The 144,179-nt window shown below is 34.2% G+C and overlaps 7 protein-coding genes and 1 long non-coding RNA gene across 8 annotated transcripts; 5 read left to right on the top strand and 3 right to left on the bottom strand.

Moving 5' to 3' along the window:
- Nucleotides 1-850: 850 nt before the first annotated feature.
- LOC132551975 (uncharacterized) lies at nt 851-3,534 on the top strand. The gene is made up of 2 exons (XR_009554313.1): nt 851-1,036; nt 1,571-3,534. It is a non-coding gene; the product is annotated as an uncharacterized LOC132551975 (long non-coding RNA).
- A 4,223-nt stretch (nt 3,535-7,757) lies between these two features.
- Nucleotides 7,758-18,109, bottom strand: LOC132551984 (serine/threonine-protein kinase RIO2-like). The gene is made up of 10 exons (XM_060216129.1): nt 18,024-18,109; nt 14,905-15,049; nt 13,705-13,818; nt 13,174-13,228; nt 11,915-12,035; nt 11,208-11,296; nt 10,330-10,521; nt 9,877-9,969; nt 9,509-9,581; nt 7,758-8,490 (listed from the first exon to the last, which is right to left on the bottom strand). Exons 1-10 carry the CDS (start codon nt 18,087-18,089, stop codon nt 7,858-7,860), a joined length of 1,581 nt encoding a protein of 526 aa, XP_060072112.1. The 5' UTR covers nt 18,090-18,109; the 3' UTR covers nt 7,758-7,857.
- Nucleotides 18,110-18,471: 362 nt separating this feature from the next.
- On the top strand, nt 18,472-44,661 carry LOC132552022 (serine incorporator 5-like). The gene is made up of 13 exons (XM_060216168.1): nt 18,472-18,518; nt 19,649-19,816; nt 35,626-35,804; nt 36,679-36,755; nt 37,446-37,539; nt 38,326-38,369; nt 38,817-38,990; nt 39,452-39,547; nt 39,877-40,123; nt 41,597-41,651; nt 42,139-42,184; nt 43,000-43,138; nt 43,973-44,661. The coding sequence occupies exons 1-13, from the start codon at nt 18,495-18,497 to the stop codon at nt 44,229-44,231; spliced, it is 1,602 nt and encodes a 533-aa protein (XP_060072151.1). The 5' UTR covers nt 18,472-18,494; the 3' UTR covers nt 44,232-44,661.
- Nucleotides 44,662-54,335: 9,674 nt separating this feature from the next.
- Nucleotides 54,336-59,912, top strand: LOC132552016 (thiopurine S-methyltransferase-like). The gene is made up of 2 exons (XM_060216161.1): nt 54,336-54,400; nt 59,004-59,912. Exon 2 carries the CDS (start codon nt 59,025-59,027, stop codon nt 59,724-59,726), a length of 702 nt encoding a protein of 233 aa, XP_060072144.1. The 5' UTR covers nt 54,336-54,400; nt 59,004-59,024; the 3' UTR covers nt 59,727-59,912.
- A 2,433-nt stretch (nt 59,913-62,345) lies between these two features.
- On the top strand, nt 62,346-98,174 carry LOC132551976 (dual oxidase 1-like). Its single transcript, XM_060216120.1, has 31 exons — nt 62,346-62,395; nt 64,820-64,906; nt 65,474-65,635; nt 65,742-65,917; nt 67,130-67,367; nt 68,666-68,832; nt 70,095-70,209; nt 70,703-70,799; nt 72,178-72,325; nt 72,806-72,899; nt 73,375-73,559; nt 74,448-74,644; nt 75,053-75,174; nt 76,173-76,340; nt 78,399-78,509; nt 78,966-79,186; nt 79,860-80,045; nt 81,004-81,226; nt 82,502-82,595; nt 83,830-84,011; nt 85,060-85,144; nt 89,144-89,346; nt 90,475-90,705; nt 91,075-91,168; nt 91,483-91,532; nt 91,794-92,075; nt 92,774-93,009; nt 93,284-93,445; nt 94,692-94,847; nt 95,190-95,318; nt 95,977-98,174. Exons 1-31 carry the CDS (start codon nt 62,350-62,352, stop codon nt 96,097-96,099), a joined length of 4,770 nt encoding a protein of 1,589 aa, XP_060072103.1. The 5' UTR covers nt 62,346-62,349; the 3' UTR covers nt 96,100-98,174.
- Nucleotides 98,175-101,909: 3,735 nt separating this feature from the next.
- LOC132551969 (uncharacterized) lies at nt 101,910-108,291 on the bottom strand. Its single transcript, XM_060216115.1, has 7 exons — nt 108,236-108,291; nt 106,381-106,622; nt 105,563-105,766; nt 105,176-105,312; nt 103,292-103,446; nt 102,667-102,784; nt 101,910-102,149 (listed from the first exon to the last, which is right to left on the bottom strand). Coding segments are annotated over exons 1-7 (1,098 nt in total). The 5' UTR covers nt 108,238-108,291.
- Nucleotides 108,292-108,480: 189 nt separating this feature from the next.
- Nucleotides 108,481-119,261, top strand: LOC132552020 (centromere protein H-like). The gene is made up of 9 exons (XM_060216166.1): nt 108,481-108,520; nt 110,520-110,716; nt 111,191-111,230; nt 111,404-111,475; nt 112,923-113,021; nt 113,376-113,439; nt 114,148-114,199; nt 116,352-116,442; nt 118,672-119,261. Exons 2-9 carry the CDS (start codon nt 110,554-110,556, stop codon nt 118,820-118,822), a joined length of 732 nt encoding a protein of 243 aa, XP_060072149.1. The 5' UTR covers nt 108,481-108,520; nt 110,520-110,553; the 3' UTR covers nt 118,823-119,261.
- A 4,177-nt stretch (nt 119,262-123,438) lies between these two features.
- Nucleotides 123,439-137,976, bottom strand: LOC132552001 (uncharacterized). The gene is made up of 3 exons (XM_060216145.1): nt 137,935-137,976; nt 129,623-129,680; nt 123,439-124,073 (listed from the first exon to the last, which is right to left on the bottom strand). Exons 1-3 carry the CDS (start codon nt 137,974-137,976, stop codon nt 123,439-123,441), a joined length of 735 nt encoding a protein of 244 aa, XP_060072128.1.
- Nucleotides 137,977-144,179: the final 6,203 nt, after the last annotated feature.

Here is a 144,179-nt window from a genome sequence, read left to right on the forward strand (position 1 = left end):
TAACAAATGGTGCCCATGGCCCTTCTTGTAATGATAGAATGTTAGAACCTGGGTTGATGGGACGTTCGGGGCGAACACATTAAGAAGTGGGGTGTGGCAGATTTTAATTGTGCACGGCTAGAGGGAATTTCCCTATATCTCAGAGGATGCACAATATGCTCTTTCCTGTAAGATATATTTATCCATTAATTAGTTTTAACACCTGTCGTGTATCAGAACTTGTTTCATAACATGTATATCAGTTAATAAGACTGGTACATAGGAGGGGGCGATTTATGGATTCATTCATTTAATTAACTTTGGGATATTAAATGCAAAGGGTAATTATGGACATCCATTAATCAATTTTGAATATCCGTAAATCACTTGTTCATCTCCATAAATGTATAATTGATATCCATAAATATAGATACCATAAATCGAATCATAAATATTCAAAAATGATTTATGGATATCCATAATCAGTTACTTTTGTCCTCTTTGGACTACCATATAAGAAGTTAGCGTTACCGGAGACATCTCTGCTAGAACATCGTTTCATCATGGGATAATTTCGTTCTCTCTAGACCGTTTCAACCGGGTTAAATGTAAGCGGCCTTAGCGATTAACGTAATATATAAACAAACGGGTTGTCAATATTTTAAACACAACCCTTTAGCATACATCCATCGCAACATGTAGATGTTCAATGGATATTAAAACTTTGTTCAAGCTCCTTCGAAATTCAAAATACACGGGTTTCGGAATGGCAATGGTCATATCTAGAAGAGAATGACACATTTATCGAGTACTTTTGATTTTTATACGAAACTGTGGTAATACGTGGATTTTCCCACTTCCTGTCAGCTGATCTCTGTCATCACTTTATCGCAACAAAATGGTCTGTGTTTCCTGCATCGTGATTCCATTTGTTCTGTGGGTTTTTAACAAATTTATCCGACCATACGTATCCAAATTTCTTCCATGGTTCAAAGAATCCCCGGCTTCTTCCAGTCCTCCTAAAACAGATGGCGATTCAACAAAATCTGACGAACAGGTAACGTGTAATGTTACTGCGGACCTCAAAGAATGATCGATTTCATAATATTACACTGCAATTACGTTATGTCCATCAAGCTGGTGTTTATACAACGGCATGCACAGGCTGTTTGATAGAATTGGTGGAAATTGAAAGGATATCGAATTGTAAATAACAATAATATGAAATAGATAGGGTTAAGAATGTGCGGTGTATTTGTCCTAAGCTGTTTTGACTGGTAGCATCAATCCCGTCGGAGGACGTTGTCAAACGTCCGATATAAATGAGTCCCAAGAAGGAATACCAGAAGGGATTACTGTGATCCCTGGTAGAACAGTTTCAGAGTGGTGTGGTATACGGAAAGAAATTATATTTGAAGTAATTAGTTTTGGATTTGAAGAGTTAATACATACTGATAGGGATGAGAGGATCAATAAAAGTGACTCGAGACTCATGTATGATAATGGGTCTATAACAACAAGTTGCTCGTCCATCTTGTATAGCATACTTATTCTGTTGATGTTACAACACTTGATTATTTTACTTCTACAGGTGACGAATGGTTCTTGCAAGTTTGCAGAAATGTTTTCAAATGGAAAAGCTGATATACCTAATGGACATCCTACTACCACAGAAGTGGGTGGTGGAAATAAAAAGGACAATTGATACAGACACTGTATATATACCAGTCTTTCTTCATTTTCTAATTTATACAAAAATCAATCACTTGGCACAATAAAGATTTATCCAACAGAAATTGTCCCTGTCAAGAATTACTAAAAAAATCTAGAGCCTGCTGTATATTCCTTCCACGTGTGACATCATGAGTTGATCAGCAATATATCATACCGAGAATGGATCATTACACACCAACATTTATTTCTACATCATTGATTCTGAGCTGTCAAACTTGACCACTACACAGTGTTGGACATTGGGACTGGACTAATTGATAAAGGATATCATTCCTCAACAAATTCAAATCAGAATTTCAATTTGCATTTGTTGAAAGAGTACATTATTGCCAAGGAAAAGAGTTTTAATTACTTAGCAGACAATTTTGTGTCGAAGTTTTTTTAAACAGATTTTAATTGAAAACAAAATTAAGAAAATCTTAAATATTTCCCACAGAAAAAAGGTTTAAATACTAGATACAGAAATAGTATTTTGTAAAAGCAATATTGAAAATATACTTCGTTAAGAAAAGCATTAACTTATAACTGAATCGTTGACCTGCATTCTGTAGTATCTGGTCAGACCTCATTTTAAAAAATACTCGAAACAAACCCGGATTTGCAGTTTAACAATGTGACTAATATATGTTTGCAAGTATTACCATGCAGCAGATGATCAGTCTATCGGTGTATAAGTACTTCAAATAACAAGACAAGTCATGTTCTCTAAAACCAATTATTTTACCTTGCATAGCTCAAAGTGTCAGTGATCTTGTGGTAATTCTGGTATTTTGAAAAAAAAAAATCTAGGAAACTAAAGCAACTTGATGCAATATTTGGCCAGGAGATAATCAGCGATAGAATAAATTTCTTGTTTTGTAAATTTTATCATGTAAATGACCTTAATCTATAAAACTCCCAGTCCTGATATTTTGCTAATATGTACCTATGGATTAAGTGCTATAAAGTTCCCTCATTTGAATAATGAAGGGCACTGGCCTATTTCTAGGTCACTAGGTTTAAGTATATCAAAGTCCTTTAAGAATCTCCTGAAGTTTCAGATGACCAAGGGGACTAATAATTTGCCAGTAGGTACATTCCTTGGAGTTTTCTCAAAGAAGTGACATCATTTCAAGGTTATACAGGTCTGATTTGTTGAAAAAAAATGATAAAAAACAGAGTTTTTCTGGTAAATTTTGAACATAACTTTCATAACTTGTTATCGCAATACATTTACATTTGCTTATGTCAGAATTATCGTTAAATGCTGAACCAAAAAAAATAAAATACAATTAACCAATATCCTTAGTACATTGATCTCCTTTGAGAACTGTTCATCTTAAAACATAATGATCTGATAGAAAATTGCTTGAATTTAAAGGGGTTTTACTCGAGGTATGAAGAATATTTCAGATATGGTTCTATATATTTCATATAAGCAAAGATCTGTGATGCTGCACCCCTTCATCAATCAACCACAGGTATGTGGTTGATAGATATCATCCATCACTTCACCACACCAGATCAGTGTGTTTGGTTAATTTGTACATATACCCCAGTAAAAGTCTGTTACATGGACAAGGTAAAATGAATTACTTGTAATGAAACAACCATTTATAATAAAACATATTCTATTGTTAACAGGGAATGTGATAAGTATATGCATCTTCTAGATTATACAGTATTTCTATTGCAAGGTAAATGTTTTGTTCTGTGTATGATATAGGAGATAATATTCAAGTCATAAAGATCTACGCTATGTGGAAAATAGACATATTGTGTATTTAACTGAATTTGTTGTACATTTTTTTAGTTGTGAAAATAAAATATTCCAGAAGTGTTGATAGAGTTCAGTATTCTGTTGTTTGTAGTCTAGATTTAGTCATCAATGTGAAAGTAACACAAATATATATTTAAAGTCATAATTGGAGCCATCCTTGATACTCCAGGGGTTACAATCACTTTAGCTCTCTGCACCCTGGTACATAACATGGGAAATTGAAGGCACAAGCGAAGTAATTTGATTGGTTCCAGGCTGATATGCTCCTGTTAAAGATTACAAAAATAGCCACTCCCAACTTAAAGCCATTACATGTTTCAGGGGTGCAAAGAGCAAAGGTAATCGTAGCCCCTTGAGTATCGAGGATGAATTGAAGCTCGCACAAAATTTCTGAATTTTAGCTTAAATTTATCAGATAGCTCCCCTAATTGACATTGCTGGCATCGATCACACTGCAAAATGTTTAAAGTTTTCTTAACAAGATTCCAAGTGGCAATAGACAGATGATTATTAAATAGTTTAAGCGTTATTATGAATTCTTAGCAATATGCTGAACAAAAGTTGTCATATTTATGGGGCACAAAAGGAGTGTTTCTGTTTGTGAATTTTTGACAAGTTCTTATTGATGGCGAAATCAACCAAATATTCGAGATTGCAATTAAACTGAATTTAAACCAATCTATCACAAGATATGGAGAATCTTGAATGTAAATTTTGCAAACTCTTTTCAACATAAACTAGCAAGAGATCTACTTGTCAATAGATGTGTGTGTTCAGTTTTGATGCTAATATGATGAATATACCTGATTGTTTTGACACTCTTAAATTTACCATTTTTCAGCAAGCTTCAAATTTGTGTCATTTTCAATAAGTTGTCAGTTTTCAATATGCATAACAAGCAAAGGTATCAAATAATTCCATTTCTGTTCTGTTATCAGCTTATATTTATTTTTGTCCGATTCATATTAATCAGGCATGTAAATTTCTGGCAAAGACTCTTTGTTTCTGCCTTTGTTGAGCTGTTGAAATGATAAGAAACCCAATAATTTCTTCAGCTTTTCAAATCGCCCTGTGTCTTTGGTCTGTCCAATTTTTGTTATCCATATTCTTGAGAAGTACTGAATGGATCTTTCTTAAATTTTATATATAGGTTCTCCTTGGGTCCTATTTGTGCCCATTTGATTTTGGGTCTTATCAGAAAAATAAAATGGCAGAAAGGTGGCCATGTTGGACTTTGACTTTGAAAGTTTGTTATCACTATTTCTTGAGAACTACAGCATAGATCTTTCCAAAATTTCCTATGTATGTTTCCTTTGATCCATAGTTGTGCCTGTTTGACTTTGGTACTGGTCACAAAAACCACAAACAAAAAAAAACCGAAATGGCCCACAAGCAGCCATCTTGGATTTTGACTTCGAAATTTATCACTATTTCTTAAGAAGTACTGTATAGATCTTTCTCAAATTTCATGTATAGTTTCCTCTTGGTCCCATGTGTCTGGTTGAGTTTTGGACCGATCAGTAAAACAAAATGGCCAACAGGCATCCATCTTAGATTTCACCTAATAAAGATTGTTATCCCTATTTCTTAAGAAGCACTGAATGGATATCTCTCAAATTTTCATCTGCATGATCCCTTTGGTCTCTCCTTGTGTCCACTTGATTTTGGGACTGATCAAATCCAATGGCTTTCCAGGCGGCTATTTTGGATTATCATTGCAACTTCTGCAAAGGAATGTTCAAAAGTCTTATCAATAATAGCAAAAACTGAGAAGAGAAATGAAGGGTAAAGATCCAACTTTCAAAGAGCAAATAAAGATCAAACAATGGTTGTTACCAAGATCCTTCCGGGATCTCTTGTTTTTATACGCGAGAGTCTCTTATGGAACAAGTGCTGATGTCAGACCTTTGTGTCATTTCTTTTTAAATCAAGATCTATGAACAGAACAGGGTTACAGATAGGTGTTACTGAAGGGTATAAAGCAACAATACTTTTCCTGACTGTCATCATCGTATGTTGCTTATAACAAATTTATTTTGACATACCAGTATTTAGTTTGTAGTCTAAAGGTCAGTTAGTGCATTTTGTAGAACAAACAACAATCATTTACTGAAAGTCATTTTTCTGTTCAGAACAATCACCAGTAGACACATGTACAAGTTTTTTCAATATGGCTGCTGTGGCTGAATTGTGAATGTGACATGGGTTTAAATTTCAGTTGGGACAAAGTAGACTGACTAACCACAGCAGCTCTCTGTGAAAACCTATACCAGAGACCATTGGACAGGTTTAAATTGTATTTATAATATAGCATCAACCCATCAAGGTGTAAAACTAATTACATTTTGGTGATCAACAGCTTAGTTAAAGTCAAGAGGTTCATGAGACCTAATATCATTCAACTGGTTGAGTTTGCTGAAATTGCTTCAACTAAACTAAATCTTCTTAATTTAATTTAATCTTAAATCTTCATTTGACCTGAGCATGCTTTTGACCGAATTGGAAGAGAATACAGGCAATCCTACAGAAGAATCAGCAATTTAAAACCTTTCTCCATTTACACATTGGGCATCACCCCTCCATCCTCAGAAAGCCCAGATCTACAGTTTCTACAAATTTGATTTCCCTTCGCCCAGGGATGATTCAGACTAAACAGTGACAGAATCCAGGCATGCCTACAGAAAACAAGGTAATACCAACATGTCAACGATCGTAATCCAAACTCACTCAATATAACTAGTGCAAAATATATACAAAATAAAAGAAAGATTTATACAGGCTCCAGAAAAAGTACATAGAGAGTAAGTCCTCTGCCTCATTGACAACACTCGCCATGTAAACCTTGGTCAATCCAAGTAAGTAATGTCAGGTTCTCAAATGAGAACAAGGTATACAATAAAGAAGCCAGCAGGCAAACTAACAAGCATCAAACATGCCCAGCTTCTTATTGCACAAGGAAATATAATATTTCTCAATGAGATTACTAAAACAAATGTAAAACTTTCCCATAAGTTTCATCTACCTGTATATTTTGAAACACTGTGTTGTGAGTTTATTCTTCAATTGATAGCTTCTTCCATGTAAATTGTGATAATGGGAACAGGATTTTGAATATATAGGTACATGTAAATACCATAGGTTGAGGATGCTGGGATGTCGCTATCCCGAAATGGGAAATTCAAGATAGAGAAATTGAAATCACATTTATCATGCATCATGGTGGAAAGTTGTCCATGTTGGTTTTGTTGCAAGAAAAGACAAAGATAAGCAGCTGGTGTAGAAGAGTCAAGAACACAAATTTTAGATATTTGCTCTTTTTAACATATTAGACCTCATCCAAAAGGGCCTACATCCACCGCCCATGCAAAATTGCTTCCCCTTCACACAAGGGTGCTTCAGATCAAATTGGAAAATAATCCTGGCATTCCCACAGACGAAGTAGGATTTTACAGAGTTCACTCTATTTCCAGAATTGGGTCAACCTCACAGGGCCAAGACCAATCATTTCTACAAAATTGTTTTTCCATCACCCAAGGATGCTTCAGACCAAGTCAGGACAGAATCCAAGTATTCATATATTACACCAAAAGATGCTTCAAACCAAATTTTGACAAAATCCAATCCCTTTTTGGGTCGCACCCAGAAGACCATTTATACAAAGTTTGTTCCCCTTTCTCTAAGAACGCTTCTGAACAAATTAGGTAAAATTTCCCCAAGTCCTTTATGTCTTGAAGCAATACCAGTCCTTCAAACCAGGTGAGCTAAAAATGCAGGTTGTGGGTATATGAGCTTGTCCTCACCTTCTTTTTATAAGTGAAAACCAGAAAGTAAATTCAAGTGATAAATTTTTTAAAAAGATGGCTACTGAACAGGACTGTCCTGGAATGGGCTTGGTTTAAAAAGTAATATTGACTTAAATACAACTTAATTTTGAAAAGCCTGTCTTACTATATGTACTACTTTCTGTTCAGTCAAAGAAGCAGTAACAACATTGGGAAATGGCAGCAATTTTCAATGAGCTTTGGCTCATCACCCCATAATCAGTGAAGGTCATTTTGGATTTTAACAATGAAAGTTTGTTATGGAAATTTCTTCAGATGTACTGGACGGATCTTTCTCAAATTCACACATATCTTAGTCTTATTCCCTAGACGTGACCTTTTGATTTTGGAACTGACCAGAACTAACAAAATGACTTGATAGGCAACCATCTTGGATTTGATAGAGGAAATTAGATAAAGGAAAGGATTAAACTTTTAAAGAACATATAAAGATCAAACAATAAAGGGTGGTAAGATCCCTCTGGGATCTCTTGTAATGATATTCTAATAACTTTTAATACATGACATGTAATATTACTGCTTGTTTGCTCCCATTACATATATCTAAAACCATTGAGCAGAGAGACTGTCTTTGATGTCATGTTTAGTGTTGCGTTTTGATCGTGTCACAATGGCGGCTTCCCCCTTCTTCCTGATACGCCGGGCCTGTAACTTCTCATGCTTCTGCTTAAGTTGTCTCTTCATCTTCTCTTTGACAATCTGAGGATCCATTGTGGAGGTATTACTGGACATACTGAGGGAACTCCGCTGTCTTGTGTTGGACAAGTGGAAGTTAGTGTGTTCCATACTTTCCTCATTTCTAAAAGGTTTGTAGGCTCTGTTAGAATGACTTAAGTCCTCTAATGCTTCGTTTTCCTCTTCACTCAAGACTTCATCTGATAATCTATCATTTACTTCGCTATCTGACAAAAGTTCATCTTTTGTCTCAGACTTCGAATCTGTTAGACGTTCTTCATCACAGTTCCCACACGCCCCAGAATCCTTATTTGCTATATTTTCAGTAAAAGATTCTGTCACATCCTGTGGAGGTTCTGCTTCCAGGTCATCTTCTTCCTCATCATCAACTTCATCTTCCTCACACTCATCTTCCTCATCCTTTATTTCTGTTTCATCATCTTCATCTACTTCCTTCTCTGAAGACTCTGGTCCTTTCAGGATGTTTAGCTCCTCAGCAGCCTAAATAGGAAGGCAAACTCAATTAAAATGCATAAGTAATTTGGTTCAGGTTTTATAAAACCAGACATATTCAGTATAATCTGTAATTACTGTGTATATTTTCTCCACTTCTCAATATCATACAGATTAAACCATCACATACATAGAAATAACCCTCATTGTAGAGCTAATTGGAAAACTTAATCATGACACATTTAACCAACAAATCCAATTAACAGTAAACTGTAGTTAAATTCAGGATCTGAAGTATGTGTTGGGATGGTCATATATAGATGTAAGTATATTCTAGGTCTGATTATAACAGTTGAAATACTTTAAAAATAAAACTTAACACAAAGCTAAAGAAACTTCAACATGGCCTACCAGAAATTAATCTACAAAGTCCAATTTTAAAACAGTAACCTGTGGGTGCAAATCATAATCTCAAATGTGTGTTGGTATGATCAGACATCAATATAGATATTTTCCAGGTTTAGTTATAACAGCTTAGAAAATTCTAGAGAGATATAAGCTCAAAATCGAGTAAAATGTAAAACTTCAACATGGTCCAATTAGTAAACAAATTAATTCTGAATCTCAAATATGTGTTTGGACGGTTATTTATAGGTTAAGTATATTGTGTGTTTCGTTATGATAGCTTATGTACTTTGAGAGAAATTAAGCTCAATGTGGAGCTAACTGCTAGACTTTTATTTGACACAATTAATTAATGTAGAATTAATTGTCAACAGTATGTTAAAGTCTTCAATGAAAAAAGGTATGGAGATGCTCTTTCTTATATATAAAACCACAACTGACAGCACTTGTATTTAACACAACAATCTGGAGCCATCTTCAACACCACCAGAAAAGTAATGCCTGTCTTGCTTAGTGACTACAACACAAGCAACATAAAAATTATTTTATTTATCATACTTTACACCCAATATTGTAAAATACTTCATATTAAGTTTGTATTACAACAAATTCTGTTATCCGCTATATTGTGTTTGATTCCAATTCCAATTTATATACATACCTCATCAAATGTGCTGGACATTTCTTTAGTAAAACCACTGGCAGACACCTCAACATCTAGATTATCATCACGTCTGCAATAATGTTATATCTCAGACTTAAAATCTTTAAATACCAGTTCTGATGCCACTTAATAATCAGAAGACCTATCTATAAATCTTTAAGGAAATGTATTTATATATTAATATTCAACTTTAATCTAATGTTCTTTATTTTTCTTAAGCTTTAAAAATGTTAAAAAAATGAATAATAAACAATTAAAGTAGTTTAGATTAAGGAGTAGGGATAATAACATCAGTCAACACAATGAATTAATTGTAGTTTATATATTGTAGACTAGGTATATATATATATATCAGATATAAGTACCTTAGGTCTGAAAACTTGGGGTAAAGTTCACTTTCATAGTGAAAACGCCTGGCAAAGAATTCACGTATGCAACGTACATCCCTGTTGAAGTACCTGTGAAAATATAATATAAATATTTACACTTTGTTACTTTTCAATTATCTTGTTGCAAACTTTATTAGGAAGTCCTGCACCAGAATTTATCCGAATAATTAAGTATTACTCTATCTTGTGAATCATAAATCTCGCTAGATATCACTGACTAAGTGCAGGACAGAATGTCATCCTTGTAGTTCATTTTTCTCAATAAAACAAAAACTTGAACAGCTATAAATTCGGCACAATATATTGAAAGATGTGATTCATCTATTACTTTTTTGAAGAATGCAATAAAATAATGGAAACATTGGTAGACTTGATATTGTCAACTAACACAATATCAATTTGAAAAAAGCTTGCTCTGTTCATACTCACCACTCTGCATTGAAGTGGGAGGTTGAGATCATCTGTGGGAAATCATACATTGTCACTGATCCATTATCGTCCACCATCAGATTAAACTCGTTGAAGTCACCATGTATGACCCCACAGTTTCCCAGTCTGACAATCAGTTCCATACAGTCATTGTACACCTGAGCCGGGTCTGACAACTCGCGTACCTGGCACCTACAATGATATAGTATAAATTACAGGTGAGACAACTATGTACCTAGCAACTGTAGAAACATATTTACAAAGGAGACAACCTTTTTACCTGACACCTACAGAGACTAATATTCACATGATAGACGATATCTACAAGGCGCCTGTAGAGAGAAGTAATTACTGGTGAGACAACTTATCTACCAGGCACCTGTAGGGACAAGGTATTAGCAGGTAAGACAAACACATGTACCAGGCACCTGTAGGGACAAAGTATTTACTGGTGAGACAACTTAAGTACATGGAAACTTTCAGTTGATCATTCAGTTGAAAACGTGATTGAATTTGATCAATAATTTAACAATTATGAGAAAAATTATTTATAATAAGTTAGTGTATTGAAATTAGAGGTACAAGGTGCCTGAATTGCTCTCCTTTCTGAAGTTTATACAGAAGACATTGTCTATTACTTTTTCAAAAGAAGAACTGTTAAGTTACTTATGCAGATCAAGGTCGATCATCTGAACAAACTTGGTAGCTGCTTATCCCAGGATGCAACAGGGCCAATACAGGACCCTTGACCTTTTTGTGGTTGAGAAGAAGTTGCTTGACAGGAAAAATTAATGCTTGACAGATCATGGATGTCATACCACAACATATGTTCACTTGCCTTTCAGGCAAATGAGCTAATGATAATAGACAACACTTACAATGGATGTCCACTCAGCAACTCCATGATGACAGTGTGGCGGTTGAAGTCTTCTGGTTTGGGAACGGGAAACTTTCTGTCATACAGGGCCTGAATATGTCAATGCTAACACAGTTTATAACATATCATAATAGCTTAATTTTCTAGTAGTATCAGCTTAACAGTAGACTTCACCTGTTCCCTGTATATTTCTTTCATTCATAAATAGTATTCGACACTTATGGTCACCGAGTACATAATGCTGCTGGTCTTGAACTCATACTTAATACACACCAAAATATTGGTAATGTAATTTATACAGGAAGTAAGATAGTAGGGTGAACACTGCACTATCCTTCATCATGACTGTAGACTGCACCCTGACTCTAGAATATTAAAATCATAAGTAAAATTAAGCTGTATACCTTGGGTCTCTTAGACATGTCTGATTCAAGATTCTAAGTTTCAAACTAGGGGAGATAAGGAATTTAATGGAGAAATTCTTTACTTAACTACTGGGCTGGTAGCCAGTATAGACAGCCTGGTTCTCTAACAATAAAATAAATAGGAATCACCACATGAAGGGGGTTTCCACCTTGTATTATGGCCAAAGTGTTCCATCATCTAAACTTACAAGAATTATTGACTTATATATATATATAACTGATTCCAGTACAGTGGTGAAACAAATAATTTTTAAATTTAAAGACATAGGTATGAATGATTTACCTTCATGTAAGCAAACTCCTTCATGGCAGCCAACCTGGACAGGTAGAGCCAGGAGGCATTCTTCCTGTGCTTGTGATAATCCCTCTTGTTTTTTAACTGTCGAAATGATGTACGTCCCAACCTATCAACAGAAATTGTCAATATGAATGTACAGCATAATATGTATCTATGTCTGTAAACCTAATTCAGTTCTTAAGATGTTTGGAATGTGTGCTCCTTTGATGATTCTTCTTTACACTGTCTAATTCTAAACTTTTGTGCACTGAAAATATTTCCCTGCATCCATTATAAATCAGTGACAATTTTCAAAATGAAAATTACTTCATAATTATTTCACAATCATTGCTGACCTAAATGTATCAATAATCATAGCAAAACTTTCTTCCCTAAATTACATTAATGTTATATCATATAAAGATTTTTCCCTTTTTTGGGTCTGGCTATCAACATTTTTCATTATCCATAACACATATTCAACTGGAAAACATAGTCAAACTGATATTTCCACAATTGTGTCTTGGTAACCTCTCTTTGGTAACAAGAGACTGCAGGGTGGAACAACATGTGTCCAACTCATGTCAAAGAAATAAAACAAAGGGAAACTACTCTTCCCATAATTGTAAAATCACAGACCATTAAAGCAAGCACAATTTCATACAAAAAAGTAGAAAAGTAATATGAAAAAAACCAATGAACAATAACTCCTTTACAAATAGGGTCCAGACAAACCTTTTCTGTGATATAGCCCAAAGGCCAAAGCGCTCGTCACTGTCAGTGACCTACTTTTCATATACAACAAAATGTCACTTTCGGGTAAACCCACATCTATAGCATGAAGTTTCTGTGATTAGTACTGTAAGAGATAGGATTTGGAGATGTACATTAAAGGTCAAAATGTAGGTTAAAGTGATCTACTTTAGATATGCAAAATACTGTTTTACCATGATGAACCCATATCCCAAGTATAAAGTTCCCTGTGACTAGTAGTGTGGAAAAAAGAGCCCAGACAAACCTTTTCTTTGATGTAAGCTAAAGGGTGTAATGTTCCTCACTTAGAGTGACCTACTTTTCAAATGCAACAAACTGACTCACCAGGGTGAACCTTATAAATTCTGTCTTACCCACAGAAGTAGGGCCTAACCTTTTTTCAAAACAGGTTCTTCTTCACCTAAAGATGCTCCAAACCAAATATAGTCAAGATGAAGAGGTAGACTATTTGCAGTCACACAAATCATGATTTTTACTAAATTTAATCCTACCTGTGTAATTTCATGGCATATTGGTGATCCTCCTCATCAGCCACAATGTAGAGATCTATAAGAAAAACACATCAATCTATAACAGTTTTAGAATAATTCCTACCAAGGTTTATATGTACCATAATATCTCATTAATAATTCAACTTTAAGAAGACATCAATGAAAACTAGAAAAAAAAACAGTTCACCAATCTTAGGGAAAAAGTCAATGACATGTCCACTCTTCCCAAGTATGAATGAGCGGAGCTCAAAGTTTATCTCTTTAACAATGAAATGATACACTGGAATAAAAGAGCAATAAATTTTAAGATTTGCCATCCAGAAAAGAACACTTATTAGTTATCCACAAAATTAAATATATTTCATCATGCTCTTACTCATAAATTAGTTAATTTTGGTTGAAAATGTCATTACTGGTTCTGTGGCTGTTTAAGAATGTAAAATAATCATCATGTTAAAATACATTTTCTCAAACCTGCTGATAGAAGCATATCCCTATAGATAAGAAACAGAAATTCACAAAACAAATTACCAGACTCCTTTCCAACGCCAATCTGGTTGCCAACAGAATGGATGATTCCACGACTTGTTAAGGCTTTCAGTGCCAGGTAGTCATAGCCACTATTGGTCAATCTGTAGCCATTCTCTAAAAACAGTCAAATAAATAGTAGTTATGAATACAATACATATTAAATATGACCATGGGTATCATTGTTTTAAAAAGAATTTTAAAATAAGTACAACATGACATGTCATACACGAAGACAAGATGCCCAAGGGACCTGTATCACTCATTTTACTGATTCAGTTTTCTAGTCATTTAATAAAGAATTTGCAATATGCCGAAAAACTTATGAAAAAATTTCCCTATTGGATCCACTTTACCCAAGTATGCTTCAGACCAAATTAGAACAAAACTCTGAAACTTCTACAGAAGAAGAAGGATTTTGAAGAATTTGCTGTATTTTCCCTATTGGGCCCTACCACTCTCGCCCCAAGAGACTGAGATCTATCATTTATACAAAATTAATTACCCTACATCCGAGAAATGCTTCAGACCAAATTTGGGCAATATCCATTCATTCCTACAACAGGAGTGAGATTTTAAAGGACTTCTGAAATTTCATCTTTTCAGCTCCGAGATCTTCCCTTCAGGCCCCTTGGGGTTGAGAACCCACATATATAAAAACTTTGTTCCACTTTCCCCAAGGATGCTTCTGACCAAATTCAGTCAAAATCTGTTCAGTTGTTCATTACAAGTTCCGGGTAGCAATTTTTATTAAATGCTGATGAATGCTGCACCATCGACAGAGTGCCATGGCATAAGGTTACTGGTCCTTCAGATGAAGTGAGCTAAAAACTGTAAGATACTTAATTTGAACCAATCAGGTTGAAATTTAAATGTGTTCAAATTTTCGATGTTTATAAATTGAGGAATCTTCGTTCTGAAATATTATCTTTTTGAGATTTTATTTTTTGAACAAATGAAAAATATTAATGTTTTTAATCAATGTGGGCTACATCTTTAAATATCTACACAAATTTCTTAGTTCTTAAATCACATATAATATAATAAGGAGTAAGAATGATAACATTTCTTTTAAACATATTCGACAGGTATTTGATATGTAAATGAAGTGAAACTTTAAATGACACAGGAAGTAACACAAATTAGTAAATTACAATGCTTATTGACTGTTTAAAATTGTTGTAATATATTTTAAAGACAAACCTTTTTTGCCTTGATGTTCATAACACACCAGTTTGTGTTTGGCAAGCTCTTTCAATACTTTGTGACATCCACCAGCATGTAAATGTGCAATGGAAGCCACAAGAGGAGAAGGGACAATCTCATGATTTTTCATACCCATTTCAACCTGAAATGTTAAATACAAATATGACATGAAAAATGAAGTGTACAGGTGTGCAAAAATTGACTACAAAGCAAAAAGTTGTTGCAGGTAACATATGATATAGGAAGGTATCTCGTTTAATAAGCATTACAATCATATGATCAGTTGTGAAGTGTATATGATAGGTGTCTGTTGCTATGGAAGTTCATTGCACATGTAGCACATTGTATCTGTAAGTTTATTCACAATATTTATACATGTGTATACTTGAATTGAAATACACCACAGTGTTCTGGAACTACATATTGTTTTGAAAACCCTATTTATCACATAACTGGCTTGTTGCATCATGCCATAAGCTTTTGTCATGAGTACCTTTGGATAAATGTGCAGTAACACTTTTGTGATGTCAGGACTAAATCATGATTTGATGATTTCATATAACCACCTAATGAAACTATAACAATCCAGTAAAAAAAAGATCATCTTGTAGGGAAATATATACAAGAGTTTTCGTTTACTTTTCAGAAATAAATTGTGCCACAGTAATATGGTATTAATTTGATATTTCACATGTCACTTGCCTAAAAGCCATGATGCCAAGCAATTTTACTAATGTATACCAGTATATTGCATTCAATAAAAGACAAATAGATGACTGAAAATACTAAGAGTCTCAGTCTTAATGTAAGTAAGTGTTCTTACCTTTAAACTTATATACTTCAGTGTAAGAGCCTTACTCTTATAATATCAGGTACTGGAGCAATAGAAAATCTGGCTATACATATAGTTAGATTTGGCTGTATAGTATAATCTGACTATATGTATATATAGAGCAAATGTAAATATACAGATGTGGTCCAGTCACAGTTCTTTCATGCTGATTGAAAATATGGATGACGAATCATGTAAGTCAATGAAATTAATGTTTTTGGCATATTTTTTTAATATCAGACAATTTTTACTTAATTTCAGTATTACATATTTTCAGTATCCACATAAACTCGCTATTTCATAAACTCTATTGTGAGTTTATCCAATATATATGGCATTATTTGCTTCTTGTTCATCTATATATAAGCAGATTCAGGCCACATGTGCTCTTTTAGCAAGTTTCCATGCATAAAATTTGTAACCCACAATGAATATGAATTGTGTTGTGGAAGAAAGTGATATATAAGTAGTTTTTATAAGAATCAAGGAAATTTCATGTCTTGTCATCAAGATATGTGAGTAATGGGATTAAAGTACCAAAAATGGCAACGATGAAATTCAACGATGTCAGGAATTTTCGTACTGAAGAATTTTCATCTGAGGGGAATTTTCGTCTCGGGTAGTTTCGTACTAACTATTACATAGCACTATGGATATAGATAGATAGGGTGTCAACAACCAATTATAACACCCTCCGCTGTGTTGATAATAGAAATTTGATGTTTTAGAAGTTTATACAATGATTTGACTGGTTTTTACCCAAGTACTGGTACACGTCTGTTGTTAGCCGGTGAAACCTCCTCACAAATGCGTAATGAAAACAAAACAACACATTGATCATGTTAACAATCTTAAATAATTAACTAAAACAACATCGTCTGCTGGAAGGTCTAAAAACCATATACACCTTATACACACAACATACACACATAACCTATTCTATAGTACTACTATATAATAGTAGCACGAAACTTCTCAGGACGAAAATTCCCGGGTCATACTAATTTAAGCCTAGAGACATATTTTAAGCCCAGAGAAGCCTAGGAGCGCCTAGGGGTAATTAGAATGTTAATATATCATTTTATTATTTCTAGATAACATTTTAAATGTTTTCATATTGAAAAAATTAAGTTTCATGCAAAGAAAGTGTAATAAAACATGAATATTCTACAAGAAAACTGGCCACATCTCATACAAGGGAGATAACTCTTATAGCAAGTTTTGGCTAGGCTTACAATGCTGTGTGTACATTAGTCAATAATAATTAAGTCTAGGTGTTGATAGAACTATGAACTTGATGAATTGCTTACATCTTAATCACATGACTTCAGTTTTAAAGATCACAAAATATTATTATAACTATACAAATTGGTGTACTAGGAAAATAATTACATTGTCAATTTCAAAAAGATTGATAACTTTTAAAAATTATCGAAAATAAAACTGTAGATTCTGTTTATATATATATTTAATCAAATTCATTAATTTTTTTAGAAATCACAAAATCTGATTAGAATGATAAGAACTACGAATTGGTGTACTAGGAAAATAATTACATTGTCAATTTCAAATAAGTTATTGTAGATTCTAGTTTATATAAATGTTTAGCTTTTCAAACTGAAATACATTCATAATAAACACTAATAGTGCAAAGTGTATGTACTTTAGAACTGTAGTAAACATTGTTGACCCCTGACCTACACTGGTGTTTATGTGTGTCAATATGGCGGACATCGTGCGCCCAGAGAGTACAGCATATAATGTTTGAATATTTGGGATTTGGCAACCCATATGATATCAAATGTATCTATAACTTCATTGAAAAGGAATGTTTCTTTGTCACATTACATATTTTAAGCAATATATTACTAAACAAGGCCCTAGGCGTCCCTAGGCTTCTCTAGGCTTAAAATATGTCTCTAGGCTTAGATTAGTATGACCGAAAATTCCCGGGACCAATTCAACTAAAAACTCACTACGATAAAAATCGCAACCAGGTGTGATTAAGATGTTTCCATATGCCCTATAGCCAAATTTGCCTACAGATATATGATGCAGCAAGATTTGCCGGTGCTCCAGTACCTGAATAAGTGAGTGCTCTTACCCTTACACTAATAAACAGGTCTAGTTCGTGTTTTTGTTACAGTATATTTGTGTCGTAAAATGTCATTTACAGATTGGCATTGGTGTTGTCAAATCGGTTTGGCAGTGACTACAGTTCCTTTGAAATGAATCATTTGCAATGAAGAATGTCGTATAAAAATAATACATTATAGATACTTACAGAAGTTAATACTCTGAAATCTTCTTTGGTTAAATATCTCAAAATCGACACATTTAATTTCCCCATTTTGGAGTTACTTCACGTGGGGAGATTCCTTTCGGAAGTTCTCTTAAGTGTTAATAAAGAAAGAATACGTCTGGAAATTTCCGCTTTAGCCGAAGTTTCGTAGAAAAAGAAAACTAGTCGATAAACATACAATTAATTTTTCTTTCTTTTATTTATTTTTGTTCATAATCGTACATTGTATCCACGTATTTCCAATAACTTATGAAAACATAATAGAGAGTTCTTTAATTAATCATTTTTTTTTCAATTTTATAATCTGAAACCTCTTTTGAAAAGTAGGTCAGGTGAAAGGTCACACATCTCTTGTTATGATGGTTGATCGTTTGACAGCTGATGTGTTCGCATTCAATACTACAATGTAACAGAGGAGGGAATTCTTATGAGAGATAGAAGGATTTAAGCAAAATGGGAGGTTGTTGTTCAGCTCAGGTAAATTATTTACTTTAATTTCGATAAACATCCTAAGTTTATGTTTATATGTTATTGCCGCGCCATTTGAAAAGTTGTTTGCCAAGGTGTGGCGAATTCCAACAACTTTGGCATAGCTAGTGTACAATACACATGGCATGCTTTTGATATGCCGGTGTTTATTACGTGCCTTATATACCCACGTACTAAGACATGCAGTTTTGTACGTTCTCACTGTTCAGCAGTTCAACAATGTCTAGCTTACTGTACGATATTATCGAATGTTCACATATTTTTTAATATTCATTTATATTGATTGCTAAAAATTTGGATTAAGGTCTCCGTATAAATGATTATGCTTACATGTACAATATATACATCTTAGTTGGTCTTACTCAATAGTTTTTCATTAGTTAAATGTTTCCCTTTTCTTGAGGTATGTTTTGATTTTGCCTCTTTCATGATCTTACTAATATTACTACTCAATTGTATAGATTCCAAATTTTTGACAACAGATAGTTGGGTACTGTATATTTCAAAATAGAAGATACAAAAATGTAGGCCTAATTAATAGGTTTAGAATTCCTTTGAATGAAATCTTACCAATAAATATATATGTATATTTTTAAGGTTTTGTTTAAGAATTTCATTTTTTTTTTCATGAGTGCCAGAATTACTGTTTCTGATAAGTGACTAAAACTTAACTAAAAGAGATGTGAAAATCAAGGAAATATACTGAATTCCAAAATGAATACGCTTTTTGAAGGAGCTCCCAATTCAATCAATATAAATGGAATTCAGACTTCATTATATATATACATATATTGTAACAGAGGTAATTATTCATTTCAATGCCACTGCTTGGATTCGAACCCAGGTCCCCAGGCTTACTAGTCTAACGCTCAACCAATCATGCTAAATAAGTTCTCTCAAACATAGCAGTAATATTGCCACTTATGGATTATTTCATGGTCTGTATTTCTATTTTTTCAATTTGGAAAATTTTATAGTACATTTTCTTTATTCTGCCCTACTCTGAACCTTTTTCACTCTCTTTACAAGGAGAATTGATATCAAGTACTGATTTAAAATCTCATAATCAGAATATGGCTATGTTTATAATTGATTGTGAAAATTTCATTTCATTGTAGCTGAAATGTTGGTGTGGACCAGCTTCTTGTGGGCTCTGTTGTCGAAAATGTCCCCCAGTCACGGAATCGACAGGAACACGCATAATGTATTCTATTTATCTGGTTACGGGATTTATCATCGCCTGCCTTATGCTATCCCCACAAATCAAGAACTTAGTCATTGATAACGTAAGTCAGACTCATACCCTCATACTCATATTATAAGTATTTATTTTCGAAGGATAGTAATTCTTTTTCTGTACATACATGTCATAAATAATAGTGTAATTGATTACAAAAAGACACATGCACAATACAAATATACAGTATGTAGATTTCAATTTTTTTTTCATCATATATGGAACCACTGATTTCCAAAAGGAAGAATCTTGGAAAACTTAGAAGCAAATTTTCATCTGATATCTGCACATGTTGGGACTTATGTACTTAGATGTTTGATAATTTCATTTGGAATGGGGCCCACATACATCAACAACATGCATTGACTGTAATAAATTGATCCTAGCAGACATAAAACAAAGACTGTGGTACAAAGCTGAACTCATGACATAGTACAGGAAATGTCAGTTAATTATAGTGCTAAACTCTCACATCCTAGGAAAATAATGGCTGCCATTGTGGAAAAGTATGCTCCCTCTTCATGTTCATTTGTGTGTGCAAGCAGGGACATCCCTGGTGTAAGTGTAGAAAACAAGGTCAAGTCATTAGAGATGGCTGTACTATGTGAAAATTAATATTTAAGCACTAAATAGGAAATCTGACACATCCCTCTGTTCATAACATACAGTACCGCCCAAACTATGCTCCCATAATGGTTTGTCTTCAATATTCTCAAGTTTCTCTTGTAAATGATGTAGGTCAGTGAATGTTGAAAATGATAAAACATCTTGAAGTATACAGATTTATGAATAAATCAATATTACAAATAATTTCACTACATACATTATTTTACATATTAGAGAAAAATCTCAAAGTTGATACACAGAAAAATAGAGATAAGATTACAAATACTTTCATTCACAGATTTAAAAAAAAAAGAAATCTTAAGTTGATGTAAAATATAGTGATACTGTACAACTTTGAATATTGAACATAAATATTTGAGTAAGTGAAAAATGTATGAATAATTCGAATTGAAACATTTTGTTGAATTACATCTATATTGGTTAGTACTTGGCACCTACCAGTTGGTCACAGTCAGCTGACCAGATTTCTGACACCCCTTTGATTGGAATATTTGTTTAAATGACTAGTTTTGAATAACTGCTGTAGTGATTGTACAGTTATAGTTTCCTTTTTCATTTGAATTTCTAACGCATAAACTGTTTTGTTTTTATTTGCCTCCATCGGTTACTTTTTAATGATAAAGGCCATTAAGACCTAGATAAGTCATTCAGACTCAGTCTAATTATATATATGTATACAAAAATGTATGCTGGATGTGGGTTCCTGATATTATTTGTTATGATATTCATAACGGCTAATATGAATCGCAGGATGTAAGATCTTCAATAGAGGATGACCTTACATGTTTTCAATCTGTTCTACATGTATATGTGCTTGTATATACATAGATTTATTTATAGGCTTACATGCCTTATGCAATCCAATTCATTCTTGCATTATGACATAAAAAGAAATGAATCACTCTATGTTTTGTATTATCGATCATCAAACTTTTTTTTTTGACGAACCTATATGAAGCTTCTGTCATAAACTAGAAAATGTATGTAAAACTTGAACCCATTAATGACCTGTGACCCTTAGAAGCATTAATGACCTGTGACCCTTTAATTTTGACCATTGACCATCTAAATGTGACAACTAAGGGATAGAACCTGAGTTATGGTGAAGATATGACATGTGACATAAATAGATTTGGGAATACTTAATGTGCAACCACTCCACTCTGCCATGACATCATTTCGTAACTGGTTCATATTAGATAATAGTTAATCAATATTTATCCAAAGTAATCTGTTCAGTTTTCAACTACCAGTATTACATACTGAATGAGACATATGACTTAGTTCTATATAGCAAGCTATCACAACTGAATGATTAGTGTTGTGCTCATATTTGTTGTGATCATCTCGTGATGAACATGTACAAAAATGTATTACGACAGGTGCATTGTGAGCCTGATGTGATGAATGACCCGTTGTCATATTGTTTAGGATGTATAGCCTGTCCTATGTGAACCCCTAGGATATTCTATCTTGTATCTTAACTGTTAAGGTTGAACAGGAGAAGATTGAGGTCACCTCCAAACATCTGTTGCTAACAAAGTCACACTACATCAATTATACATAGTAGACAGTATGTAGTTGTGACCATTTAATTGATATTTCTAGAATATATCCATGTACATGCTATTTATGCTAGGGATTGTCACCAAAGTGACAGTAGTAGATTGACTTGCATATCGTGTACATTTTTATTTTTATATGATGTTAAAATTGGGCTAAACATTCGTAACACTAAGTTGAATTTAAAAATAAAGAGAAAACACTAAATCTCATAAAGAATGAGAACTGTAGATGTAGTTATTGTAAAATGCATTATCTTGTGATAACCTAGTAGTTTGTAATGCTACTGTAATATCAGAACCAGCCTATTGTAGTAATGCATCTTATTAAAAATTTTATACTATACATATATATATACTTTCAAGGCAGATTGAAGAGGCATCATAGCTTGTCCGACTGAAGTAAATTGTGATGTCATATTATTCTAATTCATCACATTCTTGTCTAAATTAAATTAGAATCAACATAAAATTGGTGAAAGTTTGAAGGTGTCTACATCATGATATGACTGTCTTGCTATCGCCTTTATTGTTTGAAAATGACAAAAATCTTAAGCTGCAGGCTAATTTCTCTCTGCTGTATGTAGACAGTTTATTGTCAGGTTGGGAAATCACATGGAATGTCATCAAGACAGTCTCAGTTCTGCAAGATGGTATCTCATGATTGAGTATTCTCAAGCTTTTTCAGAGGTCTACAATTCACTTTCTGCACTCAGTTGACAATCTGTAATTATTGTACATATTTTGAAGTCCAGAAAACCAATTCCAAAATTGTAGTGAGTCCCAATACTAAGCGATATAATAGGATCTCAAAGTTTTAGTGACTCCCAGTGGAAAAACATGAGTCCATAACTCCAATGCCTGAGTCCCAAAACTCACTGACAGAAGTGCTATGGTGTTGATTCTCAGCATTAGAGTGTAATCATTTGTTCAGTCCATAATGCATTGATTTCAATTTCTGAATTGAAATTTATAAATCCAACATGTTTCTAACCTTACATTTTTCCCCCAAGATAAAGTGTTAGTGATGCATGCACAGGGCACACACAAAGGAACTGTTTGGACTTCATGGTGAAAAGAATTTTTTTCAGGGAGTTTACGTTGGAGGACAAATGTTGGAATCTGGATATTTTGCAAAAACATGAAGAGTTGATTTAAGGTTGAACTAGTGGAGGGTATGTCAGGTCTCATTATTTGGAGATATCAATACATTTGTATTAAGTGGCAGTATCAGACATTCCATTACAGTATGATCAAGTATATCTATTAGGAAAAAAAGAATACAAAAATAGTTATTTTCTCTACACACTTTTCTGTCTCTATAATAGACCTGTATTTGTATATGTATGTACCATATATGTGGTTGACCATTGCTAAGTTGAAAGATGCTCATTATATGTAACAGTACTGGCATGGCCTACTGAAGTATTGCATGTCAGCAATGCATTTTCCTCTCCCGTGAAGGCAAACCCTTTAAACAAAGACATTATTAAAATTGATAGCCACAACAATATTGGTATTAATGGCACTTGATTTGGAGAGTTGATACTGCATATGATGTAGGGTATGTGTAATGAAGACAATGCATCAACCAAACAATACATCACTGGCTTTCCCAGAAGATTGCATGTTCTTTATGTATTAGGGATATGGATGGTGGAATGAGGACTCTGTCTTTGTCATCCCCAAAATTGAATTATTCAACAAATCTTGTGATCATTGGAATTTTAATTTATATTTGTGTTTGGATAAATTGGTCTGAAAATTTGATAAACTTGAAGATTAACAATACAGTTGTTTTGAAACATTCCTGCATATGGGAGTTATCATGGTATCATATGGGAGTTATCATTGCATTGTATTGGAGTGATCATGGTATCATATGGGAGTTATCATGGTATCATATGGGAGTTATCATGGTATCATATTGGAGTTATCATGGCATTGTATTGGAGTTATCATGGTATCATATTGGAGTTATCATGGCATTATATTGGAGTTATCATGGTATCATATGGGAGTTATCGTGGTATTATATGGGAGTTATCATGGTATTATATTGGAGTTATCATGGTATCATATGGGAGTTATCGTGGTATTATATGGGAGTTATCATGGTATCATATGGGAGTTATGGTATCATATGGGAGTTATCATGGTATCATATGGGAGTTATGGTATCATATGGGAGTTATCATGGTATCATATGGGAGTTATCATGGTATCATATTGGAGTTATCATGGTATCATATGGGAGTTACCGTGGTATTATATTGGAGTTATCATGGTATCATATGGGACTTATTTTGGTATCATAACATTGATACACTATATATAGCCTACCAGTATATCAAATATGATATATTATCTATATCATTAATCCATAGCCCTTTCCCTATCCCCACCTCCCCCGCAAACAAAGTGAAGAGGAGGTGGTGGGGGTGGGGGTGGGGGATATGTTTTACTGGAATCAGCTTGTTGGTTGACTTGTCCATAAAAAAATTGTCCGAAAGTTGTGAACCAATATCAATGAATAGAAACTTCATGTGAAAGATTGGTACCATGTTGGCATGCAAGTTATTTTCAGCATTTTGGTTGCTATGGTAATCAGTTCACCATACACATTTTTTTGTGTAATGGCCCATAGCTCATCTTCCCATTTAATGAAACCAATGGTCAAATATTGAAACTTATCAGAGCCAATAATTTAACACAGAAGGTATTGCCGGAACTGTTGCTATGGAGACATAATGGAAACCTATGATCAATTGAAATTTAGATGTTATATAATTATACTGATAATTGATATATAAGGGCTTTAAAGAATGGTAGTTACACTGGTACTATCTTCCAAAACATTCAAAGTTATTTGGTAAAACTGGGTCACTATATCTATGTATTAGTCCAGTTTACCATAGCTTTTATAATACAGATGGGGCATGATGAGGAAATGGCATATGTTTTCTTGAAATGTGAACAGTGCTTTGAGACGTTTCCTGTACATAACAAATGGTATCAAATCAGTCTTTATAGTAGTCTCTAGATCATGCTTTCCATGTTTTGGAAGATTTGCATCAGGTATCAGGACAATGATGAGCTGCTGTTACAAAGGTGAGAGACTCATCAGAGATTGTTTTCTCTGCCAATGACCGCATAATTGTATTCTTGATACATAACAGTACACAGTAAGGTGATGCAGCATGAAATGGACTGCCTCTTACTATATATCGGCACCAAAAAGGCTAAGGTCCTACCCTAGCAAAGCTACACCACATCTTTACCTGCCAAGGCAAGCACTCAATGTCAGCATATAAGAACACTAAAACCAACAATATGTTGCCAGTTAGAGCTGCCTTTGTAATACTTAGCAAAAAATGTATTTAGGTGGAAAGGACTTGCTCATTGTTACCATTTAAGTGTAGGTCTAGTAAGGTGGTCTTCTGTTCTCATCTATGCCAGTAATTGTCTAAAGCAGACATGCCAAGCTGCTCAACCTATTTCACCAGAGCTGTCTTAGCAGACACTTTAACTGAAGTGGAAACTAAGTATATGCTGTGGTGCATAAAGCAGGATCGACATCCACTAACATGTACAACAATATCTTGTGGGTGTGCCTATTGGTCTCCACTTTTTCAGGCAGCTCTGGTCCCATCTTGTCACAGCTGAAGTGTACTGAACATTTGCTCAGTGGCTGTCTTGGAATTTTAATCATTCAATTGTTTTGGTTTAAATGGTGAACTTAATCTCAGTGTATTTTCAAGACGTACACATCTGAGAATTCTGTAATTCCTCAGATATTCACTACTGACCTATCTGACTACCTTATTGATAGACCCCTGCTGTGATAATACTTCTGGAGAACCCATCTAAAGCTGGTCTGAGACCCTCAGCTGTTCTATTGAACTTTGTACTAATGAGAGCTATTCAGGGCAGCCAAGTTCTCGCAGTAATTATCAAGTAATAACTGTTTTACTTGCAGCCTGCTTATAAATCACTTAGATCTTCAGTTAACACTAGGTTGTTTGAAGTTTTTCCTTCTTATTTTAATACTGCAGTTTTCTGATGGATCCCTAGCACTATCTATATAGACCTTTGGTATTTGGAACTGTATGGTTGGCAGCTTATAACTAAAGGTTATCGTCGCTGTTGATATACTGGTAATTTTATTAAGCCTTAATGGTTCCTGTACACATTTACTGTTTCCTGAGATCTGTAATTTACATTTTGACATCGAAACCTGAACTGCTTCGGGTGTGACAATATGTGTTAAATTTGATGTAATACATTTGTATAAATGTCCCTGGTGTAAAATGTACATACATGAGCCTTAAATTGTGTAGCGCAATTGTATTATATCTGTGGTAGGTGTATGAAGTACTTGGTTGATAGAAACATGCATGTCTGAGATATGATAATTTTTTCTATCTAGGAAACTATCAAGACTTTGTCAGAATTGGTCTCTGCTGTTGATGTACATATGTGTATACATTAAATGATATTGATATTGAATTGATTATTTTATTTCCTTAAAATTACTGAGACATAATCCAGTTTAATTTTCAATTGAAAGTAGGTACTTGATTAAATCTGTACAATATTTATATCTCAAATGGAAATTAACAGCTAATTAATACTGCCAAGATCTGTCACAGGCCAATTAAGATTTCGTACATGTACAACTTAATTTATGGACATTAAATTGTCTACGTTACTCATTTACTTATAAACTCTAAGCATCCTATGTAAGAGTCATATTGAATTAAGAAATAGTTGTGAATCTTATACAGACATTTAAGTAAGATAAAAAGAAACAAAAAATGAACTGGTTCTGTAGTTATGATATAATCTCCAGATGTCATTATGATATTATGTCACCCTGATTCGCAGGTTCATATGAGGAAAATGCCTATGACATATCACAAGATTACAAGACAATTGAGACAGAGTAGACTCTAGTTTTATCTAGAATTTTTACCAGTTTTGTTTGGTGCTAATGGCGAATCAGTATGCAATGTACAAAATAGGCACACATAAAGTCAACAAATAATTAAACCACATTTCTGATCTTAGTAAAAATTCACTGAGGTGGATCATAAAAAAAATTGTGCACTATGTATTTGTACAATTTGTTTCCATATGAGAAATATCAAGTTTGAAATGAATAATAATATATTTCTGTCTGATTCATCATTAGTTATCCCTAATGCATTTTGCCACAATTTTCGAATATATATAAAATCTATGAGAATTAGAAAAAAGTTAACTGGTCTAGAGCTATGGTAGAATTGTTCCTCACTCTACCAAAGTATTTTTATCTAAATCTAAGCATCAAATTATCACTGATGCATGTCATGGACATAAGGTGGTGATGTCATTCAAGTATGATAACAGCACACATCTTTATCTGAATCTAAACACTTTGTGTATTGGTATGAACCAAACCATTAATGTTTGATATTAAGATAGATTACTATAGAAACATCTGTTTTGTGTTTTCATTTTGTCTCGCTATATGGTATAACACACTGAAGGGGTATGTGTACATCAGGTTGCAAGTGTACACCGTAACAAATGTATATCACCATCTGTCGAGGGAATTGTTTTTATTAAAAATAGTTTTGATACTATATTAATCTAGTACAGTCTGTCAGTGATGATAACTTACAAGTCTACAGATCTCTTTGTAAAGATTTGTCTGCCAGAAGCTTGTGATGAAATTCTTTAGAAATGCTGTGATATTTTATACTGAACAAGTTCTACACATTTTGAATACATTGATTGTCTTCCTTTATGATAAGCTCATTACCTGTATTGTAGTCAATAATTTTATTTGTATTTGTCCCACAATAAGCCCATGCCATGTAGTAAGCCTATCCTATATATAAATGATCAGTATCCAGTAATAACCCCTTGACTTTGTGTTAGTTGTGATGTGATAATTAGGCCCTATGAACTTATTGAAGGATAAATGCATTATATAAAGTGAATATATTATAGGGTTCCCTCAACATACAGTAAACACTGTTGTCTCATATATACAGCGTGATATCACTTGTTTGATTTCATCTAAATAGTGTGTTACCGTTGCCTTTTGAAGTTTTTTTACTGAAATGTAATACATGTAATACAGTTGTGATACCGCACAACATAACCATAACATTGTGTACACATTGTGCATACATCACCCCAACATCGTCTGTTGATCAGTGTGATTATTAAGGTGGGTTTTTTTTTAATATGGCAGTTATCGTAATACAACCAGACCTTGCATTAATTAGTCTCTCCAGTGTGCAGTTTCACACCTTTGGTGTGGCGAGTTGTGAGTTGTGTGACCGATGTAATGCTGTAACGTGCTTCCTGCATGCTTTTTATAGGTAGGTTTTTTACAAAGGTGTCTAAATGCAGGTATAAGAATTATCAGGATACTTTTTATATACTGACAGAAATGCACCCCTCCTTTCCCCCTGTATAAAAAATACCCCTCTATCTACTCACCTCAATTTCAATCAAATGTTCTTAAAACCACTGTCCATCCCAATCCTCGTAATCCCCAATCCCGTGGGGCAGGAAAATAGCCAACAATTTTTTTTCAATCATTTTCATCTCACACAGTTAAGGACATATATACGCATACTCAATAATCTCCCATCCAACTTTAAGTCTATTACCTACCCCCAAATACTTTTTATACACCTGCCCAAAATGTAACCCCAGAATACTTCTATACACCTGACTTAAATGTACTCCCCTAACAAAAATTCCATTGAATTATCAAGCACCCTTACAAGTTACCATATGGCTTGAATAAGACTAGGGAATGTCTGTCCATCCCAACCCTCCTAATCCTCACCCTTGGGGCAGAAAAATAGCCAACAATTTTTTTCAACTATTGGTATTTTCATTACTCACAGTTAAGGACAAACATATGCATACCCAACAGCCCTCCCCTCACAATCTTAAGTCTATTCCCCACCCCAAGGATACTTTTTTTTACAAAGGTGTCTAAATGTAACCCAACCTCCACGCCCCAGATACTTTTTAGACTAGGTTTATAAAAACTATAAAAATGAAAATAGGACAACAGGCCATTTGTGAGTTGTAAAACACTGTGAAAAAACAGAGTATGGTAAGTGTCATAGCAACAGCACTATAAAAAGCATCAAGCCAGAGTAAGCAAAGCCTTCAAGCAAACAAGTACCATGCATGTTATGTTGTTATCTAAATCTACTGATAGTGTGGTTAAAATACAATAAACTTTCCTAGTTCATACTGTTTTCTCTTATAGTATCCGCCAAAAAAAAAAAACAGAACTTGTTGCAATGATTATTTTACGAAAGAAATGATTTGGTTGCATAATTATATCTATGTTACATACAAACAGAACACACAGTGCCCTCATGTCGCTGGAATGTTGTGTAGCAATTAGGCCCTCCATCCGTTGGGAATTTACATCAAGATCAATATTCAGGCCCATTTCTGTAGAACATTTACTCATCACACAATTGGGTTGCTTTGTCTGCATAATCAGATTTCGGATCCATTTTCTTTTTCCTGTAAATGTAATTTACAACAAAGAGACTTGATAATTAAGTAAATGTGGCCAATATTATATGAACTATTACATTTCAAAACTTCAATATAGGTACCAGATGTTGTATTACATATAGCTTCCAATAGTCAGTAGACTTATAACAATTACACATTTCATTAATTGCCCCTTCAATTGAATTTCATGTTTTCGGTAGGTTTTAATTACCATATTTATTTGGCAATAAGCCCATATCTGGTAATTAGCCCACCCAAATCATTTACAGTTTCACTTTAAGAAAGGCAAACAAATACTGTATTAGTGCACATACCCTATAGTTAGACTTCTTCCAGAGTTTGAGTCACCATCATATTTTGAGTCATCTTTATATTTTGAGTCAAGTCACAATCATATTTTGAATCATCTTTATTATTTTGAATTCAAATTAAGTGGCAATTCCTTGGCTTATTGCAGGGTTTATAAATATCCTTGTATAGACAATTAGTGATTCTTTATTTCATAAATGTATCTGTTGAATTTGATATTGAATATCATATGATATTCAATGATTATGAATGGGATATTTCTTAAACTTATTTATACAGTTCATCCCTATCCCCAAGTTGTGTAGCTTAGATGATAATCTTTTAGTGTTTATGTAATTTTATTGCATATTGATATCATTCCAATAGCTGTCAGTCCCCATTGCCATGTTGGATAAATACATATCTTAGCTTGTATTTTATAACTTTGAGATATTTATAAATTTCATTAATGTTGTACATTTGTTATCAATTTTGAACAAAATGATTAGAAGCTGAGAAAGGACTGTGATGACTTAATCAGTCGAGAATTTGCCGATGTAACCTCAGGTGGAAATCTGAGATGTATGGTCGATGCTTTGACGGTTGTGTCAGTTTGTGATTTGCAGAAAGTTGAGAAAAAGACTAGTATTTGCCCACGTGGTTAGTGCCCTTCAACAAGACACTTTACTCTAATTGCTCTGGATAACATGCGACAGGCCTCCTGTATAATGTTCAGTGCAGTAGCCATCAGCTACAAGGATCTCCCATCCCAAAATGACCCTAGTTGTTCATGGAGTGTTAAACTAAAATGAAAAATGTTTGAACCCATTTTGTAGAAGCTGACAAATATAAGATTACCTGTACATATATTTTACAGATATATCAGTGAGTTCTTTAGTCTGGTATGTGGAATGTTAATACAATAAATCTGGTGCTTTATTGTAATTAAGAAAACATTCCTAGTGATAACAATATGTTTGTGAGTTTGGCAGAACACTTTTGCACTTATCCTACACACATGAAATGTACAAGCTCACTTATATATAAATACCTGTATGAAACTCTGTAACATTTTCATAAATCCTTGTTTGATATTGCAGCCTTTTATCACACACATTTCTTCTAATGACATGCAGGAAAAACTTATGTAACTCTTAAAAAGAAGTGATATTGTAAGATAAACCGAAAGGGCCAATTGAGCTTGTGCTGTGGTGAGCAATCCAGCGTTCCTCAATTTCCCTTTATCAAATTCTTCTCAGTAACCTAAAGGCCTAGAATTATGATATTTGTCTGCAGTAATGAAATCCAACAATTTCTTTTCCAAAAGGAGAGGCCTCAACCAATATCCAAGGTCACAGGGGTCAAATTTGTTGAAACATTTTGATGAACCAAAAGGCCCTAGAATCATGAATCATTTGGTTGATAGGTTCCTAGGATAATGTTCAAGGTTTTGTGAAAAAAAAAAAAAAAAAACTAATATCAAAGATCGTAGGTGCCAAATTTGTTTAAACCTTCAAGTGACATCTGCAGATTAACAAAAGTTAGTCATGATATTTAGGTAACTTCTTTGGAACAAAGCCTGACGAAGTTTCCAAAAAGAAAAAGGCTTCTGCTGAATAACTTATGACCCAGAATCATGACACTTGGCTGGTAGGTTACATGGATAATTTCTGACAAATCTTTGACAAGGAAATGACCTTAACCCATATTCAAGGTCATGGGGATTAACTTCCTCATATATTTTACTGATTGAAGCCTTCCACAGTTAAGTTCATCAGCTTTAGACAGACAATGTTTACTTTGCAAAGTTGGAGTAGATTTAATTTAGAACCCACTTGTAATGTCAATAACATATCCAGCTGGTAATGTATAAGTGAAGAAGTATTAAATAACAGGTAAACAATGCAGGCCAATTAGGTATTTTGTTTACATCATATTATACTTGTTTAAAATGACAATCTGTTTTGTCAGTGCTTATATAGTTCTAGCTGTTTAGTCAATACTTCGGCAGTTCTAGCTGTTTAGTCAATACTTCGGCAGTTCTAGCTGTTTAGTCAATACCTCTGTAGTTCTAGCTGTTTAGTCAATACTTCGGCAGTTCTAGCTGTTTAGTCAATACTTCGGCAGTTCTAGCTGTTTAGTCAATACCTCGGTAGTTCTAGCTGTTTAGTCAATACTTCGGCAGTTCTAGCTGTTTAGTCAATACCTTGGTAGTTCTAGCTGTTTAGTCAATACCTCGGTAGTTCTAGCTGTTTAGTCAATATCAAGGTAGTTCTAGCTGTTTAGTCAATATCTAGGTAGTTCTAGCTGTTTAGTCAATACCTCGGTAGTTCTAGCTGTTTAGTCAATACCTCGGTAGTTCTAGCTGTTTAGTCAATACCTCGGTAGTTCTAGCTGTTTAGTCAATACTTCGGCAGTTCTAGCTGTTTAGTCAATACCTCGGTAGTTCTAGCTGTTTAGTCAATATCTAGGTAGTTCTAGCTGTTTAGTCAATACCTCGGTAGTTCTAGCTGTTTAGTCAATACCTCGGTAGTTCTAGCTGTTTAGTCAATATCTAGGTAGTTCTAACTGTTTAGTCAATACCTCTGTAGTTCTAGCTGTTTAGTCAATACCTCGGTAGTTCTAGCTGTTTAGTCAATACCTAGGTAGTTCTAGCTGTTTAGTCAATATCTAGGTAGTTCTAGCTGTTTAGTCAATACCTCGGTAGTTCTAGCTGTTTAGTCAATATCAAGGTAGTTCTAGCTGTTTAGTCAATACCTCTGTAGTTCTAGCTGTTTAGTCAATACCTCGGTAGTTCTAGCTGTTTAGTCAATACCTAGGTAGTTCTAGCTGTTTAGTCAATATCTAGGTAGTTCTAGCTGTTTAGTCAATACCTCGGTAGTTCTAGCTGTTTAGTCAATATCAAGGTAGTTCTAGCTGTTTAGTCAATACCTCTGTAGTTCTAGCTGTTTAGTCAATACCTCGGTAGTTCTAGCTGTTTAGTCAATACCTCGGTAGTTCTAGCTGTTCAGTCAATATCTAGGTAGTTCTAGCTGTTTAGTCAATACCATGGTAGTTCTAGCTATTTAATCAATACCTAGGTTAGTGCCTATGTAGCTCAGAATTTGTTGGTGCCTATGTAGCTCTGAATTTGTTGATGTCTATGTAGCTCTGAATTTGTTGATGTCTATGTAGCTCTGAATTTGTCGGTGCCTATGTAGCTCTGAATTTGTTGATGTCTATGTAGCTCTGAATTTGTCGGTGCCTATGTAGCTCTGAATTTGTTGATGTCTATGTAGCTCTGAACTTGTCGGTGCCTATGTAGCTCTGAATTTGTCAGTACCTATGTAGCTCTGAATTTGTTGGTTCCTATGTAGCTCTGAATTTGTCGGTGCCTATGTAGCTCTGAATTTGTCAGTACCTATGTAGCTCTGAATTTGTTGGTGCCTATGTAGCTCTGAATTTGTCGGTGCCTATGTAGCTCTGAATTTGTTGATGTCTATGTAGTTCTGATTTTGTCAATGCCTGTGCAGTTCCAGCTATTTCACAGTGGCAAGGTAGTTTTAGGTATTTAATCAATACCTAGGTAGATGAAGTTCTAGCTTGGTTTTTTTCAGTGCCAAGGTAGTTCTAGCCATTCTGTCATTGCCTTAGGTATATTGTATGTAGCTCTATCTATATCAAATCCTAGACAGACAAAGCTACAATGTTTATGTGTTTCAGGTAATTGTTTTAGCTACAGGAACATGGTCACCTATCTATTCAGTCAGTATCTATATTTCTAGCAATTTTCAATGCCGAGGTATGAATTAGAATGGGATTTTAGTCAATAGTTTTAGACACGGTATCAGTTTAGCCGAAGGACATCATTACTAGCTTTATCTCTATGCCTATAATTCCCCACATGTCTAGCCCAATTAGTCACAAGAATAAGTCGTTAGTTTTGGGGATCATTTACCCGGTAAAGGTTCTCTAGAGTAGCTGTTTCCTTCTCTGCTTTCTACTGTATTGACCTCATGTCAAACAATCAAGGTTGTTGTGATTGTAAATGGATTTATAACTTGATTGTATTTCCCCTAGAACAATCATCATAAAACACCACACAGCAAAACTGGCAACATTAAGGGAAGTTCATCTCTCTAATGATTTGTGAAGGTGAAGGTTAAAGCAGAAACGTTTTATATAAGAAAAAATCAATACAAGTGTTTGGACGTTTTGTTAGATTTTCATTTCTGCTCTTCACTATATCCTTAGGAGTACTAAATTTATCTTTCTCAAATTTCATTTGGAGTTTCCCCTTGGTCCATAGTTGTGCCCTATTGATTTTTGGACTGGTCAGGGAAACAATATGACTAATAGGTGTCCGTCTTTTATTTTATTAATGAAAGTTTGGTACCAGTATTTCTTCAGAAGTTGAAGATGTCCTTGTAATCCCCTCAGGACAAATACCAGGGATGGGATATAGGGCTGTTCTCGTTTGTAAAATACATACATATATCATCTTTATATCACAGATCTTGTCGAATCAGGAGGAGCTTTGTATTACTTGTGATGCCCTGTTTTTGATGGAAAGGTTACGCTTAATACACTGTAGCACCATCAATCAACACCACACAGCTGACCTGCATTCAATATACATGAAAGTTGCCATTGAATTTTGAAAAACAAACTTGTATGCAATCTGTTTGTTAACTGAATATGTTAACAGGGATGTATTTCATCTTTTTATAATCTGAATATGTTTACCAGTTTGTGTTTTATCTGCTTGTTACCTGTTATGTACAAGGACCTTGATATAATCATATTTCAATTAAGTTTTTAATCTACCTGTAATTTGTGCATGTACCTGTTATATAGGGCCCAGTGTTTGAGAATGTGCTGCAATAATTACCACCTTTTTCTCTCTGTTTCATAAGATTTTGGCATAACTTTTGAAATTTTCAATTAATTTCTTCCATCAGACTGGGGATTAATGATATTGTGTTGGGTGTTACAAACAACCAAAGCAGCAGATGCTATTTTAAGTCACAATATATCGTCCTTCAAGTTTTAGGTGTTAGGATGGGTATAGGGTATGTAGCATGTCTTCAGTAGATGTTTCTAAAATTAAGGATACCACTACTGCATGAATCTTGATATGCTCACTGCAATAGACACAGCAGTTGGGCCTTCCCTGCTCAGCCAACAGTGCCCAAGATCAACCTCTTTGTCATGTAAAATAAACTATAAAATTAGAATCCTGTGTGTACAAGCTGATTTTCTCAAAACATATCCTTCTGAAGTCTTGATTAAAATGACAGTCATCATATAGATATCTTTATAATGAATCATTCCACAATCCTTAAGGATTGTAGGAATCTATAGATCGGATTTGTCTTGATCAGTGAAGTTTGGGCTGGTTTTGATTTAACCAAACTTAAGATGAGTTTGCATTGGGGTTGGGTGAGGTTTTGCGTTGAGTTTGGGATGAGGGTTTGGGTTGGGTTTTGGTTGGAGCTTAGGATGATTGGGATTGGGGTTATGTTGGGGCTATGTTGGAGTGGGGTTTGAGGTGGGGGTTGAGAAGGGGTCGGGGAAGTATATATATATCATTGTAACAAGCGTGCATATGACATTGTATATGTGACCTGGTTTTATTGTATATACCACCATATTTTATTTATTCAACAAGAAGCCCTTGACTGGTAATGAGTCCAACACCTATATATAAACATGTTCAATAGAATTACAAACTATAGCTATTTTATTGTCCTGCAATAAGTCTACTTTTGAGTTAGAATCTACATGAAGAGTAAATGGCAATTTACCAATAACTGATGCCTTACCTGACCAGTCAATTAATTACATTTAATTACAGGTACCAGAGTTCAATGAGACATGTATTGACCTAAATCTGGGAGAGAATTGTGAGATACTGACCGGGTACAAGGCTGTGTACCGATTATGTATGGGTATGGTGGCTTTCAGCTTCATCCTCATGGTCCTGACTCTGTGTACTCGTAGCAGTGACCAATGGGCAGGCATCATCCACAATGGGCAAGTATTAGTACAGTTAACAATAAATAAAGGTGTTGTGTTTGATTCTCACTGCTCATGGCAGTTTTTGTTCTCAAGAAGCTGGGAACCAATGGATTAGTATGTATTGATGTGGTTGTCCTTTTGCAAATCACTCAACCCTTATTGCTTTGGCTGGCATGCAATGGACCTCCTGTATGTTGTTGTTGAGGAAGCCACCAGTTTTTTTTACAAGGAAATCCTGTCTCAAAATGGCCCTGGTCGTTCAATTGAGTGATATACCCAGCAAACAGACATACATTTAGTCTAAAATATTTCCTCGCTTTGTGTACCGACAGTACAGTGGCCAGCAGGCAGACAACATCTACCATGGGCAAATATTAGTTATGGTTTGCACTAGACAATCTTTGTTAAATTTCATTTCGGGCATAAAACAAGGAGGAAAGAGAAAAACATTGACAACATAGCAGGCAAGTGTTAACATTAACACTAATCGTATACTGTACCCAACAGTTAGTCCTTAGATATTCAAACATGTCCATTCTTCAGTGACCTTTGTATACAGGGCTATAACATACATTTCCTGGGATTTTGATGTATTGTGAAGTGTTTGCTCGGTATTAACTTACATTTTGCAGTATCTTTAATGACTACACATGGCAAAACTAATAATCTTCCATGAATATTACTAAGGTTATAGTAGTGTTTGACTATTTGTTGCTTATTGATATTCTAATGTTAGCCTAGTTACCATTGTAGTGATAGGGTTAGTGTTATATTACAAAAAAAATGTTATCTCTCAGTCCTTGATTTTATAAAAATATTACATTTATTTGGAATTTTCAGTATTTTCACCACCTCATTGTTAACTGTATTTATCAATGTGTTTACACAGGTTTTGGCTGCTGAAACTGCTTCTGTTGATTGGCTGCTGTGTTGGTTCATTCTTTGTTCCATACCAATACAGTAAATGTAAGTATTATATTGTAACACATCTGTTGATTGGCTGCTGTGTTGGTTCATTCATTGTTCCATACCAATACAGTAAATGTAAGTAACACATCGGTTGATTGGCTGCTGTGTTGGTTCATTCTTTGTTCCATATCAATACTGTAAATGTAAGTAACACATCTGTTGATTGGCTGCTGTGTTGGTTCATTCATTGTTCCATATCAATACTGTAAATGTAAGTAACACATCTGTTGATTGGCTGCTGTGTGGGTTCGTTCTTTGTTCCATATCAATACTGTAAATGTAAGTAACACATCTGTTGATTGGCTGCTGTGTGGGTTCATTCTTTGTTCCATATCAATACTGTAAATGTAAGTAACACATCTGTTGATTTTTGTCAAATTCAAGGTACTGTTTCATGTTTGGTTAGCTGTTATTGTGTAACCTTGCTGGTATATTACAATGATGTGTTGCTTTACATATCTGTGTAAGCCTGTTCTTGAAAATGTCCTACATATTATCAATGCATTCATTCTTTGTTGGTGTTTTTGTGTTTTTTTCTCTTTCGAATTGTATCTTCTGTTCTTTTTTTGTATTACTTTTCACATTTTACATCAGTTTTTATATGACTTTCAAACTATGTCATCAACTCACATGTGACTTTCATTTAACAAAATGTTTTTATAGATTGGATGTGCTTTTCTTTTTCAGATTGGCTGTATGTAGGAATGGTGGGTGGTTTCATCTTCATCCTGTTCCAACTAATCCTTCTTGTCGACTTCACACATTCCTGGAACGCAAAGTGGTAAGCTTTAATCTGAATAGTTCCTAGCTAGTCTGAAAGCTGAGTAGCTGAATATTCAACTAACCAGATTTTGTCAGAGAGCCTTGTGACTGAACACTTGCCTAGCTTAGTATGGTTCTGAAAGCCAAGTGATTAGCAAGCATCTGGCTAAGCATAGTCTGAAAGCCAAGTGATTAGCAAGCATCTGGCTAAGCATAGTCTGAAAGCCAAGGGATTCAATAAGCAGAGTGACTGAACACTCACCTAGCTAGTCATGGTCTGAAAGCAGTGTAACTGATCATGAACACTTACTTGAGTAGGTAAAGGTTGCAGTTGTGAAATCCAAAACCATGATATACCCCTAGTACCCTACTTTTACCTAAGCCTGAACATTTAGATAATACTTTTTATCTTACATTTTATGAACATTTAAACAATCAGTTGTAATATAATAGGTTTGAGATGCAATGTGATTGAATTTTCTGTGCAGTTACTGACATAATGCTTTCTGGGATTTTGCTAGTTTAATGTGTCATTGCCAATTGAAACTGACCCTGTAAAACAGTCCTTTTAGAACAATTTTTCAGATATGTTGTTTTGGGAACAAAGCAAATTATGATACTAAAATTTGATTTGTTTATTTCACAATATCTTTATCAATAAAGTGAAAGTTTGGTAGATCTATGAAGATTTGTTTTAATTTGAATTTTCAATTATGTCACTGACAAATATACTCTTCCCAGTATCTTGATAGCTGACAAAACTCCTTTTTTTCTGGTGATTTTTAATTAACAATTCTATTTACAGGCTGAATGTGAAGGGAGGGAAGAGAAGTACCTGTGGTTATGTTGGTAAGTTTTAAGGGGCAGTAGGAGGGAGAATGGGGTGACACAGTAGGATAAAAGATGATAGATAGATGTTTGGAATTGTAGCTTTAACTAGAAGGTTGACCAAGGGAAATAACTTATTCTTGAATAGAGATATATTTGAAGATTTACATTGTAGTAACATTTGTTGCATATATTATGTTTTTGCTACATATCTGTCTGGGTCGTTCCGGTATGTCTAATCAGTTAATTAGTATCACCTGATAAATTGTATATTATTGTCCAATCAGATTGCAGTATTGTCCGCACCTCGTGTTTTGTACACTCATTTCTGTAACAACATAGTATTGTAAAAGTTATGTACTAAAGATTATATGTTTGAAATCAATTGTAAATCATGTAATTCATCACTGAAGTGAAATGTTATTTTGTGTTACAACATAGAACCTTAATGAGTTTTATTGTTTGCAGGTACCTTGATGTGTGCAACAATTTTCTACATGATGACTGTGGTGGGCTTGTTCATGCTTTACTTTAATTACACAAGTCTCAAGGGTTGTGTGCACAACAAAGTCTTTATTGGAGTCAATGCTGGTCTCTGCATAGTGCTATCTATACTAACCCTGCTACCAGGCATCAACAAGTGTATGTTTCTCAGAACAGCCCCATGTATAAAAAAACACTTATCAGTGATTAAAAGCAATTCTGTTATAATAACACAGAAAATCTAATGTTTGCCTGATGTTATGTGGTCTTTTTTTACTGTAAATGTCACAACAATGAACATGAATGTTAAAAAATGACATGTTCCTTTGACTATGGATATATTGAAATATAATCTTTTTGTTTCAATTGATTATTCAAATGAAAGAAAAGAAAAAGAACAAACAAGAAACTTTTTTAATTTTGAATGAAATTTAAGTGAGAAATTTATTTGAAATACATGTTTAATATATGGTCTGTTTAATTAATTTCTGATTGATAACTAAGTTTGACTAGGACCAGGAAACAGAGAAATGGAATTATTGAAAAATTTACAAATCAGATAAAAAAAAAAAGCGTGATGGGGATTTGTGTTATTGAATTCTGACCTGTTTTCTTTTCAGTCAATCCTAACACAGGAACTTTACAGTCCTCTGTCATCAGTCTCTATGTGGTTTACCTCACCTGGTCAGCCCTGACCAGCGAACCACCAGAGGAAAGTAAGCAGCTTCTCTGTGAGACCAAAACATCAGGACTAAAAATCAATGGAGCATTGAATATGTTTTAAATAAAGCAAAATTATGAAATACATATACATCAATGTAAAAATTCATTTGCTCATATCCCCTTTAAAATGCTAAATAATAACTACATTGGTATTCAAATTTCTACAGCATCTGTTGCAGCAAACAGAAATGTTTTTAAGTTGGTCGCTTGTGACTTTCAGGTGTTTGGAATAAATTTGGATTTGGATAATACTAATTTTTCATAAATAACACATGATAAGAATATTGGAATAATTATCAATATTTCTTTTATGACTTGTCAGTACATATACTGGAGACAGTAAGAACCTTGATCCTGGCCAGTATGACGTCAGCAGATCAGAGCCACCTCCTGACCACGCCTGAACCTCACTTGAGGATGGAGTATGTGGCTGACCCAAGCGAGAGTTTCCATCTGATGGCCAACACCACTAAACAAATGTGTCGGCCTAAGCCAGCCTTCCAGGATATGGATATGATATCCGCATATGCTGGGTTATTTCTCATGTTTACTATGGCTATATACTCCAGGTATGAATTATAAATTCTACTTTACAACAATTGCTAAATAAGCTAATATGTCGTATTTATCACCCTTGTTGGCCGCGACTAGTGTGCAAGGGGTCTTATATGGAAGGTTATCAGAAGATACTGGGAAAACCAAGGAGGTTGAGTAGCTGACCCAATTACATCCAATTGGAAAACACATAATGTTTTTTATAAAAACAACAACTGCCTAGCAATAGTTCAAACCCTTTCTAGTCTTGCTGCACTTACAATTCAGATTGTTTGAACATATTGTGAGACCAAAGGTATAGCTATTGATTAAGGTGTTGGTGTTGCCATAATTGCTCCATGTGGTCACTATTCACATTGACGTAAAACCACTGTGGGTAGAATGCATTAAATGATCACTGTAATAGTGCCAAATCCTACACATACATTAATTAGCATTGATTCTTTCACATCTTGGCCATAGCACGGTGCTCATTCCAGCTGACACAACTTAAGGCTTCAAATCTGTATTATAAGTGAGAGATATATATGGACTACAGGATGTCGGCATGTGTATTGTCAAAGAGCAAAGGTGTTTCACTTCACATTTAGACAATCTCCTTAAGACTTTCCCAATAATTGAAGAAGTCCTAGATATTTTAACAACTAGCAATCTGTAGTTATTAGTCTTAATCCACACTCTGAACATGTCAGTCATGTGCTTTTTTAGGGCTACATGTAGCATGGTTTCTTCATCGTGATATCCAACATGAAGGAGAAAAAAATAAAACCGGTTATTTCTGAACAGTTGATTGATATATATTGCAGAAGAGAAAGTCTTTCACAAGATAATCTAATCATTATCACCATTTTTTACCCAGAATATCCCATTACCAACTGGTAGTTTCCTGCCTTGTAAAGAGGTTTTAGACACTTATTTCAGGCAATGTTGACTCTGATCGTTCAAATTTTAATTTATTTCACAAACATAATTTTGTATAATTTGAACAGATTCAACAATGTTTTATTCAAATTTGTTTGGACTAATCAAAATTTAACCATACATGCATTTGCTAATTACTTTAATGTGCATCTGTAGATCTGTGTTTAATCAAAAACTGATTGAAAAAAATCTTACATGAACCAAACCCGGTAACAGGAGATCATATTTTCATCATAAAATCAGATTATAATGTTCCATATTGAGTAAGATTTTCCTGGAGATCGGTCGTGATCAACAAGCTAGTGTAATTTGTTCTGCTCTTTGTAATTAAGCAATTTAGATAAAAAATAAGACATTTATGTAGTTGTACATGTATTTTTGTTTTGTTGTGAAATATTACCTGCACTAAACGACAATAACATTTTTGTAAGTTATTTATAATGTATTAATAGAGGAATTTCTAGATGTGGACATCACGAAGCAGGGCAATTACACAGTCATAGAAAATTTGGTGTTTTGAGTTAAATAAGATTACTGTAGTATAATTAGGACTTATGATTTTCCAGCCTTGCCACATCAGCTGGCTCTCACAAGTTGGGTGTGCCTCGACAAGCAGACCAGGTAAGTACACCTTTAATTAGCTTGCCATACAGGTTTGTACAGTGTGTTATGATACTTGAATATTGATCAAGGTTACTCAGGTATCTTCAGCATAAGAAATCTTCTGTATTCTGTTTATGTGTTGTCATGTCATTGTCCATTGGTAAAGTATAATTGATTTAACTACACTGACATCTGATCATTGTCATGATTACCTGTACAACTGTGTGTTTAAACCTTCAAAATTATGTTTCTTAAACATATTTAACGAAAGAAAAATTTTCAACTGAAGTTTTTACTTACAAAATTTTAGAGAGCAACACAATTTCAATGAGTTCTCATTGAATACACTGATATGTAAATGAGACCATTAGATATTCTTTCTCTCTGTCTGTATATATATATACTGTATATATATATATATATATATTGTATATTATATCTCGCTATAAGAAAATATGCTGTATTTATATGATTTAATTTATGCCAACATTCTATATGTTAACAGGATGTAAAGCATTATGAATGCTGTTGCTGCTGTCCTGTAAAGCCAAGTAAGTATAACAGTGTGATAGGGTTGTTTTCAAGGTGTGTGCTTGGTATTTCCTCACTTGGAAAATATCAAGAGGAAACGAATTAGTTTCTAAATGCAGTTTGGATTAGACTTGATTGAACCATGAGATCAGCAAATAGACTGAAATATTTTTATCTTCCTTCTTCATTGTGGTTGCTATTTGATATAAACTTTATTTATTTACAACAAATGAGCACCAAGTTATCCACCTAATATTAATCACACTTGTTGGCCCGGATATAAGTGTGCCTTACTGTGGATGGAAAGAAAAGTATCTGCAGAAAACACACATAATTGGGAAAGTGACAGACTGACTCCCGTACCTTTTCATGTTCGCTTGGGTAATAAGACCTCAGATGTCTAGGTTGTTGCTATTGAATATGAAAGTTTTCTAAAACATTTTATACCATGTAGAAATGGGAACTTTAGGACAAAGTTCATCAATCCCAGTATCATCTAGTTTTCAATACTGCCAGCTGACAACATAACCTTTTTTTCTCCAAATATGTCAGGTCCACAATACTTCTTAACCACCACACAACTTCTCTGAGTATGGACCAGTCCTCAATACTGCCAGTAGAACACAACATTTGTTTATCATAAAGTTTTCAGCAATGTCTGCCAGTTTCCTACATTATTCACACCCAAGTCAAGAAATCTGTTCATATCAAATATACCTAAGTAGCTAAAATGAAAAGGAAACAATATAATCATATTCACCAAAGATCCTAAAACTAGAAAATGAGTCGTGGTAGATAAATTGTTTTAATGGCTATTTTTGTTTCTCTATTTCAGGGAAAAACCCAACAGATCATGGTGGTCAGAAGGTCAAATACAATGAGTCAGAGGGTACCAAGTACAATTACGCCTTCTTCCATTTTATATTCTGTCTAGCCAGTCTTTACATCATGATGCAGCTCACTAACTGGTACAGGTGAGTAAGACTTATAAAGGTGAGCTTCTGTACCACACAATGAAAAACTGCACAAAAATATAAAGGTGAGCTACTGTACCACACAATGAAAAACTGCACTAAAATCATCACATGTTAATTCCCTCCAATACCACACCCTCCGACAGGAAATACTCAAACACCAAAATGAAAATATCAAATATATTTATTGTAATGAGCGCATAATCGCCACTGACCGACAGTTTCACAATGTAAGTACAAATACATTGATAACACACTCACTCACCAATCTATCTTTCAACTTCATGACAATCTAAACATCCTGTCAACTCCGTAATTCATACAAAATCAGTTTATTAAAGTTTTAAATTTATTTACTGAAAATTATCTTTAAAATCAAGTCATGTGCACTGTCGGAGCGACTATCGCTGAATGACCCGACAGTCACCGACACCTCGTGCACGTGCATTCACAACACCCTCTATCGGAAAGTATGACACTGAAGGGAAAATAATTATCGGCTAATTCTGTACCATCAAACTCCGATAATTATATTTTTAGCCGGTACAGGTTAGTAAATCTTGTAAAGGTGAGCTACTGTACCACGCAATGAAAAACTGCACTAAAATAAACGCAGGGAAATCTGAGCTAGGCTGTTCAGATGAATATATAACTGTAAAGGTAAGTTACTGCTTATGCAGGTGAGGAACAAATACATGGAGATTTTGGATGTCATCATAAGTGTTCTTCCACTGAGACATAACAGCTCATATCCTACAATATTCTATCTGATATCAGAAATACTGTTTTGGTCATAATATTACATTATAATTTACACATCCAACTTTTTTTCAGACCAGCAGAGTCTAACTTGGATATGTTTGGCCTGAACTGGGCTGCTGTGTGGGTGAAGATGACCTCAAGTTGGGTATGCGTAGTGCTGTACATCTGGTCACTTTTCCTACCAAAGCTTTGTCGAGGTCGCGACCTCACCTTCATTAGGCATCCTCAGCCTGATGAACAGCTGGACGAGATCGACCAGGAAGAATTAGACAATCTGAATGGACCTATCAACCCAGAAGCTGTTGTTACTTCAAGAGAATCTGTTGTTTAGTGGTACAGAGCTGACATCACTCATCAGTAACATCGGTATCATGATCCATGTTTTAATCAAAGTCATAAGTTCACTTTGATCTTTTGTAAATGACAACACTTGTAGTGAGATTCTCTGAAATTCATGGTCACTGAATCTCTTTCCAAGGATTTGAAAGTGATTTTAGTGGGGCAGCATGGTCTTTATTTAAAGTGAGATAGAGGTAATGTAGAAAAGATGAAGGAGTCAGTCCTTTGATGCCAATAAAGAAGTTGGTATATAGCACAGACTGTTTGAAGTGGACACCACTGCAGCTTCTATGTAAGGCCATATATGATATAAAGATCGACATAGATGTCATTCAGCATTGATCGTAAAGGCGTAAATTTAATGGCAACTGTTCTAGTGTCAAAAAGGCGAGGTCTGATGATGGTTGTCACTCAGCATTGTTTGTAAAGGTGTAAATTTAATGGCAACTGTTATAGTGTCAAAAAGACCAGGTCTGATGATGGTTGTCACTCGGCATTGGTTGTAAAGGCATAAATTTAATGGCAACTGTTCTAGTGTCATAAAGACCAGGTCTGATGATGGTTGTCACTCGGCATTGGTTGTAAAGAGGTCAATTTAATGGCAACTGTCATAGTGTCAAAAAGACCAGGTCTGATGATGGTTGTCACTAAGCATTGGTTGTAAAGAGGTCAATTTAATGGCAACTGTCATAGTGTCATAAAGACCAGGTCTGATGATGGTTGTCACTAAGTGGTTGTAAAGAGGTCAATTTAATGGCAACTGTTATAGTGTCATAAAGGCCAGGTCTGATGATGGTTGTCACTAAGCATTGGTTGTAAAGAGGTCAATTTAATGGCAACTGTTATAGTGTCATAAAGGCCAGGTCTGATGATGGTTGTCACTAAGCATTGGTTGTAAAGAGGTCAATTTAATGGCAACTGCTATAGTGTCATAAATTCCAGGTCTGATGATGGTTGTCACGAAGTGGTTGTAATTTCGTACATCAGGTGACAACTGCTGTAGATAGCCAATATTGAACAGTGTCAGGAAGGCTAGGTCTATTGATGATTACCATATATGGCTGTCACCTAGTAGTAGTCATAAGTGATAGCTGGGCAGCACCAGTAAAGCATTGTCTCATGATTGTTGCCAAATGTTGCTGTCATTGAAATAAAAAAAAGAATCTGGTTGTGTTTGGCATAGAAAGCTTTCAGATAGGCCATTATTAATTGTCTGGGATAGGTGCATGTGAATGGTTGTGTTTTTTATAGGATAGTATACTGTTATTTTACAATCTCGATCATTAGAGAATGATTTGGTGGTATGTTTGTATTTTTGTCAAAGACATTACAAATTTAAGGAAACAGAATATCCTCTATAGTGTGCGCACATTTATTCTTCTGTTATTCATCCGTCACTTTAACCACTTATAAAAGGAATTCTTCCTTGGAATAAAATTGGAAATTCATAATTCAAACATGTATAAAAAAAATGTTTATTTTTTATAAGTGTCATTATTTATATTTTGGTTTTCAGGTAAATTGAAACAATTTTGATAATCTGCTAACATACAATAGAAAAATTTGCTCAAATATGTTTATTCTTAAAACTCATTAAATGTTATTGTTTCCAATAACCTGACTGGTACAGAACTGATCTAGACACAAATGCAGTGTATCAGTATTTATAGAAATAAAGATTGTCTCAGTTTTTAGAGAATCTCATACCAAAGTACTGGGTTACCTGTTAATTGATGTAACACTACATTTATCATATTATAACCATAATTCAAATGCCTCACTCACAGCTAAGTGTGTATATATTGTGAATGATACCACAATGTATATATTCTTTTTCGCATAATTTTGATCATTTTGTCATTATTTCACAAAAAGGTTTTATTTTACAGAAATAATTTCATTTCATTAGGAACTCCTACCTGATTCATAGCAAACTGGCTGTACTTTGATGAGTTTACAGAAAAGCTTAATGATAGCTATACCATGACTTTTTACATGATAATTTCATTGTTTTTGTACAGGACTTTTTGGAAACAGTGTTTTCAATTATACGAATCTACTTAGATATTCTGATAGACTTGTTCTTTCAATGAGTGCTTTCTCTATAAATTTGTACATTATTTTCCTATCCTAGATTCTCCCATTGTTTTAAAAGTTATGCAGCATTATGGGGAAGTCATTTCATGCCACGACGAGTGTTTGAAGGGGATATTGAAAAAATTGTTGCCACCTAAAATCGGACACAAATTAGTAACAAGTGCAATATTATGTTATTGATATCCAGTTTGTAATATGGTTTACAAAAAAGTGTCTTTAATGAATTATTTGATTGGCGAATATTGTGGTAAAATTTTCACATTTTCCTTCATAATATTTTTTCATAATAAAGCAAATCTGTATATTTGGTAAATATCATATCAATGTGATTTTAAATCTCTATGGCTGTTTCATAATTTTTATGAGAATGTTTTTTGTTAGTGCAGTATTTTATACAAGATAAGCGTTATTTAAAAACCAATGTAAATTTCCACTTTTTGTAAAATGAAAATATTTATACTTAAAGTTTATTTGATACAGAGCTAGAAATCAAAATTAGTTCGTTCTATGCAAATTTTTTTCTTAAATACCACTACTGTATCTTATTGTAAAGCATTGCCTTTCTTGGTCAGGAATATAGAATTGAAATAATTTTGGTATTACTTGACATCATTATACAATATGTATTTGTTCTGTTTTAAGCCATGAACAACAAATTTGTTATCAGCATTCTTTAGATAGATGTGAAAAATATAGTATATATTTGAAAGATTCACTTTTTTAGAAAAAAAAATTTAGAGATTCACTCTTGTCTATTTAGATAATTGATTTAATTTGACTTCAATTTAATGACTGTAATTTGAATGAAAATTTTAAATGTTAAATTGAATGTTCTCTTTATCTTTATTTCACATAATAAGAAATAAAATTTGGATTCATAAAAATTGTCTTCCAAGCAAAGCCTTCTCTGTTGCCATGATTGTCATATCAAAATAGATCACTGTACATTGTAGAACATTGTAGCAAGCATCATATTTTTTCTATCTAGACATTGCATTTTATTAACATTATGTATAAAAAGTTTGGAATATGTGTATAAATATCATTATCTTGTTGTCAAATTTAATTTTAAAATTTGCTCAATACAGTTGTTGTAACTATTAAGATTTCACAAAGACTAGATATTCTACAAAAAAAATCTTTTTTGTAGAAATTTTGATAAATCTCTGCTTTTTCAAAAATCTCAGTAAAATATCAAGATAAGGAAAAGATTGAAAATTGTTGTTGGTTTGTTATTTCTGCTCAAAAAATTAATGAACAACATTTCCAAAATCTTAATAAATTCTGCAAGAAACACCGCAGTGAAATGACATGATTCATAATCTTTATAAAGGAAACACTTCAATGGGATTTAAAATTTTCCGAAAAAGTTGTTTTAACTTTTGTGAACATTTTTTATTTAGTCTACCATAAGGTGTTAGATACCTATATGGTCTTAATTTGAAGAAAAAAAAAAATCAAAAACTAATACTTTTGTGACATTTTATAAAATCAATTTTATGTTTTATCATTTGAAGTTTGTTACAGGTAATTTAGATTTCTATAGGGTCTTAAATAGTGAATGCTTTTAAACAAATGCCAATACATTATATTGAGGTCAGTACAACCATTTGTTGATTTTGGGTACAACTAGACCAGGAAAGAGCGTTAAGGTTGATAGATTTATCGCAGTTGATTGTTTTGTTGATTTGTACAATATTCTGTTATGATTATTATTCTTTTTTAAACGTTTTTAGATTATACACATGCAAATGTCTTTTATTCTACAGAATTGTAGTTCAGAGAAAATTTAATATATGATAAATTAATGGCTTTGTTTCTTCTGTACAAGGCATGTTTTATCCATGTCTGGCCACAGTTTCACAAATCTCCATTAACTTAAGGAAATCTTAACTACTACAGTAAAGCATTACGTAATTCAAGGAAAAACTTAAAGGAATTTTCCTTATCTTACGTAATGCTTTCCAATGGGCAATTTTAAGGTAAGAAAAATTCCTTAAGTTTAGGAATATTTATAAAACTGGGGCCTTTTGTGAGGTCAATATTGTCTTCAATTATCAAACTAATGTATAAGATGACATTAGAATCAGGTAGATTGGTATATTTCAAGCATACTTGAATGTGTGTTGTTTTGTACTTTAAAGAATTACTATTAAGTTTGTAACAACTTATTAGGAAGATATTGAACTTACTTGTCTATAATTACTAATCCAAATTAAGTTTTTTCAGTGTATAACTAGCTATATGTTTGAGCTCTAACTGTATGCTGCTGTATAATGGAATGTATACATAAAGAATATTTTAGGTTTCAATTTTTCATGATTGTGAAATCTTACCATCAGATCATGTTGGAGGCCTTACATTTTTTGTAAACTGGAAACAGCACAGTTTAAAAAAAAAAATTAATATATCAATGAATTCTTTACTTTTTATATTTATTTTTTTGAGACAAGTATCAAACTCTAATTCTTGGGTTAGCGAATTATATTTTCAAAAGTTTATTGATAAAATTGCCTAACTGCTTTTGAACTATGACGATTTCCCAAGTATTCACTTTGTTGTATTGATGTATCTTTTCATCTTCTTTCCAGAAGTAAAAGGATAAAAATAACTACTTCTCATCAAAAATAAATTGATAAAAATAATATGCTGGAGAAATGTGTATAGGTTTCCTATATAACAAAATTTTATATTCCATTGTCTATTGAATATAGAGACCTGCCTCCCTTTGCTTTGCAATGTAGTCAATGCTATTTTAGTCACAGAATTTTTGTCAGCATAGTCTTTTTGTACATGTGCAATATTTGTTTCATTGTATAGCCAAATAGTTAGCTATTTATGTCGGTTTGTGATTTACATGTATTATTTTTGTTATTGAGCTGGGTAGAACACTGTTATTCAGATAGCTGTTCACAGCTTTTCTTTTTGATTGGCTAATTATGATGAAAGTTTTGATACTGATATTGTAGGTTTTTGGTTATAGAAACTTGGTTGTCACAGTAAACAAATGTTGTTGAGTAAACATTTTAATTTTGTTACAGTTGCCTCCCCTGAATAGGCTATAAATGGCAGGTGTTAGCTACGTGCAATATATAATTGAGTTAAAGCCATTATCTAGGTGACAAGTTGTTTTTCCATTAAATGATTTTGTTAACACATCAGATTTATTCTCTTCAGTAAAATAATCATGACCAAAATTCTACATAGTAAAGGAGGATTTGTTTGATTCTGTTCAGTTCATGTCCTATATTGCAAATTGTGAATATTTCATTGGTGCACAATAGTTGTAAGATATTGTTTGGTATTAGTTTGACAGACTGACTGTATTACAAGTTCTAGTCACGTCATAAATGATTTTTTTGGCAATGTTGAAATCTTTTTGGTTATTACAAGCCTCTGTTTCATGTAAAGCTATTTTAATGAATTTCAGTTCTAAATTGGTAATAACCCTTCTCCCGAAATGATTGGAAAATATGCACAGCTTTGCTGAATATTATCAATCACTCAGTATAAAAGCCAGGATTTGATTTAATAGTGGATAAACAGGGAGTAATATACTTCCATTCTATATTTTCTCATTTCAATTTTCCTTCTAAATTTTCATTTTATTATCCTTTATCATTGATGTCATTCCCGTTGATGCAGTTATAATCGTTAATTGTCATACAAGTATACTTTATCTATTACAATCTTAAAGGTGCTATTCATGTTTCTATATCTCTTCATTTGGCCAAACTGATTTGTTCTTTTTCTTTGGAATTCATGAAAATTTATAAAATTGTAAAACTAGATTGTATAAGTACATGACTAATATGTTGAACTGTTGATATCAGTACAGATTGTTATAATAGCAATGAACAGATATATTGAGGCTGTGGAAAAAATTAAAGCTTTCTTGTAAATTGTATTGCAAGTATGTCATAAAAGAATGACATTTTGAAATTAAGGTGATGTTTTGTTTTTAAATGCTTTCATTTGCTTAAACTTTATTTAACCAGGAGACTGCTGGGTCAGTCATTTTTTCTGTGTTGCCCTAACTTTGGTATTACGATATAATTGCAGTTTGAGAATATCTATGTTTGCCTATACATGTAGCTAAGCTTATATGTATATATCGGATAAAGAGCATTGTTTCATGTAGCCTGGAGAATGATTAGAATAGTATGTACTTTATCATTCATAGATATAGAGTTTTTAACAGATTTTTGATTCCCCTTTACCAGATGAAGCCTTTTATGAACATTTGTTAACCTACAAATGTACTTTCTGTTTAGGGACATGTACAAACATGTTGCTTATCTATTGTCTCCTGAATACATTGTTATGAATAACACAAGACCTTTATTATTTATCCTCTTAAAAAACACTATCTACTAGATTTGTGTCACCATCTTGAAAATAAATATTCAAAAGATATGTTTGTTTAGCGTTCCTTTCCTTATTCATAACTGTCAGTTAGGAATTTTGAATATGAACTGGTTTACTGAAAATGTCATGTACTTATTAAAGTATTTAAAAAAATCCAGCATTGTCCTATAAGTTATCTATACTAGATGAAATATAACAGAATGCAGATAAAACTGTACCCATGGGACCAGTTCACCTACTGTCAGGAGCGTCTCGATATTTGAATGCCTTAATATACATTATATAAGTGCTGATGTGTATATTGTATATAAAAGTGACCAGCAAAGCCAGAAATTTCACTGGGTTGTTCAAGTGGTCAAGGTCAGTTAGTTAGTGTACAATACACTGTATGAAATTGAAGTCAAAGACATATTCCTAAACATTGTACAAAAGATTTAAATGACAACTGGTACAGATTGGTCTGTTTCTGTTCACTGTGGACAACTACAACTGATGACAATTGTCCTTAATGTTAAATACTACAGATGAAAACTGGAACTCAACCTTATGTGTTGTTAAATGAGAGGTTTTAAAATATAAAGCTTCAAAGTTTTTTTAAAAAGTTTTTAGAAGATTTTTGTTAACTTAAGTTGATTATTTATCATCACAAGCCATAGTGAGTGTTTTGTAAAGTTGCAAGTTGGCAACTAACCACAAAGTGAACAGTATTCAGTATCTGTAATGATATTGTTACGTTGACTAATATGATGTATCTTTGTGTTATTCCTTGCACTTTACTGTTGTTTTGATGTTTAAAACAACTTTCCATTAAATTTATGTATAGATATTTTGCAAATTTTGTAGTCAGCTTTGCCAGTGGTTATAACTACTCTGATGTTGTGCCTTTCTGTAGTCTGATGTATGTGGTCAAGGTCAGAGGAAGGATCAAATAAACTTTTTTTTATTTATTCATACACTTCTTTTGCTTTTTCTTTGTTACATAGCTTTTTAGCGCAAATAAAACCTAACTATAAGAATTATTCAATACATTGACTTCCTTTATGAAAATTCACGATTTCTTTTCAGAGTTTTTTTCTTTTACATTTTTGCAAATAAATGCGTCAAGTTACATTTTAAAAAATGGGAATACCGTTACGAACCGTTGATTTAACTGCTACACAGACTTGGAGTATTGATTTCACTCACTTTAACACTTTTATCTGAATTATAAACAATGACTTCATATTTCATATACTGTTTCAAATTTTCTGTTATTCTGAAGTTGCTTTAATTGCGTATTGTGATGAAAAAGTCGTGAAGTATTTTATGTATGATCTGTATGTTAGATAGATTTAGTATCTGAAACGCAGCCATTTTGCTGTTTCTTTCTCTTTATGGTCGTTAATGAATGAAGGTACTGTAGGCTCCACTGTGTTTCAACGATACTTTTATGATGTTTCATATAATCTGCAAATATGAAACCTTGCCTTTCATGATTTACATAAACCTCAATTTTGCATCAGTCTACATCAGAAAATCATTAATACAGTAAGTATTTTGTCTTTTGATTTGTGCATTTGTTTTGTCTTTTGCTCAATTCCCAGGAGTTTCTGAAAATTTCTGTATTTTAAAATCAATAACAGCTAATTCTCTCCCGTCTTACCTTTGACCATTAAAACATTACGCAACAAAATAAAGTTAGATTATTTAAGGTTAATCCATTAGATCATTGATATTATTGAAGTTCTAGATATCATGTATTTTGGAGGCATTTCAATCATGCAGAAAGTTTAGAAAGGTGGCACCATGCATGTTTACTACTACCTTTTGTAAATGAACTCTCTCCAGAACAAGATATTTCTTCTAATTCCAATGCAATATTTTCGTGTGTTCTGAGTTATCTTTCCATGTTGTCATCAGTTAGACTGTGTTTTACATTTAAATGGACGAAAAAGATTGCAGCTTTATTCACTATTCATTGTGTGCTGTTTCTCTTGATATTGAAGAGGCACTATTGATTTGTGTGTATTTTATATAATCCATTTAGAGCAGTAGATGGTAAACTTCAATGTCCATTGCAACATCTATATTCATATGAATAGAAACATCAGTTCAGAATATGTTCTGACCACAATTTTAGTTTATCACTGTCTAAGATTTACAGGGTGGATTAAAAAGACCAGTATTGGTTTAGACTTGATAGGTTTTACTAAAATAATTTTGGATTTCCTCACTGTTTGTGCAACAGTACAAAAATGTCTGTAACTTCTGTTATTAGACAAAGTCCTCTAGCTTTTATTATCTTAATCAATTTGTATTTGTATGAAAACACTTTTCACTTTGGTCCTTTTTACAAACTACATATTTCACCCTTTTACAGAGGCTAGGCAAATGTTACTGCACACTGGATTTTTACTTTAATTAAAAGTTTAATGTGACAAAGTCATTGATCATGATATTGTGTTCTACAAGTATGTACAGTTTCAAAAACAATACAGTTCGTTATGCATTGAGCAACACCTTTACATTCAGCTTGCATAATTGGTATTCCATTATTTCGTTTAAGAATTTTTAAGTGCTTCAATGACCATGTGACTGATGTCGACTTGACATCTAGGTAAGTGAAATTGCGGTAGTCTTGGACAGACCCCAGTTTCATGAATCCTCCTCAATGCAAGGGATTTTCTTAAACTTAAAATTACCCATAGGAAAATAGTACATTCTTTTTGCCTGAACGTAAGTAATGCTTTTCTATGGTGTCCAAATTTTCTCAAGGAAGAATATTGAAACTGGGGCGTGGTTAGCCATTATTATGTGCAGGTGGGATGTCATCCTACCAGATATTGAAATTTCAGGGTGATAACGCTACAAGGTTAATCTCTATCACCTATGGATATGACGTGAAACTCAAGGACGCACACGAGTTGCAAAAGTGCAAAATGGTCTAAAATATTGCATTTAATTTTGGTGAATGTAATACGAATTATTTCTACTTTTAATGTAAATACATAGGTGATCAAATATTATTCATTGATATATTGCTGAAAACGGCTATTAGAAACGTTCTCGAGAACAATAATTAACAACATTCTGTGACGTGTAAACTCCACAGGGCTCTGTAGTCTAACTTGGGTCATAAGAGTCCGTTTACAAAAATGTCACTGTTGACCGAACATGATGTAGCGATCATAAAGTAGCTGTATAGGTCATTGATTCCTTCATGCATGAAATATATTCAGCAGTTTTTATAGTCATTGAATTCCTAATTTAGAAGTCATCGGGTTTGAAAAAGGTCGTGGAAAACAGTTCACTTGATTTTGAACACAAACAGGTAAGCATTGTTTGAACTGTTAGTTAGAAGACTTAACTGGTAAGCATTTGACCCAATGCCTACACCAACGCTAAGGATATTGGCTGTAGGGTCTCTGATATCGAGGGCCACCTTATTTATCTTGTCTATTTTTTACATATTAGCAGTCTGTTGTTGAATTAAGCGTCTGATCTAGATTGATTACCGATTCAAAACCAAAATATGGAAAACGGATTTAATGAAAACAAAGCATTGCACGCTTTATAAGGAAAAGCTCCGAGAAATCCTATAGTGCATTTCACAAGGTATACTCTAGAGGATAGCAGAATGTTGTTAACGCTGAATTTCCGGGTTCATTTGCCGGTAGATAAATTGATATATCATCATCATACATAAACAACAACTAGGTAAGAATAGAAGGAATTACCCGATAGCGTTATGAAACAGCACACTGTGTGTTTTAGTGTTGTAACACGAGATTCGTGGCTGTTATTCTTCCATGTAATATGACGCATTAATTTACACCAATCTTATTAAAATACTGATCTTAATTTACCTTTCCAATACTTTCCGTTCATTACCGGAGTGGTAAATTGTGGCAGGTTGTAATTTACATAAGGTTATCCTAATAACGGCTATACACAATATTTTATGTGTGTTTATGCACAAGACGACCTGCTATAGTTACACACGTGTTAAGAGCTAAATGTAAGCATGTATGTGTGTTGTGTGGTGTTTATATGTACACGTGAAAATATCGGATGTATGACATGCTACGAGATGTACAGGCTTACATTCTCCAGATATGTAGAAGTCATGAACATCAGCAGCTCCAATAACTGTTAGGAACAGTAAAGAAAATGTTGTTTTTATGTTTCTAATTCATTTTTATTTAAAAAATATGATTATTATTAACTTCAAAAAATGATACGTGTACCAAATTGATATATATGGTTTCATTTCTTTATATATATATTATATATATATATATATATGTGTGTGTGTGTGTGTGTGTCTGTGTGTGTGTGTGTGTGTGTGTGTGAATGCTTTTGAGATAGAAATACCTTACTTTGTTATTAAGAACTTTAAGAGGTAGTGGATGCTGGTCCTAAACATGTTTGGCTTTATACAATAAACATGATGCCAGTTTTTCCAACGTTATATTGCTATTTCATGTTTTTCGTCTCTTTTACCGAGTAACAAAGTGTTTGCCGTTACTACCATTTTCGTTTTCGATAATTTCTTCAAAATATGTTGGTAATTCCTCTTACTGTGTTAACTGTTGATTATATTTATTTCATTGTGTATGTAGGAAACACAAGCAATCTTACTTAAATATCATGTTAATTTATATTAAAATTGATAAACGTCTGCAAGCAAATGTTCAGAATAACCTTGTACTGTAAAGGATGCAGCGACCGTATTGGATGATATAAAAGAGGAGGACAGCAGATCATGGATTTATTTTGTAATGATATTATGTGGAAACACAATTTTCAATTGTAGGAAACACCAGTCTCTATACAAAATGTCTGCTGAAGGTAGCCATAAGGACGATTGCAATGGTCCTGAAGTTAGAAGTCACAAAAATGGAAAACATGGGCACATCCTTACAGATCAACGTCATGGAAATCAAGAAAGTCATAAGCGTGAAGGTCATTGCCATGCTGACGAAGGACACAAAGGGGACAGTCATGAAGGTCATGAACACAGAGATGAATGTAACCCTCATAGAGACGAAGGTCAAGGTCACTGCCATAAAGGTCATGAAAAGGGTGAAGATCATGGTCATGGTCATCAGATAATGGACGCTAAGGCATACACGGAATATTGGAAGACCGATGACGTCATCATCAAAGAACCTCATGAATGTTTGATCAAGTATCAAGAAAACATTCTAAGAGATGGCATGGAACGTCTCAAAATCCTTGTACCCATGTGTGGAAGGGTCTTTGAGTTGAAATATTTCGCAGACCTTGGGCATGAAGTGGTCGGTGTAGAATTCGCAGAAATTGCCATTCAGCAGTTTTTCAAAATATTTGATATTGGTTACGAGACAGACCCCATTGACGAAACTACTGGTACGGTTTATAGGAGCACGGATGATAAGCTGAATATCCTGATATACTGCTGTGACGTGTTTATGTTCGGACCACACCTGGAAAAGGACTTCCGGGCTGTCTGGGACTCTGGTGCGATGCATTCTCTACAAAAGAATCAAATGATGGACTACGTGAGAGTTATGAAGTCGGTCCAGCATTCGACATGTAAAAGTTTGGTGGAGTTTACTCACCCAAGCTGTGGTGGTGTTGTATCAGCAGCCGAGCTCCAGTCTATGTATGGAGAAGATAAGACAGTCAAAGAGCTGGGTTACACCAAAACAGCGAGAAAATATTATATCGATTTTGAAATAGAAGGGTTCTACGTGTTTCTCGTTTCTCCTAAGTGACCATGCTTCAGATCATTCCGAGAATGGAATAAATTATCATTATAGATCAGTTATGGAATTGTATGTTTGCTTTTCAAAAGAAACTATTCGTTTATTCTTCTTAACGTTCAAGTACCATAAACTATGCATTTTACACGTGCTGTATAAACAATCTATCTTAGGACACTTAAAACAAGGAAGCAAATAGACTGCACGTAGCGTTTTCTTCTGACTGGTTAATGTCAGTTAGAATAAAAAGTTGGTCGATTCCTTACTGCCTCGTTCAATAGGAAGTCAATGCTCGTACGCTTCCTTTTAATAATTTGTTGATGAAGGTGACCGTGAAGTCACTATAACATCACACTCCTATCTTTACTTATTGTGTTATAAGATGAAGGTAACCGTGTAGTCATCGAAATGTCACACTCCAATCTTCTACTGATTGTGTTATAAGATGAAGGTGACCGTGTAGTCATGGAAACGTCACACTCCAATCTTCTACTGGTTGTGTTATAAGATGAAGGTGACCGTGTAGTCAACGTCACACCCCAATCTTCTACTGGTTGTGTTATAAGATGAAGGAGACCGTGTAGTCAACATCACACTCCAATCTTCTACTGATTGTGTTATAAGATGAAGGTGACCGTGTAGTCAACGTCACACCCCAATCTTCTACTGGTTGTGTTATAAGATGAAGGAGACCGTGTAGTCAACGTCACACTCAAATCTTCTACTGGTTGTGTTATAAGATGAAGGAGACCGTGTAGTCAACGTCACACCCAATCTTCTACTGGTTGTGTTATAAGATGACGGTGACCGTGTAGTCAACTTCACACCCCAATCTTCTACTGGTTGTGTTATAAGATGAAGGAGACCGTGTAGTCAACATCACACTCCAATCTTCTACTGGTTGTGTTACAAGGAATGCTATTCTGATGTTGACAGTATACGGTTACCTCTGCTTAGTGATATTTCTCATTACACAAAAAACTTAAGAGATTTCTCGATAAGTCAATAATTAGTAAAACTATAATTTATCAATTTCACACAATATTTCTTAACAATTGACACTGTTATATAAAGTTGTATTACACTCATAAAAAAATATTTCCGCCACATTTTAGCTGATAATGGTTTGGAGTAAGATTTGTAGTCTATCAACAATGTAACCATAATCTGCACAATATGTTAAAGATCCAGACCCATATCTGAATTACTGTTTTTGAGTAAGACTGACCAGAATGAGGACGACGAGGAGACGATCCCCAGACAGTGTATCGTTTAGTGTAAAGAAATATATACATTTAGCTTCAATAAGTAGTATACGCTTATCCACGTACTAAACATGGCCAGATTTTCTTCGTGGAAAGAACTACATTACTCCAAGATGTCGCTATCATTTTTCTTACATTTTATATCATGGTTGAGATATAAAAACATACATTTACATGCATTATTTCATACATATTGTTCATCATACTAATTAAAGTTTCTGCATATGATTTATTACAAGGCTATCGCGAAATCGAAATCATCATGTAAAACTGACTTCAAAAGAGCACATCGGACCACGCACGAGTTTCATTTTCATGTTAAACGTTAAGAGTTCGATATAGTAGAATCAAACAATGAATTTAACTGCATCATACAGCAGCTTCGTCCATCTATGACTCGTCAGTGACACCGAGGGCGACTTCAATTATAAACCTTGGAGGCGACAGAGAAAAAATTAAAGTGATAAAAGTTTAATCCAGGATGGGGCGATGCATTATCCCAATAATTCAGTAACTTTCGTAAATCTGATAATTGTAGAAGAGTGTAAGAGCAAATATTTCAGTTAACCTGATATTGACTGCCTGAATCAGATTTCAGTTATCTCCAGCTTTGTTTCTGTCATGTTTTTCTTTATTACTACAAATATATAATTTCCACCTTGTACATGTATAAATATTGAAACAGCTTTGTTTCTGTCATGTTTTTCTTTATTACTACAAATATATAATTTCCACCTTGTACATGTATAAATATTGAAACAGCTTTGTTTCGTTTTATGTACTTGTAATCACGATTACTCTAATAGGCATATTGATATTTTCAAATAAAATTATTGATCGGCGTTTTTTTTTTCTCTTATCTCTCTAGACTTTCAGTAAAGAAGACAATTCTGGAACTTTAACACGTGGGAAATATTACCAGAGAAATTAGTGTATTCTGCGTAGTGTATCATATATTAGCATGAATTGTACTCGCAGTGAGATCAGTTACAAAGACAACGACCCAATATACTGAAATTGGGAAAGGTGAAAAAAGATATTTTGAATGTGTAATCAACTATTGATTTAAGTTTTAAGTGTTAAGTTGATAAGCCAAAACACATTGGTTTCAACGGATAGTGATTTCTGTCCCAGCAATATGCAGTGTACCACACAAATAACTGTTATGTAACTTATTTCAAAGAATAATATTCCCTATTTGTAAATCTCGCTTCGTCATGGTCCATTTTTCTACCAGGACGACATCAAGTCGCCAGTCTGATGAATGCATTCCGTATAAATAATATTTCGATCGTTTGTATTTTGCAGAAACAACTGTGATCATTCGTGATGTCAAATGAAGGTCAAAGTAATGCGGAACCGGAAGAAGAATACACACCACCGGGTGTTGAAGAGTATTCTGAATACTGGAAAAAAGATACAGTCTTTCTGAAAGAGGCAAATGAGTGTTTACTCAAATACCATGAAAAACTCATGGGGGATAAAAAGCACCAGAAGGTGTTTATTCCTTTGTGTGGGAGAGCTGCTGAGCTGAAATACTTCGCTGAACTGGGACACGATGTTGTTGGCGTGGAATTTGCAGAGATCGCTATACACCAGTTCTTCGAAATGTTTGGCATCACTTACGAAACGAAACCCTTGGAGGATCCTGATGGAACGTTATATACAAGCACCACTGAGAACATGAATATTCGGATCTATTGCTGCGATTTCTTCAAGTTTAAGCCACAGCTAGAGAAGGATTTCCAGGCCGTATGGGATGCTGGCTCGCTGTATTCCTTACCATTGTCACAGAGAGAGGAGTATGTCACCGTCATTAAGTCCATATTAGCACCGGAAAGCAAGACTCTGCTGATGACCGATGTTCCCTGCTTGAGTGATGAAGTGACGACGAGCGACCTCAAACAAATGTACGGAACAGATTTTACAGTCGAAGATCTGGGCTACACTAAGACAGAGAGAAAAGATTATGAACAGTTTGGCTTAGAGGGTTTCAACATGTTTTTTATTTCCTCTGGTGTTGTTGTGTAACGGGCGCAAGGTTGCGCTGATCCGTCAATTTTGTATATGGATGGAACTTTTATGTGCCCCTCCGCGTGTGTTGATGTATTCTCACCGTTATGAAACATTTTATTTTAACGGAGCGTTGTTCATTCATCGTGCTATGTCACAAACGTCATGAATTGTGACCCTAGAGTCGGGACTATAATAAACACATACAACACACAATGTATTGGCATTTTCTGTAACTACAACATGTTTTTTCAATTGATTAAAAAAAATATGATTATTTGTAATTAACAACCCTAACATTCCATACAATTATTTTATTAGCAATCTAGAACATGTATTTCAAATTTTTATTTCAATTCATGAAACGTTTATTTAGTTTCCCAAATTTAAGTACAAGTTATAATTATCAACTTATTGAAGCCATTTTCTCAACAGATACGTATCAACAACATGATAGCTTATATATATAGATATTATATATTATTATAAATATGTAGGTACACTATATAAGAAAACATTGAAAGGACTTAAAATGGGAAAAAAAGAGAAGAAATGCAATGTAATACACGCTGTAGTGTATATATTATGTAGATATATAAGTACAAGTACCGTGTATACTAAAGGTTCGTGAGAACACACAAAATATCCATGATGTTCAGTAGGGGACAGAAAGAATGGTAGAATAAGATAATGGAGGAAGGGAGGGAAGAATGATAGATGGAGAGTTAATTAAGGATTAGATAAAACCTTATGGACTTTAAAACTATGTTTTCGGTCAATGATAATTCCGCTCTCCCTGAAAGGATATCTATATAAAGGTTGTGTAGTAATGGCCCAGCTTTAACATAAGATTAACTAGCTACATAGGCAACATCAACAAAAAGCGAAAATATTTTTTTAAAATCTAGACGTTGCAGTTTTCATGTTACTTGATCTAAACGTTTCACGGGGTTTGGTGGACCACGAAAAGTTTTTAAAACCTGTTTCAATCGACAAGTTATCATTTCAAATGAGAAATGAATTTTGATAACATAATGGGGGATGTATACTGTTACATAGGTATTCCTTCACATATTTCTTCATCTGCATTGAAGTATGCCAAACATTGTTACTTGCAAAACTATATTTAAAGCACAATTATACCTCAGTTTCGTTTGTGAAATGCTCAGTTTTCTGTCCCCAAAGCTATGGAAAGGTTTTTAAAAATGAAAGAAAGAAAGAAGATCAGAAGAGAAGGGTAATAAAGATGTTTCAGAATCAAATCGAAGCTGATGGTAAAAAGAAGGTAATTGTATTGGAATGTCAATCATTCGGGACGATTGTTTCCATCTATAGGTAGGTAAGGATTCTGGACAACTGCATATAAACCAAAATGTTTGCCAGAAATGTCTCTTAGATCCAGATAAATAAATCCAGTTGACAACAGTTCAAATCTTGAGGGAACGACCTAGAAAAATTACGAGAGATTAGTTAAATGTGAACTTTTAGGATTGAAAGTAAAGGGGGACTAACGGAAATGCGTTGTTATAGACTTCCGTATTAAACTCTCTAAATCGGCCTTGTCCAAGTGACCGTGAACTCGAATCGTCTTCTTTACTTCGCTGTTTAATCACATGAGTGTCCACGGTCTTGGGCTTAAAGCCAGCAGTGAATGCCAGATTTCTCGATAAAGATTTTTTTGCATGTGCACGTGGGAAATACATTGGTTAATATTAAGTGAGCTAAATACATGTTACGGAGTTATTCGACACGACACCCCTGTTGAGAAAGTGACACTATTTTTTTTACTGCAAACAAATTAAATATGCTCAACGCTCAGCAAGTGCAGAAATTGTCCGCATATATTTAAAAATTGTGTGTTATTCGTAGTTATATCAATATGAAATACTTTCTGACGCATGATTTTATTCAGTGTCCACAGAAATACGTTCGCCAACCGGTGTCATCAACGTCATCAGTGTCCTAGGTTACAACAAATTATGCTCCTTAGCATCCCTGACGAGTCATAAAGGGAGCAAGCAGTTAATTCAATATTCGGCTCAACTGTATCGAATACTGAATTTGTAAAGAAAGGTCATAATACATCGTTTGCCTTTTGTGAAATACATATAGATATATGTATATAACAGTATTTTTATTGTAATTTCTACGGCTGCTATACTCCGACCATCTTTGCTCAAGACAGTGAATTTTAAAGTTATGAAATTCCTAAATATCGTTGCAAAATTGAAATTGATTCACAAAGAAAAGAGTACAATAAATAATTACCAAGTGTCTATTTTAACATTGATACATAAATTTAGATATAGGTTTTGATTATCAAGCCTTCGCTGTCGTCATCGGTATGGCAATTGTCGTCGAGAACATATCGTGATATATCGCACACCATCACAAACCGATGCGTTTTGTTTAATTTTTAGGCAATACGATTTTCCGACAGTCTATTATCGTCGGTCGATAAGTCAGTTTCAAGAGATTAAGTGTTTCCTGAATAAGGCCGGTATGATATAAACCTTAGCATGCGTGTTTAGGAAGGGTTTTCCTGTTTGTACACTGACGACTCATCCTTATCCCGGGTCTGGCGGAAACTTGTACGTATTCCGAGTCAAGAAAGCGATACACGCCGGTCGACGAAGACAAGATGTACGCCTCGGCTGCTGGTTTCTTCCTTCTTGCTGCTGTTTTCGGTAAGTTTTTTGCTCCTGGTTGCTCTCTATGGTACGTTTTTTAATTTATGAAAATGGTATTCAGTTTTTCTTTCACTGTACTTTAAAAGATTAACACTGGTGTTCTTAAAGAGAAAACTGAAAAGGCATTGTTTATAGCCCAACAAACGTCACTTCATTGTAAAATACATATCCACAGTTTAAAGGCGATGAAGATTAGTTGTTTAAGCGTCGTGTGAATAGGTTGAAACAACAAGCATGTTTCATGAATAGAAACGCTTACACAAAAAACATATGAAATGCATATGCATGCATGTTTTTTTTAAATGTAAATTGGAATAAATATGTGTAGAAAGATGTATACACGTGCACGTATGTGTCAATCAGATATCATGTATATAATTTTGTATGATATCTAATCAGTTAGAAGTACCTAGGATTTTATTGGTTGCTGAGTTGGTTGTGCGAGTTTATTACAGACAAATACGACAATACTAAACATTAGCAGGGGTTTTATAACAATGCTAGTGTTTTCGGAATGAAGCATTTTAATTTCAATAATACGATAAAAACACAAGTTTTATTTCAAGCATTCCATGACAAATTTCTCATGATGGAGTACTATATCCACTAAGAAAGATATTGAATGTGTCTCTTACAATCTACTACTATTACTACTAAAAACATAGAAACGTGTGTTTCGTTTTTAAGGAATTTAACGTTCTCGCAACAACCAAAGTTAAATGTGGACAGGTGTCAAGAGAGAAACTAAGAATGGTAAGCAGTCCACGGCAAGATAGAGCAGACAAGAAAGAAATGAAACATATCAGCATCCCAAATGATACATGATACAAGGGGGTGGGAGTGGGGTGGGCGGAGGGGGTGTTGGTAAGGGGACAGATCTATTTGAGTCTTTTCAGTAACCCCCTCCCGTCCTTAGTAAAAGAAGAGAGAAGTTTGGCGGTGACAGTAAAGAACATAATTTTTCATATAAGGCGATATATATGATAGGTACAGAGTACATATTAGTGTTCGGATATCCTGATTGTCTACATCCAGGAATGAAGCTGAATTGCCTAGATGACTGTAATCAAATTCTTGTTATACAACCTCGACGTTTTCTGTCGGTAAAACAAACGTACAGTTCAGACTGATAATGTTATATCAGTACAAGTTAAGTTTATCTTTATGTAATGATATCGTGTTATACTCGCTTTGCACTACGTGTCAATGTGAGTATCATATACACACATTTTTATTCACGTTCTTATGGAAAACGACATAATTAAAAGAACGTGTAAGTGCAGATACGCTAAGGACAGCAGACTTGTGCTGGTATCTCTGTATAAACGTTTCCTGAATGACAGTTTAATACTTTAGGACCACTTAATACAGCTCTGAAATCCGGAAGTTTGAGATCAAACAACATCATCATTAGACTTTTACTCCACAGAATTTGACCATAGGATTAGCAATTGGTGCAAAGTCTCTCTAATTCCATTGTGTACTAAATCTAAGGTCATGCAAATAATACAAAGATGTCTAAGTGTGGACGGGTACCGATTAAAATCACTTGTAAAACATCTATCCATTCAACAAATGTTGTCAAACATGTTATACAAGCAGAACTCATTCTCTCGATACATATTTTAACAAGTTTAGCCCAGGTACTTGGTGTAACAGAATTATACGGAAAGACTGTGACATAAGTTAGCCGGAAGAACAGCTGGGGTTAGAGTCTGATCCCACACGTAATCTGTAATTGAAATATATTACAATCCTGTCAGATTTTCATTTTAAGGTTCATTGGGGTCGACCTTTTGTTTTGTTTAAAATTCTTACATTTTTCCATTTCTGGTTTGGGCATAGATGAATGCAACAGCCAGGCTTTAGAACTCTTCAAATGAAGTTAATAAAGTTAACCTGCAGCAAAGAGTGTGATTTTCGCAACTTTCCAAAATACTTGTATACCATCTTAAATTCCCTTTAACACGCTCTCAGGTAAATACTTACGCTGTGGTGATAATCCTGGATATATGTTGTCAATGAATATACAAAAACGGCGTACTGTCGCCAGAGCATGAGGTTCGACAAGAACAAACATAAAGGGGAAGGGGGAGGGGGGATGAACCTTCGACGGCATATTTGATAGGACTAGTGTAACAGAGAATATATAATCAAATTGTTATAGAACAACCATGGACTAAGTTGCCATTCAAATTTATTTTTTAATTTATTGTCCAGGAACGTATAAAATATTACAAGGTATATACGTCCCTAAGTCATCTTCTGGCCAATTATGTAATGTGCATGTCCTAAAACATGACCATTTTGAAATAGTAAGGATGTTTTCTAGAAATCATTTAAACCCAAAGTTGGAAAAACTAGAAGTAGATTATGATTCTCTGCTTTGATTATTCAGTATACTGGGTTGATATTTTACAGTATCAGCACAGGAGGAGACAGAGCCAGAACTGGCTCCCCTAGATGGCTGGTACAACAACCTGCTCCACCCAGAATGGGGTGCTGTTGGTAAGCTTTTTGATTAAAACTTCAATTCATTTGTGAAAATTGTTGGATCTGTATTATGTAGTCTTTAAATATTAACTTTTAATAGGGCATTCAGAAAATTGTTACATATTTTATGTGTTGAGAGTACTGGTGATAAGTTAAACACCAGTTAATTATTTCTGTCTGATCAGACAATAATGTTACAAATAACATTTGATTTTTTTTTTATTCTATCATCTTATAATAAGTATAATAATTTTCAGGAAGGAGACGTTTAAAAACCTGGAATCTCTCTTAGATCAGTTTTATAACATAAAAACCAATGAGTACTTTTATTGGAAGTCTTTTTTTATAGAAATACGATCCCGATTTTCCATGTGTTATGGAATCATAACATGAAATGTACATGTTAGTCTTTCACAATATGTTTTATGTTGTAGTGGTAATATTTTATATATTATCATTTCCATTGTGTTCTTTCCTAGTAAATTCCTAGTAAATTCTTTTATGATGGTAAGTGAAATACTAAGGTATATTGAAACGATCAATGTATATGTAACTAATATGTGATTTCACTGTTCGTTTTAGATACCATCTTGTTGCGTAAGAGCCCGACTTCCTATGCTGATGGAGTCTACCACATGGCTGGACCGAATCGACCAAATCCTTTTGAAGTTAGTAGAGTGGCCCACAGAGGCATCATGGGATTGGGGTCGGAGAGAGGTCGGACTGCCCTCATGACTTATTATGGTAAGATTTGCTATAAGAAAAGTTTTTGGTGATTTTAGAAATAAAACAGAATGTTATGTATGAGCTTTGTGATGATTTGCTAAAAGTAGAATATATTTGTTTCCAGGGCAACAAGTGGTGGAGGAGATAATGGATGTCCAGAGACCTGGGTGTCCAAGGGAATATGAAAATATGGTTGTTCCTGACAATGATCCATTGTACACACCTGGAATTCAGATGCCCTTTACTCGTTCACGGTTTGATGCCAGAACTGGGCAGTCACCTAGCAACCCAAGACAACAGGTAACTATGAAAAGACAAGCTATATAGATTTCTACACTTAAAAACCTGCAGGAAAACAACAAAAACTTTACACTCTGAAAGGTGCAAATGATATGATGTGCTTGGTAACCCATGACAGCAGGTATGTGTAAATGCTTTTTAACATTAATGAATAATAGAGACTAGATATATATATATATATATAGTTGTAATAGGAAAAAAAATTTGCACATGATGTTTATGCTTGTTAGATTCCAGATCATGATGTTTCTTGACTTGTTAGCATGTCAAACTATAAAATAATTGTTTATCATGCATATCATTCAATGCAAGAAGGACAGACCAAAAAGCAGCATGTGTGTTTACACTTTATTAAAGAATTTATATCATAATTAACAGTACTGGCAAAAGCAGAGTGTGTGTTTACACAGTAATATGCTATTATCATAATTAACAGTACTGGTAAAAGCAGAGTGTGTGTGTTTACACAGTAATATGCTATTATCATAATTAACAGTACTGGCAAAAGCAGATTGTGTGTGTTTACACAGTAATATGCTATTATCATAATTAACAGTACTGGCAAAAGCAGAGTGTGTGTGTTTACACAGTAATATGCTATTATCATAATTAACAGTACTGGCAAAAGCAGAGTGTGTGTTTACACAGTAATATGCTATTATCATAATTAACAGTACTGGTAAAAGCAGATTGTGTGTGTTTACACAGTAATATGCTATTATCATAATTAACAGTACTGGTAAAAGCAGAGTGTGTGTTTACACAGTAATATGCTATTATCATAATTAACAGAACTGGTAAAAGCAGAGTGTGTGTGTTTACACAGTAATATGCTATTATCATAATTAACAGTACTGGCAAAAGCAGAGTGTGTGTGTTTACACAGTAATATGCTATTATCATAATTAACAGTACTGGCAAAAGCAGATTGTGTGTGTTTACACAGTAATATGCTATTATCATAATTAACAGTACTGGCAAAAGCAGAGTGTGTGTGTTTACACAGTAATATGCTATTATCATAATTAACAGTACTGGTTAAGCAGGATGTGTATGTCTATACTGTATTAAGGAATTCACATCATCATTATTAAGTTTCACTGACTTCATTTCATAAATTTCCTTTATGTTCATCATTATGAGGTAGTATTGCCTCTAAGAAGGTATTCGACTTATTAGGTTAGTCCTTTTACCTTTGGTTTTCTGTTTCAGCTGAATGAGATCACTCCATACTTGGATGGTCAGCTTATGTATGGACCAGCAAAGGCCTGGACAGATGCTATTCGGGCATTTGATGGTACTGGGCGACTGAAGGCCTTGGATGACAAATACACACCACTTCAGGAAAGCTTCCCAGTAATAAATAACATTCGTCTCCCATTTGCTAATCCCCCAAACCCCAGGGCAAACACTGTTGATGAAAGATTACAGCCTGTTGCAAGATTTTGGCGTAAGTATAGTTTGATATATCAATATGTTGGTATATTTTGTCACAAGCTGAGTCTGTTTGAAAATCATTTTCAGATTCCATATGACTCATTTAATGGAAATGGACTTTTTATAAATTCTAAAAATGTAAAAGTGAATATTTCTTTACAAGATTAAAGTAAGAACTCACCAATGCTGGTCGGGAAATTAGTCATTCACTGCTTCTGCAAAAGGGTGAATTTAATACGTCAGAGGGAATGACTCCTTCAGTATTGCCACATGAGCAGGAATTTGAAAATAAGATCTGTAGAGAAAAGTGATTTCTTTAGAATATGACATCAATGTATTCACCAATATACAACTGCCACATTTTACATGTGATAAGCACTTTGAAGTTTACAGTGATATTTGCTTAAAGGCTGAGGTGGGGGTATAAAAGGGAAACATCGAACAACAAGAAAATGGCTGGAAATACCAAAATTTGAGTCATTTGTCCCAGGACATGCAGAGTTTTGGCCCTATAAACAGTTCTGATATTAACCGTATGAGATACCAGAGTTTGGCTATGAATAGGGAATGATGGATTTCTTTTAGCGCCCTGCTTTGGTATGATCCTGGGGACTGATAGTGTTTCCCATATCTGATCTTCTTGATGTATGGTCACATGTCATGTATTTTTTCATCTCTTCATCACAATCTGAAATCATCAACACAGTTGTCATTTGATAATATTTTTTATGTTTTTGTGTCTGATAAGATTTCCCAGAACTATTGTTTATGAAATGTTCACTATTACCTTAGCATGACCTCCTAAATTATGTTGGTGCTGATTGGTTAGCCTGAGTTCAGTCATGACTGCAATGCATTGCTCTTGAAACCTAGTGTTGCAGCATTGTTTGTTATGATAATTAAAATCTTAATCAAGAGTTTCTTTAGTGTTCCCAAGTCATAAGAGCATGCAGGTCCCTTGGGCCTGCTTGTTAGATTATTGTTAACATTCAGTAACTGGAAACATGGTTACTGTCTTATGAATACTTTGTACAAAGAAACTTTCACTGCAGCTTAACTTTCACACATTTTGCCCCTCTGTCAATAAGATGAAAATGTAACTGTGGCTTAGTGCCAAGTTACAGCTCAAATATGTGTTATCATGTTTTAGGACAAACCTAACAAGGAGACAAATAATGGGAGGGTGAAAATAACACGATTTTGTAATTTCAACATAGAAATCCCTTTCAATTTTGTCAATGTGACCTTGACCTAAATATGTAAAAGGAAATTTGAATTGTTGATGATGAAATGGTTTTGATGTTTAAACAGGGTTGGGAAATCCAAGAGGTTTTGAGAACCCTTTCCTGCTGAGTATTGGAGTTATGTGGTTTCGCCTCCACAACTTCTGGGCTGAAATGATCAAACAAGAACATCCTGATTACACCGATGAGGCTCTATTCACCGAGGCAAGGAAGTGGGTGGTGGCTATTCATCAGGTACGTTGGTGAGGGTAGGAAATGGGCAGTGGCTATTCATCAGGTACGTTGGTGAGGGTAGGAAATGGGCGGTGGCTATTCATCAGGTACGTTGGTGAGGGTAGGAAATGTGTGGTGGCTATTCATCAGATACGTTGGTGAGGGTAGGAAATGGGCGGTGGCTATTCATCAGGTACGTTGGTGAGGGTAGGAAATGGGCGGTGGCTATTCATCAGGTACGTTGGTGAGGGTAGGAAATGTGTGGTGGCTATTCATAAGGTACATTGGTGAGGGTAGGAAATGGGCGGTGGCTATTCATAAGGTACGTTGGTGAGGGTAGGAAGTGGGCGATGGCTATTCATCAGGTACATTGGTGAGGGTAGGAAATAGGCGGTGACTATTCATCAGGTACGTTGGTGAGGGTAGGAAATGTGTGGTGGCTATTCATAAGGTACATTGGTGAGGGTAGGAAGTGGGCGATGGCTATTCATCAGGTACATTGGTGAGGGTAGGAAATAGGCGGTGACTATTCATCAGGTATGTTGGTGAGGGTAGGAAATGGGCGGTGGCTATTCATCAGGTATGTTGGTGAGGGTAAGAAGTGGTCGGTGGCTATTCATAAAGTACATTGGTGAGGGCAGAAAGTGGGTGGTGGCTTTTCATAAAGTACATTGGTGAGGGCAGAAAGTGGGCGGTGGCTATTCATAAAGTACATTGGTGAGGGCAGAAAGTGGGTGGTGGCTTTTCATAAAGTACATTGGTGAGGGCAGAAAGTGGGTGGTGGCTTTTCATAAAGTACATTGGTGAGGGCAGAAAGTGGGCGGTGGCTATTCATAAAGTACATTGGTGAGGGCAGAAAGTGGGTGGTGGCTATTCATAAAGTACATTGGTGAGGGCAGAAAGTGGGTGGTGGCTATTCATAAAGTACATTGGTGAGGGCAGAAAGTGGGCGGTGGCTATTCATAAAGTACATTGGTGAGGGCAGAAAGTGGGCGGTGGCTATTCATAAAGTACATTGGTGAGGGCAGAAAGTGGGTGGTGGCTTTTCATTAAGTAAGTGATATATGAAATTAGGGCTAAGTGAGTTTATCCTATTTTGCAACAACTGTTTTCCTTCTCAATTACCAAGGGGCATAATATCATCATATTTGCCAGGTTACCTGAGATGAAGCTCAGCAAACTTTGACTGTGACCATTAATTATTTATAGTTTTGTGAAAAAAAAAAAAAACACTAGTTGAGTGTTACAGGCCAATTGGGACGTTGATTCCTTTACTATTACAGAAAATTACATTGTATGACTGGCTGCCAAGATGGCTTGAGATACAAAGCGATGGAACAATCTATGACCTCAATGGAACATCTTCAACACCAGAGAGACCAACTTGTCCCTATCAAGGTTTGACTTAAACAGATTTTATGGCAAACAATTAATTACAAAAGAAATGAACACAGGTTTAAAAAGTTCATATGGTGCATCGTGATGCACGGTTATGGTGTGATAATGACAATATGACAATAATAACAATGACGATTATGACTATGGTGTAAGATGATGCATGATTGGTATGTGAAGATTTAAAATTGCTCGAGGCAAGTTACTCCTTTTATAATTAGTTATATTTATATGGTAAAAAGAGATGAGATGGCAATACACTACTTTGTATCCTATAATGTTTATTGTGACAAGTTAATGAATGTTGGTTACCTCTGTTTATGATTGACTCGTTGATGTTTTAATATTTTGATTGATGTTTTACCTTATTTTAAGATAAAATAGATTTTTTTGGAATGATTAATATTTTGATCACTGTTTTATTTGATAATTGTATTTTTTTTTCTCATAATGAAATGATAATTACTGATAATAGTCCTTGATTTGCTTTCTAAAGGTTATAACCCTAACATCCACCCAGGAATCACACACGAGTTTCAGACTTCTGCCATGAGATATGGACACACACTTGTCACCCCAGGTTTGTGGCGTAGGTAAGTGAAAAGGGTCCAAATTGAACATAGCTTATTCTATTGTTAGGTGATCTGATCCAGGTTGTACACGTAGTGTTTTATCTTTTTCTGCGATTGGATATCTTGATAAATTCTTTTATCTGAGTACTTAAATTCAACTTGAGGATCATTATGATTGACACCACTCTAGAAACTTTGCTCTTAACAGATTTTAATTAAACTGTAATTAATTAAAGAAAGTGTATGAGGGAAAGTGCATTGATATTGTGTTGTGTATGAAAATACCACTGATGAATATCTGTATTAAGGTACATAAATCAGTCATTTATACAGAATACTGTCAAACAATGAAACCAGTCGTACTTGTATACCATTATAGAATGTTACCAGTGGAATAAAATGGAATTACAACAGACATTTATTTGACAGATTAAAAGTTGAAGTTTAATCATTGAAAAGTGAAACTTTATATAGGAGCAAGCTCTTCTTAGTTTTTGAGTGATACAGGCCCTCTGTGCCTCTGGTTGAGTGATAATTTACCGCGGTACTTTCCGATTCTTCATTGCTATGAATAAATTCATCAAAATATTGAATTTCTATCCCAGAGACTGCAATTCATGTAGTGTCTGTTAATTTTTTTAGTTTTTTCTTTTCATATCTTTTAATGGGTTTTTATAATAAGTTTGTAATTTACATATTTAACTATACTTAATTATTGTAACCTACAAATTTTTCACCCAGTTGCAAGAAAAAAAAGATATCTGATGATATTGGTTTACTATTGATATGGTGAATACAGTGTCAATGTTTTCAATCTTGTGTATGAGATTAGTATACCATTTGTATGTTGAATACATTGTCAGTGTTTTCAATCTTGTGTATGAGATTAGTATACCATTTGTATGTTGAATACATTGTCAATGTTTTCAATCTTGTGTATGAGATTAGTATACCATTTGTATGTTGAATACATTGTCAATGTTTTCAATCTTGTGTATGAGATTAGTATACCATTTGTATGTTGAATACATTGTCAATGTTTTCAATCTTGTGTATGAGATTAGTATACCATTTGTATGTTGAATACATTGTCAATGTTTTCAATCTTGTGTATGAGATTAGTATACCATTTGTATGTTGAATACATTGTCAATGTTTTCAATCTTGTGTATGAAATAAGTATACATTTTGTATTTTTTCCTTATGACATTATATAATATATAGAAATAAAACAGAAATAATGATGTTGTTAAAATTAGATACCAAATTTGTGTTGTATTGCTCTGTATTATTTGTATTGTGAATTCAATCATCACCTCAATGTAGCAGTACTTCTCTGTGAATATTTATGTATCCTAACTAATTGGAAGTCTACTACACAACAATTTTTTGGTGAAAGGGGTACACCTATTGGATCTGGGAATGATCTGTTGGGAAATAATGCTGAGCAAAACTGTAACTGGACACGTACCACTCTTAAAGTTCCTGGTCAGGTCGGGGAACAAGTCCATGCCTTTCGTCTGTGTAATGCCTATTGGAACTCACAGGTAATGATTGAGTAAGACTGCAGGTATTTTTAACTTCTGTAATCAAGTTATCTCCCTGTTCATGGAAAGGTATTCTCATGTTGACTTATTTCGATACTCTTTGTTAGGTGTTGTCTAGCGTCTGTTGTACGACAGTATACTTTTTACATTAATTACTTCTAGTGGAAAAACCCCAAAGCAATTTCAATCAAACTTTTCATGGCCAAATATTTACCAAAATTGTAAATTGTATGGTTTCCATCCCCCCAGGGGCCTGAGTGACAGGAAAATAAAGGGTCAAATTGTCCTGAATTTCAAAAATCTTTGGCAGAATCAAATACTCTTTATGTATGGAATGGTCTAAAAGTGCTTAACCAAAATTATGAATTTCATAGCCTCAGGGTCACTCATTTCTCCCTTGTGGAGGGGAGGGGAAAGTATGTTGTGCCATAATTGCAAAATTTTGTATTCTCCTGAACTAACTCCTATGAGTTGTTGTAGGAGGCCGTTCAAGAGGATGTGGACTCACTGTTTCGTGGAATGGCCTCCACCCTTGGTGAACGAGAAGATCACATCATGGTGGCTGATCTTGCAGGTATGTACAGATATTTGTTTATTGAAATATAATTTTTAGAATTTTACTAGAGATGCTGGTAGTTAAGCATGTGTTATGTTGTGTGAGGCTGCCTGTCAGGGAAAAGGTAAACAATAACTGAACGCTTGAAATAAACATCTTTTTGAAATTTTTCACGTGACATCTTTTATGACATCACAATTACTGACACATTATTGTTCAATAAAAATGTTATATCACACAGTCACATGACTGAGGTTGTCAACATGAGGTCGGTAGGGGCTTGGGTAGGGAGGGGGATAGAAATTTTGAGAGGTTGTTTGGGGTAGGGAGGGGATAGGTATTTTGAGAGATGGGTGGAAATTTAGAGAAGGGAGGAGGATAGATATATTGAGAGTATGGTGAGGATTTGGCTAAGGGAGGGGGATAGGTATTTTAGAAGTTTGTGGGGTATTGTGATTATCTGAATATACACCTGTACTTTTGTCCTTTCCAGGTGATGTATTTGGCCCCCTGGAGTTTTCTCGACGTGACTTAGCTGCATTAAATATCCAGAGAGGACGTGACCATGGACTCCCTGACTACCAGGCTGTGAGAGAGGCTTTTGACCTGCCAAGACTTAATAGCTGGGATGAAATCAACCCTACTTTCCCCACAGATGTTCCAGCATCAACTATAGATGTAATGTTGTTTGAAATAACTTCAATGAAAAAGTGTCTACTTTATTTACAGTTCATGTTTGTATGTTTAAGTTACTAACAGACACTGCTGCCACTGCTTGGTCAGGGACTGAGATAAGAAAAGTGAAGACTTTTCATTTTACAAAATTTTTGTGAGTTGTGTAAATTTATATTGTTGTATTAATCTGAAATCATTAAATTACTTCTATAAGACAATCATTACCTCATCCGATTCAAATTTCATTTAAAACCTACTGGAACGTGTACATCAGAATTCTTGTTGGTATCAACTTGGGATAAGTTCAACCCCATGTTTTGTCTAAATATGAAGACAGTTAACTGATTATTGTTATTGAAAAAACATACAATATGGTTGCTTTATTTCCATGGTTAGTGAAAAACACACCTGAGATTTGATTTATATCATTTCCATGGTTACTAAGGAACACACCTGTGATTTGATGTATATAATTTCCAGGGTTAATAAGGAACACACCTGTGATTTGATTGGTATAATTCCTGTTGTTGGTGAAAAACACACCTGTGATTTGATTGGTATAATTTCCATCGTTAGTAAGGAACACACCTGTGATTTGATTGGTATAATTCCTGTTGTTAGTGAAAAACACACCTGTGATTTGATTGGTATAATTTCCATCGTTAGTAAGGAACACACCTGTGATTTGATTGGTATAATTCCTGTTGTTATTGAAAAACACACCTGTGGTTTGATTGGTATAATTTCCATCGTTAGTAAGGAACACACTGTGATTTGATTGGTATAATTTCCATTGACACTATTGATATAATTTTCACTATTTCCACATAATGCTAGTATTATAACTAATTAACTGCCTGTGATTCTAACATTAACCTTTTCTGAATACAGGCCATAGCTAACTTGCGACAGCTGTACATTGATAAAGGACTCAATGGATCAGTTCCTGATGATGTGGACTTGTTCACCGGAGGTCTCATGGAAACCACTTTTGATGGACCGGGCCCTCTCTTCCGTGCCATCCTTGTTGAACAATTCTGTCGTGTCAGAGATGGGGATAGGTTCTGGTATGAAAATAAGGACAATGGGTAAGTCTGAAACTGAAGGGCATTTCATACTTACTGTGTGTCCTTACATGTTTGTCCCACTGTGTCCTAAGTCAGTGTCATAACTCTGTCAACTTCCTTTCTGGGTGGATTTCTATCAAGCTTTTTGTGAAGGTCATCTCCAACAATACTTAAGATAAGTTGATGTTTTAAGGTTTCAAAGTCAAGGTCACCATTCCTTAGTTTTGTCAAATATTGATACTTGTTTGCAGTGGAATAAAGGCATCCATACCATCTAGACAGTTTTAACATGGTATATTGGTTTCCACCTCAGCTCGTATCAAAGTACTTGTAGCCTGTTATCATTGATTATTTGAGTAATCATATTTAAAGATTAAAGAATTTAAAAATGAAAATTTAAGTTGTGGATGCCAAACTTTTTTTTGACAGATTGTTTTCCCAGTTTGACATCGAAAGGATCAACAACTTCACCATCTTTGATGTCATTAAGAATGTCACCAATGTAGACGAGAGCCAGATCCAAATAGACCCTTTTATCCATGCTTCTAATGGTAGGTCAAAATATTTATATCACAAAACCCAGGTAAACATGGAAAGTCAACAAGACCCTTTTATCCATGCTTCTAATAGTAGGTCAAAATATTTATATCACAAAACCCAGGTAAACATGGAAAGTCAACAAGACCCTTTTATTCATGCGTCTGATGGTAGTTAAAAAATATTTATATCACTAAGCCCAGGTAAACGTGGAAGATAATTTCTACTCCTCCTTTGATAATTTTATATTTACATTTTATCTTTACATGGGTGTACTAATGCTTGTGTTTATCTGTAGCAATTAGCTTTGTGTGCCAGACATATCATGAAAGCCTGAAGATTTTTTAAGGTTATGATATTCATACTTTGGAATGGAAACATCAATTTTCTTTACATGTTTTGAATCTCGCAACAGATTTAGTGTATATATTGTAATATGAATATCTATAAGTAGTCAACTTTTTATTAGCATTGGTGAATGTTAAAAGATCAAAGGTCATTCAGTTGGTACTTTGTTAGAACATTTTTGTTCTATCCAAAAGATATTAAATAATCATTTTTGACAGAATTTTTAAAAATTTTATATGGATTGAACCTCTTTCTGAAAATTTAGCCCAAAAAATTACCTGCTCAAATGACATAGGCATGCTGGTTACACAGTTGTGTATGGTGCTTTCTGTTTGTTTGTGTGTTGAAACAGCTATTAGTTTCAATCAAAATCCATTTTAATAACTGTACTTGATGTCAAGGTTCCAATTCACTCATCCAAACCACATGTGATGGTGTTTATTTAAAAGTATACATGTGTGTCGAAATTCTAATGGCGATTTATATATACAGCTGGGACCTTGATTATAAAGCAAACTGAATTGTACAACTGTTAACAGGACACTAGTGTAGTATATATATATGGAAAAAAAATAATGCAAACACAAGAGTTAAGCTTAAGCGTCTTTAGTTGCATAACAACAGTAACCATTAGCATTTTCTGTGTTATACATTGTGGTTACAGATATCTGCCCTCAGCCTGAACAACTGAACATCTCAAGAACTAGAGACCTGAATGGACAGACATCCCTTGTCATTGAAAATTGTACAGCCTTTCAAACCTATGACTATTTCTTCAACAGTGAGATCTCATTTGCACTGACTTTTTTCGTAGTTGGACTTTGTGTACCAGGTAAACAAGCTTAATTAACTTGTTATATACTTCTATACCAATTGCCTTAGTGTCTGTCCGTGCACCTGTCTCTGGATTTATCCATGTGTGCATGTGTCCATTAGTGCACCTGTCCCTGGATTTGTTCATGCATACATGTGTCCATTAGTGCACCTGTCCCTGGATTTGTCCATGCATACATGTGTCCATTAGTGCACCTGTCCCTGGATTTGTCCATGCATACATGTGTCCATTAGTGCACCTGTCCCTGGATTTGTCCATGGATACATGTGTCTATCAGTGCACCTGTCCCTGGATTTGTCCATGGATACATGTGTCTATCAGTGCACCTGTCCCTGGATTTGTCCATGGATACATGTGTCTATCAGTGCACCTGTTCCTGGATTTGTCCATGTATACATGTGTCCATCAGTGCACCTGTCCCTGGATTTGTCCATGGATACATGTGTCTATCAGTGCACCTGTTCCTGGATTTGTCCATGTATACATGTGTCCATTAGTGCACCTGTCCCTGGATTTGTCCATGGATACATGTGTCTATCAGTGCACCTGTCCCTGGATTTGTCCATGGATACATGTGTCTATCAGTGCACCAGTGTGTTTGCTCAGTAGCACATATTGTTGACATATTGTTGATATCCACACCATAGCAATAAAACATCAACTTCCACTTAAAGAATTAAATGATCAGAGGATGGTTGATATACCTAAGTCAGTTTCAGCTCATAATTTCATTTTAAACCTCCCCTCCACCCAGCTTTGTAATGGGGTTATACATTAGTAAACAATTAGTCTGTCTGGTCCATCCATATGTTCATGTGTATGCCCATGTCCACAGCAAATGTTAATTGAGTTCCAGAAATCTCACGAACCCCTCCACAGATTTTGATTCATTTGTACATGTTATCACATTTTGTTCTACACTTCATTATATGTTGGTGGTCATTAGTCGACGTTAAAGGACGTTAAACACTGTAACACTTTTGAAATTAAGAAAAAAAATATTTAAATCATGAAGTCACACACAACTCTGTTGACCATGTATAAGAGAGCAGATCTACACAAGTCTCTGTTATTTACTTGTTTCTAGCTCACATGCCCATCCTTTGTCAACTTTTTCTTCTGAAAAATCATTTGATGAAAGGTCATAATGTTGGCTTGTAGTTTCCTTAGATGAAATCCTATATGGTGTATGATAAAAATGACCTTGACCTATTTTCAAAGACACAAGGGGTCAGACATTTTTAAACACTCAAACTGCTTCTGAAAATCTTTATGATGTTATGATGTTTTGCTAGAAGGATCCTATGATGAAACCAGACAACATTTACAAAAAGAGAAGACATTGTTCTGATGACTTTCATTTATTTTCAAGATCACAGAGTCACATTTATTCAATGACTAATAGGTTTTTAGAATGTGCAAAATGAAAATGATATATATCAAGGTCATAGGGGTCACTTTGTTAAAACAAATAAGTTACTTCATCTGATCAACCAAAAGGTCTACAATAACTGTTTTGACTGAAAAACAGTCCCTAGGTTGAAGGCTGATAAAACTTTGCAAATAAAGATTACCAAGACCCTAGCATGGCCAAGGTCACTGTGACCAAATTAGGTTAAAGCAGTCCTCCAGCTTCTTCAGGCGAACAAGAAGACCAAGAATCATGATATTTAGCTGAAACTTAATGGACCACTCTTAAAAAATGAAAATGATCACAATCTACAATCAGTTACAGAGGTCAAATTTGTTCATATACTGAACTGACTTGAAAATAATTATAGATTTTTTTTATTAGAAAGTGGAACAAATTGTTACTTGAATACACTTATAAAGAATTACTGCTACATATATTGAAGGTTTTTTAAGTTGTGCATGAAATTTTGTTGAAAAACAATGCGAAGTATAGCACTCAGGTAAGTGTTTTGTTATCATATTTGTCTTCTCTTTAATTTGCTGTAGCAAATTCTTATTGTTAGTTATATTAAAGGTTAAACTAATTACCACAACTATGTATCATTGTTTTAAAATTTCCAATGATGTTGTGTTTTCAAACAGCAACTGTAGGCATCATGTGGCTTTTGGCTAAGCGTAGGATAAAAAACATGACCTTGAGGAAAAAGAAAGTTGCAAAGAAAGTGAGAGGTGGTGATCCAAACACATTTGAGGGTAAGTATATTCAATATTTCTTTATACTCCTGGCATTTCATTGCGATGGGATGGGATAGGGAGGGCAGCAAAATATATTGTTGCCTATATTGTCCAACCAATCCTGTTCCAGACCAAATGAATGTGACATTTTTAGAAACTCTCAACAGATTTGGTTCATATTTATGCCACAGTGACATAACCTTAAGGTGGATATTTTTCAAGGTTAAAGGGTCATTCAGACTTGTCAGAGTGCATTCATGTCTTACATACATTTTTCTAGTTTGTCCAGAAGCAAACTGTTGGAAAATTTCATCATGGTTTATATTCTTAAAGAAGGATGGTGTGATGCAATGTGATGGAAATATACTTGAATTCCTTACAAACTGTTATTAGCCCTTTGACTGTTCAACTTGCTGCCTCATATTAGTTCAGATAAGGACAATAGATATTGAAAATATAAGTCTGTTGTTTCAGTTTTGGAGTGGGTAGGCCATAAAGATGGTGAAAGAAACATTAAAATCGGACTTGATAATCAGCGCCGTAAGATCCATGTCAGTGATCGGCGCGGCAAACCACTGCGTATGATTGACTTGCGACAACGTGGGGACGTCCAGATTCGGCCAGTCTATGTTTGGCTGGAGGATGATCACTCCAACACAATGTGTTCTGTGCGAGCTGAAGGAGAGATTGACTTGGTAGGTTAAGACTAACAAAAAATTGATCATGTACCGTTTTTGACCTAATTAGTTCAGCAACTCTTATTCAGCCCCCATTTTTAAGGAAATAGGATAGATGTGCTAAATTAAGGACCATAAGAAAGTTGTTTACTACTTGTTGCTGATCTACATAACAACACTTACCCATTTAACTTGTTAACTCCCATGGTATACACAATCCACTTAGTAATTGAGATTAATTTTACTCTCTTTTCAATTCAATTTATTTTGTTTTAGCCTACCATTTCATGAAGGAATTTTCCCCTGTTTAATAAAAGTTTAAGTCAGCAGTAGTGATGTACTCGATTTTAAGCTAGATATCCAGGGTTCACTTTTCTGTGTGAAGATGAAAAGGTGTGAGGGCATCTGCCCAACAACATAGATTTTCCCTGGTATTCTGCTTTCCTCCCAAAGGGAGACCACTCGGGTGCTTCCATCCAGGTCAACAAGAATAATTAATATAATTTTGAATAACTTGTTTTGCAATTAAAACAGGTTTCAGTATACTGAAAAGGGTCTCAGTAATGCTAACTGACTGAAATCCTCTGTACAGTAGTAATATATTACTGATTACAGACTTAGATATCTAACCTGATATCGATCGGTACTCTGTAAAAATTCTACTTCATGTAAGTCTGTTGTTTTTTAAAAGGTGCTGAAGTTTGCTGACATAGAAGACAGGACAGAATTCATTCAGAAGCTAGAGGTTTTTCTGAGCTCGATCAATGTTGATTTAAACCAAACAAATATGAGACATGACATCATCCTGAACAATGCTCAGACCAAAGACAAGCGGCAGAAACTTCTGGATAAATTCTTCCGAATTGTATCACTCCAGGTATTCAGCATTTTTTATTGCAACATACCTAAGATGACGAAACTGTATGAATAATAGTGTTGATCCGATACACTGTATCACCAATAAGAAATACTGGTTAGTCAGTGACCAGTGAGGCCAACATTTGATGAAAAAACCGAACTATTTTGTATAAGGAGGGAATTTGTGTGGCTTGTTGTGTTAAATATTGGGAAGATTTTTTGGATGATATAAATTTTTGCTATGAATAATTTTTCCCAGAATACATGGAACAGATTCCTGTTTCCTCTTTTAATGTAATTTCCAAGGTACAGATTTTTTTGCGATCTCATTCCATCCCTCAAAAAATAGAACCTCTTGAAATAACCTCTAAGAGATGGTGTCTGTCACTCAGCTGGTAGAGCATTCTTCACTAAATGTTTCTTTTGGAATAGCTGTAGATCATTGTGCCACAGATCCTTTCAAATCCTGTTAGGGTTCTTGGCAGGAATGTGCTTTTGTCTGTTACTTCACACATTATGGCACTATAGTTAAGACAATGCACCACTATAAGGAAATTTAGATTGACATACATACAAAAGAACCATTGTAACAGCTAAAAGTACATTTTAACACTAGAGATAATTGCTTCTTAGCCTAGCATATTTGTTAGATTTGGAAGGAATCCACATTCAAAATCAGATGTGGTGGTGTGATGACTTATTGAATTACTACCAGTAGGGATAAATATTTTCAAAACATTTGGGAAATGAGGTGAAAATATTGAGAGTTTGGATGAATTAGAATGTTTTTTTATCAATTCTGTCAGGCAGATGTTTAGCATTGTCTGCCTATTTACTGTTATAGATAAAGCTTTAAATAAGTGCATCACTAATATTATCTCTATAACAAAATTTTCATAAATTTTTCCTCAACATAAAATTAATACATTAATTATCTAATGCCAAAGCTTTCCATTCCATGAACTTGCTTGTTACAGGCATTCCAGGGTACTGCTGAGGATATGGCGATGGAACCATTGGACATGGACACTTCCAAACAACTGGCAGATATTAGACTGACACGTACAGAATTTGCAGAAGCATTTGGCCTGAAACCAACATCAATCTTTGTCCGCAATATGTTTCTGCTGGTGGATGCTGACAAGTCTGGTTTTGTAAACTTCAGAGAATTTCTGGACTTCTTTGTGGTATTGTCATCACGTAAGTTTTTTGAGTGACGGTTTTACCTTTCAGAATTTAGGTCAAATTCAGTCAAAGCTGAACCATTGACGAGCCTATTCTGTACATATATGTATAAAATCGTATTTCAAAATGCTAATCATGAAGAGATAAACACACTCGGGCTACAAGGATTGCGTGTGACTCATGTCCTCCCATGAGTCATGTTCCCATGATTATAAGGAAACAGTTGAGATTTCAAATTTACAACCCATTACTGAAATTGATAGACATGTGAAAGTGAAAACACTTTAACTTAATGAGACTACCTCTCGTGCCTTGCCCTGCCCAGGTGTCTTGCAATGTCCTTGTGTATTGCTCCCTAATGTATTATTATGCCCAAATCATTGTTGTCCATCATGTCTGGCCGTCCCTTAGTTTCTTGCATTCCCCTCCCCTCTCCTGGTGTCTTGCCCTTCTCAAGTGTCTTGTCCTCCACTATACTAGTATTTTTTCATCCCCTTCCTTAGTGTATGTTGCTCTCCCTGATCCTTGATCCCCTACTGATGGCCAAGCGTCTTGCCCTCCTCTACCCTAATGTCTTTCCTTCAACTGATCTCTTATATGTCTTAACCTTAATTAGTGTCTTGCCCTCCCCTACCTATTGTCTTACACTTCACTGTCCTAGTGTCTTGTACTCTCCTGATGTCCTGTTCTTTATGTTTCGCCCATTCCTTTAATAGTATCTTGCCCTCCTTCATTGTCTTACCATTCTTTACCATAGTGTCTCGCCTTTTCCTTCTGTAATATCTTGCTCTCTCCAGATGTCTTGCCCTTCTTTACCATAGTGTCTCGCCTTTTCCTTCTGTAGTATCTTGCTCTCTTCAGATGTCTTGCCCTTCTTTACCATAGTGTCTCGCCTTTTCCTTCTGTAGTATCTTGCTCTCTTTAGATGTCTTACCATTCTTTACCATAGTGTCTTTCCCATTCTTCTCCTAGCATCTTGTCCTCCCATTCTTGTTCTTCTATACCCTAGTGTCTTACCCTTCCCTACCCTTGTGTCTTGCCCTCCTCCAATGAAATGTCTTGTCCTTCCCTTACCTATTGTTTTACCTTCCTTCCCTAGTGTCTTATCCTTCCCTACTCAGTTGTCTTTCCCTCCTCCAACAATCATGGTAGCATGGTTAGTTTGATATTTTTGAATGTCTGTTTTACGATAGAATATTTTAGGTGTTATATACTTACTTATATGTATGGATATTTAACAGTGAACCATTGGAAAAAGTCTGAGTGGGTCTGTAACTTTATATTATTCAGAGGATTCCGACAGTAAAGTGCAGCTGATCTTTAACATGTATGACATCGGACAGAAGGGTGTACTCTCCAAGTCAGACTTCTCAAAAATGATAGCGTAAGAAATTTTTGAAGCTTTGACTTTTCAAATCATTTTCATACTTGCCAAGTCTTCCTGTTCTTGACTAGAGTCTCTAATTTATCTCAATTGATTTTGCAATTTTCATTGTACTGAAATAATTTGGCTTATTCTTAATCTAAGTTCATAACATTATAGATGACTGTAATAATATGTTAAAACACAAACTTGATTGATTTTAAGTAACAGTGATCTCTAGTTTGTTGAAGACTTTTTACCTTGAGATATCTAGCTTTCCGGTTTTAATGCCTTGGTAGGTATGCATTTGGTGTACACTTTGCAGAAGTTATTCTTTCATAGCGGCTAAATGAACTTTTATAGATTAAGAAGAAAGGAGAAGAAACACAGAAGAACTTTTCTGTGGACAATACAGCACTGATTATTTAGTTATAACAAATATTAAGATATACCAAGTGTTACACTGGCTTGGAAAAGTGGACATTTTTAATTCTTAAGTGGATGATATGTATCTTTTTAATCTTTACACTCATAAATATTTCTAGCTATGACCACAGTAGCATAACACTGTTTTTTTTTTTAATTTTGGTACTTACACAATAAGCTGTTCTCACCGTTTTATTTTTTTGTCTTATATGTCAAATGCTTTGATTATATTCATTAAATATTTGATATTTTTGTATTGCTTTAACATATGGGATGATATACAATATTTTATTTTGCAATAAGCAAGGGGAGCTGGCACATAAACTTTAACAAAAAAAGGGTGATGGTCTTATTGCTTTATAATTGCTCGCATTTTTATTGTACAGTAGTTGACGTGAATGGTTTTATGCCAGGACAGATGGGCTTATTATCAAATATAGAATTACTAACTGTTGTGGGCTTATTTCCAAACATGGGCTTATTACCAAACATGTGCTCTTACCAGACATGGAATTACTGTTGGTCATATTTTTTGTTACCAGATTTGGTTTAATATTACAAGACATGGGCTTATTACCAGGACAGGTGGGCTTATTACCAGACATAGGTTTATAACCAAAGAAATACTTTAGTAATACCTACGTAACATTTAATCACCGAAGTCTCATTAGTGTATATCTGACACTCCAACCTGACAAACTTCACACCAAACACAAGAACTAAAGCTTATTTACCAGATCATTTACATAAGTCAACAATATTCGATAACATGTTGATATTTCAAAAGATTTTTATCTTTATGAGTTTTATCTTTTTGTAAAACATTCAGATCCCTCCTGGACTTGTCGGACTCCACCTTGGACAAAAGTAAAGTGGCAGATCTCATCTCCTCCATGTATCGTGTTGCTAATGTGAGGGAGGGATCTGATATGACATTTACGGACTTCAAAAAAATCTTTGAAGATGAGGAATATGCCAAAACGCTTGCTAATGCTAGACTGGATCTGGATGGTAACATTTTAATCAAATAAAATTATTGTACCAAGTTCAAATCAATATGAAATCTTTTAAAATTTTCTGTACTAGTTCGGAATGTTTTCTGTTTTGTTTAAGAATCAATTCATAATTATTGTTACAAGGATATAATCTAGTGTCAGTAAATATAAGGGATACAGAACTCAGGCTAAAAAGTTAGGAGCTTTTCTGTTCTGACCCAAATTTTGCTGTCTTCTTTGCTTACTTGATTGATGTCTCCTTTTTTTCTCATTTTAGTATAAAGCAGATTTTTTTCTTCATTTTTGTATGAAGCAATACCTTTGTTAAAGGAATTAGTTTTTAGAAGAAAGACAAGTTTCTGTATTTTTCCTCAATTAAGGTCACAGATACAGGTGCCATATATTAATTAGTGTGTCCATCTGTTAGTGGTTTTTGCTTTTTGCACTATGTTAGTCAAAGTACAAGGGATTCCTTCCAAAATTGGAGGTATACATATCAATATTTCCCTGTATCATTAGATGTGTTCAGGTAATTTGAAGGATTGTTAAAAATTTAAATGACTGCTTATCAGCCATCTTGAATTTTGACAATTGACAAATTACTTTAGAGTTTTATGTTTTGTTCAAATTCTTTTGAACTATAGATATTTAACCCATGTCCCTTAGGGATTTTCTTATTTTGGCAAGTTCCACCCTTATCTAATAAGACTGCAGTGATGTGATTGGCTTATTCATCTGTGCACAATCGTTGAAGCTTGCATAGTATTCAAGTCAGTGAATTAAAGTTCTTTGGAGTCATTGCTTAATATTGTGTCATTGGATCTAATCTTTCTCAACCACAGAAAATCTGATTTAGTTGAAGTGATGTCTGTACTGTATTTTCTTGGAATTAGACAATCTGCAATTTAACCAGAGACATATTTTACAAAAGACATATTTTACAACTGTCTTTATATATTTTGAAATATCTATCCTGAAGTGAGGTTTTCATGTCAATCTATATTTATACAATGCAGAGATGCCATATCATTTGTTCAGGTTGAAAATCACTTTTTGTCTGGCAGGAATGTCTCAGGAAGCTCAATCTCATACTAAGAAAAGAAAGAACAACCTCCAATCAAAAAGCCAGACACTGAAGAGGAATTATGAGTAAGTATTCCTTGATAGACATGCACTACAAATTACACATTTTAGGTATTAGTCGGATCTGCCATACATTTCAAGCCAACAGTCAGACCTAGGCTGACCGATGTGCCAAGAATACAGCCAAACCTAGTATAGTCAACCCCACCACTCATTTCATGTGCAGTCAAAACTGCCTTGTAAGTTATTTACTACATTTGTACAATTGCATTTCGACTATATCATAAAACCTGCCACACTCTCTAAGTATAAAGTCAGACCTGACACACATTCTAAGTATAAAGTCAGACCTGACACACATTCTAAGTATAAAGTCAGACCTGCCACACATTCTAAGTATAAAGTCAGACCTGCCACACATTCTAAGTATAAAAGTCAGACCTGCCACACATTCTAAGTATAAAGTCAGACCTGACACACATTCTAAGTATAAAGTCAGACCTGCCACACATTCTAAGTATAAAAGTCAGACCTGACACACATTCTAAGTATAAAGTCAGACCTGCCACACATTCTAAGTATAAAGTCAGACCTGACACACATTCTAAGTATAAAGTCAGACCTGCCACACATTCTAAGTATAAAGTCAGACCTGCCACACATTCTAAGTCAGACCTGCCACACACTCTAAGTATAAAGTCAGACCTGACACACATTCTAAGTATAAAGTCAGACCTGACACACATTCTAAGTATATAATCAGACCTGACACAAATTCTAAGTATAAAGTCAGACCTGCCACACATTCTAAGTATAAAGTCAGACCTGCCACACATTCTAAGTCAGACCTGCCACACATTCTAAGTATAAAGTCAGACCTGACACATTTTTCCAGTATAAAATCAGACCTGCCACATATTTCCAGTATAAAGTCAGACCTGCCACATATTTCCAGTATGAAATCAGACCTGCCACATATTTCCAGTATGAAATCAGACCTGCCACATATTTCCAGTATAGAGTCAGACCTGCCACATATTTCCAGCATAAAGTCATACCTGCCACATATTTCCAGCATAAAGTCAGACCTGCCACACATTCTAAGTATAAAGTCAGACCTGCCACATATTTCCAGCATAAAGTCACACCTGACACACATACTAAGTATAAAGTCAGACCTGCCATACATTCCAGCATAAAGTCACACCTGACACACATTCTAAGTATAAAGTCAGACCTGCCATATATTTCCAGCATAAAGTCAGACCTGACACACATTCTAAGTATAAAGTCAGACCTGCCACATATTTCCAGCATAAAGTCACACCTGACACACATACTAAGTATAAAGTCAGACCTGCCATACATTCCAAGCATTAAGTCACACCTGACACACACATAAAGTCAGACCTGCCACATATTTCCAGCATAAAGTCACACCTGACACACATACTAAGTATAAAGTCAGACCTGCCATACATTCCAAGCATTAAGTCACACCTGACACACATACTAAGTATAAAGTCAGACCTGCCATACATTCCAAGCATTAAGTCACACCTGACACACATACTAAGTATAAAGTCAGACCTGCCACATATTTCCAGCATAAAGTCACACCTGACACACATACTAAGTATAAAGTCAGACCTGCCATACATTCCAAGCATTAAGTCACACCTGCCACACATTGAAAAGAGTTAGACCCAGGGCTGGATAATGGGGAAGGTTCCTGGTTTCCAGGTTAACTATTTTAAAAAAACCCATTAGATTCTTGCTAAGCTTTTTTATTGACTATATATTTATCTTTATATTAATTATATATTTATTGAAGCTTTGTTGTCCCAAGAGGCCATACAAAATACTTCTCACCTGCTTGTTCACTGGGTTTATCCTCCCATGAATGATCAAGGTTTATTTGAGGTGGGGTCTCCTTGTAGAAGCTGGTAGTTGACTCACAGCAAACTGGGGTAAAGTGTCTTTCTCAAGGACTTATCCATGATAGGGAGATCCCTATATCTGGTTTCAGAGAAACACAAACCATTCTAAGTAAAATAATGTTTGAGAGGTCACATATCTATCTACATTGATGTTGCTTTTTTTGGGAGAAGGAGGTTTGGCTATTTCAATCATTCATCACACATGAAAACTTGTGTTTAGTGATGAAAGAATTTAAGAGTGAGATTTTTCTGTATGATTTTATTCAATAGAGAAAAACCAAAAAAGCACAAAAAGAAATCAAAAGAGTAAGTGAAAGCATATGTTATGTTTATGTCAATATATATAGTCTTCAGCACTCTTATTATCCATGTAACATAACCAACAAGTGCCCCTGTACTGTATCCTATATACCCTTGTTGGTATATATTTTCACAGGGCTAAATTTTCATGGTTTTTAAAACATACTTCTTTGTTTACACTTGATTTCATGGAAACATGTAGCTCAACAAATTTATTTGTATTGATTTCAACAGTTCATGGACTTTTAAACTCATGGATTAACTGTAATCACGAAACCAACAAAAATAAATCTCCTATGAAAATTAATGATTTGACAGTATGACACTTTTATTTTGTTATAATATTAAGTTGTATGATCATAAATATAAAAACCATAATCTAAATTTAGCACATTACCATATTTAGATATATTGAATATAAATCAAATATTTATAAACAAGTATCAATATACACCTGTCATCTGAAAACTTGTTACAAAAGACTTTAATGGAACCATTGAAAATGTCTTTCCATAAAATTCATTAAAATATCAGTTTATGAAACTTTTTTGTAGGTTCGTCTCAATTCTTAAATTTGCATGTTAAAATTTTTGGGAATAATGGGGAAGAAAAAAGGGTGTTCTCTGAGTGCTGACAAGAAAAATGGTTTTCAGATTTCCATCTTGGGTTTGGACAGTTGAAATTTGATATTGTATTTTCTAAAAAAAAAAGCTGGATGGTTGGTTGGTTGGTTGACAGGTTTTCAGTCTCAGCGACTCCTCCTATGTCAGGGCATCATCTCACCGATGAACGTCACTGTTCTGGCGAAGTGTTTTGTGCTGGATGGAATGAATTTCTTTATTTATACAGTAATTGCTATTAAGATTTAAATTGCAAGGAATTCTCTTGGTCCATACTTTTATATGTTTGATATTTGAAACAAATGGCTGACAGAAAATGATCTTTGATTTTGGCAATTCAGCTTTGTTGTTACATTGTACTACTGAGACAGAGAATCTCAGGGTCCTGTATCACTTAGAGGTGTATCCACACCCATCCCTTAGAGGAAGAGGTCAGGTATGCCCTCAATCACCTCGTAGAAGAGGGCAAGTGTGCCCTCACCCCATAAAAGGGCAGGTATGTCATACCTGAACAGGAAGAGCCATCAAGCTGAACTGGCTGCCATTTCCATTGTTGGGCAAGGTGCTTTAGACACATTAAATCAATTCTGTGTTAATTATGTATTAAAATAGGTTTCTGTCCTGTGTTGGTCATGTTCAGCATATAATCTAGTTCTGGTGAACAGCACACCTCTTGTGCATGTCAGTATTATAACAAGTTTTTAGCATGGTGTATGTAAATAAACAATATATGTATATATATATTTTGGTACTGTGCATTATTTTTTCTTAAATCCAGTGAAGTAGTGTTTTGCTGAAATGAATGATATGAAGTTCATGCGATTTAAATTAGAATGGTTTATAAGAGTTAATGAGAGGACTATTGTATTGTATACACCACAGTAACATGAAGATGACATTTACCTGGGGCATTGAAAGACTGACTACAGATAAATAAGAAAGAATTACCTGTATGACGGTACATTTTGTATACTGCTGGGTACTCACAATAACAAACCAAACAATTACATCCCAAATATTTTTGGAAATCAGGCTTTTCTGTTTGAGAAATTGGTCCCTGTATCACTTAGAAATGTCCCATGTCAGTTTCTCTGAACCATTTGAAGAACCATCTAAGATTAATCAATATGCTTATAATAACTACATACAGCTGTGCATGACTGTTTTAAATATATTATACTGTGTGTTTCACATTTTAACCACAGCAAAGGGTCGAAAGGTAGAGGACTGTCAGGTAGGAGAGGAACAATGGTCAAAGTGACGACAAAGAAGATTGGATACCCAAAGACAAAGATTGGCCAACTGTGGTTCGAGTTTACATCAAAAGTAGCCACCTACCAACTGGTCATCTTTTGGACGGTCCTCTACACACTCTGTCTGATGGGCGTCTTTACAGAACGTGCTTTCTGTATGTGTAGATATTACATTAACAGCATGTAGATATTTTTTTATTCGAGTTCTTGGATCAGGCTCATAACCATAGACAAATTTGTTCTTTTTGATAATCAGTAAGATTTGAGTAATAATGATAATGAAGTAAGTGATAGTGTTGTCATATTGAGGCAAAAGGTTTGTTAATGAGGTAGGAAATTATATTTCCTGGAGAAAAATTGTGGTTGATCTAAGATATCACGATCTAATGCTGGCTGTACATGTCTTATTGAAAGGCAGTCCACTGATCAAGATCACTTGTCAGCAAATTTTTATTTAGGCTCAGATAATCAGATATTGTTTTATATTGAGATATTACAAAGATGGACTTAAAGCCTATTTAATTAAATAATTGTGGTGAGGTGGTACATATTTCATTGAGAATGTTTGAGTGTCTTTGTCTCAGATAGTCTAGGCTGAATCCAAAGGATTGAAATTGTTCAAACCCTCAGCTTTAGATTGATTAATCTGACTAAATATTGTCACCATATCCTTTCATTAATTTTCAATTCAATTTATTTCTTAATGTTTTAAAATTAAAATGTATTTAATCTGTGCTATAAATTTGTAATTATTTTAATTTTGGCTCTGCATCGAGATGCGGATGCCCTGTAGCAATCAGCTCATCTGTCTGTCCGTTTTTTGGTCTGTATACAGTATCTCGAATTGGGGAAAAGGCACTCATACTTTATGGCAAGCCTCCATAAAGGATGTGCTTGCTTGGGGTATGTAGCTTTTCATCTCCCAAGTTAAAATTCAAGGTCACTATTGCTGGAAGTAGAAAATCAGTTTCTGTGTGATAACTGGAGTTTGCTTTGCCCAATCTAACTTCATACAATGCTTCCTTGACCTTAGAACTTGGGATATTGCTTCTTATATCCCAAGTTCTAAGGTCAAGGTCACTGTTATTACAAATAAAAAAATCAGATTGTTGAATGTATTTGTAAGTATGTTTTTTTTTTTTTTATTTGTAAAAGTCTTTCTTGACTTTTGTGGCAGAGTGTACTAAAGGTCTTGCCAGAAATCTGCCAGTTTGAGGTGTGTGTGCCAAAGGGTTGGTTGGGGGAGGGATTTATGAATTGCTAAATGGTGTTGTACATTACAGATTATTCGGTAGAACGTGAACATGCAGGACTTCGTCGTATTGCTGGATATGGAGTGACAATAACTCGAGGAGCAGCCAGTTCCATGATGTTTACATACTGCCCACTGCTTATTACCATGAGTCGAAACTTGATCACATTCTTCCGAGAGACTTCCCTGCACCGATTTTTCCCTTGGGACTCGATGCATTTCCTGCACAAGTATATTGCATTCTGGGCTCTCTTTTTCACATGTAAGTTCACATGGTCATGACAACAATAAAAAAGAGTAGCAGTTAAAGGAAAAATAGATTAAGAGGAGGTATCATTTACATGTAGGATAAATAGAAGGTTGAAGGATACTCATCACAAAGATTTTTGGACTCAAGATCAACGAAGATTTAAGTGTCTAATTACATACATAAAAAGTAATTTAGGAGAAAGTATAAGTCAAACTTATAATTGATGGGGAACTACATTTTGTAATAATACATAATATATGGTAACTGCCTTACCATGCCCTTTTAATTACATGTAATGTAGTCTGATTCTTTCTCCAGACACTGTATGGAAGAAAAGTGTTTTTATATATATTTTGTGATGTGATGCTTTCATTCTTACAGTGGTCCATGTTGTTGGGCACAGTATCAACCTGTACCACATATCCACCCAGTCATCAGGCGACCTGAATTGTATATTCCGTGAATACTTTAGAGCGTAAGAAATTTTCACTCCTGTCATTTTTAATTTGTTTTATTTCAAATGTTGATGATCAACAAAAATTGTAATGAGATTATGCCCTGGTCTGACATGGATGATAAGTGAATTCCAGATTTCAAACAAAATGATTAAGTCACAAGATGAAATATCTGACATTTACATGCGATTGGCGTTTATCTAAACACACAGTGTCAGAAAATATATAAGACATGTTTCATTGACTGTGTACAAACGTTTTATTGAGGGAGTGATTTGGAAAATATCATTCTTTATCATTCAAAAGTTGGCAGAGATATGTTATCTGTTTCCAGACAAGATGTCCTTGCTTCTTTTCACTACTGGACCTACACCACTATCACAGGTAGAGTAATCAATACACAACTATTATCCTAACTATTTTGGTTGACACAAATTTTAGCATTCCAAGCAATTTCATAATATCTTTTATCAAAAAGATTGGGTTCTAGTCAATGAGTTTAAAGTTGTTTTTAAAAGACATTATTTACATACTTTAAAATAGGTAACAAGTATATGATTTCTTTTGATAAAAATATTTCACAGGTGAAAGTATTTCCTCAGAAATTATATTTTATTAATTTGACTTCTTATTTAAAATCCGCAGGAATCACTGGAATCATTTTGACCTTAATAGTGATTGTGATGTACGTGTTTGCGATGCCGTATGCTCGTCGTTACGTCTTTAATGCCTTCTGGACGACACACAAGTTCTACGTGTTGCTGTATTTATTCAGTATCCTGCACGGCGCAGCACGTCTTGTTCAACCACCTCTATTCTGGTTGTACCTCCTCCCATGCCTCGTTATTTTTGTCATTGATAAAATGATCAGTGCTAGTCGCAACACGATTGAAATTGGAGTTATCAGTGCTGATCTTTTACCTTCAGGTGTGTATAATGTGCACAGGTGTGTTACAGTATAATGTCCACAGGTGTTTTACAGTATAATATGCACAGAAAGTGAATTGTTGCTGACTAAAAGATGCAGAAATTTGGAAAGTTACTAGCCATGAAAGGTAGATGCTCTATGATATAATATTACCATGATTGTATGGCATTGATACAATAAAACCTTACCTATCCCAGTGGTGTATTACCACACCGTAAACTGTCAATAATATGGGGTATTGCAAGTAATGCAGACTAATTATAGGATAGTATGCTTGTTTTTATGCATATATTGGAATTTAGATCATGAATATTGGTTTAAACATGAGAAATCCAATGTTTAAATGACAAAAATCATGGTCTTATCTCCAGTTTATGTATAAAAATTAACATACTATCCCCGTTCTAAAATAATTTTGGTATAAGGTTGATGTAAATTGCAATATCAACAAAATTTAACAAAATATGAGATCTTCACAATTTCGTTAGAAACCATCTGTCATGTGTTCTTAGTCAATCAAAATGTTGTATTTTTTGTCCACCTTCAAGTCTTCTTCTGTAAAACCAGAAAACCCTATATGTCAACATGTGATCAGAGTATCAATATTCGTTGAGATTTTACTTAAGTACAAATACAATAAAACATTATTTATGGTTGAAATATCAAGAAAATTAATCAGTGATTTTACTTACTTCAGATGTGACAGCTCTAGTTTTCAAACGACCTGCCAGTTTTGAGTACAAGTCTGGTCAGTGGGTCCGTATCGCCTGCCTTGACCTTGGTAAAAGCGAGTACCATCCCTTTACTTTGACCTCGGCCCCACATGAGGAACATCTCAGTCTCCATATTCGTGCTGTCGGTCCCTGGACTACAAACATTCGTGAATTGTATGACCCTGACCGACTGGAATACAAAAAATACAAGCTTCCAAAGGTAGAATTATAATCATCATTGTTTAATGACTGCCTGAAATGTTTACTCACATGTCATGGTGCTAGGATGGAGGCCATGCTGTGTCTGTAATCGGTGATAAAACTTAAGATATAATTTGTACAATTTTATCTAAGTGGGGAAAAAAATTTACGAATGTCTAAAGTTTTCCCAAAAATGCTTCATGAATTTTTAAGGAAAGCTGAACTCATGGTATTAATGGTCTTAGGTGATGTTATATCAGCTGTATAAGTGGCATGTTGTGGTTTTATTACAGCTGTTCCTGGACGGCCCCTATGGAGAGGGACATCAGGATTGGTATCGGTTCCAAGTGGCCATCTTAGTTGGAGGTGGAATCGGGGTCACGCCTTTTGCCTCCATTTTAAAAGACATTGTCCATAAATCAAAAATAGACGACTTCAGATTTCCTTGCAAAAAGGTTGGTTCTTCATTTTTTTCTCCTACACATAATGTAAATGGTAAAAAGGAATTACCCTAATTGTATTATATAACAAAAAATATTTGTTCAAACCAATACTTTTTCATAAAATATAATAAATGGCAGATTTCTTAGCCAGAATTGAGATATTGGTGGGATGAAGGTCTAGAAAGCATTCCTTTTCATCAGGCTTATTAAAAACAGAGGCGCCAATTTAAATTGATAATGGGCCATTCTGCAGCCACTCAGTAATAAGCTTAAAATCACTTGAAAAGGATAATATCACCAGGGAATTTTAATTTATAATTGACAAATTGCTTCCCCACAGTCTTGAAAAATTCTGGTTGTAGGAGCTATGAGTACTATTGTTACTTGTAACTCAGTCTCAGCACAACTCTTTCTTTAGATAGGAAAGAGGATGGGTGCCTTGAATCAAATGCTCCAATTCAATATTCATTCTTTTGACTATTGGCATCACATACACAATTTTCGATTGAAGATTTTTAGGTCATCTGACCGAAGGGTCTGATGACCTATTGCAATCGCCTTTTGTCCGGCGTGGTCAGTCGTAAACATTTTCAACTTCTTCTCAAGTTCTATGTCTCATTGAGCTGAAACTTACCTGAAATGATCATGACATGATCCTGACCAAAGTTTGTTAATTTCGGGTGGGTCTGAATTCCAACATGGCCACCATCTTGAAAACACATTTTCGACTTCTTCTCATGTTCAAAATTTGAAATTTTGTATTTTATGTCAGATGACCATTAGAGCCCATGGGCCTCTTGTTTTATATACTTACTATTTAGTAATTATTTAATGATGCTGATATTTTGCATTGGAGTCACTAGGAGATGATTTGGATTCAAACTTAGAATTATTTTTGTATCCCAACAGTAATAAGCAAGACATTAGCATGGGTGTTAATGTAGTACTTGGAATGTATGATAAGTGACATTGAGATTTGCTCTCACCAATGGCAGACAGAAAGGTCAGGATTTTGTTGGGCATCAACTGGATTTCCCACCAATAAGAAATCAGAGAAGCAAACTAAAAGACTATCTAAAAGGCCAAAAATACATATTATTCTTTCAGTTCCTAATTCAAATGGAAACTTTTCCCAGCAAATATTTATAACCTTGCCTTTTGAATTTTTGTAAGTGCAGTGTGCTATGAGGGAATGTAGTAAAAATTAAGTCCATATTTTCACTTTAATTTATGGAATGTTAAATCACCATATTTTCAGGTATATTTCCTTTGGGTCACCCGCACTCAGAAACAGTTCGAATGGATGACAGATATTATCCGTGAAGTTGAAAACAATGATTTGAAAGGCTTTGTTGATGTTCACATCTTTATCACACAGTTTAAGGAGAAGTTTGATTTCAGGACTACTATGTTGGTAAGAAATGTTTCGTTTGAGCAACATGTCGTGTTTAATACTATATCTTAGAAAGTTTTCCAGTATCTAATATGATCCTGCTAGAACTGTTGATTAATTTTTTGCAATTATGGCTGTATTTAGTGGATTAGCATTGCCAACATCATAAACTAAGGGTATTGCAGTCTGTATTTTAGTAAAGTAAGCTCCGGTGTTCTGTATTTTCATAAACTTTTGTCATTGTAGTCTGTATTTAATTAAAAAAAAAAAAAACAGCAGTCCTTTGTTCTGTATTTTCGAAAAACTAAGGTCTCTGTGGTTTGTATTTTTTAACTTAGGTCACTGTGATTCTTGTTCTTTCAGTATATCTGTGAGCGCCATTTCCAGAAAGTGGCAGGTAAAAGTTTATTCACTGGTCTGAGTGCTACAACCCATTTTGGGAGACCACAGTTCCAGGATATCCTCAGGTCTATAGGCAACGAGCACCCTCAGGTACAGTATATGAAAGTCAACCTCATCAACATTACAAAAGTAGTACACAGTTTGTATCCTAATTACCAGGATCATATATGTAAGACACAATGGATGACTTCTTTATCAGTATTTAAACAGACCAAGTTACAGCACACAATTGTTAATATTGTTATAAGCAAAGCGTTACAAAATACGCCCATCCTAAGTTTACCAAGTTATTGAGGGGAAACCTATTTTGCAAATGTACCAAGGGCCATAACTCTGTAAATAAAGGGCGAACAATTTTGGTTATCAAACTTGACCTGGTTTTTATGGTAATAAACCTTCATGTGAAGTTTCCAATTAATCTGTAAAAAATTTCACAATTCATTGATCGGAAACCTATTTTGCAAACGTACCAAGGGCCATAACTCTGTAAATAATGGGCGACAAATTTTAGTTATCAAACTTGACCTGGCTTTCATGGTAATAAACCTTCATGTGAAGTTTCAAATTAATCTGTAAAAAATCATTCAAGTTATCTAACGGAAACATATGTGCGGCCGCCCGTCCGCCTAGGTGAAAACATAATATGTCCCATCTTTTGACGAGGATATAAAAAACAACCACTGATCATGAATATCTTTATCTATGAATAACCTCTTCTTAACTTCATATCAAATATAACATTTTCCAGGTGAATCGTGTCGGGGTGTTCAGCTGTGGTCCTCCACCGATGACTAATCAGCTTGACAGGACTTGCTCAGATCTCAACAAAGTACAGGGTACTCTATTCAAGCATCACTTTGAGAACTTTTAGAAGGATGAAATGCAGCTCAGTATGTGCAGAAGACCAGCCCTTCTGCGATTAAAAGTAGATTTCTTACAAAAACATTGTCATGAAAATACCTTCTCCACTGATGCAATACATTTTTGTTATGATTTTAATCACAGACATTTTCAAATTGATTGAATGTGTTTATTGTGATCTAATGATTAAGAGATGGGTTTGCATGTTAGGATATGAAATGAATAACATTCACCAAAAATATGAAATGGAAAAATATTAAGAAAATATAACCTGGAACATTTATTAGATGATCAAAGATTTGCAGCTTAATGCGATCAGGTTAATTTTTTTACAAGATAGTTATGTGGTCATATAGTACACAAGTTTCAGAACTGTTTGAAAAGAAATGTTTTGAGAAGTTTTTAAGACTATCTATCTCGTGGAATAAGTTTAAGATGAGGTAGGTGAGGTATATAGAATTTGTTTTATTTCCTTGATATTGATAAACTTTGTTTTAAATTTTTTTAATAGAAATCAAAGTTTGAATTTAAATGTGTTATCTTTGTCCTTGTTTGTATAATGTTTACCTGGTATTACATGTTTCAATATTCACAAATATGTTTTCTATTTTTCCAATTTTTGTAAACCCTTTGAAAATATGAAATTTGTTGTACATATGTTATCAAGCTATAGATTTTGATACATGACTGGATCCTGTATAAATATTGCTCATTGAAAGACTGTGACTGACTTATTTACAGCCTGTCCTATAACCACACTGCATTGAAGAGTGTCTGGTCATTGTTCAGTACAGTGAACAAACTTTTCAAATTAACAGGCATATTATATTAGATAAATTCATGTATATCACCAATCATTATGCTTTACCAGCAAAACAAAATGGAAAAAAAAGTGAAAGAAAAATTGTTGATTAATATTTATGTAAGCAAGATTAATATTTATATTAGCAAGATAAGCCTGAAGATTTTAAAATACTGTTTGTCTAACTATAATACACAAAGTAAAAAATACAGTCTGTTATATATATGTAATTCATTATTTTCTTTTAATACTGGACATTAAATTAACATATGTTAAGTATATTCCACTTTACATTTAATTTAATATCATATGATTTGTATTATTGTATCCTTTGAAAGTGAAAGCTGTTCTGTAAGTTATACATGTATCTGGTTTGGTACTTTCAGGGAAAGGTATTTGCTACAGATCATGATGTATCCTGAGAGGCACTGTGACTGTATTGTATTGCTTGTATGCAATTGTATTGTAAAGCATGTATTGCTTTTTTGTGTGGAAACTGTCACTGATTTAAACTTTAGAAAACCAGGAAAATTAAATGTAGTGACTTATGCTAAATAAGGATAGAATGATATATTATTAGTTTTTATATTTGAAATGTCTTACAATCAAACCTTCAAAGAAAGAACCCCTATGAAAATTTCCTGTGATACAGTAAATCTATTTAAATAATTCTACACTGCCTTTATATTGTATGATTGACTTCCTTGCCTATAAATAATAATTGATGTATTTTTTTTTCAGCTAGTTTGCTTATTTTCTTGCTTAGAAGAAATTAAAAGACAAGTTATAGATAATATAGCCCACCTGAACATATTTTTCTCACTCAGCTTCGGTGCAGTGTTCCTGCAGAAGATTTTCCATGATATATACAGTAGTAATTGAGTCCCTGTTTAACTAAAAATAACCAAAAAACTTGAACATATATTTTTTTCAGTGCATTTTGACATGTAATGTCTCCAGATAAATTTTGGCTTTATTTAAAATAGTTCACTATTCATTTCAGAATGGATTTAATTACTGCACTCATAAATTCTGGTTTCTTGGGAAAATTAGGGAAACTTCTAAAACCTTACTTCCCTGATACTCAAGGTGTTCTTGTTATTGTGCAGAATACTCGTCGACTTATGTTATCTCTGATGAATTAATCCCTAGAAAGTCTGAGTCATTGTATGTAACAGGAAACAGAGTATATGTGTATAACTTAAATTGCCTGATAATAATGACATACCTCCCTACTATTTAGTCCTCTGTTTTTATATGAAATAAATCCTGATTCATGGGCATGCAAGTCTTATATTTTGTTTTATTTTTCAGCATTGTTTTATATAAAACTTATTCTGTATACGATTACATATACAATTAATATTATGTGTAAGACTGCTAAGACGTTGGTCTGAATGAATTCCCTGATCAGGGTGCTGTCTTAGATGTGATTCCAAATCAGTGCTTGATATTTTTAGTCTACCATCATTGGATGGTCTGCTATTCAAATCACAGAATGTATCATTATCAAAAGTCATATGTAGGTTTCCGATGGTCCCTTGCTGTGTCCTGTTTTAGGGTAGATTAGAAAAACAAAGTTACTTACACGCAGCCATCTTGAATTTTGACAATGAAAGTTGTTATTGTTATTTCATAAGATCTGCTTGGTGTGGCTTTCTCAAATTTCGTATGCAAGCTTGGTCCCTTGTTGCCCTTTTGGTATTAGAACTGCTTGGAAAATCAAATGGCTGACAAGAGGCTGTTTTGCATTTTGACAATAAGTTTGTTATAGCTATTTCTTAAGAAATTTCTCAAGTTTCATTTAATGATTCCCATTGGTCCCTAGTTGTGCTCTTTTGATATTAGAACTGGTCAGAAAAACAAAATGGTTGACAGGCAGCCATCTTGGATTTTGATAATGAAAGATGGTAATCACTATGGATAATGGATGAATCTCTCAAAGTTCATACATAGATATCCCTTACTCTCTCACTGTACAATATTGATATTGGGACTAATCAGGAATAATACTGTAACTTTGTATAGGTATGTAAAATCATACAGGTAATTTGATCAAACATGAATTCAAACTGTAGAACAGTTTGTTTTCAAATGTTTGACTTGGAGATAAACAACGATATTATACAGACAAATAAACTGTAGCTTACACCAGGTAAGATCTATTCACCTGTAAGATGTGTGCCTTTATTGATTAACAAGGAACAAGAGAATAGGAAATTAAATAATTTCATTTTATATATGAATTGATTTCGTTGATATATTTTTCTTTACAGTTTGATAGTATGACAACTTTAAGTATATAGTTTCACACTTAATCTCGAAATAAAAGAGGCCCAAAAGGCTTGTATCACACATGATGATAATGTACTAAATAATCATACATAGTCACTGTCAGTTGGAATGTATTTAGTTTTGGAACTCTTTAGTACAAGTTTGCTGATAAATGGAGTTTCTAACACATTTGTGATATAACAATGAAAACAACCTGTCATTTATTCTCACACCAGGGCTACTTCACTAAACAAGAGACTCATCAGGTGTTATAATACACAAGTTTTAGTGTTTTATCCATGAACTTGCCAAAAACAGCAGAGTGTGGTCACATATCCCTGTTTCCTTAGAAACAAACTGTCCTGATAGAGATTGAACCACACACTTGTGATCTTCACTTGAGGCTGTGTGTATGCTCTACAGATTAAGTATTCTTAGCATATCTCAGCTGATTGCAGTAAGATAATACATGTACAACAAAAAGTTCTCAAACAAAGTAAAACAAAAATCACAAATGAATAAGCAACAGATCACAACCTATCGGTAATAACATTAATTTTAAACATTATGTTGTATAGTACTGTGTTACTCTATACTATACACACAGAAATGTCATTTTTCTGTAATTTTTTGCAAATATGCCTGGTAATTGATCATATTATGAACAGGATCTTAAATTCATTTTCATGTCTCAGACAGCTGGTTTCCATTTCTGTCAGTTTAATTACATTTATTCCAGAAGACAACATATATAGTAGACCCTCCTTCTCCCTGTTTACATATTTTTAGAATCCCATTGTCACAAAATCTTTCCAAATCAATACATAGTATGTAGTAAAAGTAATGGGAGTACCAGTATCAGAAACATGATATGTTGGTCTGACCTCTGACCCTATCAAATAATTCTCAAACAATGTTTGATATTCAAAATACCTGGTAGCAAGTGTTAGATGTCTAAATATATAGATGTAAGAATTTATTTTTCCCAATTTAATCCATACCATCATGGCCATGCCCCAGGAAACCATCCATGTCAACACTTCATCACTTTCATATGAATGCATTCAACATTATTAATATCATCATATCAAGTTGTCTAGAACAGTCAATTAAATTTTGCAGTTCTGCCACAATTTCATCTAGATTTATCACTTTATAAAAAATAATTTATCTCTGAAAGTTACATTATAAATCTTTGATTGTGTAGCACTTTAACTTGTATATATAAAAGTTGGGCACTAATACAAAAAAAATCAAAAAAAATCAGAGAAATCTGTAAAGGCTTGTTTAGTTTCTTTTCTTCTGTTTTTTTTTTGTTGGCTCAAATTTTTTTTATTTACTTTACAAAAAGCTGAAGTAGCAAAATAGATGTATATATTGGAGGTCATAAATCGGACAATAGTTTTATTTATTGATTTAATAATCAAAGTATTTATATTTCATGGTTTTATCCCATCACCAAAAATAGAGAAAAGTAGACTCCCTCACAAATAACTTTTATACAAAATAAATGATAAATAAAAACCTTTAAGTGACATATCATATTGTAAGAAAAAGACATCTTCACATGTACAATTAGTTAAGGTTACTGATCTTGTCCACTTCATAATCACATTGTATGAGGCACGCTATCAAAAATATTGACAAGCATTTTTTGACAGGATATAAGGACACCTTTACTATTTTAAAAGGAAATAATCAAGATCTATACTGGAGGTCAATAGATCTATATCTAGTAGATACAATGGAACAATTAGTGTCATATTATCATACATCAAACAAACAAAAATTTGTTACACAGAGAAAGTGATGTGTATGTAATAATAGATGTCTGTTACAAAACTGATACAGGTGTGGTATACATGACAAGTAAAATACAGGTACACCTGGTTTGTGTCAGGGTACAGTGACGCTGTATAAACACCTGATACTAACACAGATGTGATATATGTATATTACAGACAGGTACACCAGGTTTGTGTCAGGGTACAGTGATACTGTATAAACACCTGATACAAACACAGATGTGATATATGTGTATTACAGATAGGAACACCTGGTTTGTGTCAGGGTACAGTGACACTATAAACACCTGATACAAACACAGATGTGATATAAGTGTATTACAGACAGGTACACCTGGTTTGTGTCCGGGTACAGTGACACTGTCCAAACACCTGATACAAACACAGATGTGATATAAGTGTATTACAGACAGGTACACCTGGTTTGTGTCAGGGCACAGTGATACTATAAACACCTGATACAAACACAGATGTGATATAAGTGTATTACAGACAGGTACACCTGGTTTGTGTCAGGATACAGTGATGCTGTATAAACACCTGATACTAACACAGATGTGATATATGTATATTACAGACAGGTACACCAGGTTTGTGTCAGGGTACAGTGATACTGTATAAACACCTGATACTAACACAGATGTGATATATGTGTATTACAGACAGGTTCACCTGATACAATCACAGATGTGATATATGTGTATTACAGACAGGTACACCTGATACAAACACAGATGTGATATATGTGTATTACAGACAGGTACACCTGATATAAACACAAGTGTAATAAATGTTACAGGCAGGTACAACTTCAGATACACATGACATAAACATAAGTGTAAAGTGCAACAGACAGGTACAATTATAGGTAAGTCTTACATACACACAGGTGTGATATACATTACAGGTGGGTACAATTACAGGTATTCCTGGTCTATGTCAGTGTGTCTTTATGTTGTATATGGTGTACAGAGACATTATCAACTTAAACACAGGTGTAAAGAGAACAGTGATGATTGGTAAACTGTAGTACTGCAGATAATACATAACATCCTTGACTGGTACAATTCCCAAGATGGTCAACATCCCTGCTGTTGTCGGAGGCAGACATCGCACCTTCCAGTAGTCTAACATATGCCCGAGTGTTGTAAGGTCAAGGTTAGTATTTAGGGCTTCTCCCTGTAGCAAACCAACAAAAATTAGAGATCAAACAGTGAAGTTACATGTACAATGATGGGAGTTAAACAATATTTGCTGATTTTAGTCTCCCGTAAAAGCCAGACACATGTTAAGGCAGGGTCTACTTGCAGTAGACTTGGAATCAAATGTCTTGGCTCAGCACAGACTGGTCCAATTCTTAGCTTCCTGAGAAACACATCATTACAAGTCAGGAGCCTCGCATTACCTACCTACGATCTACACCTGAGGTTACAAGAGTCAACACTCTAGCAACCAAGTTATTACAGACAAAGCATATTTAAACAAATAATTCAAAATAGATTAAGTGAATGTCTCTTAATTTGTTCTATTTTCTCTTTTGATGGGAAAATGATCAAACTTCACTAAAACCTTTTTTTTTTGCATGACCAGTTTACTGAAATTTAGTGATTAAAGTCAAGTATGAATGTATAAATCATAACAGCTGTCAAAGCAATAGAGACAACATTTCCTATGATAATGATGAGATTCTACTCACTAGTGCTTCACTTAGGAGATGGATGTTGACCTGAATGGTAGTCTCCACCAGGTAGGCACTTACAAGCAGGCAAGCCAGGGCTAATGTCCATGTCCCTATCACAGTCAACAGCCAGACCCTACAGGAGAGGCAAACAAGAAACTAGATACACTTGCATATATCCCTTAACTTCAAACTTTAACTGTTGTCCAATACAATCTGGAGAGATATTTTGAACTAAAAGTTGTTTGTAAAACATAAGCTCTGTTTAAAAATATTACTTTCATTGATATCAAAGACAAATGCAAATTGTAATCATGAATTGGAAAAGGAAAATGTTGTTTACACATTTTTGTTGTGTTCATTAACAAGCTCCATCCGACACATAATGGATTGCTTCAGTGGAAATACCCAAGTGTAGTCCTAATGTGTGTTTAAGTTCTGCAGCTGTGTTTTTGTTTCTAGACGAAAGCACAAGATTAAATCACAGCTAAGCTAAGTTTTGGTGAAAGTAGGAATATAAGAAATAACCAAGTTCTGGAACAAAAAAATATTTCTGTGTGATATGATGATTTCTGATTACAGCTCAAATTAATTACCACAGCAGACTAAAATGTAAATTTTTAAAAATACCAATATTACTTACCATTTCTTTATCCGCTTGGGCGAGAGTTTATTTTTGGCAAACATACTATCATAGAGATAATAGACCAGAGTGCCAAGCCCTGCAGCGTAGCAGCAAATATAAACTGGGTAGGTTAGGGGCACACTGCTAACGTCAAAACTTTGGTGGATCTCATTCTGAAAAGTTAATTTACACATAACAAGGACATAGTGTTCAAGATCCCGCACCCATATTCATATACACTTAAAGTGAGCAACATGGAAAACAAGAGTATTGAAACCATTTATTGTTTATGTTCAGTTTGAAAGTTCCGTTGAAAATAACCAATATAATAACAATTTAGTAGCATGATACTGTTAATATTAAAATCAGCTTATACCTTTATATTCCCTTCTTTTACCTATTGTTATGATAGAATATTTGTCACTTAATTTCAGTTATACTGGATCAATCAATGATTCTATTACCAATCAAGTATGACAAAACAGTGAAATGGTTTATACACATTAATAAAATACAATACAGCATCTAATAGTCAGATATGTAAAATTGCAATAAAAAAGATACTAGCAGTAAGGCAAACCATACCAGGTGATAGTGCAACATCACTTTGAACATTAGACTTCTAAAAACATTTTGGAGATTCACTATCATTGGTTTATTAGGGATTTTACTGATTGGTGAAAAGGCCTATTGTTATTGTTCTGTTCCTTGTTAGTAGTATTCTTCTTCCTTGATTTGGTGGCATCTTAATTTCTGAATCAGTACGAGATGTATTTATTGTCTTTACAATGTCTTTTAAGACATGGTCTGCAGGAGTGCACTGATGTTTTATTTTTTTTAAAAAATCCAATACAGTTGATATGACGTCATATGTCAAACGTTTAAAACAACATAAGTTAAAGAGTATTTACTGTATGGATTTTCTGAAATGATATGGTTGACAATGTTTAGGGCCTAATTTCATAATGGACATATAAATACCTAGGTCAAATTAAAAAGCTCGCTGTAGGATCAATGATCATCAATTTTTCAACTATTTAAAAAAAAAAGTTTTGCAAAAGCTATTTTTAGGCGACAGGGTATTATCCCATATTGATGAAGTCTTCAGTTTGTCTGTAACATTTGCCACTAACATGGTACGCCATTTTGAAAATTAAAAAAAAATAACCAAAAGGCCCTGGCTACTGATAATTTGGCCTGGACAATGTTAGTATGAAGGTCTAAAATGTTTATTAATATGATTGATGTTGACTCACTTTAAAGGATACAGTGGTCTATTAAAAATTAAAAAAAAAAACAGGTTGAGTTTGTTTTAGATTTCAAAGCACTTCTTCTCAATTACCAAAAGGCCCAAGGATAAATGGCTACTAGGTTTGTTAATAGGGTTGACTTCTACATTTGTTAACATGGTTGACTTTGATTCACTTTCAAGGTTACAGTGTCAGCCAATCAGGTCACAACAGTCTCATGAAATATTCATGGAATTTGCTGTTAATCAAAGTTGGACAAGGGATTCTGGAAACAAGTCTACCAGACCAGGTCTTCAAAAGCAGCATCCAGATGGATGAGAGGATGGATGGAGAACAAAAGGACAGATGGAGCCCATATGAATAACCATCAGCAACTTCATTAGGTGGGGATAATTCTTTCCAAACTGTTTAAACCTACTGAAAGTTGCTCTGACATCTTCATCAATAATAAAGATGTTTGTTCGTTATGTTTATAATTGTACAATATTGTATAATTGTAATTTATCTTACAAAATAAACCAAACACTTCCATAGAGCAGAAATAATCTACTCATAAATACCTCATTATATTCAGTGCACATCCATCCAATTGATTTTTTTCTGAAGTAAATTTCATACGATATTTACAATGTTACAAATGTTGGTTAATTACCAATAAATGAGTAAAGTCCTGATGCCAGCTGATGAGGCTTGCATTGAAATGTTCCTTTGTGGTCATGACAACTGGGTGGGAGTAGTGATGTGTCTTCAGCTTTCCATAAAAAAATAATAACTTTGATATCACAGCACCTGTGTCAAAGAAACATTGATATGATAGATTAGATTGTCTCCCCTTTGACTATGTGTAAGAATGGGAAATACATGAATAAGACACTGGTTGAAATGGTTCAGCCAAAAACGAAACAAGGGAGATCAGGCCTAAGGTATCTTCTTATAAATTATACAGTTTATGCCCATACAGATTGAAATTGAGGAGGTACAAACTGACAAGAATGTAGGTAACTTTTGACAATCAGTAAATATGAGGAAAAATATTTACCATGCAGATAATTGAATATGACTGTCACAATACTCAATAGAGTGATTGCAACAAGGATAATCTGTACAGTGTCCTGACGGGAGAGTCTCATTCTTTCCATCTCTGGCCACATAGCTACACCACCTCCTACACTCAGACTGTCCACCTTATCCTTTGCTTCAGCATGCTTCATAATTAGGGTCTGACGATCTTTAAACACTCTGCCTGAAAATGAAATTCTACACATCATACCACTTGTGTGTATTTTTAAATATGACACAATGCTTTGGCTGCTACAGGCTTTTGGGAATAAATCAAAACTGACATCCAAATGTAACATAATGAAAATGTGTCAAAAAAATTGTTTGATTTAATAAATGAGCCAGATATCAACACATATACACAGGCATGCAATGACAGAGACAAAAACCATCAAATATGTTGTGATTGGGCACTACAAAATATCTTCTTAATTCAAATCATGAAAAGAACCACTTATTTTTTATTTTGGTATACATACTTATTGTGTGTAAACAAGTGTAACATTATGATATACAACATGTATTCTATGTAAGCATACACATTAAAAAGTCTGTAGACTGATCTGAGATCAGTGCACGATACAATCCATCCCTATCTGTTGTAGATGTGTCCTTCAGTTCATGTAAGACACACTTCACCCCAATCATTTCGGATAGTATGTGTTGGGCCTTCTACATAATGTTTAGTGAGGTAGTTGTGTGTACCAGCTATGTATTATTTGGAATCTGTGTGTTAGAAAAATAACAATACAGGATTAATAACATAAAACCATGGCTAATAATGGTATGAATGTTTACCAGGTGTCATTCTCAATCTTTCTAGTGTAGGACTGGTCTTGGTTTGGAAACTATCATCTTCTCCCAATTTTTGGATGTGATTTCTAGTTACACTCTTTCTTTCTAGCCTCTGTCTTAGATACCCCAGACTGTTGGAATCTGGGGTTCTGATCCTACGTGGGGTAGAGCCATTTGCTTCTTTAGTTAATGACTTGGTCCTGGCAGATCCTGGGGTGTCTTGATTAGTTCTAGCCATATCAGACCTAAAATAAAACATATAAATTGTACTTAATACATGCATGATAAGTAATTAAATTACATTAAAAAAATGTTGATATAAAGTGGATGTTCAGAGATGTAAACACTGAAACTGGTTCATGGTATAACTGTACAAAATGGCAATAATGAAACCAAATGAGCTTATGCCATGCTGTGGTGTTTGGTAAGAAGGGATTTTTAAATCTGTTCAAATAAATTACCTAGATCCACTTTCAAAGTCACAAGGATAAATATTTAACATTAAAATCTTGAAAAACAACATGTCAATAACCTAAAGACATGGTCAATATATTTTACCAGTAGGGTTCTGTGATAAAAGGCTTGGGGTTTGATCAGGTTAATGATCAACTCTGACTCTTATGTCCATACTAGTTTATGGAGCAATTACTGAACTTAGCATGTCTATGTATGTATGTATGTATGTATGCTTGATGATGAAGATAATGATGTTGACTGTGTCTAAGAATCTGCAGCATCCTTATGCATGAAGGTTAAAGTGTGTGAAGAAGCTGATAATGAGGATGTGTGATGCTGCTGTGTGACGAGGATGATGATTGTATATGATGACGTTGATGTCAGATGCTGATGTTGTTTGTATATGTATCAATGCTGGAGTGCTAGTATGGCTGCAAGTTATAAATATATGTTTAGAGTGATTGTGTTACATAGTGTCTATGATTGTTAAGATATAGTGTGCAACTCAAAATGCTGTGTGTTTAGTGGTGAAAATGATGCATGACTATACTCTGTAAGTGTGTGCAGTGGGAGTTATAGACTGACAGTATATATGAATCTATTTATTCCTCATGTGTTTTTCGATAAATAAAAAATGAAAAAAAAACTTCTGACTCTTATGACAAAACCTTTTTTATAACAGAACCCTGGGGACTCCTAGAAGTTAGTAATTACAATTCATGATCAGCATCTTTTACCAAAATAAGAATTTACTTGCTCAGTATATTTTTAGCTAATCTGTATATGCATTTTTGCTTAATTATTTCCTACTAGCAAACAGTCTTACTATTAATTATTTAATTAAATTGTGAACAGGTAGTGTGGATTTAGATCAATAATTTCTGGTAATGTCTTCTTTGCCATTTGAAAATAAAAGATATCTTTGGCCAGTTTGATTTGTACATAACACTATATTATTCAATCACAAAAAATGGATGGGAATAATTTTAAAATCTTACTTAAATTAATTTATGTACTGATTATGTTTAAAATAACGGTCTCCAAACAAGTATACTTAAACTGTTGCATAGTAAACCAGGTAGATGCTCGTTGTTCAATGCAAATCTAACTAGTTCCTTACTTTCATTACCTACAATCGGTATGTTTTATTTATGGTTAGCCTCTAATTGGTTTTGGAGTGACAATCCGTCAACACGTATTCCAGCTGGATTTTTGCGACAGGCAAGAGACCGAAAAAAATAAATATGACATCAAGAGATAAAACCAAGTTGTAATGTCAAATCACAAACGAACAAAACCCAAAAAACAAAGATTTATATCTTATGTCACCATTACGTACTTGCATGTACTGTGGTACCAACATTCCCCCTTTTTTAGATACTTTCATTCAATGTGAACTTACATAAAGCACCCAACGAGTTATATGTAGTTACTTCTGTTATAAACTCTTCGTCCATCCGTTCTCATATTTTTTCTTTCCACACTGATTAACGATTACTGGACAATTTGTATAATTTTAAATTCCTTTCATTTGTATCTGCCGCTTCCCTCATCAAAATATAAACAATGGTCTTGGAGACGCTTATTCATAACGTTACTGTGGGCTTTTACAAACATTATACTGACAACGACACCGGAAAACGGAAGCGGGAAAAAAGAAACAAACACAACACGTTGTAATGATCAGGTAATTCCAAAAAGTTTTCTCAATGTTCACTTATCAGTGTTGTAAATCTTTGTGTCTAACATTAGTTTTTTCTAAGTATTCGCCCCAGAAATAACTATTGACAACCCAGGTTCGGGCATTCTCTTGTCAAGTGTTCACCTACCAGTTCTAGGCCTAGGGATGGTTACAAGTACTAGATGTAATAGGACTGGAAAAATATGTTACTAAACCTAGGTCTGAACCTGGAAACCTCTAAATTCTAGACAGGCGTTCGAACTTCATGCAAGGTTGCGTACAGTTGATCCAGTCAAGTTTTGCTACAATTGTATACGACTGGGTCTTAATTGTTTCCAGTCTATGCAAATACAAGTTCCAAACGACTGGTATTCTGAAACTCAGAAGGCCCAATATTTCAGAAGTATTTACTGTAGTCATGTGTCAGTCTCACATGTCGGTGCTTTGACAGTCATGCAAGTACAACAAATTTACTGTATGATGTCATGAACATATAACAAATAGGCATATTTGGCCTAGCATTGTTTTAACAACCAACATATACCTTAAAGAAGGTTATTTAAACAGTTTAAAATCTTTTTTTTTGCCTTTGAAAAGTACCAAATCATATTTCAATGAATTAAAAATTTCACCATCTGGATTTATGTTTCATTATTTCACAGATGAAGTTTTCGTGATCACATCTATCTAACACAAAATGTTGAAAATAATGTGCCAGCGAAAACAACCAGCTTTATGATATATCCAATTAACAGCTTTGCTTCATTTGTAGTTTTCTGCCTATTCCACTTCACATTTTGCAAAGAAACACTATCAAATTTCAACATTTACAACTTCTGTACTCCATTTCCACAAAATAATAATAAAACACCATCTTAAAGTGATAAATTAGCTATATTCTTGGAAATTAATAACCAACAGGTGAAATGCCACAGTACTTGTCTGCAGATTCCTGGGATGAAGCCTATCAAAGTTTACAAAAAGAAATGACCTTGACCCATATTTTAGGTCACAGGGGTCAATTTGTTAAAACCGTATAATTGATTTCCTGTGATTGACCAAACATCTGACAAGGATGATATTTGGCTGGTCGGTCTCTGGGATGAAATATTTATAGTGTTTGCAAAAACAAATGACCTTGACTTACATTCAAGGTCATAGGGGTAAAATTTATTATAACAAATTCTGCTGATACATCAAAATACGTATGAGCATGATATTTGAAAGATAGGTTTATAGTAGAAATCCAGAAGAAAGTCTTTGAAAACAAATAACATGGACATATTCAAGGTTACAGGGGTTGAATTTGATATCAACTGAAAAAAACTTCTTTTTTGTTGCTGAAAATGCCTAGAGGCATGATGTGAAGTTGGTAAGTATCTTTGTTGAAGCCTAATGTTTTGAAAAGGTATGACTTTGACCCAATTTCAAGGTCTTAGGATAGAATTTGTTAAAGTTTAACCAATTTCTTCTGATCATGACTAATCACAAGATCTAGAAGCGTGGTATTGGGCAGGTAGGTCTCTTGGATATCAACGAAGCCTCATCAGAAAGTATACAAAATGAAATGGCCTTGAACCATATTCAAAGTCACAGAGGTCAGATTTGTCAAAACCTTACAAGAGTTCGCTGGTAAACCAAAAGACTGAGAAGCAGAATATCTGGTGGAAAGATGTTTTTTAGGTCAAAGTCCAACAAGTTTTGATAAAAAAATAGGTGGCATTAAAATTTAATCCAAATCAAAACTGCAACTGTTTAAGACTGTGAAAACTGATGGGATGTATCCATTTTGAATGCCAATGTGCATGTGTTAATGAAAACCATGTGAGTGATGAAGGACCATTGGGCCTGTTATTACTCATTAGATTTCTGTCATAGAGTAATCCCTAACCCTAACAATGCTAAAAAGGAAAACAACAAACCGCAAATTCCCCACCCCCAATCTAATCATAATAGGTATATTTAGTACTCTTCTGTATCATTTATTTGCTTTTATTTATTCCAGATATTAAGTTTAAGATGACCAGAGGTGAGCATTAATGGATGTTTCTCCTGTGACTGGCACAGATGGTCATGGACCAATGGCTTCCACGCCACTTGATCCTCCTGAGGATGACCAGCAGGAAACTAGCGCAACTCTCCTCGCGAAACAAAACTGGCTTCAGGCTCAGATAGATAACCATAAGGCTGAGATATTGGCAGGTAGGTAAATAGACAGTGATGTTGTAAAACTTCTAGTTTACATTACTGGTACTGAAAATTTGTGGTACAATTAGTAGCTTTAAGTATTGTTGTGTTTCTAGTACGATACTCTTGCATATTATTTACGCTATCTGTTGTGTTTGTTATGCAGGGGAAAATAAATTTGTTATCGTTCACAGTAAAACCACACTGATGTTGACTTGATAGCTTATGCCACAAACAAAGCTGAATATTGAGAGTACTTTAATATACATCAGTTGTACCTTACTTATGAATATAGATGTTAATGTTGATTTGAACTAAAACAGAATCTTTGTTAAATGAGGTAAATGAAAACCAAATTTCATGTATATGGAATTTAAAGAGAAGTGCAAATAGTTAACATTCTTCAAACAAATCCTGAGTTTATTACATATCATTGTTGTCATGTGTAATAGTCAGCCATTAAATGCTTTTATACAAAACCTAATTCAGGATCTACTGCTGATGAAGATACAGATGGAAAAACTGACGTGTGAGTACATTGTACAATCAAATCACCTTTTTGCTGACTTCTTTGTTCTCCACAATAATGACACTCAATACAGTTCTCAGTTAACTAAATTTATAGTTAATTGTTTTATTTTAAAATGTTTCATGATAACTATCAAATCTTTCAGGTAATTTCAGAAAAAGTTTTCTTTTCAGATTGGCTGATTTGGAGAAGGAACTTTTAGATGAATACATTGAGAAAGACAAAAAAGAACTTATCATTAAAAGGTATGACTGATTACGGAAAGGTGACAAGAGTATGCTTCATTTAGCTTAGACATGCTATGGTCATTCAATTTAAGATACACTGCAATGGGTTATGATCTTGACCTAGGTTAACATGTTGAACCACTATAAAACTAGAGCTGGTGATCACATTTGATTTAAAATTGATTTTGTAGGTTTGTGTATTATGATATGTAAGAATATGATGTACATCCCTTACAGCTCTGGATGGTCAAGGTTATATGAAACTACTCGGGATACTGAAAGAATGTCTGGTGTTGCATAACTAACACAAACAATGACATTTTGTGGTACATATTGTAGATCTTTGTGAACTAGCTTCTGTTGTCTTTGTTGATCCTAAAAACATCATATCATAAGTGTCACAAAATGAAAACTCTGGCGTAAAAAATATACAACCGTTTCACCGGAAAGTGCTGTACACCTCAACCTCTTCCATTGAAAGTCTGGACTCATGCTTTTACTGTGTGACTCAGTGAAATTTGGAGAATGCATTATATATATCTATTGGTATTTTCTGGACTCATCAAAATTATGGAGGTGCCTAAAATATCCTGCTAAAAAGATACTGCTATATACATATAGTATAGAACCTCATCCATGGGAAATGCTTTCAATACGTAATCATGTTTTCTTATATGAGTCTGCCTGTTTTACATATCCCCTTTTTTGAGGGGGATACATTTATGGAATCACAGTAAGAGATCTGTTTGTGTATACTGGGAACATTTGATATTTTTAAAATTTTGTTCTAGAACTTCTTAACTGAATGAAGTTACACCAACTGTTTCCCCTGGAGAGTTTCTGCCATGTCAATGTTAATCTTATAAATTATTAATAACAATTACTATAAAGTTATAGTCATATACATGTATGTGTACTTGTATCTAAGAAAGGCAGGAATCTTTAATGAGTGTGTACAGGTATTCATTACAGATCCATTGTGGCATGTAAATGTTTGAAACATCAACATCTTCATTTCCTGGCTTTCTAAGTCATTGACATGTTCTAGACAGTTAGGTAGTAAAAATTTGTAACCAATTTTTTTTCTTTGTATTTTTCAAGATTTTTCAAATACATAAAAAGTATATAAACAATACATCAATTTGCACACACATAAACATACATCCTCATCATTATCAGCACCTTCATGTTGATGCATTCATCATCAATATTGCATCCACATCATGATCGATCAACATCATTATATTTCTTATGTATTTGTTATGTATATATATCAGGTACCCACATAATTTCATTTGTATGCATATACCATTACTTGTAAGTCTTAGTTTATCAAATTTATTTTGTGTTCAAACATATACCAATGGGAAAAAATTAATTTCATACATATATGATAATGTACATTGTATTATAAATATTTTATGTAAAACTTTGTATCTATATGATAATGTATGATGTTCAACAGGATGCAGATGGGAAACTTCCTTATAAAACAATTGTTTGAACAGTCCACATCAGATGATATTGACCCAGCAGAAAAGGAGGAGAAGGCGGTCAGGGTGAAGTATGTACAATACCATGGTTTCCATTTCTCTACATTTATTCATTCAAGTTCATTTAATTCATTATAACTTTAAATACTGTCTTTTTGGATTTTGGCATTCTCACAGCAAAAATATTGAGTGTTGGTTTCTGCAGTTGTTAAGAAATAACACAATTGGTGCCCTTTCACAAATATTTTTTCAAAGTACATTGCAAATAATATTTAAAAATTTTGAATTTTGCTTTTGTTTGTTTGCACATAGTAATACTGCAGAATTTAGCCAAGTAGACTAATTATAATGCATATACATCTACACAGTACAGATAGAGATCTAGCCATGTGTGACTACAACGTGTACAATATCATTGGTTTCAGATATTTGAAAGAATTGCTTGACAAGCAATGTGGACTTGTGAGTGGCATTATGAAGAATCAAAAGGTATGTTGGTACATCAACTTCATTTTTAGTTTCTTGTTTTTTTTTCTTGAATAATCATTGTCATATTTTTGTTTAGTATTACTGTATTCCCAGCTATTTTAGCTGTTAAAGTGTTGTCCTATGTAGCTTCAGGTGAAGATCAGAGGTGCATGGTTCAATGCACCGTACCCATGTTGGTTTGTGAAAGAGCTCACAGGTCTGGGATGATGAGGTTGAATCTTCAGGATGTAAGACCCTTTACCCTTCATAATGATGTGGATGGCATGCAAAGGCCATTCCATATGTTTTTTAGTGAGACAGCCACTAGAGTCAATACGAGGAGTATCAATCTCAAAATGACCCTGACTGTTCATAGGGTGGTGAACGCAGCAAATTCACTTATCTATATATCTGCTGGTTTGCCTTCTCTCCATACTTGTTGACAAATCCACATCAACAGAATTCTTGCTGGTTTGAATTCACTGATTACAATTATCACCATAAACAATACTTTCACTATAAAAACTATTCTTCTGTAGACCGATTTCGAAAGGGGAGATAATTCTACATCATGGACATAACAGTATTAAGTCTTACAGTTGTGGTCTTGTCATTTTTATGCCTTCCTGAAGTACTTATTCCAGTAGGCAACAGATGCCTTTTTTAATGTATCTATTGCTAGAGTTTGTAGAACTGATTTACATCTGATAAATCATGGTTTGTTTTCAGGAAATGGAATCTAAAAAGAAAAGACTTGTTGATCTCAAGAAACAGAATTTTGGTAAATACAATTAGAAGTGGACATATTGTATTTCAAATAATAATGAATTGTTTTTTCCCATTATGAGCAAAGATTATTGTAGACTAGAAATAAAGATAACTTCAAAAAACATCATTCCAACAATTTTAAATTGAAAAAGATATACATGTATATGATGTATTGGTTTGCCCCTATTGAGTTACAGTACATCTCAAAAAGCATGAAAATGTCTTCTTTTTTACTGTTAAGATCCCTTTCTTCGAAGTGTCAGTCTTTTTGAACACATCATCAGAACTATGGTGTGTACATGACACTGTTTTGATTCAGGCTAACACAAATTGAGCATTTCAAGCTCAGTAAAATGTATATTATAAGTTTATCATTTAAGATCTAAATGTTTGTTATATAAATTTGTCTTAACTAGGTATGATTTTACATTTCATTGTGAATGGAATAGTCTTACATATAAAATTCAACCAAGGTCTATTATTTTGCCCAATGTTACAGTCAGAATCTGTGAGGCAGTAACTCCCAGTATGCTGTTTTTCCGTACTGAAGCTTCTCTAACTACACTTTCCCATTTTATGCAGGTACATGCTGCTGTAAAAATGATAGTAAAGATATTTGTGTTTGTTTATTCAGCATGCCTGGGAGTTGTTGAATTCAGTTAAGTTTTGTGTGTAACCATGTACAGAATGGTGTCTTTGTAATTGATCATGGAAAAGTGTGACAGGCGTTCCAAAAATTGCATGTTTTGCAATGAATTTATTTAAATTAACCTGTTAAGGACTGTGAAGTTTGACAACGACACTTATTTACAAAGATTAATGTCACTACAGGGGGACAAAGTTTGATAACAACACTAAGTCACAAAGATTAATGTCACTACAGGATGACAAAGTTTGGCATCAACATTATTATAATCCATACCTTTAGTCATTCCTTAATACTTTCAATCTACTTATATTGGATTGATACCTGACCCAAGTTTCAAAGTCAGGGATGCAATCTTTTAGGCATACCAATTATAAGGAAACATTGAATTCTCCGCCCTCAAAAGCCATAGAAAATGGTGGAATTGCTTTTAGGCATACCAATTACAAGGAAACATTGAATTCTCCGCCCTCGAAAGCCATAGAAAATGGTGGAGTTGCTTTTCCTTATGAATGTTATATACCTTGTCCTTATAATTTAGTAAATTAAGTAATTTAGTATAATTTAATCCCCAGTATTTATCTTTGGTGGAAAAGCTACTAATACACACACACAAGATATCAAATGCCTTTGAGCTGCATTGTATTGATTAGTAGCTAGTATACAAACAGTCTTTCATATCTTTGAATTACTTCCCATTGACTAGTACTAAAACACAGGTATTAAAGAGTTGAGTTACCTCTTCGACTAAATGTAAACAAGTTATTAAAGATCTGAGTTACCTCCCCTTGAAAACAACTGCAGGTAGATGTACTTAATCTATTATGTAAACTTTAGCATGTTTTTAATGACAAGAACTTGAAGGAATATTTTACCTATAACTTTCATGTTCCCAGAATTTCTGTCACATCTTCCAGTCTGTGGTTAGGTATACCACTAACACATTTTAATCTTTTCTGGAGTGAAAAAAAAAGAAAATCGAAAACAAAGGAAAGAAATGAAAGAGCAAACTAGTGAGCCAATCTGTTTTTATCTTTGAAATACTTACCATGTTAGGAATGTATAATCACAATTTTCACTTAGATTTTTGTCCATATCGACACCATTAATGTCTGAACAAATTTGGGTGGTCTTAGGTCAAGGTCAGTGGCTCAATTGGTCAAACTTGACCACTTTTCAAACTTTTAAGGGATTATCACAGGTAATTACATTGTACACTGATCAATCTGTAGGAGTCCCTTCTCACTTTGTGTGTTTGAAGAGCAAGGTTTTATTCTAGGCTCACTTTGTGTGTTTGAAGAGAAAGGTTTTAGGCTCACTTTGTGTGTTTGAAGAGAAAGGTTTTAGGCTCACTTTGTGTGTTTGAAGAGAAAGGTTTTAGGCTCACTTTGTGTGTTTGAAGAGAAAGGTTTTATTCTAGGGCTTCACAACAAGCTGATGGGGAAGGGGTGTCATGTCAGAAGCCATGGTCTCACAGTTTGAAGAAAGGTTTGTGATTATAATGTTTCATATATTACAGATCAAATGAGTGTCAACAGACAGAACATGCAGACTCTTCGCGAAAGAGAGAATCCACAGTGTGCTGACAATCAGGATGAAGAAACAAAAACGTCAGTATTTCTTCAACTCAGGTCCATTCACACCATACCTCTCCATGAATTAGTACTTCATACCCTCATAATATCATGGTCGAGGGCATATGGTATTCAGTTTAGGAATTTTAAGGAGGTAAAACATTCACAAAAATGATTAGACCAACACTGGACATTTTAGCCAAACTCTGATGGAATTTGAAAAATAAAATTTTTGCTATTTCAATTTTATTTAAGATTTTCTACTGTTGATAATGCAAGCAAAACTTCGAGTTTTGTTTCATGAGTTATAATACTTTTCTTAAAGAGCCAATAACAATGAAAAAGTCAGAGGTACTTGTGCCGCTTTGACGCATATAATTTATATCACAGTTCTTTGACAATAACAGTTGCATATCAAAAATTGTAGCAGGATCCCCTCATAAACCAGTTTACATGTTCTTGACTTCCTTCATACTTTTAAAATACTGAGATGTTGATTTACACGTTGACTTTTGAATCTTGTATTTAAGTTGAAATTACAGGCAGATGTATAAAACCTTGACCCTTATGTCTTTAGTATCTATAAACTTTCTTTTTGCCTTTGCATCTTATGTAGAATTACACACAAAACTGCTAAATCTTGTGTCTTTTGGACCCAAGGGGTTGTGTGTCATTTGTAATTTTAGGGAAAATGACATAATGTTGTGTGTTTGAATGTGCACTTTTACATCTATGTAGAATTAAAGGCAAAACAGCTAAATATTTTGTCTTTTGGAATCATTGGGTTGTCTCATTTGTAATCTCAGGCAAACTGACCATAGGTTGTGTGTAGGAATTTTCACTATTGTGTCATATGTACAGACAGCGCAATCTAATCCTGTGTTGAGGTAGTAGGTGTGATATGCTCTCACTTCTGCACCTGAATCCTATTCTTATATACATTCAAATGTAGATCTGATTTTACAGATGGCCAAACATCCCTTCTTCAGAGAACCTAATATTAATGAATCTTTTTATAAAATAAAAGATATGATTTACTTTGATCATAATAGTAACAAATAGAAAATCACTGATGTGTTCTGAATCCCCAGCATTGCTCAAAAATGTTGGCTTTATTTACATACGTTTTATTATTGATTTTTTTTCTTCAAATTATACTTTGAAGTTTTACTACAGACTGGTTTTAAGCTTATACAATGTACTTTTGAGGTAATAAAAGCAGCCAGCGTTCTTCTCTAACTGTGCATGTGATTGATTGGTCCATTTGTACAAAGCTTCAAATTCATCTGTCATCGGAACTAAATAGACTGTTAACTTGACCCAACCCTAACAAAACATCAATTTTTTCCACATCAGATCATGAAAAACCTTGTCTTGGTTTATGTTCTCGACACCTCTGTACCAACCTGTCACCTAATTATAGCTGCGCAGGCCAACCTGTCACCTGGTTGAAGCTTACCTGTGCCCTTACCTATTTTGCCGTTGGCTATATGTTTTTGTTCTTTGTTTCCTTGTTGTTTTGGCTACCTTCTACTAAAAATGGACATTGTTAAAATTATATAGCAAAACCTTCATTATCATCGATGGTGCTGGACTATTCAAATTGTCTTACATCTGTGGTCCATGATCCGCCTGTCTTCCATCAATGAACAAGTCTTGTTACCATTATTTCCTGAGAAGTACTGGATGGATCTTCCACCAATTTCAAATGAAGGTTCTCCTTTGTCCCTGGTTGTGCCCTTTTGTTTTTAATCAGAAGAATAATATGACTGACAGGCAGCCATCTTAGATAATTGCTATTTCTTGAGAAGTACTAGGTGGACGCTTCTCAAATTGCTCATATAGGTTATTACTAGTCCCTAATGACTGAATTTTAAAGGACAAATGAAGGTTGATCGTACAATGGTGAGCATCAAGAAACTTTTGGGATCTCTTGTTGCATCCACAAATCTATGTTATGGAAGATTCTTGTTGTTGGCTTACTTGGGATCAGCAGTATTATTGTGTTGCTGTGTCAGAGGATTTGTTGCGACAATGAGCTGCTACTTTGCAATCAGCACTGGTATCCACATTAACATGCAGAATTTTCTTTTACGAAGATGTCTTGGAAAGTTTCGGGACATCAGTAATCAGACACAGTACTCCATAATAAAAAATGCTGCAGTAAGAAATTCAGATGTTTTGTTTAATAAGATATGTGCAAGTGTCAACTGATCAATGTAAATGACATATCATATAAAATATTTTTTATTTTACTTTTTGTAGACTGTTTGAAGACCTGGACAAGAATCTCCAGAAGATTGCAATAGTTCGTAATACACTACAGGCAGTCATAGTAGGTAGTGGCATCAACTGGGCACAGGACCCGGCCATGCAAGACCTTGTTCTCGATTTGGGCAAAAAACTAGAGTTGTGATACTATCACAGCAAAAGAAAATTCCTGTCAGAATTTGTGTTAAAATTTTCTAACTGGTTTGAGAGGTTGACAAAAATTTGTGCTGTACTACAGAAATAGGTTAAACAGGTATTAATATTTCAACATAATGATGTGTAGGGTATACTCATTAATGAAAGTAACAACTCCAAACAGAAAGACTAGATGTGGGTCTACTAGTCCAAAGTCTTATTTCCTAAAGAAAAACGGAGCAGATTTTATTATGAGAAAAGAAAGTTAACCACAATGCAGACAAACTTGTGTAAGTTACACATGGAAATACCATATGTGTTCCTATATAATTACAGAGAATGGAATAGTCTCCCTTCAATATTTCATGAATTGTGTAAATTTGTACATTAAAATGTGATGGTGTATCGTCTCCTTATTGTGTTATATAGTAAATTTTCTAAATATTTTATTACGTGTTCTATTTTCTTTCATTTGTTAAAGCACATATCTAAAGAATGGTTTCTTCCAGCGCTCCTTAGGTGTACTCTTATTTGTTCCAGGGGCGATGAATCTTTCTCATACATGAGACAGGGAAATCTTTAACCCTTGTGATGTCACAATTGACATTATATTTACAAGGTTCTTGATGCATAGTTGTGGAGGGAAGTATTCTAATAGGAGAGGAATTCAGAAAATTTATGAAATATAGAGACAGTAAATAATGTGTGTATGTCTGAGATAGATTTATCAATCGTGGATGTTTTTTTCTCTAACCTTGGACAGGTAAATCAACACTTTACAGGTGTGAGATTTCTAGGGGGAAGATAAGGGGATTTAAACAATTTAACAATAAAAGGAGATTCCTAAGGAAACAAGACTGTGTAAGAAAAATAATCAGGATGATATCAGCCCTTTGGGAAGATAATTTAGTTGCAAACACTCAGAATTCTCTTGTTTGCCTAATGTAATTATCTTATCCCACAACTCATTATCAGAACTAGAGTACACACTTTAATCACTGCTCTTAAAAGTTTTGACATTGTCCTTAAATGTGATCGTAAAATCTCCTGGAAGAGTCTTGGAGTTTGATGTCTTAAAATCTGAACCATGCAAGGACAAAAAAGACTTATTAAAACTACAGAACAGAATTGGGAGGGGTCTAACCTCATACTTTGTAACATCAAAGTCATGTTTATTGTACAAAAGTCAAATACTTACTTATCTAGTTTACCCACCAAAAACACATGGATAGTACAAAAACAATGGCGCTTTCTCAAGGAAGCACAATCTCACTATATAAAGACAAGACAATACTTTAATTTGTTTTAATTTTTTGTACAATTTGTAGTTCAGATAACCTCTGTGAAATAAGGTAGAAAAAGCTGGAGCTAAGTGTCCATGTTGTTGTTTATAGATGCACGTGTCACGGCTATGTACTGGTAGTGATGGATATCTGTTTATACCTGCTGTTGATATAAAGTATCCAGATGTATGACCTGCATAGCTTTATAGGTATATGTACACACTAAAAATAGATATCCATGTTTGGTTACGAAAACATCAGATAATTGAATGTGTGAAACAATCTAGTACATATAAGTATTTTCCAAGATTTCGCCTGCATAAAGACTCGATATATATACACAAGATTCAACACGTACACGCTCAACTTTCTTACCTTCGAACACAATTGTTTATGTAAGTTTAATACTTTAAAAACTTCTTTTGACCGACCACGAAGAGCGTTCTAGCCTCTTTTGTCGTTACACTCGTGTAATGACATGTGCATACAAGAGCACGTTGACATACGAGGCTGGTAATTGCCAAGTGAATTAAAACCTATTATAAATGTCTTCGAGGTACCCCTTTACAAAGCCACCCAGAGACTTTAATGCTAACTCATTCCTACATGTCTTCGAGGTACCCCTTTACAAAGCCACCCAGAGACTTTAATGCTAACTCATTCCTACTTGTCGTCGAGGTACCCCTTTACACAGCCATCCAGAGACTTTAATGCTGGCTCACTCCTACATGTCTTCGAGGTACCCCTTTACAAAGCCACCCAGAGACTTTAATGCTGACTCATTCCTACATGTCGTCGAGGTACCCCTTTACACAGCCACCCAGAGACTTCAATGCTAACTCATTCCTACTTGTCGTCGAGGTACCCCTTTTACACAGCCATCCAGAGACTTTAATGCTGACTCATTCCTACATGTCGTCGAGGTACCCCTTTACAAAGCCACCCAGAGACTTTAATGCTAACTCATTCCTACGTGTCGTCGAGGTAACCCTTTACAAAGCTGTCCAGAGACTTCAATGCTAACTCTTTCCTCCATGTCGAGGTAACCCTTTACAAAGCTGTCCAGAGACTTCAATGCTAACTCTTTCCTCCATGTCGAGGTAACCTTTTAACAAAGCCACCCAGAGACTTTAATGTTAACTTATTCCTACATGTCGTCGAGGTACTCCTTTACACAGCCACCCAGAGACTTTAATGCTAACTTATTCCTACATGTTGTCGAGGTAACCCTTTACACAGCCACCCAGAGACTTCAATGCTAACTCTTTCCTACTTGTTGTCGAGGTAACCCTTTACAAAGCAGTCCAGAGACTTCAATGCTAATTCTTTCCTCCATGTCGATGTAACCTTTTACAAAGCCACTCTGAAAATGTAATGCTAATTCTTTCTTACTTGTCGCGGACTTATTCCTACATGTCGTACACTTCCATTTAAAGATCGATATAACGTGTTAACCTATAAGTCAACTTCATGTTTCAAGTCCTATGTAATGGTCAGGAATTTCGTTATCATCACCCGTTAGATTTTTATCCTCTGTATATACTATGTAGATATAGTAAATGTCTCATTCTGATGTTATACTGTTGATTACACAGGTATGATAACATGTTTCTCTTCCACGGGTATATTTCAGATGGCTAACAGCTGGTACATATTCGTGCAGTCCTAGATGTAAAATACTAAAAGAAATAGTCATATAAAGAACACTGTGATTTTAAAACCGGTTTATTTATTGAAGAAAAATAAATATGCAAGACTTTCAATATTAACAATTATTCACATCGAAACTGTTACGAAAGCCTATTATTCAAACATAAGAAAAAAGTAGATGAACATCTCATTAAAGCATGATAATTATCTAAATTTTATTTAGAACATTAATTACATGTAGTTTTCCTCTTTTCAGATACATCATAATAGGCTTTCGTCAAGAGATGGTGCGCTACACAGATAATAGATATTATTGATGACTGACAAATTCCGTAGATGTCTTCCTAGTTTCTACAGTATTTGTAGATGGGTGCAAGATGTCTATTTTTTTCTAAAATTTTCATTTAAAAGGGGGATATTACAAAACACTATTTTCTGCATTAGATTATTAGATATACAGAGTAAAAATGATAAATATAACAACCAGTTATAAAGTTTGTGAATTATACATATTTGGTCTGTATCATCCATGATTTCCAGAGGGAAGCTCCGTCTAAAACCGAACATCTTGATTTACAATGCAAACAATGTTTATATAGAACACTCCTGCTTTTTAAAATGAACTTTTGATATTTTCTATACATTGAAGTAACGAGAAGGTTCTGAATTCCAGAGTCTAGGTACTGAATGACTTTCTGGTAATTCAAAATAAACCAAAACTCGAAGAGATGAAGACACTATTACATAAACAAATATCAACATTTTTAATAATGCAATTAAAATTTAAGATATTCATAACAAGTTAATGGTTTCAGAAATCCTAGAATTACCATCTTGTTATTTCCTTTACATCCATACCAAAGAAATTAAAGGTGTGGTCTCGTCAGTTCCCCAGGGGGATATATCAGTACTACAAAATTCATACCCGGTTACATCGACCAGCTTCAGAATGATAAAATATTACTTTTATCTCAAACTTGCAAGATAATTGGTTGCTGTCATTTCTGTAAAAAGGGTGTTTATTCTTTACTTCAAACCCTTTATTGCACAATTAGGCCATGTCGAAGAGATGACTGCTATGAAAATATATTACTGGCATTTTGGTCTTGATTATAAAACGATCGTGTACTTATCATAGGTCGGTCGTCATATATATAACACTAACGTCTCGGACTACTGGATTTCTTGGGCCGACTCGGTAGCACTTTTATAGCAACCGTTTCACACGTTCGCTTATAACATAGGTCAGACATTTGATTAAATAACTGTCAGCTGTGAGTTCCCGAACCTGCACTGGTCAGTTAATGGTCAGATCTGATGACCATCTGCTTGTCGTTGATGAGTTTTTTTGACCTTGATCATAAATAAAAGATTCTGCTCACATTTCGAAGGAAACCACCACAATATTTTATAAGTCACTTATGTCAACAACACATCACCGATTGAAGCTAAAGCAAAGCAAACTGAAGTCTGTTTTTAACAAAAGCATTGCCCAATGGCGTCGCGATATTGTCTTATTCACTTCTGGGGAGGCTATCAGTTTGTGTAGTGGATATCGCATACTATGTATACACAAAAAGCCACATACCCAATAAAAGAATATATTTGGAATAAAAAAAACTTAACGGATATGCCACTAGCTTCTTGACAAAGTTTATTATTGGTAGGCTTGAACGGCGATCAAATGTTGTTTTTACTGACTTTCCCAGTCGTTCAGTAAGTAAGTAATGAGTCTGTCCCAGAGAGATGTCTTCGGTACAATCCGTACAGCAGTATTTTGCCGCGGAATGACATTTATGCTATATTTGCTGTTGTCGGAAAATCCACCAGCCAATCGCTGTCGAGTTTTCTGTAGCGACAAGAAGAAATTATCATCATTGGCATAAGTATTTTCTTTCTCAGCGGATGCTGAATTCTTAAGAATACCGTCGTCTTCGAATCCCTTTGAAGCCCTTACTGGGAACATTTTTAGTCCCGTCAGACTTCGGGTTTTGCCTGTGTAGTACTTGCTTATCTGCTCTGATCTCGTGAGAGGCCGATAATTAACGGAATGACGGTTGCCGCGGATAGGATCCACAAAAGCAAGTCTCTGATTGGCTAGATTTGCATTCAATCTGCGATTGGCAAGTGACTGAGCCAATCGCTGCCTGCTTAATCTTGACGCTAACCTTTGATTGTATAAGTTTGAAGCAGCGGAATGCAGTCTTAATGTATTCTGCTTGTTCCGTGAAGACGGTTGTCTGCTTACAAAACGATCATTGAGGTTCCTGCTAAGATCCCTTGTTGCCGGTGAGGTACGCATGCTGCGCCATCTGTATAAGTAGGGTGCTGGAAAATAAAAAGCGTAAAACCTTATAATAGAATTTTGTCACGTGATAACCAGGGAAACACCAATGTCATTTTTTTGCATTTGCGTTTATATCACCTAAGGTGATGTCATAAAATGACGATAAAACGATGTCACACATAATTATGTATATTACACTTGACAATAAATAAATAATTTATACGGCGTACAGTGCTAAGATTAATTAACTAATTTGTAGAGTAGTTTCATTAAGAGCAAAACAAGTAAGCCATCTTCGAAATACAGTTAAATTATAATTTACAATGTATTGAATAAATTCGCGTTTTAAATCAATTTACAATGTACCATAAAAAATTAAGTCATGAAATGTATTCGACAAGTAGTCGTCTGTTTTATGAAATGAGCTACTCACTCCAGACATCAAATTCAAGACATACACAGACTATATTCATATCTTTGAAGTGTAGTATTTAATCCAGGTAAATTTCCCTAAGCTTTATCTCCAGAGATTTTTATCAAAGAACAATTATAAAATGATCAATATGAATTCAGTGTACAAAATGATGCCTACTTATTGGTTGTCAGGCATCTAGATTCCAATTATATACACTGAACATTATAAAACCTATAGATATGTTATGTTTTACATCATGTCAAGTCTGATTGTCAAAGTCATTGCCACTTTAAGTAAATGCATATAAATATATATAAATTTTCGTGTTTATTCTCTTTCCCGGTTATGGGAACAGTCTTTTAAATGAAAGATAAATTGTAGATCAAGTATTATGTTGTAGTTGTAAGCTACATTGGAGTTCCTTCGTTCGTACAATTACGTGTATAATCAAGAGATGATAGAAGAATGATCAACTTCTTGTTGACAAGATCTTTCTTGTTTTTGGTAGTATGATCTTCCAGTCTACTATTGGTTTAGACATAGGAACTAACCGTGCCTCTCTCTTGAAAGATTGTTTTTTTTAAAACGAGGCTGAATGTATCATAATCCGAACCATTCTTTCGTTCTATCGAATTTCTAACAAAGGTCTGAAGCCAGCTGCTGACTGATACAAGAAAGTCGATAGTCATCACAACGATTTGGACTGAAAACATCAAAGATCTTTTTCAAATTGATCTAAAAGTTTTTGCTAAATCCTTCAATTTCACTCTTAGATGGCCATCGTATTTTATGTCCATCAGAATATGAAATCCAGGACACTACATACTTTTCAGACATCTGTCGCTTACCCCAACATTTTCTTACAGTGCAACCGACTAGGACAGCTGATTACAATTTCCCTGTTGTGAATTTTCCTATTCTATCTAGTGTCAGTCATGCTCCCTAACTATGATGACGACAGCTACAGTTAAACTTAGAATAAGAGCGGTCTAGAACGTGACCTAGAATTGACAGAGTGGGTGTCGTCGATGAAGCATAATGCAAGATATTTTTCACCCTTTTAATGGCTTTCTTGGATTTATTCTCTTGCTCAACCCCCATTTCGCCGATTTTGAGTTTCAAAGAAGTTTTTGGTAAAATGTTCACATCACTAGGACGATGTGTTTATTGTTATTTTTCTCAATTATTGGACTTAGTTGCGTAATTTCGTTCTTTTAAACAATGAAATATTAATTGTTGTGAACAAAATCTGACCATTTCTGGAAATTAATTGATTGACGTTAGATATATGCAAGAGATGTATAGTTCAGTACAATACAGAGACTATACGTGATGAATAAGACTATAATATAGTTAAATTAATATCTTATATACTAGGACGAAACAGGTGTATGGTGTAGTTAAGTTCATTTGCTGGTTCTACTGTATCTTAATATTTTTGAAAACAATTGTCCAAATCAAGGAAGAAATATCACAAAAAGGATCGAATTTCTGAATGAGGCATCTTCATCGAGTTTGGTGGTAAAATCTTCCAACAGACTATTGGCATACCTTTGGGAGCTAACAGCGTTCCTTCTGTTTGCCGACTTGTTTTAGTTTTCATACGAGGCTGAATTTATTGAAGAGTTTATCGAAATAGTTCACAAAGACCTTGCACAGTGGTTTCATTTCACTTTCAGGTACATTGGCGACGTCTTGTCATTAAATAACAAGAAATTTATTAACCACGTATCTTCGTATATACCCAGCAGAACTGGAAATAAAAGACACGACAGACACTTCTATACCTATCTCTACCTTTTCCTACAATGAAAACAACATGGGGAGCTTTCCAGGAAGCTGTACGATAAGCGTGATGATTTCAATTTCTCTATTGTGAATGTTACGTTTCTGGATAGCAATATCATGCATCCCCAACCTTTGGTGTTTACATGTCACAGGTGATTCGATATTCAATGACCTTTTCACATTATTACGATTTGTGTTCAAAAAGTCGTAAACCGAGTGTAACCGGGTGTCATTGATGAAGCAGAAGACACTTAATCTTCCGGAATACCTGGTCTTATTCTTCTTGTCCTTTTTTCAGGAGTCTCCGCGTAAATCTTTCTTTTGTTCATATTTTGCCCGAGTTTCGTGGAATTTGATTTTGGATTATGATTATGTTGACATATTGGTATTTCCTTGTTTTTTTCTGAATTCCCATTGAAAGATGCTAATCATTTGTATGTCATTTGTATAATCTTTGATTATTTCCACGAATAAAACAAACTGCTTAAGTCTTAGTCAATGATAGACTCATTCCCCTATATGATTACTGCAATGCACACTTCATTGCTATTTATATATGTTGTATTCTGAGTAAGGTTTAATATATGAAATCGATACATCGTATACACAGTACACCTTGTAAGCTACCAAGAGCATGAGTATTACTAGATATATGACAAGATATATGTATAGTGGTTACTAAATTATTCTTCTGTCATATCCTGGAAATTCCATTTGTATACTGTGTAGGCATTAGATTCGACATTACATATTTGTTAAAGCGAGTTTTATGAATGCATATGCTACACATGCAGCTGGTGTCATGAGCAACCAGACGATTCATAACGTCTCGGAACGGTTTGTTCTGGGCGTTAATGTATATCGATGTTCCTATATCACAACCACTTAAAATATTTTCCGCCTTGTTGTGATAGAAGTACACGTCTTCATAACCTATTTAAACAAGACCGCGATTTCAACCCAAAATCAACAAACAAGAACATTTCGAAGAAAAGAAAAAAGATTGAATCCACTGGAAAGTAGAATACATAATGTAAAACAGATAAAGGGATAAATTTCTACGAAAGCACATTCCGGTCAAGTTGTGTTTTATTTGAATTCGAAATTTTGATATAGTAACTCAAAATTTCGAGTTAGTAATCCGAAATTTTGAGTTAGTAAGTCGAAATTTTAAGATAGCAACTCAAAATTTCGAGTTAGTAATTCGAAATTTTGAGTTAGTAAGTCGAAATTTTGAGTTGTTATCTTGAAATTTCGGGTTGATATCGCAAAATTTTGACTTACTAACTCAAAATTTCGGATTACTAACTCGAAATATCGAGTTGCTATTTCTAAATTTCGAGTTGCTGTCTCAAAATTTCACGTTGCTATCTCTAAATATCGGGTTAATATCTCAAAATTTCGGATTACTAATTCGAAATTTCGAAATAAAATTAAACACAACGTGGCCGTAGATTCCGTAGATTTCACTTTGATAGCTGAAGAACGTTGTATTCTCATGACCAGAAGTAGTCTGCTAGTCATCTAAGTGATCTTTGTAAATCCTGATCTTTTAGCATACAACCTGAGTTTAAGCATAGGTAAATTATCATGAATACAACGCCATGTGTTTTAGAAAAGTTAATTCTTCTATTTCAGATAAAGTAAATTTTTGTCATATGTTAGGACTGTCACGCTCTCTGAATGAAAATTGGAGCAGACAACATTGCGATATTACCAAGATGCAAATGAGCGCAACATTGAAAAAGAGTAACCACAGAATCATGATGGTGACTAAAAGGCTTTCCCTTGACCTACACAAACCTGTATTTGTGTTGAATTTTTTTCCCATCAGCAAGCAGTCGATATCTATCACGAAACATATTGAATCCATAGGTAGCTATAAAGAGGAATAGAAATCGTCATGTCTTTCGTAGAACAAAGTGTGATGCTGCTCTAGTTGGTTACGTTGTACGAACAGATCAAAGTTATAGTTATGTATATAAAATTTTATGATTTCAAAAGGGTTATCCGGATGACAGGTTACTAAAAACATAGGACTTGGATGGTCTTTGTTTTTTTATCTAAAAAATTCTTTTACATTCGACTTTGTCTGTAAGCAAAGGTAAAAATAAATGTCTCGAATAAGGCACGGTTCGTTCCTATAACGTTCCCAATAATTTCTTGGAAGGACTTTTGGCAAAACTCTTTCTGGGTTGGCTTTTTCGTATGGATTTTCCTTTTGTCATGAAATAAGGTCCAGGTGCTGTTTACCGTTTTGGGATAAAAGAGCGTTTTTTTCAAAATTAATTCGTTTTTAAGTTTCTTATGATAGTGTAGAGGGCAGAAAAGGTATTAGCTTGCTAGGTACGATTACATTGACAATGTTGTACACTTGAGGATTTTTTTTCTCGAGTGTTGACCATCAGTAAAATTCCGTTACGCACATCCGATGTTGGATAATGAACTCGGCAATTTCCGTTGGACATTTAACGGTTGAGCGATAGTACATTTGTTTCTCTTAATGTCTCATCTAAGAAATTATATATATTGTGATGAAAATTCAATATGCAATAAAACTTGTTCAAAATATTCACTAAAACAGGTAACAATTCAGTAAACATAAATGTGTCTCGTAATAATTGACCCAGTACTGGATATCGTCCTTGTCCGCTTGCTTGATATGCATAATTATCACAGCCGTTCGGACATTGATGAATGACCATCATGAATTTTGCTCCAATCGGTCAACCTCGGTATCTCCTAATACCAGCGGACTGCGGTCTGAGGCCTAGCCTTTCGCACGTCACATGTCAAGCGTGACAGATTTATAGCACAGGATTGAAATTTATACATAGTCTATGCGTATGATGTTGATAAAAGTGCGACTTGTATGCAGGGTGAGTGTTCTAGCTGCCTTTCAATAAAGTACGAACAGTACTGTAACCAGGTGTAAGGTTGTTAAAGCAGAATCACTGCATAAATAGGGACCATCAAATAGCAATGATATAACCTGACAAATATCACAAAGTCAGGCAAGGGGAAACAGAAACAGAAAAAACAAGGAAAACATCAACAATAAGATAAATACTGATGTTGTGAACAGATGCATAAAAAATAAATCGAGAAAATACCAATATGTCAACATAATCATAATCCAAACACAAATTCCATAAAACAAGGGCAAAAAATACAATGAGAATAAGACCAGGTGTTTCGGATGAATAAGCGTCTTTTGCTTCATCAACGACACACGCCATGTAAACCTTGGTCAATCCAAGTAAGTAATATCAGGTTCTCAAATGAGAAAGTTATACATTAAACAAGAAGTAACCCTAATGAGAAGACCTCTGTATAGCAATGATTCCGTTCATCTGCAACTTTTGACCAATGGTTTATCATACTTACCCAGACGCTGAGCACTTCCGGCGGCGACCAGCAGTGTAAGCCAAAAAAGTTCCAAGTTCTGAAGCCAAAAGGAAAGAGAAATAATACAAATGACAATTATAGCCACTATATAGTAAATGCTTTTTCGTCATTTTTTTTTTTTTATAAAAAAGCTTTAATCTTGTGTGTCAGTAAATCCTAAATCGTCAAGTTTTCAACATTAAGACGAGTCTAAAAGCAGTGCTTTTACCATTATCGTCCCCTTCTTCCTCACGGACGGAATAAGTTCAGAATCTGTCACGAAACAATCAAATTGTCAAATTAAGAAGGAGAATATTTTTCCATACATTAGATTTTAGTCGTAATTCGATCGTAATTTGGATATAACTTTCACCATTAACTTGTTATTATGTCCACTAATGAATTTAATTTATCTGCACTCGGTAGTCATCGAGGAGGTTCGTGTCGCCTAATGCTGCTCATCAGGATAAAATTACGACACGATCATTATGACCTTTGACATGGTAATATTTCACCGACAGACACACTTGTCATTTTTGCTATTAAATCTTATGTCGTGTTGGTTTTAATTTACTTATGATTTCAATAAAAAATACAGTATTCATGTTTTAACCGGTGATAGAAATTCTTCTTTATGTCATATCTGACCAAGTCATATAGTTTTTAATTTCAAAGCGCATTAGTCAGTAAATTTCAATAAGATATTACATATATTTTAAGCCATAAGTCATTTTATTGCTTTTAACTTCGACATTTATGAAATAATTTCTTTTCTTTAATTGCTGCACGAGTTATATGTATGTATTTAGTGTATGATCATGATTTCGACGTAACTGCCGCTTTCATATCATGTCAAATACGAATCACTCATAAAAAGCGAGGAAACAGGAACACGTCAGATCAGAATAATTAACCGATCGTTGGATCAGCGAAACTGGCCCATCTTCCAGAAGAATTTCAATCTCTGTGTTGATTCCGATTTGAATTATATTGATTGGAAATGACTTCATAATGATTTTTCAAATTTGAACGTGACGTATTTTCTAGATCACAGAGACCAAATTTATTTAAAGAGCAACACGATACTTTCTTGTCAGAAATGTTTGTCGACGTAAGTGAATTAGATAAATTGTATTTCCGAGTTAAAAAATTTAACCTTTCGTTTGAAATTTATTATTTTAAACAACCCTTTTGTATGATACATATATGTGTGCCCAGGGATCAACAAAAACACATCCATCCTGATACATCAAACCCAACATATATCACTATAGCACCGATGTAACAAGGAAATAAAATCACGTCCAGGGAATTGTTTTATAATTCATCATATCATGGACGCATAAACAGCTACGACACAAATAAAGAAACAGTGTGGGGGGCAATAAACATTACTACTGTGGGACCTGCGCGCGAGTCTACACTGTATAACGGTCAGTTATGAAAGGTGGACAGCACTTACTTGACTGGTTCTTTGTACATGTAGTTTTGATTCCTTGATTATGAAAAAAGCTTAAGTCATCTTTATTCAAATGAATGACTTCACCCTTCGTCTACAGTAGCTATTTGCACGTGAATAGACTCGCCCTTGTGGTATAATTCCAGTTATATAACAATTTTCTGGATGAGCTGGGTTCGTTTTTACTATAGAATCACACGTGTTCTATATCTTATAAGCCGACTCCTGACAAGTAGTCCTTTTGTAACACTCACGTCGTACATTTGTATAATAAAAGTGATTCATTTTTTGGCTCTACTGTATCTAACTCTTAATTGTATTGAATGGTGGTATTCACTTGTTTGTCGTTTGTACAATTTTCATCGATAATACATTTGACTTAACAAATGAATATATGTATCATTTTAAGGGGAAAATTTTTAGGATCATGAAATTTCATTACGTTTAATGCTACATTTTTTTAAAATCGGCTTTTTTATCAGTTTTATCCGAGATTGCTTCTTCTTAAAATATTTTCTTCATGTGTTGCACCAAAGTTGTCGTGTTAAAAGTCATTGCCATGTTTGCAACGAAACATTTTTACTCTCAAATACAATGTCGAAATTTTCAGTTTTCAAACAATATTTATAACACCAGCAGTCGCCTTGCTAGCTAGAACAACATCCATCCTTAAAAAAACGACAAGCATGCTCGTCTTTAAAATAATACCTATCCTAGGGTTTCTTGTATATACAGTAACCACTCATTACGTCTAAATCTGACTTAAATTTCAAAAATATATAAGTATATTTATCAGGATGAAAATAGATATTTTTCTTTTATAATAAAAAATATAAGCAGGGTCCATTTTGTTGATAGGACAAAATATTAAAACTAAACTTACCATGGTAAAAGTCCTAGGATAAAAAAATGCCCAAACACAATCCCAGTCGGATGTAACACTCAACACATTCTTGTAAGATAACTGGTATACCTAGGAGTTCGCCGCCTCCTCCCCTCCTTCAGGTAAATCTCAATATGTCCATATAAGTGTCCGCAAGCAAATAATTCAACCACGGTAGCTGCAGATTTGAGAGATGACTTTGGGATGAGACACATATAATATTCACAGTATTGTACTTGTACAGACAGATGAAATATCGCTGTAGAACTGTTAATTAATGTCTTTCCGTGACAGAAACATATCTAAACTGAAACGACAGACTTTCCTGAGAATTACGGAATATGGGCATTAGCGTCATGAAGTTATATAAAGTATATCCGAGTTTGTGATCTGACCAGTGTCACAAGAGTGATAAATACACTGTGTGACGGTTGTAGAGGTCACCAGTGGTTATACCTCATCACACCATATTGACCAATCAAAGCTTGGGTTTATCACCAGGTGTTAATCTGATCAGTTGCTCGTTAGGGCGTTCACTTGCCGAATAGACAGAAATATCATTAAAAAAAAACACTTCCTAGATTTACGTCATCATGTTATATTTTTCAGGGGTTGTTTTTTCAGAAGAGAAATAACATCCATATATATATATGTTTGATATCATAGGTTTTGGTGAATACAGCGATAAACTATTTCTGAAATTGGTCACATTTATAGTTTAATTAGCAGTGTAGGAAAAGGTTTGTCGTTGGTAATGCTGTATTCTAGCCAGACTTTAATTGATTGCTTGTTGTACCGATGAACTGTAACCGCCTTTCTCCCCGTTTTCCTTGTTGATTGTTCCTTTTCGGTGATAAAGCGTCACTTTTCTCTCATCTTATGCACGCGTTTGTTCTTTTTACCGAAAGTAAATGCACCTGCATTTTTAATCCCAACATTAAGCTCCAATAAAGCAAGTTGTTTCTTTATGGTCTATTTCAAATTTGATCAAATCGTAGGCATAAGTAAACTTTTCCAAATTTTCAAAACGAAAAATGACTTCAATGTAAAAAAATATTGACATTGTCTGCAGCAACTGCTCGTTTGTTAAAACGGACAAAAAAAATCAACCTTTGACATGAACGATAGTAAGTAGCGTTACTAATGGAACAACGTACTGGCGCGCTGGTAGTTAACAACTTCCAGAAGTGTTCAAAGTATCCTCAGGTTGTTCATGATGATTTCTACATATTAAAGTAATTTGCTTTTAGATGAACTGCTGGGGACTTTTCACAAACACATTACCAGCTCTGTTAGTAGATTTAAGGTGTTCCTTTATGTTTTATGCAGTCTAAATGATATTAGCTATATATATGATACCAAACAAGTTTGGTAAATTTTCAGAAAATCGTGGACATTTAAGTGACAAATTATTTGTAAACATGCCAATACATGATCAACACATTCCTTCGGAAGAAAGAAATATTCTTCTTAAAGATGGAAGAGGAATACTAAGGGTTGGTACCAAAGGTAAGAGAAAATGTAGTTGTTAGTGCTAAGAGAAGTTGGAGCTGGTAATTGTGTATTGGAAAGGAATTGATCAAAATCTTTTAGACCAGATATTAAAGCTTTCAGCACATGAAGATATCGTTATCAACGTTTTAAGCTCATCATTCACAAAAGAAATATATGTACATTTGTATTAGCGTATAACGTGTATGCAAAGGTGACAATGCAATATTTGCTATATGAACATTTTGAAATTACGCCGTTTTTCAGAAGGAGAGCGGGAAACAGTCCAAAGTGTAACTGTTTTAAGATTATGTAATTAACAAGTTGACTTGGTGCTTAAGTATCAATATTACGTTTTGGACATATTTTACTCTGTTACGTATGCCTGGTGGTTCCGTTGTGTTTACCTTTTTCTCATTTGGACGTAACATCATCTACTTCAACTGACCAAGATTTACATGGCGGGTGTACTCGATGAAGTAGTAGACGCTTATCCTTTTGGAACAACAGGACTTATTCTCCTGATATTTGTTCCGGCGTCTTCATGTAACTCTTCCTTTTATTCTTATATAGAAAATACACAGGACTCGCCAGTTTTGTCTTTCATAACCCTCTCCAAAGTACAGCTCATATTCTAAGACACTGACCATGTATTCTATTTATCCTGCAACATCGATTGATAATCAGACCATTTAAACTTTAGCAGTTTTGTTGTCAAGTGTTTGTTTACTTAACGTTGACATTATACTGAATCTTGTCTACCTGAAGACGGACGCCAAAATAATTGTCCTGCGCAGATCGATAGTTACAAACTTTATAGGACATGACAACAATATGAATTATTGTTAATAAATTTGTCAATTACAAGATATAGAATAGCTTATTTCAACAGTTCTTTGTATTAGTAAACGTAATCTTAAAAGTATATCCAGGAAGTAATTCTGTCTTATTTACGTACGTGCTAAAATACAGCTGTCTTCGTTACTGTCGAATACAACTAAAATATATTTGGCAGTATATTCCGACAATGATGGCGTCATTTGTAGAACAAATTGCTATGATATTTTTAACATTATAGTTCAATTAAGATCCTGTTTACATGTATTTTCTTTGTTTTGTAACACGTGATTCAAGTTCATTAAATGGTTGACTGTTGCTTTTAGTTTAAGTAATAAGTTCTTTTGTCGGTAGCTGATAGCTCCTCTAATTATTGTATTTAGTTACGTATTACGATATCTAGATGATTAAATTTTACGTTAGAACCTAACAATTATTTGTGTTAATGCATTTAACTAGCACACTAGTTAACGATACCTGTGATCGTTGTGTTACCAAGGCAACTTATCCCTAGATAATTGTTTAACATATAGATAGCAGACGGTTCCTATATATATGTTACTCGATTACTTTAACGGTTGATGTTTAAGTAGTTCACTATTTATGTAGCTTGTTAATAACGCGACCAGACATAAATCGTTGTTTATATTTACACAATATTTGTTGCTAACTAAATTCCCTTTTTAGTTTTCAAAAAACAGGAGGATTTATCGTAATATAAACTGGAAACTTTTCCGTCTAGAATTATTGGCACTCTTATCTAACAAAAGTTTGATTTTAATACATTAATATATTTTGAAAAAAACCCCAGTTACTCTAGACATTGTACCACAGTGACACCGTGCTATATTTAACACACTGACCCGTCACCTCAAGTACCATTAACACTGACCGGTAATTGTCACACCGTGTAGCGGACTCGACATTTAGGAAGCAGTTATATGTGGCATAAGACATAGAACTCCATTCGGTGTCAGCGATTAGAGATGTCTGGTACATGTAATGTTATTTCCATATATATACAGGGGAAAAACGGGAAACAAACGAAACGTTATTATGCTGAACTCCAGCATCACGTACATATTAGAATTTACAAATAGTAACGATATAGACACTATTTAAATAATGGATGCAAATCATACTTATTTCACGATTACGGGGAATAATTTATCAAATGTTAGTTCAGTGACTAGAGTGAAGAAAGTGATCACCTGGATAAGATACTATATAAATCTGGATTCTACCTCACTAGTGAAATTAACTTATCAATACCATATAATCTTCACACACCATACCACCACAAACTACATTTATTGTCATAAATACCATGACAACGCCAACTAAAGTTAATATACACCAAACCACCACTAACTACAGTTTTAATATATACCATGGTTACAATAACTAAAGGTAATATATACGATATCATCACTTATTACAGTTTTAACAGATACCATAGCAGCACTAAGTAAAGTTTAAATATATATCATGACAGCACTAACTACCGTTGTAATACACCATACAACCACTTACATCAGATAAGATATTACCATATCATCACTAACTACACTTTAAATATATACCACAGCAACACTTTCTACAGTGGAAGTATATAACATAGCAACTCAAACTGCAGATAAAACATAACATAACAACACTAACTGCTGTTGAAATATATACGATAGCAACTCTATCTATGACTGAAATATATATCACAACATCACTAACATCACTAATTACGAGGTTAATTTATAAGAGATTTTAACTGTATATCCACTATTAACCATGGTACTTATAAATGTAGACAACGTATTTCCTACGGATTAACTTTATATCGACATACTTAATGATAATACTTTATTGTCAGTCCAAATTATAGATTATTTTCTAATTGTGTTTTTTTATTCTCTGGAACGTTCATTGATTGTCACCGACTCGTAAACACCTCAGGTAAGACATGCTTGTAAATGTCATTTGTCTGATGAAGAAGACAAGCAATCACCGAAGCGTCAAATTGTTTTACTGAACTTATTTTACGTTCCGATTTTTACTGACTGAGAATGTTAGATTTGAAATCAGAGGAGCCGATGTCTCCGTATTTGTAGGAATGCGTCCTACCTGTATGGCTGACTAGGCTCGCTGTGTGATAGGTCTTCGTCACACATCATTGATATTGCCGATGATCGATCCGTCAACCTCGACTGGAATGATTGTTATTTAAGTTAATATTTACTTACCATCAAACACGTTATAATTCATCTATGTTGTCGTGTTACGTGTGGTGTGGCGAAGATGGTCCAAAGTAAAAACAACACCTTTTCTAAACTCAAAACCAGTTACATGGGGCAAAACAAGCAAAAAAAATCCTTCTGAAATAGTACAAGGAGAATAAGACCAGGTGTTCCTGAAGGGTGAGGGTCTGTTATTGTATCGACGACAATAACCTCTATGTAAATATTGGTCAGAAGAAGTTATATCAAACCAAGGCTTGAATGTCTTTGGAGATACCTGATGGTGGTACTGATGTACTATGTTATCGTGATGTTCTAACGCACTGCTTTGTTACTGTCATTCACCGCACTGGGGAAAATATCAGTCAGATCGAAAAAATATCATTATGGAAATCAAACTTATTTTGTAATTTAAATAGAAGAACTAGAAACTGTCATAGACAATTTTGACGGGCTTTTCACCTATTTTGGCCTGTTATTAATGGCAATGCCTGCAAAACATTGGCACTCTTATTACTTATTGTTATCAATAGTCAGTGTCCACAGGAGGTTTTTTTTTAAAGAAATTTCACAATTGTTTACCTCTAAAAATGATAAATTAAATTCATAGGATTTTTACATTATTGATGCCTGTGACCTTGAAAGTGGATCCAAGTCATTCATATTTACAAATTTAACAGACAATTATCTCAGCATTACGCTAATGACGTATCGAACCTCTACGCCTTTCCAAACTTGAGAAGAATATGTATATACATATATGTTGATATCCTACACTGAAGTTTTGAACTTTGACCTCTAAGGCAAACCGTAAGTTGGTCTTTTGTGGAAGTTTGCTTCAAGCAATCAAAAAGAAGTATCTACAGAAAGTTGTTAATCGAAACACGTGACCTCTTAAAAAGTAAGAAAACGTCATTTAATGATATCAATATAATTGATCCATTTGACCAAGTGGGTCAAGGTCATTCACATTAACGACATTTATGTATATATTAGCTTAATATGTATTAGATATCAAGTCTATAGGTCCTTCCAAACTTGAGAAGAAGTTTCGCATACATTGATACCCTACATTGAAGTTGGAGTAAATTTAGTTAAAACTTTTTCCCTGTATCTTATATTGAACTATGGGAATTAAAAAAAAAAAATGACGTAAAACGTCAAAGAAAGACCTCACCGAAGAAATGTAGACACTTAACTGATCGGATTGACATTCTGCATTGAACTGTGGAAAAAATCGAAAAAGTTCAATAATGATTTTTTTTTCTATTTTAAGTGACCTTGACACGTTAGCGAGCTTTTTTATTTGAAAGAATTGCTATTAACATGTAGAAAAAAGTTAGATATGACCTTCCCCTACATAAAATATAATGTAGCAAATTTGTAGGTCAAAAAATAGGTTTCGAGTTACTGCTGTTTTTAGAAGCTCTGGTAACTGGGTCATGGCGGTCATATTGGATTTTTGACCTACTTAAAAATGTGGCATTAACAAGTTCAGATGTACTTCCATAACATACTATATGAATTGCGTGCTTATCCCTTACCGTTTAAAAGATTATGAACCAACAAATTCGGAATAATATTAATAGTAATAATAACGATAAGAAAAAACAAAAACAAAAGGTATTTTCACCTTTTGGTGAAAAGCCCTAATAATGAAAAAAAAAAAAAAAACTACAGCGTAGAACGATGCTGGTGTTCATGGCAAATAAATCGTTCTGTGGAAAAATGGGAGAAAGATATCAAATAATTAAAAAATTTGAAGCTTTCTGGGTTTCATTTAACTCCTAACAACTTTGAACAAAACATATTCTCATATACAGAATAAGTCCACACACAAAGTGATAATTTACCTTTTAAGTTGGAGAAAGTGTTTTTTGTTTTTTGTTTTGTTTTGTTTTTGTTTTTTTTTTTTTAAATATTTTCATGTTCCATGTAATGGAGCACAGAAAAAAATACCGACAGAATATTAATATAAATACAAATGCGATGAAACTATGGCAATCAGCTATTATAAAACAAAATATTCATAGACGCCTAAAAACGCAAAAGATTAAGACCAGGTGTTCCGGAAGGGTAAGTGTCCTCCGTTTTATTGACGAAAACCCGTGATGTAAATCTTGGTCAGAGCGAAAACACATTGTTGTAAAACCCTCATAACAGGGAGGTGGTAAGGTCCGTTGTCTTAATTAAACTGACACAACCATAATTAGGCATGCTTTATGAAAAAGAAAACAAGTGCAATCATTCCCTTGTAGTTTTATCTGGGTCCGTTAAAAACACTGATTGACATGAATGAAATCAATTACTTTTATTGAGCTTATATAAAAATGTATAAACACTTTTTTTTTAATTTCTGCGCATTAAAGTGAATCCTCGTTACTATCATACAACATGTCGATCTCGGTGAACAAAATTTCAACATAAACACTTTCAAAGGCGCTGGCTGGTGAGATACCCATGACGAAATATGAAATTGTTTCCATTCAAGCAGCTAGCTACATCCATAGCTGTTTCGTACACAAACAATTATAATATCTATTATCTCTGGATAGTCTTCAATTTTGGTTTGCAAAGTTTGCCCTTTTAAATTCGGTAGACTGAAATCAAAGTGACTCGCTTCCTTCAAACAACATGGTGAGGGTCACCTTGTCTACTACTCATCTTTAACCCTGACTTAGCTGTCATTTCTGCAGAATGCTACCTCGTCGACATTACTACCCAGATCTTTGGTTTTACTCGTCGTTTATTGAAATATAATATCTGGACAATGTGATTATTCATACACCTGATTTTTATGACGAGCGAAAGGACCATGTAATTGGCGCTTTTACAGTCAATATTTGCGGTTTTTCTTACATTCGGTAGAATTGGAAGGTTCTATTCTAATGTGTGTCTTTTGTACATTATTCATTAAGTAGTCTACTGATACTCTTTATACTCAAAAAAACAATTATGAAAGATTTTTTTTTTTTTTTTTTTATAAGAAAGTGTTAAATTTTTTTCTCACTTGTTAAATGATTATGAAACGAGTTCTCATAAAGTAATACAACTTCATCGGCCTTTAATTGACTTCCCATATAGGTTGTATCAAAAATGATTCGGAATGTCAACGATTGGTAATTAACTTTGAAATATTTGTGGATTCTAGACTTAATTCTTATCGTTTTCCGAACAATCCTTTAAAGACTATCTCTGCATGATGTAATGTGATTGCTATGAATGTTGTTCGTATAAAAACACAATAGAATGAAGGTTTACATGGAAACTGCATTAGATTATTATCCTATAGGTCATTTTCAACATTAAAGTAATTTGGCCCTCGTTTCATCTCTCTACATGTCAACACAAATAACCACGTTGGCAACTATGTCCTCACCAAAACACTTTGATAAGAAAAGACCTACATTGCAAAACACCGGCTTGTCATAGAAAGATCGTCATTTTTTGTTTGTTTTGTTGTGATGTATTCCGTAGACTTTACCTAGATTTGAGGGTTGGTGTTTATACTTGATGCCGGTCGAGGTCATTATCGTCACGACATATAAGCTTTGTCCGTTTAATTAGTAACATAATATAGAACAGCCCGAACGCAACCACTGCTGTAAGTGAAATCATCTGAGACGGTTTCCACACGGAAACGAGGTGTGTGCAGAGTCCACTTTTTATGGAAGCATCGATATATCACGATTTGTGACACAGATATGGAGATGTGACAGGAGTCGAGAATTTATCATTGTCTGCAGACAAATGGAGTGTGTAATCACAGAAATGACCTTATCCTGTGTATATCCTCCTACTATAACACATTAATATATGAACAACATCATAACTGGGAATGTTCATTAATGATTTCAGTTTGAATGTATGTAATGACACGCCCACACACGTATTGACTACCAAACGGAAGTGACTTACATGTATATAAAACACTTGTTTCCTGTCAGAAACTAGTGTTCCGCTATGTAGTGTCACGTGGGTGAAATGTTTCATTCATGGCTTACTTGTCGGTACTGGTTATTTTCGTACCTGTGTATATGCTGTGGTGTATAGTAATCAGATGGCATGTTATTGCACATAGATCACAGAGGGTCATTTTATAGCACTGGTCAGAACACACTTTAGCCAGGCAATGGCGTTTATTGTGACCGATGTCTCATTGCCTCGATAATAAACGTATGTCTCGAGCCTTCAGATACAATTAGGTTATGATTTAAATATACCACCACAATAGGTCAGATGATCATGTTTTCTTCATACCTATAACTATTCAAAGTGTGGTACACAGCAACCCTGAAACTTAATTTTAATTCGGTCAGTAGTTATGGTGGGAACAGACAGAGTGCTGTTCGTCTACAATAAAAACTGCAGTGTTATCACCCCCTCACGACGAATGGTCGATGTGAACCACGGATCTGCATAAGTACATATATATGTACATACGTAATCAGTGGCGTACTTTATCGAACATCCATCTATCCGACCATCATGTTACATGCTCACAACCGTCATAACTTGTACGAGTTCGCGTCGTGACGTCATGTGACAAAAATGATATCACTCTTACTATAAAACTAGAGTTAGCATATATTTCCTTTCTACATTTTGGCTACTGATAACAAAGAATCGTTTCTATTTTTGGTTTAGCACCGTCTTATCTTAAGATGACAGAGCAACTCTAACTAATAAAATAATGAAGACTCATTGTGATGTGATTATCACGCGTAAAATTGGATGAATTGAAAGCATCTAGATAGACGGAATAAGCATGAAAGTTGAAAATAATACATTGAAATCAATTGACAATTCTTTAAAGGGGGAGGTAACACAAGAAGGCTGCTCAGCCCCTTGTTTCAAAGAGTATTATAAAATTTGGCTTCAAAATTCGCAAAAATTGCAGTTTACTTCATTATTTTCTCTACTGTCCAAATTGTTACCATGACTGACGATTCCTAGAAGTACGAAACAGCTGTATGATGCAGTTTAAATCATAATTTGGCTATGCTGTACCTAATTATATATTTATATAAGGATTTACTCGTATGACGTTTTAAACAAATAATACCCGTATGTTAACCTATTCTTTATGTGCTATCTTATTATATGTCTTACAAAAACAATATTGATGGGAATATGTATTAAAGCTACATCCAATATCATAATGTACATTCTATATCAATGATTAAAGATTTATCTCCATTCACCATTAGATTGAGTCGTCATGGAAATAGGAATACAGAATTATCAAGCTAAATGTTAATTAGGAGTATGGCATCATGTCATTATTGGGTCAACTTAACAATGATATCGTATCACCTACAATTTTACATTTGATGAAGATAAATTATAAAGTTACTGGTATGTAGGGTATGCAGCTCTAAGATTGTACAAAACACTGGTGAATAGCACCTTTTAATAAAAGATTTAGAGTTAGATAAAATAAAAAAAAATTATACTTTATTATACACTTATCTGTTTCGTCCTTCTACAACTCGTCAGTGATGAGAAGAGCCATGTTACTGAGAATACATCCATGATTCATTCGACATTTGAAGAAATTTCTAATGAGTACTTCTATTATCTGCAGAAGAGTCAAATGCTGAATTTCATTCATTTTATGTTATTAATAATTTAAATGTATCCTTACGTTGGAGGCAATTAATAAAACGAACACGTGACTATCACATTTACAAGGGTGAGATATTTTTATGGCGTGTGTACTTAATAAACTGTGACCAGTTCACATCCAATAGACAACTGGTTTTAATTGTCATGGCCAGACTTTGTGTGACGTGGGTGATCCTGGGTGCAGGTATGACGTATATACACATTTGTGAGCTGACATTTGTGCATTATTTCCGTGTATATTGGCTTGTCGCCCCAAAACGAGGTTCATACTATCTCCATATAATCAAACAATCAGCTCCGTGATCAAAGATATGTTGTCAAATCAACATGGGTTTGACAGTATCTAGTTTTATTTGATTTTTTTAATTATTTTTATTTTTGTTAGTTTGGTTTTTTTTTTAATTTCTAATTTTAGTGCATTTCCATATGTCGAATTAGATTTACTTATATCTATCCTAAATACCGCTTGAAATAAAATACAGATTAGTGTATAGAAATACAATCACTTAAGAGAATTGCGGTATTTTTGTAAAGCTAACAAATATGACGCCAGCAGTTGCCTATGAAAGGTAAAGTATTACACGATACAATGTCACGCCCTGATGTACCGACCAACCTTAACCGATGCATCAAAAATCGGTTTCCTTGAATTTTTTTTATCACTCTTCCCGAAATATTGACGACATAACAATATCCGTACGAAGCTGTACAACTCTTAAACGGCCATAAAATATTTGTGTCATTTTCATTGTTTGGGATTTCCTAATTAGTTTTTTTTTGTTATCACGAAATGATGTTGTTTTTGTTTTGTATACATTGAGTAGTTCGATATCATTAGATAAAAATCAAAACAAGAAATCACAAATATCTTTAAAAAACAAAGATAAGGATAAAAATCTTGACTCGACATTTGCAAGGATTTTATCGAACTAGTTTCGTTTCTTCTCTGTCATTAAACGATACCGTAATACAATTTCTTTCTTTATAACTCATTTGTGAACGTGACATTACTTAATTGGATTGACCAAGACTTTTAGTGCCGGATAAAGTCAATGAAGCAGTAGACGCTTACTCTTCCGGAACACCTGGTCTTTTTTCTTCTTATAATTTTTCAGGGGTATTCACGTAGATCCTTTTTGTTAATATTTTGCCCTAGTTTATTTAGTTTGAGTTTGGATTATGGTTATGTTGACATGTTGGTTTCTCTTGTTGTTACTTGTGTTTTGAGTAAAAATACGTTTCTGTTAAATTGTACTTTGTGTGTTTTATTTTGCATATTGTTTTTGTTATACATAACAGATATGTTGTTGTGTATTATTGTTAGGTGTTGTATGTGTAATGTAAATTACATTGTACTGTGTGTCTTTACCAAACACCGCACAAGTGATTGTTTTGAAATTAAATCATACTCGACAGATTTATCTCCCTTCTTGTTAGATGACTAACTAGTAGTCTGACTTTGAATGAGGAATGAATGATGCCATTTTTTATTTATGATAATATTTCAATATCAAATTAAATTTTATTTCCATTTCTTTATTTCAATTTAGAATTGTCTCCATAAGATAGAACAATTATATGACATTAAAAATATCGGGACTTTTATCAGGTTGTAAACGTTCAATCTGGAAATATTTTTATGATGTATTAAATGATCTTTTATCCTGTAACACTACATAATTTAGGATCCTTTTCATATATATAATGCATGCAGTGGAAACATTAGCTTTACTATATTAATACATTGCCCGTATATCCTACATTAGTAACAAATAATAAAAAATGATTGATATTTGTTTAGCATAAATATTTTCATATTTGTAAATTTGCATTACTTTAATTACATTCAAAATATTGTTGTCCACAATGTATCAAATGAGTTGGGTGTGAAACAGGTCATTTTCTTTTATTATTTAACGTAAGATATTTTAATACGTAGTGACGTATAAAATGTCGAGTAGCACAATTTCAACATTGATTTGTTTCTCTTTCCTTTTGTTTATATTTATTCACGTCTTCATTTTCATA

The sequence above is a fragment of the Ylistrum balloti genome, unplaced genomic scaffold (assembly GCF_031769215.1).
Source record: "Ylistrum balloti isolate Yb309-2 unplaced genomic scaffold, AGI_CSIRO_Ybal_v1 Utg370230, whole genome shotgun sequence".
In the NCBI taxonomy this organism is placed as follows: Eukaryota; Metazoa; Mollusca; class Bivalvia; order Pectinida; family Pectinidae; genus Ylistrum; species Ylistrum balloti.

What these genes read in the sequence shown, in the direction of transcription:
- LOC132551984 (XM_060216129.1), bottom strand. Translation starts at nt 18,089, where the DNA reads ATGGGGAAATTAAATGTGTCGATTTTGAGATATTTAACCAAAGAAGAT. An exon ending in ATTTCAGAGTATTAACTTCT is followed by an intron (nt 15,050 to 18,023) that starts GTAAGTATCTAT and finishes TTAACATTTCAG; the next exon opens with GTTGAAATGGGTATGAAAAA. An exon ending in TTGCTGAGTGGACATCCATT is followed by an intron (nt 10,522 to 11,207) that starts GTAAGTGTTGTC and finishes ATATCATTGTAG; the next exon opens with GTGCCAGGTACGCGAGTTGT.
- LOC132552022 (XM_060216168.1), top strand. Translation starts at nt 18,495, where the DNA reads ATGGGAGGTTGTTGTTCAGCTCAG. An exon ending in GCAGGCATCATCCACAATGG is followed by an intron (nt 35,805 to 36,678) that starts GCAAGTATTAGT and finishes GTGTTTACACAG; the next exon opens with GTTTTGGCTGCTGAAACTGC. An exon ending in CATTCCTGGAACGCAAAGTG is followed by an intron (nt 37,540 to 38,325) that starts GTAAGCTTTAAT and finishes TTCTATTTACAG; the next exon opens with GCTGAATGTGAAGGGAGGGA.
- LOC132552016 (XM_060216161.1), top strand. Translation starts at nt 59,025, where the DNA reads ATGTCAAATGAAGGTCAAAGTAATGCGGAACCGGAAGAAGAATACACA.
- LOC132551976 (XM_060216120.1), top strand. Translation starts at nt 62,350, where the DNA reads ATGTACGCCTCGGCTGCTGGTTTCTTCCTTCTTGCTGCTGTTTTCG. An exon ending in ACCCCAGGTTTGTGGCGTAG is followed by an intron (nt 70,800 to 72,177) that starts GTAAGTGAAAAG and finishes TTTTGGTGAAAG; the next exon opens with GGGTACACCTATTGGATCTG. An exon ending in AAAAATACAAGCTTCCAAAG is followed by an intron (nt 93,010 to 93,283) that starts GTAGAATTATAA and finishes GTTTTATTACAG; the next exon opens with CTGTTCCTGGACGGCCCCTA.
- LOC132551969 (XM_060216115.1), bottom strand. An exon ending in CATATTCAATTATCTGCATG is followed by an intron (nt 105,313 to 105,562) that starts GTAAATATTTTT and finishes TCTTTGACACAG; the next exon opens with GTGCTGTGATATCAAAGTTA. An exon ending in CCCAAGCGGATAAAGAAATG is followed by an intron (nt 102,785 to 103,291) that starts GTAAGTAATATT and finishes CCTCTCCTGTAG; the next exon opens with GGTCTGGCTGTTGACTGTGA.
- LOC132552020 (XM_060216166.1), top strand. Translation starts at nt 110,554, where the DNA reads ATGGATGTTTCTCCTGTGACTGGCACAGATGGTCATGGACCAATGGCT. An exon ending in AAAGAACTTATCATTAAAAG is followed by an intron (nt 111,476 to 112,922) that starts GTATGACTGATT and finishes GATGTTCAACAG; the next exon opens with GATGCAGATGGGAAACTTCC. An exon ending in TCTCAAGAAACAGAATTTTG is followed by an intron (nt 114,200 to 116,351) that starts GTAAATACAATT and finishes CATATATTACAG; the next exon opens with ATCAAATGAGTGTCAACAGA.
- LOC132552001 (XM_060216145.1), bottom strand. Translation starts at nt 137,976, where the DNA reads ATGACCGCCATGACCCAGTTACCAGAGCTTCTAAAAACAGCA. An exon ending in CAGAGCTTCTAAAAACAGCA is followed by an intron (nt 129,681 to 137,934) that starts GTAACTCGAAAC and finishes TTTTGGCTTCAG; the next exon opens with AACTTGGAACTTTTTTGGCT. An exon ending in CGGAAGTGCTCAGCGTCTGG is followed by an intron (nt 124,074 to 129,622) that starts GTAAGTATGATA and finishes TTTATTTTCCAG; the next exon opens with CACCCTACTTATACAGATGG.